Below are 103,930 nucleotides of genomic sequence, written 5' to 3'. Positions count from 1 at the left end.
ATTTGCTGAATACATTCAAAGTAAAACTTTTATTGTTTGGGTGATTGTTTTAAAAGTCAGCATTTGATTTAATACAAAATGAAGTAACTGTAAGATAACTGTATTTACTCTGGTTTTTAGTTCTCTTGATCAGTCTTTTTGATAACAGCTAGTTAAATCTTCCTACTTGAAGGTAAAATTTGTTAGTGGATTGGCTTACAGTTCTTTAGCAATTCTGCATCTTCACCAGGGTTGACTTTACGTATGTGAGCCATTTTATAAAGTATTTTTTGAGCTTAAAGTGTTTTTTGCTGTTTTAAGTTTGGTAAAGGTTTCGCGCACAATCATTAGAGAAGCTTTTGAAAATGATGGAGCGTATTTTAAACACTTTTCTCCAAAACGTTTTATTAAACTTTTGTATTTAAAGCAAAGATGAAATAGTTACGAAAGAAGAATGAGTGTCAAACTTAGCACACATCTGTCTCACAGTGCATTCAAGAGGTTACCGTCCGACTCTATCCCTACAAGGTAAGTCTATTGTTTATTACAAACATGTTTTCTTTTGTTCATGAAAGATCCGTATTCAACTGCGTCATGTTGTGCGATGGTTACTCATTCACAATGTTCAGTTTTCATACATTTGCCTCTGGCATGTATGTTTGTACAAACAGGCTATGTTGATGCTACCGGCTGCCTTGTGTTCAGATAATTTTATCTGATGTAAATGTTTCATATTCTACAATTGCAATTTGTTTTGATAGTTTGGCAAGAATCAGATCCATACAAACTATACTGAAAGAGAAAAAAGCTGACTGCTTGCTGTGCATACAAGGTAGTACCACAGTCTACATTATTATTGCTTGTATGATGATAATGAGCAGCTCCATTTCGGTCATCAGTTATCACTTCCTTGCCTTATTGAAAAGTTGATTTCTGTTTTATTTTAAATATTTGCTTTTTTTGACACGCTTAAAATGAAAATATTTTCACCTTTGCCTAAAACTGTTCATTATTGTTAAGTTTTTATAAACTTTGCAGCAATATATATGCATAAACTTCATGCCTTTCTGCAGACCCTTTGCAATCTTTGCTTAAGAAGAATTTATTTGTTTTGTTAACTCTCATTTCCTGCGCCCTATAATAACACTAGCTCAATGCCTGGCGTCGCCCGGGTAACAAAAAAGTCTTTGAATAGAAAATTTCATTTTTATTTAACATATACAACATTCATCATTCTAACTTTTAAACTTTATATCATGAAAGAAGTGTTTTTTGTGCAGTTCAAATGAGCTAGGAGAAAAAATAAAACAACTGTAAAGGTTTTCAAACTTTTTCAAACAACTGTAAAGGTTTTCAAACTTTTTCAAACAACTGTAAAGGTTTTCAAGCTTTTTCAAACAACTGTGACTTTTAAAGTTCATATAACGAAAAGAGTGTTTTATTGAAATGAATTAAGAGGAAAAATAAAACTATGTAAATGTGAAATCATAGAAATCATGAAATAAAGTCTGTTTTGCTGCGATTACAATGAAAAATTATTTGGTATACAATTATATGTTTTAATTCGTTTCATTGTTAGCATCATAAAGCGAAAATATCGTATAGAGTGGTATAGAAACCTATAGTCATTATCTAATGCAAACACCTCCTGGTAAAAGTCATCAAAGTTTTATATGCGTACTGTGCATATTAAACATTAGAAATGAAACAATATGTTAAACTTAATAACTAATGCACTATAGTTACCTACAGTAACTTTAGTGCATTTAGTGGTTATGATCTGCAAAAAATGTAACATTACAATGTACTACATGCAGTACATATTGTGGAGAGTTCTTACCTTCGAGGCAGATGTATAAACTCCGAATCTAATTTAAATGAATTTATCTCACTAAACGCATACTTGAAGGACGTTTTAGTGTGTATTTTAGTAAACTTCCAACTTTTAGCTAAGATTTTATCATTTATCTGTTTGCGAATCTAATTTACTATAACGAGTAATGCTGAACTGAGATAGCGAGCAACGTAGATCTCTTTCAGACATTGTTGGAGATATTTTGGCGAATAGCATATCGAGGTTTTTTACATCATCGTAATCAGTACATCAGCTGCCAAATTTTAATTTTGAGAGAAACTTTTGTTGCTATCGCATGATTGAAAACAACATCGCCCTAGTATGGCGAGGACAAAAAAGCATCATGTTTCATAAATTAAGGTGAAAAGATTTCATCACGGGCATTGTAACCTATGGTGTTGCCCATCGTAGCCCATCACAGAGGCAGTGTGTGCAATCGGGAAAAGGGTAGGTAGTATATTGTAAGAGCAATGGAATGGTAAGAACGGCTTGGCCTTGCGGTTAAATGTGTGTGTTTACAAACTTGTAGTTGCTATTTTAGTGTGTTCAAATCCAGCACGAAGCAGATCTTTCATTCATAGATTTTAATTGCTGTAGCCGTGTTTCTTAAAGGTTGACTTGCAACAAAATTTACAATTACATTGTCAAAATGTTCATCATGTCTTAATCTGCTGTGTTGTACGTGCAGATTATGTGGAAATGTGATTACAAGCTCTTAAAAGCTAAAAATGAATGGCTAATCGCAGCCATCACAAAAACACCGTTGTTTAAAATTTCTTTATTTCGATGACGTACTCAAGCATTTTGGTTATTGTTTTGACGCGTGACTTTATCACGTGAAATAAAAGGCTCAGTACAAAACGTCTCGTAGCACTAGTTTATGACAAACACTTCGGGTTTTACCGGAAAGCCCGTATCAAATATAGATGCTTGCTACTTTACAGTCTCTTTTCAGCTTGGTCTAATCATTTAGTCGTAATCTGATCATGGGAACCATACTTCCTGCCAAATACTTCCTGCAGCACTTTTTGACTATCACAGGTGACCAACAGGCTCGTCATGTTTATCAGAAGATGATATGCACTCCTTCGAGCTAAGGTTGAAAAATTAAACGAATTTTTACGGTAGGTTTTGAGATATCAGTCCTCAAAGTCACAGCATTACAATGATGAAGAAATAGACTCATAAGGACAATAGACATGGTTTTATTGAATACGTGAAGTATATTTGTGAAAATATTTCGATGAATGAAGTTCCATGAAAGTGTAAACACAAGTCATCGTGTTCAACTACATCCCATTTGAGCTGTTTTGGAAAGAGAATCCAATCTACGGCGTTTTCATGATGGCTTCGATTAACTGTTAGTTTTTCAGCTTTCAAGAGCTTTTAATCACATTTCCACATATTTTGCACCTACAACACAACAGAGTAAGACATGGTGAATCTTTTAATACCAAATAACTGTAATGTAAATTTTGTTGCAAGTCAACCTGTAATAGGTTATGGATGCCTAATCTGCTGTAAGTACTATTTGGTGACCTTATTGTACCCAATTACATACTATAATTCTCCTTGTATTAAACACTCATCGCTCAGACTTGCTATCGTACAGCCTGTGAACCAGCAAAAACCATGAATGGTCTGCCGCATTAGCACACAAGCTAGGATGCGGTATTTACACTTCCGCCATTTTATAAATTGCTGCCTCTGGCAAATTTTAGCAAATTTTTCGATAGACACTTCACACAAAATATAGTTATTTTCATTAAAGATTTTTTATTTTTAACACAAAATCAGCTCACTTATACTACAAAGAGAATAACTAGAATAATATGTATACAAAAACTTTGTTACTAGTGCAAGAGCGCTATTAAACAGGATTGTCATCCCATTATCACTTCGTTTCTATGTTTCGAGTGGATTCGACATTGATTCCACTTCAAATCATACAAACGGTAAAATCCAAATGCAGTCGACATCATTTCGCGTCTCTAAATTTCTGCAAAGGCATTCGCTGTGAAAAAGCGAGTCCACTTTAACAAGTTTTGTTTTGAGGGGTACATTTCGATTCTTGGAATCTCGCAACAGTGAATTGTTGAAACGGTAGGGTGCAAGTACTTCGGCAGCGGGCAACTCCAAACTCTATCAAACTATAAAAATACCATGTATGTGGATGAGTTTACTAACTCGCAAACACTTATAATTTACAAAGAGTTAATGATTTGTGAGGGCTGCTTATTTAATTATTTAGGGCAGTGATGACTACAATATAGTGAAAATACACTAAGTCTTTTCCCTTCAGTATCGACTAGCTATAAGCTCTCCGAACAGTTTTATCATTAATGAATATGTTCAAACTACAGCATGTCAAGATCATGCAATAATTTTTACAGAAGTGTTCAAAAGACTAGTATGTTTCCATTCTCAGGTATTGACAGCAGGTACAATGAGGGCATGCAAGAATGCATAAGTTATATTCTCTTTGGACTCTTTGATGCCCGCAAGGAAGTTTCAAGGTATTATTGACATTGCTATGTTTCATTTAATAGTCATTTGGTAGATGTGCAGCTGTAGATTAATATTGTATAAGCTGTCAGCATTGTTGAATCTGCCACTGCCTCGGCAGCGTGTACAAACAGTTGAATGTAAACAACTACTCGTGGCTAAACCTTCTGATTTCCAATATCAATAATACTAAGCCATTTTTGGACTCCTTACTACTGCAAAAAAGCTTTTAAATACAATCACAAAATATCAAGTTGTCTTCAATTTTAAGAGAGGAAATAACTCTCAGATTATTATTCAAACATTGTAGAACGCTGTAATATTATTTGTGCTACAGGCTACAAAGTTGTAAACATTGTTGTATTATTGCAGCTTACAAGTCGACGAGGAGGTGATAGACGGTAGGGATTCTTATTACTTCTTTGCAGTGACTATCAGAATAGGTTTTTATTGGTTGGTTGCACCACTCTTTTCTCATTTGTCTAACTCACTTGTGTAACTTTATTTCTGATGAATTGGATTGGTGACCAACGCCTCTTGTAAATATTCACGTGATTTGTCAATGTCTTTCTTGATCTTTGCTATAGAATATGTCACATTAGAGTATTTATCAGGTGAGCAGGTGTATGTCTCATTAGCTGGTTGCTACGCAGCACTAACTTGATTAAGGGACTGATCTAAAAGGTGTCTCTCTAAAGGAACTCATCAGGTACCTGATCAAGCGTTTCTTAGTAAGCAAGAACCTGTCAGTACCCAATTAAGATATTGTTACAAAGCAGAGACCTGCTCAAGAAAAAGTTTCTCCTCAGCAGGAACCTGTTAGGTACCTGGCTAGGAGAATATTTCTACCTATCATTGCTTTGCAAGGCACTTGCTCAGGTGATGGTTGCTATCCATCAGGAACCTGTCAGGTAAATGCTTAGAAGGTTGCTATTCAGCAGAGACTTTCTAGGTAGCTGCTCATAAATCGTCTCTTTAACTTCAGATAGAGTCTCAGGAACATAAATGTTTTATGTTAAACTACCATTGCTATTGTTATAATTACCGGCGACATAACTCGAGTATTCACTTTAATCTCTTTTCTGTTTTGAATTTGTTCTGTGATATTTGGTACACTTATTATTAGACATAAAAACATGTTTTTGATTACTTCTATAGTTGTAGAATACACCATATTTCTTATCATCTGATTACCTCATAAAGTAAGCATAGATATATATAACCAATCTTCCAACAGCCAGCTGTTTTGTCATTGTCAATGCACGATAGGTTTTAGAGTTGCACGGGGAGACAAACCCTAGCCAATATCCGAAAGAACTTTCACCACAGTTTGTAAAAGATCTGTCAAGTACCATTCCAGAGTACTCAAGCTGTAATTTCAACTAATTTTCATGGCTTACATCATCACCTTGCATATTTCATATCTGCATAGTTTCTATATAGCCTAGTGCATTAAATTGCTACAGCCTCCTTACATTGATGTTTTTTTTATTCATGGATAAGCCTATTATCGTATTATAAAAAACTGACCTCCCTGTAGCTGTAAAAGGTTCTGTCATATTTGGTTCTGTTATGGAAATTTCAAAGTCGTTATATAGAGTGAGAACTATAAGATGCAGGCTGTCTAGCTCTACATATTCTGTGATGGTATACCCTTACTACTTCTACATCATTGGCCATTGGTGTACTTTTCATAACTTCTTTTAATATACTGTATTTAATCTTTTAAAAGTTGATTTTCAATTAATCAGTGTTTTAATTATGTCAGCCTTGTTTGCTGGTTTGGTAAAGGAATATTTGTACACTAGAGAAGATCAGATCAACTGTATAAAGGTTGTATTTTATATTCTTTGTTTTCTTGGGTTGTTAATATTTTAAGTATATCATCAAAAACCTAACCAGAAAGTTATGCCAAGTTTCATCATCTCGGTATAAACAACATGAGACTCACAAGATAAGATATCCCCAACTGTTAGCTAAACAACCGAGCTTAAATATTAAAGTGCGCTATTTATTTGTAACCTAGTTTAGCCCTAAGTACAAATGTTTGTTTGTAGTGGGTGTAGACAGGTTATCAATCACACTTGAGATAGTCTCTGGATCGGAGAGAGCACTTGTAAACAGAAGTGCCTCATTAAATACTTAAGAGCTTGTCGCAAACCTGTCAAGGCCACGCCTGTCAAGGCTCTTACGGCCTAATATAAATCGATCTTCATAAGCTTTTCCATACGTGTCACTCATTGTTAGCAGATTCGAGCTGAATGTCAGTCAATGAGTAGTAGACATTTGATAAGCTCATCATCCCCTGTTAGCTAGAATACAGTAGGTGTAGGTAGCATACAGTAGATGTAGGTATCATACAGTAGGTGTAGGCAGCATACAGTGTGTGTAGGTAGCATACAGTAGGCGTAGGTAGCATACAGTAGGCGTAGGTAGCATACAGTAGGCGTAGGTAACATACAGTAAGTGTAGGTAGCATACAGTAAGAGTAGGTAGCATACAGTAGGTGTATGTAGCATACAGTAGGCGTAGGTAGCATACAGTAAGAGTAGGTAGCATACAGTAGGCGTATGTAGCATACAGTAGGCGTAGGTAGCATACAGTAGGCGTAGGTAGCATACAGTAGGCGTATGTAGCATACAGTAAGCGTAGATAGCATACAGTAGGCGTAGGTAGCATACAGTAGGCGTAGATAGCATACAGTAGGCATAGGTAGCATACAGTAAGTGTAGGTAGAATAGGTATAGCTAAGGTGTTTGGGACAGAATCGTTCTAACAATATTTATACACTAAAATTATTCTTCCTCTTAGATATGCTCATATGTAGAGGTACTGAAAAACTAGGTTTCATACCAGCCTATTAAATGGTAGGATGTATGAAATATTAGTTATATATCTAACGTGTTTCATACCAGCCTATCAAATGGTAGGGTGTATGAAATATTACTTAGATATGTAACGTATTTTATACCAGCCTATCAAGTGATAGGATGTATGAAATATTAGTAATTTATCTAAAGTGTTTCATACCAGCCTATCAAATGGTAGGATGTATGAAATATTAGTTATATATCTAACGTGTTTCATACCGGCCTATCAAATGGTAGGATGTATGAAATATTATTTACATATGTAACATGTTTTATACCAGCCTGTCAAATGGTAGGATGTATGAAATATTAGTCATTTATCCCAAAAATGAAATAATAGTAGAAAGGTTCTGCATAATTTCAACAAAGACGAATTGTCGATACACCTTTGTGGTTTATGGAGTACTTTGCATAGCTGCTTTTAATTTATTTAACTTTCTAAAAAGTGATTTTCAATTAATCAGTGTTTTAGTCATGTCAGCCTGGTTTGCTGGTTTGATAAAGGAATATTTGTACACTAGAGAAGATCAGATCAACTGTATAAAGGTTGTATGCGTTTAGAAGGTTGAGTGTTAGACAGTAGCAGACATTCCATGTGTTGTTCTAAGCTAACACTTATTGCATCTGTAAAATAGGATGAGTTTCTCCGCATATATTTTGTACAAAACATTGAGGCTAATGTATTTTGTGCAAAGCACTTTTTGTAGTGTTATAAAATGTTTTGCTGCCGGATTTGTAGATTTGATGATATGTGTCAAGGTTGATTCTGTGGATGTCTACTGTAACCCAATCAACTACTCTTATTTGCTGCCATACATTGCTTGCTGGCCGGACCTCCGTATTTACTGCCTCTCACAGTCACAGGTTACTTCTTTGTGCATATTTTTATGTGTAACACGTATACCCTGGGGCAGTGGATGGAGTTGTCTTTTCTTCCTCATATTCTATGGTAAAAAATGGAAGAACAACTCTTTATCGTCAAAATATTCTCCCAATTGGTGTAAAAGGGGTACTATAGTAGAAGTACATTTTGATTTAATATATTGTATCCGTTTCTTAGTTTAGTTACAAAGGAGAGTGTGTCTCATACAAAAACTAAATATCCAGTGTATATTAATTTGATGCATCGTATTGTAAGCTACTCAATTGTGTTTGATCCAGTACTTGATCGAAACCACTTGCTGCTCTATCATTGCCAGTTCTGTGAAGGCCTCTGATCGTTTAATCTTTCTTCAGTGGTTCTTTGAAAAAAGTAAAATTGTACCAAAAAATGTCTTGAACTTTTTTATTTTAGTATGAAACATTTGATGATGTGGCAGAGGAATTTAAAATACAGACTTTTCTGTCCATGGTGTCCGACTGCAAGCGAGTGGCTATATCCTATTTTCCTCACCACCAAGTCGGGATCTCTGAATTCCATGCTATGAATATTGAGCAGTGGCCTATAATTCAGGCCTATGCTCTAGAGGGATATGGCAGGTACAGCATTTGTGCATGCAGTACCCTTTTTATTCTCTATACACTTAATGGCATATCTTCTAGATAAAATACAGTCGATCCTCATTAAAACGGAATATCTTCTAGATACAATACAGTCGATACTCATTAAAACGAACTAATATCTTCCAGATACAATACAGTCGATCCTCATTAAAACGGACTAATATCTTTTAGATACAATACAGTCGATCCTCATTAAAACGGACTAATATCTTCTTGATACAATACAGTCAATTCTCATTAAAACGGACTAATATCTTCTAGATACAATACAGTCGAGTCTCATTAAAACAGACTAATATCTTCTAGATACAATACAGTTGATTCACATTAAAACGGACTAATATCTTCTAGATGCAATACAGTCGAGTCTCATAAAAACGGACTAATATCTTCTAGATACAATACAGTCGATCCTCATTAAAACGGACTAATATCTTCTAGCTACAATACAGTCGATCCTCATTAAAACGGACTAATATCTTCTAGATACAATACAGTCGATCCTCATTAAAACGGACTAATATCTTCTAGATACAGTACAGTCGATCCTCATTAACATGAACTAATATCTTCTAGATACAATACAGTCGATCCTCATTAAAACGGACTGATAGACGTAATAGGTAGTTTGGTTCAGATTGTCTGGTTTAATCGATACTCCTATATATACAATACTAGCTGAATGCCCGGCGTTGGGCGAGTAATAAAAAAAATTATTAGTTGCAGGTAATGTAGTTGTTATTGGCTAAGCTTCTTTATCCATTGAATTTGAATAACTTAAGCTAGTAACATAAGCTAGTCTAAATATTTACTATAATAAGAGACGTGTCAGTCCCTCTGAAGCAAGCATTAGGAAAAAAGATTGCACCTTAAAGGAGATTAAATCCATATGTTTTATAGCTATGTTGTGTACTTCTTGGTTACATGCTATAGTTGTGTTGTTTACTCCTTTGCTGCATGCTATAGCTGTGCACTCCTTGGTTACATGCTATAGTTGTGTTGTGTACTCCTTCGCTGCATGCTATAGCTGTGTACTCCTTGGTTACGTGCTATAGTTATGTTGTGTACTCCTTTGCTGCATGCTATAGCTGTGCACTCCTTGGTTACGTGCTATAGTTGTGTTGTGTACTTCTTTGCTGCATGCTATAGCTGTGTACTCCTTGGTTACGTGCTATAGTTGTGTTGTGTACTCCTTCGCTGCATGCTATAGCTGTGCACTCCTTGGTTACGTGCTATAGTTGTGTTGTGTGCTTCTTCGCTGCATGCTATAGCTGTGCACTCCTTGGTTACGTGCTATAGTTGTGTTGTGTACTTCTTTGCTGCATGCTATAGCTGTGTACTCCTTGGTTATGTGCTATAGTTGTGTTGTGTACTCCTTTGCTGCATGCTATAGCTGTGCTCTCCTTGGTTACGTGCTATAGTTGTGTTGTGTACTTCTTTGCTGCATGCTATAGCTGTGTACTCCTTGGTTACATGCTATAGTTGTGTTGTGTACTCTTTTGCTGCACGCTATAGCTGTGCACTCCGTGGTTACGTGTTACTTCTTTTTAGTTATATGACTTATCCTCAGCAACAGTGAAGATGCCAAATTTTGTATCGTTTAACAGGCTCTACGTCTTTTTTAGGAGTTCCCAACATTTTTAGTAAAAACTTCCATTTTATCACCCAACTTTCCATGTAGTAACCATTTCTAACAATCGTCTTGTTTCAGCGGCACCTTCTTCACTCTGGCACACGATGTCTTGGATTTATCTGCTCCTGTCTTTTCTGCCTGCAATAGGTTTGATGTCATATCATTTCAGCATACTTTGTTAGAGGTAAGTAACACCGTCTCATATTTGCTATTGTGATAGGAGCAAGTTAGACCAACCGAGTACCATCTGTTGTTGGCAAGTAAGTTAGATTTTTAGCAGCATCAACCTTGACTGCCCGCTACTTCTCAGAAGGATTTGTGGCTAAGGCAAATGTCAGACCTCGGTGAACAGTCACTAGTCTTATGGTTTACCAAACTAGTTGTCTGTGTTCAGAAACTCGCCTTTATATATTTGCAGCAGCACTTACCTGTATTCGAGAAACAGTGGGATGTGTTGAACAAGACTTTGGATATAGCGAGGTAAGAGTTGTCAGTCTTGTGTAGATGACATCTAACCACTTGCTGTCAAAGTTTACTCTATTTCACTTACTTACGCCAACTAGTGTGATTAACTTATACATGCATTTATCTTCCATTTATATGTCTATCCATCTATCTGTCTATCCATCTATCTGTCTATCCATCTATCTGTCTATCCATCTATCTGTCTATCCATCTATCTGTCTATCCATCTATCTGTCTATCCATCTATCTGTCTATCCATCTATCTGTCTATCCATCTATCTGTCTATCCATCTATATGTCTATCCATCTATATGTCTATCCATCTATCTGTCTATCCATCTATATGCCTATCCATCTATCTGTCTATCCATCTATATGTCTATCCATCTATCTGTCTATCCATCTATCTGTCTATCCATCTATCTGTCTATCCATCTATCTGTCTATCCATCTATCTGTCTATCCATCTATATGTCTATCCATCTATATGTCTATCCATCTATCTGTCTATCCATCTATCTGTCTATCCATCTATCTGTCTATCCATCTATCTGTCTATCCATCTATCTGTCTATCCATCTATCTGTCTATCCATCTATCTGTCTATCCATCTATCTGTCTATCCATCTATCTGTCTATCCATCTATCTGTCTATCCATCTATCTGTCTATCCATCTATCTGTCTATCCATCTATCTGTCTATCCATCTATCTGGTTTTTATGCTATGCAAGCGATTAAGTTATCTGCGGACTTGAGAGAGTCTCCATGCATGCTGCTATAAATGTTGTAAATGTATACGTGCATCTCTTTTTCCAAATGCTGCCTTTAGAATTCATGTATTTATGTGCACAATTCAATCGGACATTCTGCCGTCACATTTACCTCGCCGTTTTGAAAATTTAATAATTTGAATCGACTGTTCTACTTGTGATCTGCCAAGAAGTAGTTCATATATGGTCTAAGCTGAAGTGAGTTTTGCTTATTTATTCAAGTCTGGTTTACAAGAAACGTCACTTGAATATAGTATTGAGAGTAAGCTGATGAGACTTCAGTCTGGGCATATGTGAAAAGACCTTGCCTTCTGTCATACAGTGCATGTATTCTCTTCGATCATAGAATAGACCTTGCCTTCTGTCATACAGCGCATGTATTCACTTTGGTCATAGAATAGACCTTGCCTTCTGTCATACAATGCACGTATTCACTTTGGTCATAGAATAGACCTTGCCTCCTGTCATACAGTGCACGTAATCACTTTGGTCATAGAATAGACCTTGCCTTCTGTCATACAATGCACGTATTCACTTTGGTCATAGAATAGACCTTGCCTTCTGTCATACAATGCATGTGTTTACTTTGATCAAATTTCTTTTGATGTGAATCTTTGCAAGCCTTCTGTGGCAGAATTTACGATGGATTTGCTAATAACAAAATATTAAAACTATTCTAACCGTTATATAATGTACGTATTTATCAAAGCTCACCATTATTGTAGTGATTTAGTTTTTCCTATATTTCGTTGTTGCCTAAACAGTTTCAAGGCAGAATATTATCAGTGTAATAGGGCTTCCTGCAAAATAATATTTATGTACATGTCACAAATATTTTTGAAAATGTTTCTCCATCATAAAGTATCACAGCTGAGATTATTGGATATTACAGCTGCATTTATCTGTAAATGTAAGTTTTGGTTACGGAACAGAAATTATTAATTCCCATGAGTCATTGTGACAACCTTCACCCACACGAGTTTTGCTCAGCACTCATCGTTATAGACTGAGTTTCAATTAGTGCCAAGTTAAATCAGTCACAAGAAAACTGTGTGTACATGTGAACATAACTCCCCGATAGTATAGACAGTAATATCACTTGAAGAAGGTTCAATGTAAATGAAGCTTGTTAGTACCTATTGGGTACAATATATTTCAATGTCATTAGTAGATTAGCAAGTAGATCAACAGCCATTCAAAGCTATGTTCAGTTGTTCATTGCTTTCCAATTTCTCAGAATATTTTCTGTATTACTCATACGTAGATTGCATTTCCCTTTCTGTAAATCATTTAACAAGTCGATATGTTTGTGTGTTTTAAGGTTGAATAACTTTGCTGAAGGGTTTACTGAGACGCAGGCGGCGGAGTCTCTCGTAACCTACTACAATCATGGCAGAGTCGGTAGAAGTCATACTGTTGAATCTTCAACTTCTTGCTGGTAAGTCTCAGGGAGTGACAACTTCTGAACAACTCATTGTTACATCCTTTGACAGAAGTTGTGTTCTTTTGTATAAACACCTAAGCGGGGACATACTATGTTCTGGAAACTGATGCTCCTGTCCTGGTTGCATTATGGAGATGAATCTTGAGTCGGTAATTAAAATCATGGCTTGTAAATCTACCCGATTACAGACAGAGTGAGCTTATCTGGCAGGTCAATAAACACACCCAAGATATAATGTTATAATCGTGTATATGTAGGTGTTCATATCTGGTACACAGAAAAGTTGCAAAATATTTATTGCATCACAATAAGTGTGTTAGGTCTTTCATTGGTTTGTTATCCTAATGTGCATCAGGAGCTGTGGCTGCCTCTGGCTATGGTTTTAATTTTACACAGCAATCGATAACCTGTAGGATAATAGCTACAGCCTTTGATGGATGCGTAATTACCATAATATAAGCATACACATCTGTATGGAAGGGATGCATGGGTAGAGGAGTTGTGCCCCATCGTACTCTAATTTAATGCCGATGTTGGTCTTGTGTTGCTGATAATAAGATTTGTTAGTGGACCTTTTTATATAACCATGATTGCTTACTCTACATCAGGCTTATCATTTTTCTCTATATGGATGGGCATCTTTTTAACCCGATGTTCCATCCTGATACTTCATTTGAGGATTCTGGGCTATTAAATAAGGAGCAAACTTGACAATTTTTTATGGTTTAAAACCATATAACTATGTCTATGACCAGACTGTCTATTTTACTACCTTAGACATACACCTTAGCAAGACTCTGCCATGCAGTCTGTTTAATATAAGAAATATGAAGTTGTTTTACTCAGTTTATTAACGCTGTTACAAGGAATGCTTGCGGCTACGCTGGGTGTACGTGTACTACATGAAAAAATTTTCCTTGTCGCAGGCTGTGATGAAATTTTAAGAGGTCGTGTGACTGATGTTTTAAAGGCCAGGAGTTATAAGCCAAAATTTCTTAGTTTGTTTACATCACATTAATAATACATGCACTCATATTATCAGGTCATAATTTTTACTGGTTTTTTACCTACTGAAAATTCGATCTTGCTGAAACGATTATGAAAAAGTTAGCGATGCCGGACAAAAACTGTTTTATAAGCTAAAGGGTCAGCACTTAATTTTATTATGATGTGGTCTATTAGTGGCTGACCTGTTCTGGAGTGTGTAGGTGGTGACTCACTCTTAAATCATTTTCATATGGTGTAGCACTAATCTGCCCTCTCGCTGAGTCGACCATTCAACAAGTGTATGTCTGTTCTAGTAGCACAGAGCTTTTGTCAAATTGTACCCAAATTATTTATACAACTTACTAACTACCTGTAAATGCTACGTTGACGAATGACATGCATCATTAAAAATCAAATATTCAATGAATGAATAACTCTTCAGGGTTGACCTCTGAGTTTCACCAAGCTTTCTGTTTCTTTCCAAATGTTATGCAAGGAATGTGGTTTTCTAGAACATTATTAAAATTGTTTTCATATTAATTTGGTAATATTATTTATTAATCATCTCGTGTAAATTTCACGCATTATCATAACAGCATGTGATCATGACTAGTACATGGAACATAGTGCACCTCCTCACAATGATCAGCCGTGTGATCATGACTAGTACATGGAACATAGTACACCTCCTCACAGTGATCAGCTGTGTGATCATGACTAGTACATGGAACATAGCGCACCTTCTCACAGTGATCAGCATGTGATCATGACTAGTACATGGAACATAGCGCACCTCCTCACAGTGATCAGCATGTGATCATGACTAGTACATGGAACATAGCGCACCTCCTCACAGTGATCAGCGTGTGATCATGACTAGTACATGGAACATAGTGCACCTCACAATGATCAGCATCAGCTCTGAAGACTTAAAATGATCTAGAATATTAATTAGATAACCTTATAAGCTGCTTAATGACAGTGTTGAAGAGTCTGGACACTACTCTCAGTTTTACCATGCTAATAGCCTCATACTCTAATACCAAGCCATTTTATACAGCTAACCATATCCTTTAAGTATCACTCTTAGTGATTAGCACTAGTTGGCAAGTACGGCTCTTCTCTCACAGGAGTTGTTCAAGCATTGCTGCCTCTTATCAGCTGACTGAGCATGGCAGCACGCTGAGTGAGCGATTCATTAAGGACGATCGATTACATTATAGACTCTTACACATGGCTGGCGTAATGACGCACTCATCGCGAGATATAAATTGCTAGACACGCAAAACAATCCTTATGCAATCTCATACTAGTTCCTCAACTTTAGACATTTTCTAGTCGTCATCCCGTGTAATATAAATAATAATTTCCTTGAACATGTCTAAATTTTGATAAGTTTCCATTGACTACACAAAGTATCATAGCGTTGTCGAGGGCCATGGCAAAAGTTCTCTTTTACCTTGTACACAGGACTAACCCATTTGTCTACATGGGTAGTGAGACTAAATGCATGGAACAAGGAAATCAAAAGTCAGGTGATGTAAACATCATCAATTCAGGTCCCACATCTGACAAAGCTCTGCATATGGTGCGTAGGTATATAATATTTAATAGGCACATAATACTAGACAATATAGTGTAAATATATTATAAATATTATTATATATATGAATATATATACATATATATACACTATATACATATATATAGTGTGTGTATACACATATATAATATTGATCTAACATATACCGCTGTCTGAATAAGTAAGATTTTTGTAAGAAAATATGAAAAAGCTGGTAAAAATCAAAAAATAGAAATTAAAATGTAATAAATGCTATAGAAATGATATTAGTTTAAACTCCAGCTAGTCAAGTTAGAGTATGTTTCTTCACCTCTGAGCCTACACACCCTGATCCTGCACCTCCATTTCACAAGTAAAGTAACAATAAATATTTTTTTAATGTTTTTTTCACTTCTGATTCAAATTTTTACACAAACTAATATATTTTGCATCTGTTTTAATTCATTGTTTATTAAATAGTCATCGCAGGCTATTTCTCAGCTTCGGAAGGAATTAAATTACAATGTATTCTTATGGGAATATTTACTCCAACATAAGAGCGTTTTAACATGTAAAGAAAATATTCATATGTTACGATTGTAAATCTTTCTCAATGCTTGTTTTTCACCGATTAGAATTTCTTTCGTAGATTTATCAAAAAATTTGTCACACGTTCAGTAACAACAGTACTGTAGTTTTCTAACTTTTTGGTTTTGGCTCTAAAATTGTTTCGATTATACTGGGGAAATCTTTTCATGGTCGTTCCAAAAAGGTGTTCTTTCAGTGCTACTGTTATGACATATCTTTCTGGTGCATTTAACAGATAATTCGGATCCAAGTACCTATTCAGAATCAAATGCGTCTGTTAGCTGGGCAGTCAATGAATTACTTTTAGTTTTATTAATATTTCATATATTTGAAGGTTTGCCATGGAGTTGCCCCTAGGTCAGGTCTTATGTGTACGAGGACATATTTCTTCAACACCTCGTCTCTGCCTCCGATTATAGGTGAGCAGTTATCCCTGTAATACTGTTGTATTTAGCAATGTCTAATTATGAAAGGTAAAGTTGTGGATGGCCCAATAGCCATCAATAATTACCAGCCGATTCTTACATTCCATAGATATTTAGGGTCTAATTTATTGAGCCAATTTGGGCAGCATGTGTGTAAATTAGATACAAAGGCTGGATGCATTTATCAGCGCAACTTGAACTTCTAATGAGTTTGATAATTGGCCAATACTAGCACTTATCAAAGTAGCAACAGCTTGCTCAGTTTCGGTGCGAGACAATTATAGGTATCTATATAATAATTATATACACATATATACACATGTATATAATATACCGTAAAACCTTTATTTGAACACAATGGCGCTGCATTGTTCACCCCTTTTCCTATAGCAGCGTTTGATTAGAGGTGGCGTTTGATTAGAGGTGGAGTTCAAATAGAGCATTTTCGAAATAGCACGTCAGAATTTTGGGAAGATGAATTTAATCCTTTTACGGGCGAAGCGATGCTAATGTCGCCTATATGTTGCCCTCTCCTTCGAGCGAAGTGACATTAATGCCTTCGGCATCAGTATTTTCGCTAAACAGTTTTTTTAAGTTTTAAAGAAAGAACTGTAGAACTTTGGAGTTATAAAACAGACACTGTTCCGGAAGAGTGTTCTCATCAAAACACTTTGAAGTCTTCTATTCAGATTATAAACCAGATTATGGAAGAATCTGAAATCTTAGTGACTTCGAATCAGAGTGTAGTTCTTATAATTGTGACAATTGATGTTCTCAGGTACACTGTCATTAAAACCGTTTCAACCACTACAGCAACAACAAAAAAATTAATTGTTGTTGATATAACCGAGTCATTATTAATATGATTTTGTGGACACTTTTCTACTGATCACTCGCTATTATGGGTTCATAAAAATCAAAGAGTGTCGAAATCGCGGTCAAATAGAGGTGGCGTTCAATTAAAGAGGGGCTCTGTACTTTTCAAACCATCCATAGTGCCGTTCTATTAAAGGTGGCGTTCAAATAAAGGTGGCATTCAAATAGAGGTTTCGTAGTATGTGTGAACATATATATTATATATACGTGTATTATATCTATTATAAATAATACATATATATAATACATATATACCAGTAGGCCCTATATATTGTAAATCATATATATTAAATATTGTTTGTATAATATGCATATTATATATAATATTGGCCTATATGTAATATGTATATTATAGGGTATATAACATACATATTATAGGCTATATATAATACATATATAATATACCTAAATGTGTATACGCATGTGTACGTGTATGTTGTAGGTGTGTAGATGTGTGTATATGAATTCTGATTTGCCTTACTGTCACATGTGTGAAATAATGGTTTTAGTCTATTTGATTTAGAGAATTTAGATTGCTTCTAAGCTATTTATGTCTCCACTCTGTATCATAATCAGACCCAGTCTATCATTACATCGATCCTTCATAATAAGTAATATCAGTAAGCTATAAAAGCCTCTTTCAGCCGATAGACAGGCATGGACCATCGTGGTCAGTGTCGAGATGTATGTCTGTCATCTGGGTGGCGCTCTGTATCCTAGGTGAAATAGCTTTGGCTCTCTGCCAAGCAAATTTAGTGTCATGATTGTCAGAATCTGTAATCATTCTTATTTGGCAATCAGGCATTATCCTTTTTACTGAAGCACCTATTCAATGATTACTTGATCACCAGTTTCCTTCTTATCTCATAGTAATCACCTACCACAGAGGGCCTCACATCAATGGGCAGCCAAACCAACTCTAATACATATGCATGTATATGCCTGTTGTTTCTCATAGTTGGTCGGCAATCACTTTGTGTCATACACTATGTTTCCATGGTGCGCAGTACTGCGAAGCAGCCCCCTCCGAAGTCAAGGGGATTGTACGTTTCCATGCTGCGCAGTGTGGTTTTCCGAATTTCAGCAAATTAGCCAGAGAAGAGAAATTGTATAAATCGAATCGCCTGATGGAGAAATAGAATCGATCACGGATACCGAACGTCATAAACGGTCTTTTTATGATTCTGTCGTCATTATACTTTTATTTACAATATACATTCACAAGGTTTTACAAACCTTAACACACTTTTTACAAAGTAATATATTTTTAATAACTATTTTTAAGTAATATATTATTTATACGTTAATTTAGGACTTGCCACCTATTTTTCGAAAAGTGTTGGCATCGATAACAAAGTCCAGGAAAGTATTCACCTCATCATCCTCGTGAATGCAGACCATAATTAAATTTAGGTGAAAGAAGATCGGAAGAATAGAAAAAACAAGATTAGCAGGACAACCTTTGTACTAGTTTATGGCCCTCGAAGAATCCGTATCCACGGCATGAGAGCTATGCGCAGCCACTGCGCAGTCGCTGCGCAGTCGCTGTTTCTTTGCTGCGAATTTGCACTGGCTTCGCACTGATCAGTGCGCAGTGATTTCAGTGCGAAGACGCCGTTTCCATGATTCGGAGATAGCGCAACTCCGAAGCACTGCGCATCATGGAAACATAGTGATTGTCTCTGCTAATGTTGACAGGTGATTACTGATTAGGTACCCCTGAGGGAGTAGATGTCATGCTAATGTTGTTATTCATCATCCTGATTGTATAACAATAAACGCTATATACAACTATAAACACAGTATAAACAGGTTAAACCAAGTATCAAGAATATGTGTGTATTATGTGTGCACAAATTTACAACAATAAATATTTATGTTTTAAAATACCGCAAAGTCTCAATGTAACAAATGTTCATATACCACAATGTTGAAGTAGTACATTGTAATGATAAGCAACAAATATTCAATTCTCATAAACGGATGATATAAGCTCAAATGAACATGTGCAAAAGAGACAAAACGATCACGTGACTAGTAATAGTCGAGAGGATCATGCTTTTTGCAGCAACATAGATGATAGAGGTTTGTCCTGAATTTGAGACCAAACCCTAAATATAGGAAAAACAAGATAGAGAAAAAAATGTAGAAGAAAACATCAAACAAGACCTGGAGAGTATCGATAAGCAACTGGTGATCGCTGAGCTTTATGCTGATTGGAGGATTGTGAAAGAGCTTCATAGCGCAACGTGGGCCTGAGAGACAAAGGTAGAGTGTGGTCATTACCAGCATCAGTCTGTTAAAACTCCTTTCTTGTCTCAGCTGATCTTTCAAGCTCGCTCCTCCAGAGTACTTCATGCTGCTTGACTTACCAGAGTTGCTTGGCATCGATGTGTAGATGTGCACTTTAATACAAATGAGTGGCGGGAGCAGCATTGGGAGAAAGAGGTAAGGGAGGGCTATGCTATAGATCATCTCATACCAATGAAACCAAGCGTACTCTACTATGTACGTCTGCCCTTCCTCATCGAGTACCTCTGGACGGGGTATTAGCACACTCCTGTTACAGCGATGATTCCCATGAGTATCGCTGACTTCCTCCAGTCGGTACTCCCAGTACTGGGGCAGCGTGCTGACGAATGATATTACGATGATCAGCAGTGCAACCAGTGCACCATGAACCTTTCCAAAAGATCCATGCCATTTGCCACAAAGGCTGTAGAAGGTCCGTTCTGTTACTATGGTGATTAGAAGCCAGCTACATGAGTACCAGAACCAGTTCTCTATCGCCGGCAAATACGGCATTATTCGTTTGTAAGTGACACTCGACATGTTCACATAGTTTGGTAGTTGTGAGATACATGTGCAGATGAGTAGTAGCGAGCATGATAGATTAAACGCTGTCAGGTAGCATTCATGTGAATGGTGTGACATCCTCGCCGATACGATGGTATTGATAAGCGAGAAGATGAGACCAATCGTGAGGACGATAGGGAGGATGTAATACAGACCTTCGTTGGTGATAAAAAGTCCTCGGTTTGATTCGGCCACATTGCCATCTCGATACAATTCTCTTGTGCAGTCTATAACGTGGGGTATCACTTTGTGGACAGCAAATCTTTGATCAACAAATGCCATTATATTATTACACTCTTTGGCTTGATCTAAAACACAATGTGAGACACGGTGAAGTGGTTTCTGTGACACAAGAATTACTGCAGGAATAATTAGTATGAAGACAACAGCGATTGCTTAGCGGAGAACAGCAAGCTGGCAGCTGTTGCACATAGGGCTCTATAGAAACTGCAGGATGTTTAATTTATCACTTGAAATTCGCTGAAGCTTAGCTAAAATCGATACAGAGAGGAGCGACGGCTGTCGTAGTGCAGTTATGGGGCTCTGGAGACTGCTTGACAATGAATATAAAGTGCAATTCTATCAGGTCAGGCTTCAGCTGTTCTACTCACTAACTTCCCATTAACAATCCATGACAGCTATTGTCTGGGTTATCATTCGACCCCGAGTGCCCCCATAGGGCTCTTCAACATGCTCAGGCTAACAAATGCTCATTAATAATTTTGACAAAAAGTTAACTAAACAAACACTAGAGTCCCTCTGGTCATTTTCATGCATCCATCGCTGGGCGTATGCAACATAAGATTAATCATTGGACGAAACCTGACCGAGTGAGATAGAGTTGTAATGCCAATACAACTATTGTTTTTACTGCATAAATGCTTATTTTACTCTGATCATAGTTATTCATTACTGTTTCACAATCAATCAGCAATGTGTTGCATCGCTGCCTGCTGCCTCAAATGAGCTAGTTATCACTTGCGGTGACAAGTGAACCAAAATAGCTGTAGTCACGAATTACAATGAGTCATCCGGTGGTATTAGAGCGCTATCACTTTCTCTAGCTCTGTCAATAATAGCCTACTGTTCCAAAAGAAATGTATATCGCGCGTGATAAGATCACTCACATCCAAACTGCTTGGGCAGCTACACGAAAAAGCAAACTAAAGATAGGATGATGAATGAGTTGACTAAAAACCCTAAGGATTGCAATCGTTAGATATAGAATTTATAAAATTTGTCTGGTTTTGATCTTACGGAATTGTCATTCCTTGGCAAGCTGTTATGGTTTCACTAGTTGACCTAGTAATCACTCCTCTTGATTATAAATAAGAAAAAAATTAAATGTTTATATTTACTAGTATTTTTGATGGAATAGCTCAAGGTCTGGAGATAGCTGTAATGATTCATAGTGCAGACATCTGGCCATATCAGTGTATGAGAATGCAGCTGTGATAAGACACTGACCAAAGCAATGATCACTCTGACCTTAGCATCAGTGTTATCATTTATAAAGCTAATGCCAAGTAATCCTCATATCCCACCAAGAGTATGGACTGGCCATTTCTAAATTGTGTAGAAAAAGTAAGTTACTATATAGTATTTATTTGCATGTATTTAATTAGATGACATAAGAGTACACACTCACCCTAGGTGCTGCTTGTTTAAATGTAATATCTATTATATAACCGGCAGCTTCATATCTCACATATCTCAGAGCTTATGTTATTTGTTTTTCGTGTTGCTACCTTTTATCCCATCTTAATGGTACTGCGCACAAAACACACATAGCTGTATAGATAAGCGTCCTTAATGATGTCATTGTTTCTTATTCGTAGTCGTTTTACCATCTCAGGCTTTCAGTCTCATAAATAGTGATTAACTAAACTCTATAGCATTTACTAAGATGGTAATAAAACTTTGGCCCCTCTGTTTTAGATAGTGATTATGCCACCCTGGGGAGTGTCAAAATAAACCTCATTAGAATGCTGATATGCCATGAAATATTAAACGATTGACCATTTCCTTAATTGGCAGCGTTCTATGACCTTCGTATGTGCATATATTTTCTTATAATGACTTTTCTCTGTTTTGCACATACTCTAGCAATTTTACTAATTAGATGCCCTTGATGCAATAATAAGACACCAGCTGTATATTGCGCCATTTTGTTTATGTTGTATTTTAAGAGAAATGTCTGCATTTTGCTATAGTGACGTTTTATCTAAGTGAAAGCTCTCACTAACGTGGTGAGCAGCACAATCGCAGTTGTAGTAAGCATCATCAATAAATAATCTATTTCCGTTTCACAGGTTTGAGCTGTTGTGATAAAACATATGGTGATGTTTTGAAAACATCCTGAACTTTTGTTTTTGTTGGCTCTCCTAAACTATTGTTGGAAATTAGCCACAGAATCATCTTTCTTGGCATCTTATTATCTTGGTAGAACAAAAACACTGAATGAATCAAACTTAAGCTATGTTGCTGCAGCGCAACCAGTATGTCAAGAACTTAGCTTAAGTTGCAACCGCACAGCCGATTGTCAGGAACTTGGGCTATGCTGCAGCAGCGCAACCAGTATGCCGAGAACTTGGGTCATGCTGCAGCGCAACCAGTGTGTCAAGAACCTGGTTATGTTGCAGCGGCACAAGTATGTTAAGAACTTAGGTTATGTTGCAGCAAAACAGCCAGTATGTCAAGAATACATTTTAATGGAAATGGCTGACACAACCTTAACATTTGAGCCAAATGTAAACAGGCGATTGCAACAAATCAAAGAAACATAATAAGGAAAAACTATATGATTCACTAAAAATAGGAGAGCAAAGTTTTAACAGCAAAGAATTGCTAGACCATCTAAAATGGCAAAGTTGAATCACTTTAGCTAAGTGCTGCACCCATTTGGGTCTATTGAAGCCCATCATAGCCTGCATAATACTGATTTATGACTTAACAACCCGCTGCAATGTTCCCTGGTAGTTCCATGTCAGGATTAGACTTATACTCAGCGCAGCTCATGTTACTCGGGGTGGAGCTGCTAGAAAGTTGGTTTTACATCCTTCATTGAGTGACAAGAATTTGTAAATGAAAACACAAATACTCTAGTGGATACCTAGCTAGAGCTCCAGCAATTATACCCATTGCATTGGGTTATGTATGTATGATTAGAGATTGAATCGTATGCCAATCTCTCTGGTTAAATAAAGTCCTATAGCTATGTGGTGTGCACAATTACGGCAACCCCGATTTAGTTGTAGATTGAAAGATCGTCTCGTCCCATATCTCATCTCAGCTACCAACAGGGCCACCAACATCTATACAAAGAGTTCAGTTCCAATTTTTCCTTATTTGAGTAGGAATCAATGCTCAACTACCCTTCGCACTTCCCTGTATTTATGCTTTATCCACAAACTATAGCCATGTATCAGATTTTTGTTGAATGAAAACAATAGAGTTAAAAAATTTTAAAGTTTATATTGCATAATTATGTGAACTGTTTGCAACTTCTAGATAAAAATTATATCTAGAGTTGCTTAGTTCTGTTTGTTTTCAGCGCAGCAACATTAAATAAAATATAACATTGTAGATTTATTATTACATCCGCACTCAATCATGTTGATGTACAAAGTGTGTTACCTGTAGTCACACTGAGATGTCTAGCTAAATAAGTCAACTCATGTAACAACTTCTCCATGTAGAGTCATACAGTGAGGTGAAGTCTCATGAGTAGGGTTGTCTGAGTGTATCAGCATTCCTAAACGCAGCTTGACTGGGTATGAGGTGGTATGGACTATACATTTCTACATATTATCATCACATAATTTATGATTTTTAAATATTACATTACGCCCATACACTATACTTGAACCTGTTTGATGTGTCTCAATCTGTAGGCCATATGTGAGACACTCAACTCTAACTCTTAGTAGTTTCCAAACACACGTTTGCCGAAATTCATTATCTTTTGTAAATGGAAAATTTTTTGTTGTAAATAACAGCATAGTTTAGCAAGTCTAAAAATAGTTTGCTATTTTTGAGAGCAAGTAGTGAGGAATACATTATAATGGTAACTCAACTTACCCTCTCCAGCCCCTAGTATTAGAGCAAGTAGCACTGCATCTTTACGCACATCTCAAGTGTTTACTGCCTGGTAGCTCGCAATACTTTTTACAGCTGCTTATTGAAAAGCATGCTTATGATTGGTTGCTCATCATCTAAAGCTACCGCGTTATCAACCAATCTAATGATAGTGTTCTGTATATGTATAAATATTTAAAATGCTTGGCTATCTTGTTTAAATGTTTTATTAAAAATGTGGGACTCCATCTCTTGCTATGCAGATATGACACATACCGTATTCTTCATACCATCTGGAGAAGTTATACTGAAGCATAAAGGGTAAAAGTATTTCTTGTTATTTTGTAGGAGATATAGACGCCACAGGTCATCACAGCGCTGACACCGAGTAAGTAACAATTGCGCTTCGCATTTAGATTGCCTGTCAAACCTGCATAACTGTGTCATTCTGTAAGTGCTCATAAATGGATTGACTCTGAAACCTGATCGCTTGATTTCAAGCAGATACTCTAAACAACTGCTGTGTCTTCGTAATAACATGTTAGGGCAGCTGCCATATATATATACATGTATATATATTGTATATGGTATGATGTCACACCAAACAGCTAGTAATACCCATTAAGGGCATAGCAAGCTTAATGCTTCTGTACTGTTTGGCTCAGGCCGTTGCTGAAAGCTCAGTTACTTAAGTTTTTAAACACTAATTCTATTGGTATGGAGATCCATCCATCCATCTCTCTGGTAACATGTATAGCAGCTATCTATTATGGGAAGAACTTCACACAGAGTGCTCTATATAAGGTTTAGAAATTTCTATCCAATTAGATGGTTTATAGCATATGGCATCAAACATTTGATCCGTTAAACAAACTAATTAAATTATGTATCCAATGCATTATACCTTGTCTTGTATATTTTTAGCCCAAAGGTCTAGGCATGTTTATCACTAGTATTTTATGTGCTTATGGCAATATTTTAATCAAAAATAAAATAAAAAGTCATTTTAGTTTAGAGCTTATAAACTGCTGGTTGTCGTCCCAAGCACCCTCCTGTCGAGGTAAAGAAATTGACTTCGAGTTGCACAATTGCACTGCCAATCATCAACAAACTGCTTGTGTTGATTTGAAGAGATTCGTTGATAACAGTTCGCAGATAGTATTGAGTTTTAGCGACAAATACATATTTTTCATTTAGTAATTTTACCATATAACCAATTTTGGCTGACCTTTATTTTATGTTTAAACAAGAGCAGGAATAGCTAAAATTACTTCTCTATTGTCATAGAATGATCAAAATGGAATTCTATTGGTTAGCTTTGGATGTAAACACAGTCACTGGATTTCCATGCTTTGATGATTGGGCCATCAAAAATATCTTTTGAACTTTGAAAACATTAAAAGCTACGCTACGACAGCTTTACTCCTGGAAGAAGGATTTTCTTAGGGATTGGGAAACATTAGCGATTTCAACTGCCCTGAGTGATATGTTGTTTGTTGGTACTCCGACTGCATGCCACAACTTTTACCATAGTCATTCGTATAACTTTTTTTAATCTATCAGTGGTTACACAGTACAAACCACCCACATGCTGGCTACACTACTGACCACACACTTAAACAGCTGCATTGTATGCCAATTCTTCCTTTGTTGTTTTTTAAAGATTTGTATATGAATACCGAATACCGCATTTTCCAATCGTCTAGTATTAATTGTATACAGCCATCATTATACATCAACTGTTGAGTAAACGCAAGGATTTAGTAATAGAGTTATCCAACTGAAGAATGGAGAAGTTCATGTTGGTGCAAGCGATAGCACTCAGCTCATCGTGTTATACAGCTGTTTGAAGACTGGCAGTTTACTGTAACAGATTATAACTGTTCGTCTTATCAAACTCTCATTATCTAAAGTGGCAGTTGTTGTAATTATATTCTGAATACATAATAAGTAGCTCATGATAAATGGAAAGCATTAGATATCTAAAGGAATAGCAATTTCATTTGTTATTGTACAACCTTATTTGGTTTTATTTCTTTACTTTTTTACTGATAGAATATTTTATATTCAGATTATAAGATGAATAGTTAAGTTTAATAGAAACTGTTGTATCTTCTTTCCCAGTGAGCATATCGTAGTAGTACTCTAATTACTTGTGACGAACTAAATTATTACTATAAGAATTACTGAAAGAAGCAGTGTGGGCGTGATATGAATCAATGGCAAAGTTATCGTTTCCATTTTTGGTGATAATCAGTCAAAATGGAATAGGTATCGATGTGGTATTTAATTGGTTAAAATAGTGACCCATTTTGTATAATCGGAGTTGGAGTTGGTCCGGTGTAAAAGCCTCTGCAAAAACGAATTTCAAATCGTAGACAGACTAGAAGTGGTTCCAACTCCGACTCTATCGGAGTTGAAGCAACTCTGACAAATCGCCTGGTGTAAACGCACCTTAAGACTTTATATGTCCACTATTATTGGTTCACAGTTGTGTAAATCAAGGCAGCACGAATCCTCACTATATCTGGTTTGCTGCTTGAACTATTTTTTGGTAATCTTTTTTCGATGCATGTACATGGTGTTTTTTTGTGGCTTCCATTGTGATACCATTTAGTTAAGCTTCTCTGATTGTTGGTCTTTAAATTAAAAAGCCTTGGAACATCAGGTTTCCTTCAAATAGAATGTTCGCACGAGGTTCTTCAATCAAAAGAAATGTCTTCAATCGAAAGAAAATAAAATCTTTATCTCTTCTAATTTTGCATGAAAGGCTGCAGTTATTAGAAAATTTTATTGTGTCAAGTAGGTTGTGAAGAACCAGGCTGTATATTGATAGATTATGGACTAGTGGTTGATATTCAGCCTGCTTCGTTATTGAATACTTATGTGAATCTTGTGCAGCCTCAAAAGATCACACGCTGCTTTAGGGCATCGTGTGCTGCTTTAAAATATCTTGCGCTATCTGAAAGATCATGTGATGCCTTAAGATATCAGTCAATGCTTTGAAATATCATATGCTACCTTGAAAGACTGCATGTTACCAAGGGATATTGTACCATGCTTTAATGATCATGCATTACCTCACGAGATCACAGGCTACCTTGAGAGATTGCAGGTTACCTTGAGAGATCACAGGCTACCTTGAGAGATCACATGATGTTTTAGGAGACCACTCACTTACTTAAGAAACCACCAACACATATTATTGTGTAGTGCAGATAACTCCATTTTCATAAGTTATTAGGTATTGATATTGCTGTGGTAACGCAAGTTTAATTGAAGATTAAAAACACAGATTACAACATTCAAACAACTTGTCTCTTAAAACTGCATGCATAGAAAAGAGATTTGACAATGTGTAGCAGGTTTTATCAGGTGTCTGCTCATAGGGTTTCATTCTAGGTTGCATTATCTTTCGTTGCAGACTGCTGTCAAGAGCATATAGAGCTGCCGTAGAAGTAACATTGCAGTCAATCAGCGAGTATGTTGTCATGCTTCAACCGCAGCAGGTAATTTAGTCCACCTAATTTCTTCAACTACACTGACCTTTAAGCTCTCCCGTTGTTGTTATGAGCTGGTGTAGAGAAATCAATTCCATGGCTAATTATGAGACCATTACAGCTTTCCAATTATTTATTCATTATCTTCAAGAACTTAATTATTATCTGCAAACAAATACACAGGCTCTACGATCATAGCCAGTGATTTTGTACACTCCCTTCTGGCTCACACGTCTGGCTCACACTTCTGGCCCACACGTTTAGCCCACATGTCTGGCCACCTATCTTGTTTCAAGTTTGCAAACAGTAATCAAAGCTCAGTGACTCTGTCTAACTTAACTGTTGAACTCGTGGCTCAGGCATCCTGTCCAGCAGTATCAGCCAGGGTTGTTTATTGAAAGGAAATATGAGTTAGGCAGTAGTAGCTATTGGCTATAATTGTCAAACTATTTTGTGATACTTGAAGCAGTTAAACATGCCATAGCTGACTTTACATCTGAGTTATATGAAATATACAATTGTATGTTACACTGCATGTTACACTGCATTTTACACTGCATTTTACACTGCATGTTACACTGTATGTTACACTGTATGTTACTCTGCATGTTACACTGCATGTTACACTGCATGTTACACTGCGTGTTACACTGCTGTTTACCAACGCATGGTTTTATCAGCATGTTATATTTGAATGGTCTTAAACAATTTTAAGAAAATTTCGTTTACAAACATTACGGTTTTTTGACTTTTAGCTTTTCCTATAGATACCTCTATTGATATTTATTTTTTTGATTTGATGATGGTCTTTTCTTGTCTGTGAATAAAGGTATGTTGGAGACTCTAGTTTACGTACATGTGTTAGACTTCAATATGGTAAGAAAAGCCAATGCATCGTCCATATTATTATCAGATTGTAAGTGATAAGATGATCTGCTGGGCAAGCAATGTTTTGAAATTTGACTATTTGTTGTTTATGAATTAGAGTATTGGTTGTTTATGAATTGGAGTGTTTGTTGCTGGAGGAGCTAATGAGGAGGAACAGGAATAGCTCTGGTCTTTGTTGCTAGCATTTAACTAGTGGTAATTACAGCCTGCCTCAGTCTATTTGACATTTGCTCCCATGATTTATTTGCTTCCTATTTCTTTGTGTTGCCGTCACAGGTATTGGATGAGGCGAGGCAAAGCGTCACTGCAAAGTTACAGAAGTTTACCGACTGCAGAAAGTATGCACTACTGATACTCTATACTGCTATGTCTATGCTAATATTTCTCTGTCTGTGCTACTACCACTCTATGTGTGTGTTACTACCACTCTATGTCTGTGCTACTACCACTCTGTCTGTGCTACTACCACTCTATGTCTGTGCTACTACCACTCTATGACTATGCTACTACCACTCTATGTCTATGTTATCATCACTCTATGTCTGTGCTACTACAATTTACGTATATGCTACTATCACCATATGTCTGTGCCACTACCACTCTATGTGTATGCTGCTACCACTCGGTTTATACTACTACAGCTTTATGGCTATGCTACTACCATTCTGTGTCTGTTCTACTACTACTCTACGTCTGTCCTCCTACCACTCTATGTCTATGCTACTATCTCCATATGTCTGTGCCACTACCACTCAATGTTCATGGTACTACCACTCTATGTATATGCTGCTACCACTTTGTCTATGCTACTACCACTTTGTTTATGCTACTACCACTTTGTCTATGCTACTACCACTTTGTCTATGCTACTACCATTCTATGTCTGTTCTACTACCACTTCATGTCTGTAATAGTACCACTCTATGTTTATGGTGTTACAGTTAAAACTCAATATACAAAGTTAATCTATTCCAATTTTTTTTGTATTTTGAAACCATTGCTTGTTATAAATTTTTTTCATAAGAACACATTGTATTTCGTTGAATTCAATCCACATCTAAAAAACAATTAATTATTCAAATACACGTAGCATTAAAATACATTATACGCATTATATAAACTAACTAAACATCAAAATTTACATGATATTTTAGAACTTAAATTAATAAAGTATTTAATTTAATAAATCCCACTTGGTCACTGTTTGTGTGTCTGCTATGAAATTCTGCATTTTTTGGCTAATTTAATCCAAACTTCACACTCATATGCTCTGCGCCTTCTGCCAGGTTGCTAAAAATATTTGGTTTCAAAACTTCATCTAGTTCCTAATAACCACCCATCTGCGAGCCATCTTATTGAACATGTAAGAAATCCTGGGTATTGCCGAGCTTACTGTTAGTTATTGATAATCAGTGGCAATAGAAATACCGTAAAATCTGTATTTGAACACCATGGTGCTCTATGTTCCATTCCTTTCCTTGTAGGGGAGTTTTATTAGGGGTGACGTTCAAATAGAGGGTGGTGTTGTATTTTTTAAATAGCTCGTCAGAATTTTGGGAAGCTAAATTTAACCCTTTCACTGGCGAAGCGAATGTCGCCTAGAATTTGCCCTCTCCTTCGAGTTTACTGACATAAACCCTTTTGGGTGCGATAAACCTGCTATAACTTACCTCCAACTTGTCATAGATCTCTAAATAGATGTGCATTGGGAAGCTGAGAAATATCTCTATCAGATGATACCTGTCGCTTGCAATTAACCTGCGATGATCATATAGCCTGCGTTGCATTTTGTTGTTCATTCTAAATTTGAAGGCATATTTTTATTTTACAACTATATTTAACAATGTTGCATTAAAGCTCATTGCACTCATTGATATGTTTGCTACAGTTTGCAGTCAAAATTGGCTTTTTATGCACAATAGAAAAGGAGTTATGAGCGTCAATCGATTGTAAGACGTGTTTAGTTAACTGCAGGGATGCTATTATATAATACGCTATAAATCTGCAAATTCATAAGTTATATAATAATAATTCAATAAAATATTCAAAAATAAGTGACATAAATAAACCATAATCCCACGACCAAACGAGCGGAGCGAAGTTTGAGAGTTTTTACGATAAATGCATGTGCACACAACTTACGAAAATTATTCATCAACAACGTCGCAAACCCTCGTATCGAAATATCATTAACAAATTTAACCATTTTTTGTAGAGTCGTTAAAGTATAATAACGATACAAAACACATCTAAACCTATTTAAACATGTTACCAATTATTTGAAAGTTTACCGCAATATCTTAAAACCAACCCATCTGACCGGATTATACATAAATAGACAGATTAATTCAGCCAAAAATCGCCACAAAACGCTTGAAAAGCTTGGTTTAAAAATAGTTAAGACCGGCCTACGATTCGCCAATAAAGCCGTGCGACAGATAGTAGAACTATTTAGCAGTGCGCATTTCACAAGAAAAACGTGCTCATTTCACCAGTCTATGGCATTGTTTACTTGTCATCGAATTTATCTGAAGGTTTCTGTAATAAACGTAGACCGTTTGAGACGCAGACCGATTTACAGGTACGAAATTGTGGTACACAGTTTATTAGCCTATGTTTTTTGTCCAATTACCGAAGGCTTCATTAAATTATTTAAAACGTTAGCCGAGATTCTTTACAACTTATGTACAAGCTAGGGCCGAACTACAATGCCTCTTTATGACGAGAATATTTTTTTTATTTTGCTCCAGTTTCCTGAAAAATTCCAGACGCGTAAACGTTCATACTTGCTTTCTGTTAAAAATTGCTATCAAAACCATTCTACATTCAACACAACCAACTTTCAAACTGTGTATAGTACACAGTAGCTTGCCATTTTACTTCTAATTTTGCATTTCATATATATTTGATATAGGACACCACGAAATGGCCGCTGGAATATCTTTTACTGCTCTCTCTCGAGTTCGAAACATTAATGACTTGTTAACAACTTCGCTAGGGAGGCATCCCTCGATTAGCTATCAATGACCAAATCCTACAACGTAAAAGAGAGAAGACTAGATTGCGCGACCTTTAACAGAACGCTGAACTTGTTTATATTTGTTGAAATTGTTATTTGCTCCTTTTTGAAGTCGTGCTCCCTCAAATTCATTTTATGTCATCTCGAACAACTTTCATTTACACTATACTCTGCCAATTCCTGCTGACAACTACTTTTTCAACAACCAGCACTGCCATTTCTTTTTTCCATTATCCCTTATTCCATTATCAGGTAGTGGGCTGTATGACAGAGGAATTTCTAGTTGTAATACATGCAGAAACACAAATTAACATTTTTGGGACAAAAATACTTGCAGTGTTTACGCGACAGGTTGCATTCTGATTGTTGTTCTTGTATGGAATCATTTCATCTTTTGGCTGTTCAATACCTTCTACACTGTCTGCTGACCTCAAATACTCTTTGTACTGCTGAATTAGCCGATAATAGGGTCTAAACAATTTTTTTAGCAGAGCAAAACCTTTACGCGTTACTATTTAAAAAAAATTTCGCGAAGATTATGATAAACTTTTAGATGCATGTGTGCTTAGCACAAGTTGTGGTCTAAAAATAGTAGTGATATTAAATGGAATCTGTACCAAGTAGTAGAGATTCCATCGTAGTTGTAAACCATTTTTCACATACATCGAAGTATCAAGACCATGTTAAACAAAGAACTACTATTAGCCTGATACAGTTATAATTATATCTACTGCAATGCTTTCAGTTTTAAAGAAAAAACTGTACGCTTTGAAGTAAGAAAACAGACTTCGATAGGGACAGCAACCTCGAAAGAATTAATTGTTATTGATATAACCGAGTCATTATTAGTCTTATTTTGTGGACACTTCCATGGATCACTTTCTATTATGGGTTCATAAATATCAAAGAATGTCAAAGTAGCAGTCAAATAGAGGTGGCATTTAATTAAAGGGTGACACTTTACTTTTCAACCCTTCTATAGTCATGGTCAAATAGAGGTGTGCTCAAGCAAAGGTGGCATTCAAATAAAGGTTTTACGGTACATAGCATAACTTACTTTAGCTCACACTACCTATTATAGTTTAAACTAACTTAACTTTATGCAATTTATTGTTTAGTGTTTTATTTTTATTTCCACCCGCTTTTTTCACTTTTGTTTACAAAATAAAAAAAGTCACTCGTTCGTTTATCGAAACAAATATATGCTCAAAATTTACATCATACATTAAAAAGTTCTCAAGTTGAAGTGATGGTAAGTCAGTGTTTGACTGTACATACCAGCTTGTCACATAGATGAGAATACTCAGAAGTACGTGTATTGTATGTTGCAATAGCTTGCTCTGTACACTTATTCCAATACCGGGCTCTAGTTTTTGGTTTAGATGTTCATTCCAAACTCATTGATAAACTAACAACTTATACATATTGTCTATATAAAATCTTTGCTTCATATTTTCCCCGGTTTACTTGTTTGCATTTAAAAAGTGTCATTTTTACTAAAAGTTCTCAAATATTTTTGCATGGTTTTCAAACACACTGCCTTTTATTTAAAAAAAGTTTTCTCAATAACCTTTTGTGGTTAACCAAAAAAAGCCTCTGGGGTTTTAGTTAATCTATGTACATTTATAAACAATGTATGTTTACATAAATATTTTAGGTTGAATATTGAAGTTAAGTTAGAGTGCAAGCTAGAAGATGGAAGGTGAGTCCTTGACTTCTTATCTCTCTACAGTTAGCAGTTAACTAGCGCTGCAGAGTCCGCCCGCCCTAATTAGATAGCTCAGCAGTCCAGAGAATTTGTCTTGCGCTCGTGGGATACCGTAAGAGATGCCAAAAGAAGTGGTCGTGTTAAGGGCGGAATTGTAATATATTCACAAGAAGGTATTTGTACCGGTAATACAACAGACTCCTTCACTACACTTACAACCTAAAGGTACCGGTAATACAACAGACTCCTTCACTACACTTACAACCTAAAGGTACCGGTAATACAACAGACTCCTTCACTACACTTACAATCTAAAGGTACCGGTAATACAACAGACTCCTTCACTACACTTACAACCTAAAGGTACCGGTAATACAACAGACTCCTTCACTACACTTACAACCTAAAGGTACCGGTAATACAACAGACTCCTTCACTACACTTACAATCTAAAGGTACCGGTAATACAACAGACTCCTTCACTACACTTACAACCTAAAGGTACCGGTAATACAACAGACTCCTTCACTACACTTACAACCTAAAGGTACCGGTAATACAACAGACTCCTTCACTACACTTACAATCTAAAGGTACCGGTAATACAACAGACTCCTTCACTACACTCACAATCTAAAAGTACCGGTAATACAACAGACTCCTTCACTACACTCACAATCTAAAGGTACCGGTAATACAACAGACTCCTTCACTACACTTACAATCTAAAGGTACCGGTAATACAACAGACTCCTTCACTACACTTACAACCTAAAGGTACCGGTAATACAACAGACTCCTTCACTACACTTACAACCTAAAGGTACCGGTAATACAACAGACTCCTTCACTACACTTACAACCTAAAGGTACCGGTAATACAACAGACTCCTTCACTACACTTACAATCTAAAGGTACCGGTAATACAACAGACTCCTTCACTACACTTACAATCTAAAGGTACCGGTAATACAACAGACTCCTTCACTACACTTACAATCTAAAGGTACCGGTAATACAACAGACTCCTTCACTACACTTACAATCTAAAGGTACCGGTAATACAACAGACTCCTTCACTACACTTACAACCTAAAGGTACCGGTAATACAACAGACTCCTTCACTACACTTACAATCTAAAGGTACCGGTAATACAACAGACTCCTTCACTACACTTACAATCTAAAGGTACCGGTAATACAACAGACTCCTTCACTTCACTTACAACCTAAAGGTACCGGTAATACAACAGACTCCTTCACTACACTTACAATCTAAAGGTACCGGTAATACAACAGACTCCTTCACTACACTTACAATCTAAAGGTACCGGTAATACAACAGACTCCTTCACTACACTTACAATCTAAAGGTACCGGTAATACAACAGACTCCTTCACTACACTTACAATCTAAAGGTACCGGTAATACAACAGACTCCTTCACTACACTTACAACCTAAAGGTACCGGTAATACAACAGACTCCTTCACTACACTTACAACCTAAAGGTACCGGTAATACAACAGACTCCTTCACTATACTTACAACCTAAAGGTACCGGTAATACAACAGACTCCTTCACTACACTTACAACCTAAAGGAGACAGACAAATATCAAGCCGCTTCTATTGAGTCGCGAAAGTTCTGTGGAAGTATTTGTAGCACGGTTGTCTATTTATCAGTACTAAAGAGATCAGGTGATGTCTAGTCACCCAGTCTGTAAGGGTTTTTTGCTAATTCACTTCAACACTTTAGACCTCTCAGTCTATAAAGGTTGGTTCAGCTAATCCACTTCAGTACCTTAGACCAGGCTGGATATAAAGTGATGAATTTTTTGCTAAATTGTCTTTTTTTCTGCTAGGTTCCTCATAAGATGTTGACAAACTTGAGTTAACTTCTTTAAAAGATATTTCTATAAACCTATCATATAGTTTCACAAATTAAAAAGTATTTATATAAACCTGCAAGTTATTTATATAAACCTGCAAAATAATTCTGTTGAAATAAAATGTGTTTTTAAAAACCTACAAGATTTGTTTATTTACCTTAATAGTACTTTAGTAAGCTTACTATTGTGTATGTCTAAAACCTTTAATAGTATTTTGATAAACCTGCATAATATTGCTATAAACTTTAAGTAATTCTGTATCCCTGCAATCTATTTGTATATTTTTGAAGAGGAATTATATATACCGAAGATATATATTTAGAATGTTTCTGCACAATATTTTTACAAGGTGCTTATTTAGATATAGCTACAAAGTATTTCCATGAACCTAAACGAGTGTCATTAACATGTACACAGTCATCAGAGTGTCAGAGGCACGGATTATCAGAGTGCAGAGAATGGAGCTATCTGTGGTCGAGTTCTCACAATGTTTATCATCATCAGCAACATCTCGAGCCCGAATGACCCAAACACGAGTCTTGGAGGAGTGGCTTATGCGGATTCCTTCCTCCTTTCTAGCATCAGATATGGTGAGCGTATTGCATGGCTGTCATTACTAGTGGAGTTGCCTCCTCTATTAAACTCCATATTTGTAAATTTGATTGACTATCTTTGTAAATGTGATGATTTCTATGTCTTTACTGTAGATGTTCTGTTGATTTTACTCAACTTGCCTAGTTAATTACTTGCTAGTAATATATGAGTAATTTATGTGCAGACATAGATTACTACAATAAATAAATACATAGACATTTATTGTGCAGTTGCAATTTTAGTCGCTATCTTATGCTACAGTATGTTCCTGATGTGTGAGTGTTATTATAAATTACCTTCTAAAGGACTGAATAATATGCAGACAAAAAGGATAAACTTACTTGTCACATATTCTCCATTTCATTGCCAGGGTCGGATGACTCCAACGATTTCCAATTCAACACTGAAGTCATCAATCTAACTCAAAATGTGCCCCGCTGGCAATGCTGGAACGTGAGTGATAGGTTTAATATTCCCTCTAGGCAACATACCATACAGTGTCATTGTAAGTGTTTATGGAAATGTCTTTATATGGCCGATTTATGACTTTTTAGTACAAGCCATGAAATTTCAGTTAATTATGAAATTAAATTAAATGGCTTTTTGATATACATATTATTTTTCTAAAGGAAGTTACTGTCCAATGTCACCTTTAGTTTTCTGTCTAAGATATAATTATTCTCACAGCAGTTCGTTGCAGCAAACATTGGACTTCAGCTGGTTTAATCGCCAATTATTGCTGCCATTATAATCTATCACCAGGCAGCTAGTGAGCAGTTCGGCTGACCAAGATACATATAGCAGTTTTCTTCCTTCTCCATTTTGTCACCACATATTTTACATTGTCATCGTTAAGCAGCTTAACAAATTGCTGAGTAGGTGATGAGTGCTGACGGTGATGTCATTGCTGACAGCAGTAAAGACAATAATACATGATATCAATACAATATATATGCAATAATAAACATATGCGTAGCACTATCTATTGGTTTTTCATTAATATTCAATAAGTAATACTGGATGGATTTGTTGATTTAAGAGCTCATGTATTTATTTTAGATTTAACTTGTTTGACATGTTTATAAGTTTAGTACCATTTTGAAGTAAAGAAAATTCTGTTAATAAATAGTACTTGTCGTCACTGAATGATAGCTTATAATATAAAACATAATTGAATGATTATCATACATCTTATTGGTAATTTACAGCTGGATTAATCTGATATTTACAATGTTTTATGGTTAGTCTTTACTCGCTAAGAAAACAGTATTTACTTACAGATATCAAGCACATGCGATAAGCAAACTGAAGCCTTAGAGAGCATGATGACCGGCGGGGACGTATGCGGAGGTGTTCTTATTGATGGACAACCTGTAGATCTCATCTCACCTCAAGCTTGGCTGCAGGCAATTCCATGTAAGGCTCTGAAATGTTATAATGGTTCATAGAGATAAACTATATGTCGGTCATATCCTTTGTTTAACGTTACTAGGCGACAGCTTTATAAACGTCTACCGAAATAGACATAAATGTCGTTTCCCCACGCAACTGGTAAACGACATTTTGGTCGTTTCCCCTGCCAAAGGGTTAAATAAAATAATAGTTTCTACACAAATAATTTTTATTATCATTTACATTGTTTATGATTGGTCGGCAGTCTAAATAGCCTTCCCTTTTCAGGAACTCAACTAGACATTTATAGGGTATGTCCTAACAAAATGACAAATCGTATTGCTCTTGCTTCCACAAGAGCAATACGATTTGTCCAATACAATAGACTGACGTCCAAGTTACCTCGGACTACAGTTTATCACAGAGTAATTTTCTATAATTTTTAAATATTTGTTAAAAGACGAAACAGGACAATGCTTTTGAAAGCTTAAATATATTAAATTTTGAATGATTTAAATGTCGAAAACTGTTAAGATAATAGCAGTCACAGATGAAGTCAATCACTTTTCTCTAAGTTCTACCGCATTTTTTATTCATAGGAATACAAGTAGAGTCATGTAGCGTAGGCTCACATCGGCATATCATGTAGCGTAGGCTCACGTCTGCATATCATGTAGCGTAGGCTCACGTCTGCATATCATGTAGCGTAGGCTCACGTCGGCATATCTTGTGACTTTGCTGGTCTAATCTGGTTCCAGCCAATTTAATAAGAATTTTTTATGTCATTTTCATACTAGATAATTTTAAATCATGGATTTGTAGAAATTTGTAGAAATTTTACTCACTGGAAACTCACTTGTGTGACAAGAACTTATAAGTCAGAAACGAAAGCTGATTTAGGAGGTGATGGTCATTAGAATTAATTTATTATTATTGTAGCCTTAGCTCACATATCTTGTATTCAGCACCCTACCTTTTGTTCCGCTGTCATTTATCATGCGTGATAAGTAGACAACTTCTGAAGATCATTTACAGGTAGCTTACATCTCTACTCAGAGGTGCTCATTCTGATGAACACTTCTGTTGGCCCCATAACACTGACTAAGGATGAGATCAAATCTGTCAGCTTCTATGATGGAGTAAGTTACACAAAGTCAAGTTAGAGTTGTGTGCTCTCGCTAATCTTGTGACCATTTTAATTTAGGTAAATAGGTTGTTTTTGAGCAACGTGAATGCCTTCATGAGATGGTAGTTAGTAGCTGGTGGGTTTTAGCTGGTAGGTGGCAGTAGGTGGTAGCTGGTAGCAGCAGGTGGTTGCTGGTGGTTAACCGTAACCTTAAATAAGTTAAATACTATTTGAGACCGGCATTAGGTTACTCAGTCAAGGTCATCTTACTACATAGCACGTTAGGGTTCAGCTCCACTTGAAATGTTATACAGCAGTCACTTGAGGCCATGATTTTTGCAATGTTTAAATACACATGTTAGCAAAAAGCATTAAAACCTAGCGGTTTCTTAAATGTTAACAGCACGCAGCGTGAATTACACTTTTTTCTTGCATAACATTTACCTCTTGAGTATATTTCTGATATAAACTGAATGCTTAGAAAGTGACTATTGCCATTCATTATAGAATATTGTATCTGTTATTGTCTCAAGATGTTGTTGCCGTCTGCAATCAATCCTCAAATATAGATATTTAGGTATGGCTGGTCGATATTCACTATTTCACCATTACATTCAAATCTCAACATTCAAAGTCGATTCATTCCAATACATGTATTTTATTCATATATTCAGACTGTTGTATGTTGGAGGAAGAAATACATGGAATTTTATTAAACTTGTTCAAAGTCTAAAAATATACTATAAATGCTTTCAGTAATTGTATATAGTATGAAAACAAATACATGAAAACTATGTAAAAAGTATGAAGGCAAAGCATAAATTATGTGTAAAAACTAAGTAAATAAGAAACAGGTTTTTATGGTTTTGTTATTTTGATTGACACTTAGCTGGAAGTGTGCAGTGTGTAGGATTGGTAGTAGAGTGAGTGATAGAAATGTGGTCTAACTTACTCTAATTTGCCCGAGACATTTGCTCATATTAGCTTAATTTGTATATTTTTACACTTTTTTGTTAACTCCTACCAGCTTTCTTACTTTTGCTTAGGAAACTCGGTTTCAAAACATTCCAGACGTTTTATGTTGAAAATTAGTTTGTATGTCGAGACGTCAATTTCCTAACTTTCAAGTCGCGTGTCGAAAATTGTAAACGTAGAGGTGGTTGTAAGTCAAATTTGCCTGCTTTACTAATGAGCATTATGTTGCATAGAGTATTCACTCACTTCTGTCTCTGAATTTGCTTCAGAAGAATAGCAGTTCCAATAACTCTTGTTTGGAGACTGACCTTGATTAACCTTCTTAAATAACATAATTTACGTATAGATTTGCATATTTGCACTTCAATAGATCAGTTTACTAGTATTCAGTTACAAAATACGTTTTTGAAGTTATCTGCTCTTACATGAAACACTAGAAACAGAATTCCTCTAGATGGTTTTAAAATATAATATTAAGTGTCACCTATACTGCAACTATATAGCGTAAAAAAACATTTTGCATATTATGTGGTTAGACCTTGGCCAGATGTTGCATTCGCTAGCTGACATAAGATCGGGAAGAGATTGGACAGATTAAAATAGTTTTTTACTATTTTTGGTTTATTTATTAGGCAGGTCCAAGTGTGCCAGCATTTGCCATTTTTTATACATCAATGGAGTTTCAAAGTAAACTGCCGATTCAGCTGCAGAACACTTTGAGGATGTTTATCATATCCTTGAGTCCTCGTAGTCGTGCCTACAAGCTTTTCTTCGAGCAGGTAAGGGGGATGCGGGTCGTGCCTCAACATTGTTAGGTCTAGTACAAATTACTTAAGAAACTGACTAGCGACTATTTTTAACAAATTTATTTCAGAGTTAAATTCACTGTTAGTAGTTGATGCTTTTTAATTGCTGTTAGATTAGTTTTTTGGTTTGAATTTGACAATCTATAATAGCTCTTCGTAGTTTTTATATATACATACATATGTTGTAAAAGATTATGGAAAAATATGGAACATTTTTGAGTTGATCTTTTATTTAACTACTCAGTTGTGTTTTTCTCTTTTTTGTGTGGTATAAATGCCCAAATGCTTTTTTGTGTGGTATGTGCTGTATTCATACATTTTTTTTAAAATTTAGGTATTTGAAGCTTGGAAAATTGCTGAGGAGACCGGATTTGTCTGTACTATGGAAGAACAACTCCCTAAAGTATTGGAACCCGTGTAGGTTGCTGCATGAGGCAAATACACTGCTTTATTGTAAAATTCCTTTAGATAGATAGTCTTAAAAAGGTTACCCTGCCAAGAAACTAGATGAAATAATCACTACTCATGAATATTTGAAAATATATATTGAAAAGTTCACTGATCACTGACACCTGTCAGTGATCAGTGTGTAAGAGACTATTAGAGCTCAGTTCTGCCTTATGTTACAGGTATGATAGGCTTGCTACAGAGTTTAAGCAGCAACTCTCTCGACCTCTCTCTCACCTTGGAGTGCACAATGCTGCTCAGTCACGACTGGTTGGCTTGCAGAGGTCAGTGGCAAAGTCAGCACTCATCCGCTCACATGCTGACAGTGTGTTACTCATCTTATCAACTAGTCAAATCTTGCGTGTTGAATTTTACTGGAACTTTGACCTTTAGCTAAAAAGCACAAACCAGCTGGTTAGCACTTCATGCAATTATATTCTAGTGTGTTTCTTGATAAAAAAAAGGCTCATCTTTATATATAAATCTAGGTGTTTGTTGGTCTGTTGTCCAGTTATAACGATAAAGTTATAGGAACTCAAAAAACGCTTCGCGCTGCACTTGAACTCGGAAACACCAGTTTTGCAGACTGGCGCGCTAACCACTACTCCACGCAGCCATCCAGCCTTATTATGAAATGATTCTTTGGTCACTACTCGCATGCTTGAAGATCATGATTGAGTGAGAGATCATGAGGCATAATGATTATAAGTACAATTATTCCAAACCAGGGCAAGCTGGCTGCGTGGCTTAGGGGTCGTGTGCTTGGCTTCACATCCGCACGCATCTGAATTAACTGTTTGGTTTTGTATGAGGTGTGATCTTTTTTTCCAGACGAAAGCATAAACACGGCTCTTATTATAGAAAAGATTTAAACTAGCTTAAGTCACTCAAATTGATTGGTAAAGAAACTTAACCAATGGTAACTCCATTACCTGCCACTATTTATAAGCTGTTTTAAATCTAGAATGAATGTGTAGCATAAAAAGCAAGGTATGTTTTATAACAATATGTTTTAGTTTTGCCTCAAGTTTTTAAATATTTGAATTATGGATTGGCCAGAAATAAACAATCACCTTCATTTAAAAGTTAGATTGGTAAATGTTGCATATGTTAATTAAAAATAAATTTTCTGTGCAAAAACTTTTTCATTACGTGTGCAATGCCGCGCATTTAGCTAGTCTTCACTATAATAAAAGTCATGTCTGTCCATCCATATGAGATTTTCAAAAAAGATTGCATCGTGCAGGATTCGAACTCGCTGCATTCAGCTTTGTAACCCGACACGGTAACATCATTAGATATTGCCGAATAGTTATGCACATCCTTATTCTCTGTCCTTTATTGGCACACCTGATGATCTCATACAGCACTTGAGACTGTCAGGGTACTAGTGACTATAATAATATTACTATTTGCATAATTATATTTTATAATGCAATGATAATCTATATTATATAATCATATTTTATTACGTAATTATTTCAACAAATATTGTATTTTGGAAGTATTATAATTTTGGACAAGAAAGCAGTATTCTTGTGTGGCAGGTTAAAGTGTGAAGTTGAATTTTATTAGATAAAAATACAGTGTATTTAACTCTTCACATATACATTGGTTTTATTTTATTCAGATTCATTAGAATCATTTTACTGATCACCTTCAGGAAGGATACTTCAGTATCTCACTAGACCTAATATCTGCAATACTTTTACACATAGTTTCACATGCATGCTTCCACATACTTTACTACCAAGTCTCTGTGCCTTTAGGTTTATGAACCACCTTTCAGCAAGCTCTTGCTTATCACCTGATCAGATCCTCAGCCATAGTGATCTCTCCACTGTGCTCCGTCACAAGGAGATTGTCCTAGAGGAGAGACCTGTGATGCTTACAATCAGCATAATAAGTGGAGTACCCGGCAGTTACAAAGAAAATGTAGCCAACTTCATTACAAAGCTTACCCAAGAGCGCTGCAGGTTGGCCTTTTTCTCTTATCTCGATGTCACTTTTCTGTTGGAACTTGCAGCCTGAAGGTATGGCCACACGTCGAATGTTTCAGCAGAAATCACGAAATATATGAAAATATTCGAAAACACAAAAATATTCGGCCAAAACTCACAGAATTGTCAAAGTTGTGCACGCACACCGAAATCGTTAACGAAATGCTTTTAATTGGCTGAACAAATTATTAGCGAGGGAGATTTTAGCATCTTTTGTGATTGGTACAGTCCGGAGAGACATACAACAACTCGCAAGAAAATACCGATGCAGTTGAACATAGTGAATACAATGCAACTGATTAGAAGGGGCTTTCTTTAACCCTTTGGCTGGGGAAACGACAAAAATGTCGTTTATGTCATTTGAAAATGTCGTTTTAAACGACTTTTATGTCGCTTTTGGTAAACGTTTATAAAGCTGTCGCCTAGAACATTAAACAAAGGATATGGACGCTAGTAAGTTTTAAATATCATCAACAAGATATTAGTCGACGAATTACAATATAAAATGATTATCTGAGAGGTGTTGCCTTGCGCTAAAAGCTAAAGAAATTGCGACTACTTGGAAAAAAACTCGAAGTTGGAGAAACCAGTCAACATCGGCTTGAAGTTCAAAACGGTAAAATAAAAATTTATTTGATATTGCGATGGCTAGTGATTTTTGTCTCATCAGTATAAAATAATTCAGATGATGGAAGTGATGTAAACGTTTAGGACTTTTGAATATACACAGAAAATTGATCGTTATGGTAGCTCTATCCTGTCTTGACAAACTGTTGTTTTTGCGGAGTTGTTCCCCCGTCGAGCGGGTGAGCAACACAACAGCTTGTCACAAAACGTACTGCACCTGATGCATCAGCTGCACTGAAAGGGAGTTGTCCTCTTCCGTCTATGCGGCTTGGCTGCGATGTTATGGCGGTCGCTCCATTGGTGATCATAACGAATTTCGCGAAAAAACTTATGAAAAATTTAGAAAAAATAAGATTATAACGTTTAACCAGCGACCAGTCTCTGCAGTAAACTTTAGTAGAACTTGAGAACTTAGGCAACAACAGCGACTAAACATGTTGTTATTTGTGCGCTCAGTCACTTTTATTTCTATTTTTGTATCAGTCAGTTATATTTGTTCTTATAGATTTTATCTTCAACTTATTTTATTCTTAAATTCTACTAACGTTTACAACAGAGACTGGTCTTTGGTTAAACATAGTAATCTTATTTTTTTCTACAAAAATCTTTGCGCAAAATCTGTTATGATTACCAATGGAGCGACCGCCATAACATTGCAGCCAAGCCGCATAGACAAAGAGAACAACTCCCTTTCAGTGCAGCTGATGCATCAGGTGCAGTACGTCTTGTGACAAGCTGTTGTGTTGCTCGCCTCCTCGACGGGGGAACAACTCCGCAAAAACAACAGTTTGTCAAGACAGGCTAGGTAGCTCGCACGGCTACGATGTAGCGTTGGACTCTACCGAAAGGAATGATTTCAAGCATTTCATACAGGGAAAATTGTACATAGTTGTAGCCTTTTTGTAATAGTACATATGTAAATGAATGTTTATGTACAAAAGATTTTGTTAAATGAAATAAATTTCAGTTTGAGTTATGCATGTTCATAGAATACCGATTTTATTGATATTTCAAAAATAAATTACACGACTTTCAGGTGTTTTTGCGGAGCTTTAACCCAGCCAAAGGGTTAAGGCAATCTAATCAGTTGCATTGTATTGACTGTCTTAAATTGCATTGGTATTTTTCTTGCGTGTCGTTGTGTGTGTATCAAACTACACCAATCCCGCAAGCTGCTAAAATCACGTTCGCTAATAATTTGTTCAGCCAATTGAAAGTGTTTCATCAACGATTGGGATGCACAGCTTTGACAATTCTGTGAGTTTCGGCCGAATATTTTCGTGCTTTTTAGATATATCGGGATTTCAGCCAAAACTTCGAAAATTTCGACAAATGTGGCCATACCTTTAGGATGATGTGTTACTAGAGAGTTGTAGTTTCAATCATTTTTTTAAATAAGTTCAATTTATAATGAAAAGTTTTTAAGATATTTCTTGAGTTTTTATTTAGTTACATAAATGTTCAAGGTAGGAGTTCATGTATTATTGCTATATATTTGAGAATTATTTGATTATGCTTAAATAGAATATTTAATTTGGACTTTGTGTAGGTTTATTATTATTGGCACTGTAATCCCACATGTAATATTTTCCTTCCATCTGCATAGCATCAACTAACTCCTTCATTCCGCTACTTATTCAACTGAGCTTGCAAGTCTAGTCTAATCAGTGTCATTATTTCTCTTATATGCTGCCTTATGCAGCGCTAACAGAGCCAACTGCTGTACTGTGAGATCTATTATATATCTCACATCGTGATACATATGACAATCTGTTGCATATTGCCTTATTCTCTCACCCTCTCACACCTACTTAATTACAGTATTGGCAAAGGGTAAGAGACAAAAAGTGTACCTAGGGCTTTATCATCATTTCCTTTATGTAGCTGATCCAACACGCTTCTTTCTGTTTATGTATTTCTTAGCCTCTATTGTTCAGTTTCACTTGTTTTTTGCCCGAGCTTCTCCGCTTTTGTTTGTTGACCATTTGTCTTTTAAAGCAGTCATTGTTCATAGTATAGTAGTGCGTAATTTATATACAACTGTGTTCCAATTGTTGGAAAGTTCACTTTGCAGCCAACAGTTCAATTTTGGGAATCATAAAAGTGGTGTCAGAAAGGGTCTTATTGTTACAGTTTTCCATTAATAGCCTTTCATGTTGCAACTTCTTCGCTTTTAACTAATGTAAATAATAATGCAATTAATCTAATATAATTAATTCTAAGACTAATTAATTAGAATTTTTAATTAAATGTTAATAACAGGAAGTAAAAAAGTGAAGAAAAATATATTGCCTTATTGGTCAGCCTACGTATCATTTTCATTACAAAATGTGAACCTATATGAAAGCTAAACATGAGACACAGAAGGTATATTTTTTAACTAACAGAAATGTGATGGGTGCAAACTGTTTGTAGCAATTCTTAGCCATTGAGCTCTGAAATTTCACTAGAGATACAGACTGTTATTCAGTAACATATTTAATATATCGAGTGTTACTGAGAGATTTGCTAAAAATTTTGGAACAAATGTAGAATATTTTTTAGCAAAAATGTGTAACATGTGAAAAATGTGTTGAAAACCTATTGCAAATATTAGATTTGAAGACATCTTACTGTAGATGGGTCATTCATAAACAAACACCAGAAACCAGTCACGTTTTTGATGCCTCTAAGTTAGAGAACTCTTTGAGCTATGTCTACAACGCTCTACGCCGCAAGTCTAACACGGGTACCAAGTCGTCACGTATGCTCATCATAACTCCAGGGTAAGACGATTCTTACATATTCCAAAAGTGTTAGTTTTGTTTTTGTGTTGACTATAAGAAACAGTGTTGAAGGTGTGCTTGTAGATGTGTAGGCAGTATTAATAGAATCAAAAGCTTTCATCATGACTATAATTGGGTTTGAACTGTAATTGTCGCTGGGTTTGGTAAGTTTCTATCTGTGCAATAGATTTAACTGGCTAACTGATTTAATACTAATAGCTGCTTTCCTTAGCTCATCAGCGATCTACCTATTGATTAACAAGGAGTTCCCAGATTATTTCTAGAGTAAGACAAGAGCTAGACTCTACAACCAGTTTCTGATGACAGTCCCATGTCATGTGCTGTCTACTCATGTGATGTCTACTCATGTGCTGTCTACTCATGTGATGTCTACTCATGTGATGTCTACTCATGTGCTGTCTACTCATGTGCTGTCTACTCATGTGATGTGCCTGCACTGAAGTGTCCGATTTCAATTGGGGAATGTTAAAGAACCTACCAAAAGCATTAGCATTATTTTATGAGACCTCTTTCAACATTTAAAATTTTCAAGTCAAATTTGTTATATTTATCTGAGAATTTCCCAGTTGCATGTATTTAGGAGGAGACAATTCATAGCATTTTAGTACTCCTCAAAGGATGGTATTCTTTAGTTTGCTGTGAGTGGATGAGGTGCAAGTACTGTCATGCCTCAGCATACATGCTTGATGCTTTCTGGGACCAAGCTCGTATGTCACTTATCTCGTGTCTCAAAACATTATTTTTTATTTTAAATAACTAAATACTAATTAATCCATTCCTACACTCTCAACAACCTCCTAAAAACAAGATATTACAATAGAAAAACGAGTTTTTGGTTCTAATTCACCATCTACATTCACAAAGTTACAAATACCTATCTACTGGTTATAACCTGCAATAAAACAACATTATTATGTACAGTACTGTATGGAGTCCTTACATTCAAGAAAGACGTAGCAGGTAATGGTGGCCTAAGAGACCTGACAGCAACATGTTCGGTGCGCTACACTTTTAAGATACTACATAACATAAACTTTAACTTAATTTAGTTTACTATTCACTTGATAATAAGTTTTAATCTTATACTAAATTTAATTCTAATTTTGTCTTCATTTTTTTGTTTTTAAAACTTTGCAAACTGATCCGACAAGAAAGATGAGCAGTGGTGTTCTCGTGAACGGCCTCTTAAACTCAGCCTTGTATGCTCGTATCTCAAATTTGTTTTGTATCTCAAAGCAAAGATTTTGCTCAAAATCTCAAGTTTCTTGTACAATGTATGTTGGGATACTCGTATGTTGAGGTATTACTGTATGAAGCGGAATTTGTCAGCGCTATATTGTTTGTTTGTCATCTTCTTGTCATGTGAAAGTTAACCTATAATATGTTGTAAAAATGCGCATAGATGTTTGATAAGGCAATAAATTAGCATAGTATTAAAGATGTAGATGTTTTTATTTGCAGCTACACAGATATTCAGTCAGTGGTTGGGGTGATACAGAACCACCCAAACAAGGAGTTAAGAGCTTGCATAACTATTGGAGCTGTTACCACTTGCATAGACCCCAACAACTGTTTTATTGCAGGCCACCACACCATTCCTGGTCTTCTCAACCAATGTGCTAATGGCTGGGTTAACAATATTGTGCTCACAACGTCTTCAGACTATGCGGTAATATTCGTTGCTAGCCAGCGCTTGCACACTCTAGTTGCTATATCTTTTACTAGTAGAGTTATGTGGGAGGGGACGAATTCTATTTGAGTTGATTATAGTCATGCACTATTTTGGACATCAGCACCGTTTGTCAAACAGTTGCCAATTTATGACACATAAGTCACACTGTAAGATGTTGGGGTTAGTGGTTCCGTATAACAATATTATCACACTACATAAATGTTACCAATGCTGACATTTATGTCAACATTTATGTGGTGTGCTCATAGTGCGCAAAAACATCTCAACAACTGGTTTAGCTCTCTAAAGGCTAATCATGTTAACATGTGATATATGTGTTACGCCATAGTGTCCTATGCTGAACATCCATATTAATGGTGCTAGCAAGCTATCTAGATAACTGTTAATACTATTTTCATATTAATTTATTGTTCTGCAAACAAATATTTAAAATTGTCCAGAAGTTAAAGATACGTGATAAAATATTTCAAGTACAAATAATTTTATTTTATGCAATATAGTTATTTGGAACGTACTAGTTTTATGACAAGGTGACCTTTTCACTATGATTTTTATTAAGGAATGCTCATTGCTAAACTCTCAACTGCGGGCCAACAAAAATGAAAGTCTGTATAGATTTGTAAGGGGTCAGCAGTTTACAGCATTCTTGCATGATTTGAAAGTCAGCACTCCTTACTGGTGCTTGCCCTTGCTGATGTTGAGAGTGCCGTTGCATGTATCGAGTTATAATCTGTTAGAGCTTTCAAAATGCAAAAATTTTATTATTTACTGTCATACTGCAGAAAGATGAGTTGCTAGAAGTTCAAAATCTGGTGAGGGCTGCCAACCCTTCTGTGAACTTTATGGTTACGGAAAAGGGAGCACTAACAAGAAGCCAAGACATCGAGCTCATCCTTTCTGCTGTCGCATTTGAGCAACAGGAAATGAGACGAGTCAGAATACTATGGCAGCAGTGAGTATCAGCTAGGTATCAAAGCCCGACGCCTTTGCACTTTGCCCTCTGTTCAGTAGTGTTTTGTGCTCTTGTAATTGAAACTCCTCAAATTGAAGAAACTTTGTGGGTTTATAGGAAGACTCATCCTTGCGGTCAGTCGCTCGGACTAAACACTGTAATTCTCAGCTTAAGACAGCCTCTTGTCAAGCAGCAGCTAATATCACAGCTCAGAGGTTGGTATTGACCATTCTTAGACTGCCTTCATAGTATGGTGCCTTGCACACTAACTGCCTGAACAAATATACTAAAATATATTTAAAATCATAAAATATTTGCTGTATGCAATGCGATATGAGTGTTAGAAGGATGTGATGTTAGGAGCTGGTGAGATTGTTCCCCTTATTCTACTAGATTCACCAAACCTATTCCTTAATGATATATTTATAAAATTTACAAACACATGTATCTTTCTTTTCGTAATTCACAAAAAACTTGAAAGCTATTAATTTAAAATTTTCAAAACAATGTATCATATTTAATTTTTAAAACACTATCAGATGGCAATAGCTGTAGCATAGATTAGTGCTGGACAAAAGGTGTGTAGCATGGCAGACTAAGGCCAAATACATTGTTTCAGTTTGTGTATTTGATTTTGTGCTATCAGGCGAAAAATATTTGTAGAAGGTTTATGGGAAGCTGTAAGCGCCAAAAACCTTTTTTTCTTATCATTTCCAATCTCATCGCGCCAGGGGTAACTGTGTTTTCAAAAACTCTGCTTGTAAAAGAAGTCATATAAAATACATACAGGTGCATCTATTGTTTATCTATCTATTGTACAGACCTACACATCACAGACCTGGGAGCATCTGTGTCACCTGAAACAGTTCTCTACATCTGTGGCAGGTGTCACTTACAAGGTTAGTTGGAATATATTAGCAGTCATGAGATGAGAAACTGGCAGGGTTTGAAGTTACATTAACTAGGTCTAGGTATATAGAGAGCCTACAGGCTCCACATTCAGGCAATCAATCTAGTCTCACGATCATGAACTATTGTGGTGTGGAGACAACTCTTAAACAAGTTTATTGTAAATTAGTAAGTTTAACTAGTCCAACCACCATCTGACCGTCCAGTTTGTTCTGTTTCAATTATTAAACATTTTCAAAATATTTCCCAAGTTTATCTTTATTATTGCAAATTAGACTGATAATCAGAAAAGAAAATTAGTGCTGTTTGCTGAAGAATCCAGTACGTGTTAAACATACAATGGTGGACAACTTCCACACTGACACTCAATGCTTATTGACAATTTCAGGCAATACAATTGTTTGCAGCTTATTTGAGATAATATTAATGTTCTATATTCAGCATATTTTACTAGAGTTAATTTACTGTATAAGCAGAGTTATATATAAGTTATATAGCAAGCTATATGCAACTATATAGCTCTTGACAAGCTAAGTATTTGAGACTACACCTAGTTGATTTCCAGATATAATTTGTAACATAATATAAGCTTTATAGCAAATGACACCAATTGCTAGAAATACTTCAACTCTCTCTATTAATGTAGAAACTACTACAGATCAGTGAGCTGTGTGAACACAGTTCAGCTATATTTATACACGACTAATTGAATACCCAGCATTGCTCGGGTCATAAAAAAGTCTTTGCACAGAACATTTATTTTTGTTTAACACATAACAATAGTTACTATTGTAACTTACAAACTTCATATCATGAGAAAAGTGTTTTGCGCAGTTTAAATAAATTGAGAGAAAAAATAAAACAACTGTCAAGGTAAACAAATTAGCAAGTAATGGCTAAACCAAGTTGTTTTGCTGCGATTATTATGAAAAATTATTTGGTATACAATTATATGATTTTAACTCGTTTCAGTGTTTCAGCAAAAGTATCATATAGGGTGGTATAGAAACTCATAGTAATTATCTATTGCAAAAATCCCCTGGTAAAAATCATCAAAATTTCATATACGAACTGTACATGTTAAAAATTATTAACAACAATATGTTAACCTTAGTAGCTACAGGTTGCTAAAGTTGCTAAATACACTACAGTTGTTTTACTGTATTTAGTGGTTATGATCTGCAAGAAAGCGTAACATTACAATGTACTGCATACTGTGGGAGTTCTTACTTTTGAGACAGATGTATGACATAAACATTGGATTTAACTTAAATGAATTTAGCTTACTAAACACATACTAGCTTAATTTTAATGTGTATTTTAACTAAACAAAACTTCAACTTTGTTATAAGCTAAAATTTTATCACATATATTTTCAAATTCGTTTTGCTATAACTTATAATGCTAAACTGAGATAGCGAGCATTGTATATCTCTTTCAGGCATTGTGGGAAGGATGTTGGCAAATAGCATATTGGCATCTTTGTTATTTCGTCGTAATCAGTAGATCGACTGCCAAATATTAATTTCTTAAAGGTTGACTTGCAATAAAATTCACATTACAGTTATTTGGTATCAAAAGATTCACCATGTCTTACTCTGTTGTGTTGTAGGTGCCAAATATGTGGAAATGTGATTACAAGCTCTTAAAAGCTCAAAAATGAAAAGCCGCCGTAGATTGGCATCTCTTTATTTCGATGACGTAGCCACGAAATTTTGTTATTGTCTTGTCACGTGATGTTCTCACGTGAATTGAAAGGCCAAAAAAAATGCTCAATATAAAACTTATCGTAGCACTAGTTTATGACAAACACTTCGGGTTTTACCGAAGACCCCGTATCAAATATAGATGCTCGCTACTTTACAGTTTTGTTTCGGTTTGGTCTAATCGGCAAGTCGTAATCTGATCATGTGACCCAATACTTCGCAAATAATTTCTGCAGCACTTTTCGATTATCACAAGTGACCAACAGGCTTGTCATGATTATCAGACAATGATATGTACTCCTTCAAGCTATGGCTAAGAAATTAAACGAATTTTTACGGTAATTTATAAGATATCGGTGCTAAAAGTGACAGCATTACGATGACGATAAAACAGACGCATAAGAACAATAGACATAGTTTTATTGAATGCGTGAAGTATATTTGTGAAAATATTTCGACGAATAAAGTTGCATGAAAGTGTAAACAGAAACCATCTCTCACAACTACATCACATTTGAGCCGCTTTGGAAAGAGAATCCAGACTACGGCGGTCTCGTGTGGCTGCGATTTTCTGTTCGTTTTTGAGCTTTTAAGAGCTTGTAATCACCTTTCCACGTATTTGGCACCTACAACAGAACAGAGTAAGACATGGTGAATCTTTTCATATCAAATAACTGTAATGTGAATTGTGTTGCAAGTCAACCTTTAAGAACTTTGTGTTGATATCGCATAGCAGAAAAAGTCGGAAAAAAATTCGTCCACGTGCGGAAATATGTGAAAAAAATTGTGTTCCATATAGCAAGGCGAAAAAATTTTTTATAACAGGTGCATCGTGACCAAGGGCGCACTGTATTAATTAATAACTTAGTGTGTGCCATTGTGAAAAGGGTATGCAGTATATGGTAAGATCAATGGGAATGGTAAGAACAGCTTAGCCTTGTGGTTAAGTACGTGTTTACAAATTTGTGGTTGTAATCTTTGTGAGTTCAAATCCAGTACAAAGCACATTTATCAGTCCGAAATTTTAATCGCTATAGCTGGACAGACGAAGGACAGACAAACTTTGAGATTTATATATGTAAATTAAACTGTAATTTGACCATCAGTAATCAGCCTAGTAATATGTATAAATGATATACAAGCCTAGTAATATATATAAATAATATACAAACCTAGTGATATGTCTAGATGATATACAAGCCTAGTAATATGTATCATTGATATACAAGCCTAGTAATACATATAAATGATATACAAGCCTAGTAATATATATAAATAATATACAAACCTAGTAATATGTATAAATGATATACAAGCCTAGTAATATATATAAATAATATACAAACCTAGTAATATGTATAAATTATATATAAGCCTAGTAATATATATAAATAATATATAAGCCTAGTAATATGTATAAATGATATACATGCCTAGTAATATGTATAAATAATATATAAAAGCAAAATTATCATGCCAAGTGTGTTTCAACGAGTTATGGAGTCGTTGAGGCACACCTGGCATGTCGACTCATTTTAATAAAATGAGTTTTGTGCTCATGTATTCAAAACGAATCGGCTCATTTTGAATACACGAGCACGAAACTCCAGTGATGCTGTAATGGTGTGCATTTTATTTTGAAGGATTTGAAGGAATGTATGACTTGACATCAACACCTGTCAGTAATTCAACTAAAATCCAGGTGGCAAAGCAGGGAGCCAGTACTGGAGACGGGTTCGTTTCCTTTACAGGATTCTCCTTAGACGAAGGCAAACTCAAATCAATGCTGAGACGGTGCGCTCCACTGGTGAGTGTAATAACTGACATTTTACGAATCTCACCAACTCACTTCATCCTACCAATATCGACAGTTTTAAACACGTCTGTTATTGTTTTCAACAAGTGTCGATGAATTACAGAGACCGCAGAAGAAAGAATATATAACAATTGAAAGCATGGACAGAGCCACTAAAAATGCAATACACGTGAGTTATCCTTTTGGAGTTGTGGCTCCCTGATGAAAGGCCTCATTTTTATACCCAACGTGTCATATTTTAATAATACGGTCATACCTCAACATACAACTGCTCAACATACGAGAAAATCTGTGATACGCCATAAGAGTTGAATTCTAATAGGCTATATACAAACAACTATTAAAATATGGAAAAATATCTTCTTACCTGTTGATGCGTTAAAGGTTGACTTGCAACAAAATCATGAGTTGCGTGTCAAGTTAAAGTTATGCAGTAATCGCCTTCTATTCATTCAACAACTTGAACATGTAATTAATCAGGAGATTACAGCCATTCCAGATGAAATGACCTGCCTAGCTATAGACAACTTGAGTGCACACCTTTGACAGCGTGTGAACAATAATGGATGCCATTTGACTGATTCAATTTTTAAAACCAATTGAAGCAACATTGCATTACATCTACTATTTAAACATTAAAAAAAATTTTTGTTTCCTCGCCTATTTTTTTATTGAACTTAGAAATGTGACCGTGATCATTTTGTCTGACCATGTATATCTATAGTGTTTCTATGTGTGCACTCTTAATGTGTTCACAAAGCTTTCATACGTGCATTGTTAACATACAGGCTGCTAATATATTTCAATAGTTAAAAAGTTTAACCCATGTCTGACTGAAGCTCTATTTTAATTAACTTTATGTGATTGCTAAGACGCTAACAATCGACAATTATACCATAAATAGTGTAAAGTAGGCTATTTACTCGGTATTTCCTTCAGTGCAAAATAGACTTGTTTACTATAAGAATATAATATGTACCTCAGATCTATTGGTTACAACATGCGTTGTCAATAAGTTGTATTCAGTTCAGGAATTAATATGGTTAAAAACTGAAAAAATACCAGACCAGCAAAGTAATTACTGAAATTGCTCTGAGAGTGTATTTTATGATTTTAGCAAGAAATCCACCTGGCAGCGCTGCCTTCCGGCTGGTTCTACAACGGTAGTCAGTACATTGATATGATGGGAGAGCGGAGTAACAGACATCCCTTGTTTAACCAGTTTCTCCAAGAGCATGTAGACAAGGAGAATGAGGCCATTCGAGAATATAACATTAAAGTTGATAGCACGCACTATGATGATCTGTTTGAATAATATGAATGAGTGATAGAGCAGTGCAATTATTGCTATCAGTAGTGTGGCACTATAGTTCTGTGTAGACTACCTGCTTCGTTAGCGCCTATTTTTACAAGCGTCCGTTTTTGTGGGAAATATTTTGTATTTCGTGCTGTTAGCATTTGGTTGTTAGTCGCCTTCACTACTTTCTATTAACTGCCTACATTTTCTGATTTGTAAAATCAATTGAAACAATGCTGGGTCTGCAAGCACTGCACCATGTTTGTGTTTGTTCACGATTTACATTTACTTATTTGTCAGAAATTGTACAATAACCTAACTCCGATTGTTTTTCTGCTGTTTGCCCTGATTCCGGTATCAGTACTAATATGGGGAGTAAGTATTTAGGTCGGCATTGGCCGATCTTTCCTTAAGCAAATCTACAGATACTTTTCGCAGATCAACTATGTAGCATAGAATAGTATTAAAATAGAAACTCTTGTTAGCTGTGATGAGAACAGCCTTTGAATCTAATTCGACAAGACAAAATTATTTGTCTTTCACACAGGGGTTAAATAGAAAGTTAGAATTCCTGCATCGAATAGCATTTATTTGGTTTAGAAGGTTTCTCAGTGGAAAACGTAGATAAATAAAAAATTGACAGCTTGGCACCCTCTATATCTCCGTGCATGGTCAGATTGAGCGTTGACTAAAAACTTGTTGCTCTATGTTGCTCTATATATACCCAACAAAACATATAAGACACAAAGGAGACTCTGTAAAACATAAACATCCGTCTCTTGGAGTTATGTAAACAATGTACTCTGAAAATCAAAAATCATAGTCTGATATTCCACCCCTAGGAACTGAACGTGGTGGTAAAACCAGTGAGTACTCTGAGCAACTCAAAATATTATGTAGTAAGCAATACAGCAACTTACTGAATTTACATGTAAAATGTTAATCCAAATCGACACAAGAGACCTGACACAGGATAATATAGCTGCTGAAAAACTCTAATTAAAATAATCATAACAGTATTTTAGCTCGCCGCGCTAACAGAGATCGTGAACTTCAAGTTTCTATCACTCACCTAATGAATCCTTGCCTATTACACTGTTTGTTTTACGGCCATTGCCTGAACAACGTCAAAATGGCTCAACGATATCAACAACATCAAAATGTCGAGTTTTATTTAGGATGTAAATAATACGTGTCACGTTTCCCATTTACAATAATGCAATTTCTTACAGCCAATTACAAACAAGGAAAGTAGGAACGCGTGTAATGCACATTTACGAGCAATGCGGAACTTATTTGAGCAGACGATCCTCTCATGTCGATATATATGAGCAATATTTATTGTGGTAATCAATAGTCATATTGATAGCTTATTTCCTTTCCTTTAGTTGTGCTGCAAACCCATTTTGTTTCTTTTCATTAATATATTTATACATTGAATATTGAATAAAGAGAGGGGAAACACTCACAGTAATTACTAATTACAATAAGCATTGACTGATTTTGTCTAAAGTTGTTAGTACGTGTAGGCTACATGCACAGTATTTGAATACATATCGCAGTGAGCGACAGGATCATGACTCTGCGCCTGCCACTAATAAGGAGCGTGTACCTGTCTATCATAAGCGTCTCATCTCCCGCTATGACAAATTCTGACGAAGCCAAGGACTTTTACCATCGGTTGGGATGTGTGATGAAAAGCATCCCTGGTACAGATGGAATACAGACAGACCTGCCAACCCTGGAGTGGGGAAAGGAGTGAGAGTCTATTTTGGGGGCAATGAAAAGGCGAGGATTTGATAAGTGGGGTAAATTTTCATAGCGTATAAAAACACTACAGCGAAAGATAATATAACTCCATATGGAAACTACATGTCATGGAGGTTGAGGTTATTGATCGATGAGAATGCCACAAATATGTTTATACATAGTTGTTTATTAGTAGTAAGTATATGGTTACTAGTTGAAGATTGGGGCAAAAAACAGGTTTGCTTGGGTAAAAGGGGCAATTGCGTGACACGGGTGTGAGATGCGTGAGGCATGGGGCAACTGGGTGAGTCTCACGCATAATGCGTGAGAGTTGGCAGGTATGGATACAGATAGGCTGCTCATTGCAGGTGAATTTGTTTCAAGGGTTGGATGTGATCACCAGAATTGGCTAGGCGCTATCGGATATCAAGCTCTAGGAAAATTCAACTCTAACAGTGAACTTCTACAGTAGGCTTACTTGCTTTTTGCTCAGAGCATAATTTCGCCATTGCCAATACCGTCTTCAAACACAAGAATTATCATCATAAGACGACATGGATGCATTCAAGGTCAAAGCATTGGCACCTTCTTGACTATGTCATTGCAAAACAAGTTGACCAGAGATATGTTTTGGGCACCCGTGTTTACAGCAATCATAATACAAAAGAAATTTAGAAAAATCCATCTGACACCACTAAAGAAGCTAAATGTTTGAAAGCTAAAAGACAATTAGATTCGAGAAGGCTTAGAGAAGAAAATAAAAATTAAAATTTAGAATGATGGGAGACTTTAAAAAGTCTGGCTTTGAGTGCAGCATATGAGGTACTAGACAGACCATCCATGAGACACCAGGGTTGGTTCAGAGAAGAAGATGTAAAATTAAACCAGCTGCTTGAAGAATGAAATGTTGCACAAAGTCGTTATCTGTCACGTTGCACCAGAGCAAACAAGGCAAAATTTGTAACACTAAGGAACAAACTTCAGCAATAGGGACCTACACCAAAACACTGAAGTCACATCGGTAGGAGGGAAAATCAAACCGTCTCCAGGCTGATGCTGATTGCAACGATATAAAGAAATTCTATCATGATCTCAGAGAAGTATATGGCCCACAAAAAAGAAAAACAGTTAAGTGAAAAACACTTGATGGAGAAAAGTCCTACAAGATAAGAATCAGATTCTGGATTGCTCTGCCGATCATTCCAATCAGCTCTAAATGATCCAGAAATGACAGGGCAGTGTGCTTTAGATTGCCTCATGCAGAGACCAATCATGAGCTGTTTAGATGATCTACCTGACGAAGCAGAAGTCATTGCTGCAGTCACCATGAAAAAACAAAGACAATATATATATTTCATAAATAAATATGATCAACAAAGTACATTTATATCTTGTCATCAAATAGACAATTATCCATGCAGCGCAAAAGATCGGAATCGGTGTTTGAACCAGGTTAGTTTTTAACATTTTAATAATAATCGGTAACTGGATTGGCTGGTACATTTTGAATTGGGGCATCCTATTAAAAGTACATTGAGCACCAAGTCAATAGTTACTGTATATGAAAGAGCACTGTATTAGTTTTTGTTCATTGTATTTATGTCAATACTCTCGGGTATCAATGTTGTGCATAAAATGCAAATTACCCCGCTACAGCGGAGTACCTGCAAGTTAATGACATAATGTAACTGCAACTAGATGAATGTAGAGTACCCGCAGCTTAGTGACATCAAAGTACCTGCAGCCAAGTGTCATCAAAGTACCTGCAGCTTAGTGACAACAGAGCACCTGCAGCTTAGTGACATCGGAGTACCTGCAGGTTAGTGACATTAGAGTACCTGCAGCTTAGCGAGAAAAAAGTACCTCCCGCTTATTGAGAGATACGTACCTACAGCTTAGTGACAGAAGAGCACCTGCAGCTAACTGTCAGCAGAGTACTTAGACCTTAGTGATAACAAACCACCTAAACAAATGTAGTCTATTAATCCTAAATCCAATATACAACAGAGAGTTGTAATGTGAAAACAAATTATTTTGAACTGTTTAAACAATTGAAATCTTATAGAAATTGAAACAAACTTTGGAAATGTTGTCTTTAATTGGAAAAAGTGTTTGAATGTTGCAGACTGAAATGAAAAATTAATAAATGAAAGAAAATCTTGAGGATATTAGAGATTAAATTGTCATTCTTCTAATGTTTTTGGCTTAACTTGCAAAGAGAACCTATCCCAAAACTTTACCTTAATTAAGGTGTCTTGTTTAACTACTACTCAATAATAAATACCTAAAACCTCCAATTGAACGCCATGACATTCTATTTTTTAACCCTTCCTCTATAGTGGTGGTCAATTAGAGGTGGCGTTCAAATACAGGCTGGCGTTGTATTTTTCAAATGGCTCGTCTGAATTTTGCGAAGATAAATTTAGCTGTTTATGGGCGAAGCGAATGCTGCCTACATTTTGCCCTCTCTTTCGAGGAGTGATATTAAATCTTTTGGATGCAATAAATCTGCTAACATAGCTCCACCCTGTCAACGATCTCTTCATAAATATGCATTGAAAAACTGAAAAATATTTCTACCAGTTGATATCTATTGCTTGCAATTAACCTGTGATGATATTATAGCCTGTGTACTGCTTTGCAATTTGTTTGAGCTTTCATTTTTTATTTAATTTTAAATTTGAAGACAATTTTATTTTATATCTATATTTAATAATGTTGCATAAAAGCTCATTGCACTCATCAATATTTTTACTACAGTTTACGGTTAGAACTTGCTGTTTATGTGCAATAGAAGAGGAGTTATGAGCGTCGATCCATTGTAAGCCGTGTTAAAATAACTGCAAGTATGGTATTAAATAATATGCTATAAATCTGCAAATTTATAAGTTATATAAAGATAATCGATCAAATGCTACAAATATAGATATTCATGAACAAGTGACATAAATGAACCATACTCATATTCTATGCAAAAACAAAAATTAACGTTTTTAAGAAAAAAATATTTGCATCGTTTGCTCAGATAGCTGTGCTCTAATTGTTGCTTTCGATGGAACAAACATCTCCTGGCTGTCCAATACCTTCCACAATGTCTTCTGACCTCAACTCTTCTCTTGCACCACTGAACCTGTTAATATTAACGTTCAAACAATTTTTTGGCTGAGAAATACTTTCACGCATTGCATTTAGCACAAATGCAATGTGTAAAAATTGTGCGCGTAGAGCGCAACCTTTAGCCTAAAGCTAGTCGTTCATCTACCATCGTAAATGTAAACCGTGTTTTATATACATGTACTTCAAAGTATGAAGACCGCATTAAATAAAGAACTAATATTAGCCTGAGACAGTCATTAATTATTTCCGTGCTACTTTCAAAGTTTTAACGAAAAAAACAAAAATTTTTGGAGTTGGACAACAAGAGATGTAATAAATGTAGAATATGAGATTATGATAAATAAATAGAGAAATGATAAGTAAACGAACAGTCTCACCTTTAAAAATGCTAGTTTATAAAACCTAAACATGCTGTGACACATATTTTCCAATCCCTTGTATGATGACTATGGTATTTATGGTTATTACATGGCTGTTAATAGGTAACTACTGTTGTGATTATTATTCACTGCACACTATTCGTATGCTATTACATCAATCAAACTAGAAGTCCTTGTATACCATGTAAGATTCTTTGACCTACTGTCCCCGATCAGGTCATTCAAATTACATTTTGGTATTTTTCCTTCAAAGTCAATAGCATAATGTATAAGCCAATAAGTGAGGCTATTAAAGAGTTGTCTTTTTTCAGCGGGTAACAACTCTCTCTGATGTGCTTGTTAAGCTGGTACAGAATCCTGCGATTGATCTGTTTGCTTCTGCTTCCAAGGAGCACATGATGGGATTACTGCGGGAATACTTTATCAGCTATAAACACCGTAAGTAAATAACATTAATAGAGAATCAACTACACAAACACATGCTATAGAGAAATGCATTATTTTTTTCATTTTTAAATATGATACTCAAAAATCTATTAGTTCAGGTCTTGTTGTGTGAAACTTTGTTTAGAAAATAGAAGAATTGCTTTTTCAACTTTAGAAGGAATATACTATCAGGGCAATGCTCAATTTTTAATATCGCGGAGTTAAATAGGAAATGTATGTAGCTCCAAACAATGAGGTCTGTCAAATATTTTAAATGCTCACACAACTGTCTAAAACCGTGCTTTCGCTTTATCCTAGTTACCATATCACGATGTTTATATATATGCCATGCTCTTTTACACACTTCTGTTACTTAAAGGTTCTCACAACCCTGTGATTGTTTCCCTGCAATCAGTGTCACACTTTTATTATAGATTCATTCATCCTTATCTTTGATGATCTCTCATCTGTGATGGATAACGGTGAGTTGGAGGAAGTACAAAAGTTTCTCAATTTTTTGCTAAAGGCCAAAAAGGAATATTCTCTCAAGGTACAATTTAAACTTGATATATTACAGAAGTGTGTCCTGTGCTCACATATACATGTAAGTGTTTAATAAGTCTGTGCAAGAATCACCCAAATGTGGTTTGCAGGTAAAGTTAAACCTTTGATATCATAACATACTGTATCATACCTGATGTTTTTTTTAGGATTACCATACTTTGTTATATCATAATATTTCTGTGTTTCACTAGAATCGTAACCTTTTCTATGCGTAGAAATATTACCATACAGTGGACCTCGCCCTACGGCATTAACTCATTCTGGTGTTGGGATTGTAAGGCAAAAATGGCATATGGAGGGGTAATAATAGGCATCTATAATAGTAATTATCTAATGCAAACCCCACTATAAAAACATCAAAATTTTATTTACATACTGTACATATTACAAATTAGTAACAACATAGTATAGTAACCTTAGTAACTATAGTTACCTATTCAGTGGTTATGCTTTGCAATAAAATGCACATTATTATGTACAGTACTGTATGAAGTTCTCACTTTTCAGACAGACGTACTGGCTAACCGCGTTGTGAGAGACTTGGAGAGCAACTCGTTCGGTACACTAGACTTCTGTGGCGCTACGTAACATAACGTAAACTTTGAATTTACCTTAAATGAATTTAGCTTATTTAAAACAGATACATAAAGCTAAGTTTTAATATTTTACTAAACGTAACTTTAATTTTGTCATCATCTTAATTCTTTATTACCTGTTTCCAGCTTGGCGCATTTTGCCTCGCTTTTTTTCATAAATTTCAGCCCACTTTATTAAAACCTTTTTCAAACTAATTCAACAAAAAAGACCGAGCGATGCTGTTCAAATTTGAATTTTGGAGAAACATGTTGATGTCGTATGGTGGGGAAAATGCCATAACGAGTTGCCAGAACAACTTTGTGTTGCATATCGTAAGGTGACAAGACCATAAGACAGGGACACCATAACTCAGGAGTCCGCTGTATTAGACCAAGTTATATTACTTAATAGCAAATCATAATGGTACGAAATTGTTCTCTTATCATTTATATGAATATATAAGACATCATCAACATCATCTCTATGTATTGCTGTATCTAATATTTGCCCTCTAGCATAGCGTCACTATATCTAATGAAGTTTATTCTAATTCAAATTTATTTTAATGTTGCTTCTAATAAATAATAAAAAGTCTTCAACATACCAGCTCATTAGTTCAGTCACATTTCATATGAAAATTTTAACACACTCAGTAAGTTAGATCAAAGCTTGAAGATGTTTGAATGGTTAGTAAAATATTTTCCAGACAGTTCTAACCATTATGATCTTTTATCACTTACGTGGCATTATGAAGAGAGTATTAATATATTATGCAAGGTAAAGGTGGTAGTAACAAGTCAAGTTGAGTTGAAGCCTGTCGGAGGTGAAGATGAAAAAAAGACTACGAAGAGTCTTCAGTTACGTAGCCTAGATGAGAACATTTCTAAGAAACTTCTACATCAAGACAAAAAGGTAAAGTGAAAAACTAAAGTTTCTTTATTTGCTATAAAATTGTATATTATGTGATGTTTTTATTAGTTTTTTAGTAAGCTTACTAGCGAGTGGTAAAAGGTTGACTTGCAACAAAATTCACATCACAGTGATTTGGTATCAAAAGATTCACCATGTCTTACTCTGCTGTGTTGTGGGTGCCAAATACGTGGAAATGTGATTACAAGCCCTTAAAAGCTCAAAAACGAAAAGCCGCCCGTAGATTGGAATCTGTTTATTTATTTGACGCACTCATTACAGTTTGGTTATCGTTTTGTCATGTGATGTTCTCATGTGTATTGAAAGGCCAATAAAAAGCCCACTAAAAAACTTCTCGTAGCACTAGACAAACACTTCGGGTTTTACCGAAGACCCCGTATTAAATATAGATGCTCGCTACTTTACAGTTTTGTTTCAGCATGATTCAATCGTCAAGTCGTAATCTGATCATGTGACCCAATACTTCGCAATTAATTTTTGCAGCACTTTTCGATTATCACAGGTAGCCAACAGGCTCGTCATGATTATCAGACAATGATATGTACACCTTCGAGCTGAGGTTAAAAAGTTTAACGATTTTTTACTGTAAGTTATAAGATATCAGTGCTAAAAGTGACAGCATTACAATGATGATAAAATAGACGCGTAAGATCAATAGACATGGTTTTATTGAATAGGTACGTGAAGTATATTTGTGAAAATATTTCGACGAATGAGGTTGCATGAAAGTGTAAACAAAAACCATCCTGTAACAACCACGTCCCATTTGAGCCGTTTTGGAAAGCATACGGCGGTCCAGAATACCAAACTACGGCGGTCTTGTGTGGCTGCGATTAACTGTTAGTTTTTTAGCTTTTAAGAGCTTGTAATCACATTTCCATATATTTTGAGATATTTTTTTTATACTTTTATATATTTACAACAGAGTAAGACATGGTGAATCTTATGATACCAAATAACTGTAATGTGAATTTTGTTGCAAGTCAACCTCAAAAGATAGTTCAATGCTGAGGCTATTACTTTGCTGCCGACAACTGGATGTCGTGATCAAAGTTTTCTAGAAAAGAACAAAACATTGATTTCAAACTGTGGTCTAGCTTCCTACTGTTTAATTATCATGGTAATAGGAAGTTGTCTCCCTACTGATGCAACAGGAGACACTGCACTACTTACTGACTTACACTACTGTTATGGTATGATTTTTGTTATGGTATGTCTGCGGTTGCAGTTTTGAGGTTGAGAACAATTTCTTTGTAATTTTGTCATTGTCAATTTCATTAAATCATCTTTGTCGTTTGTCATTCGTCCGGTCATAGCAATTAAAATCTAGCCACGAAAAAACCGCTTTGTACTGGATTTGAACTCAGAAACTTCAATTCTGCAAACAGGCGTGCTATCCACTGCACTAAATGACATACTTGCAGTTATATGAAATAGTTGTGCACATACTACCAATCTTTAATGCCGATTGGTTAAAATAGCACACTTCGCGCTTCATCTAGCATGCTTGAAGATCATGATTGCGTGAAAGATAATGACGCAATATTTTTTCTAAAGTTGGCTTCGGAGAGACTGACATAGCTCTTATTATAGAAAAGATTTAAACTAGCTTAAGTTACTCAAATTGATTGGTAAAGAAACTTAGCCATTAGCAACTACATTACCTGCCGCTGTTTATAAGCTGTTGTAAACCTTGAACGAACATGTAGCATAAGAAGCCAGATATGTTTTTCAACAATATGTTTTAGCTATGTCTCGAACTTTTAAATATTTTAATTATGTATTGGCCGGACACACAAAAATAAACAAACACTTTCATTTAAAAGTTAGAATGGTAATTAAATAAGTTGATTAAAAAGAAATTTTCTGAAGATAAATGTCTTTTTATTACCTGTGCAATGCCGAGCATTTCGCTAGTGTTACCATAAAGTTAGTGTATAATACAACGTTTGGACGATGTCGGTCACCCGTTTCGATGGTGTCATCTCGTAAAGCATTTTTGTTAACTTTTGAGAAAGGAGGTGGGAAAGGAACCTGAAAAAGTTGACACAGAAGCCACTTTGAGAGAACATGAAGCTGCTGACGAGAAAAATAACAGGCCGGCATCATGTAGTGTCATGTAGTCTTTAGCAGTCATTTATATAAACTGCTCATACAATCTTACAGTTAGGCTCTTGGTTTAGTAGTACACTGTATTTCCATGCTTTGAATGGGTTCGGAGTTGTCCGCTGCCCAGGAGTTTGCACCTTACCATTCAAATGATATCGAGTTGCACAATATAAATTTTTCCAAGAATAGTGCTCTCACAGCAAATGTCTTCACCCAAATTCAGTGAAGCGAAATGGCATCAAATGCCTTTGGATTTTAAAGCTTTTATGATTCAGAGTGGAAGCAACTCCGAACCTATTCAAGACTTGTAAACACAGTGATTATGCTTTGTTTTGCATGTGTTTTCCATAAAACTATAAATAGACAGACTCCAAATGTATGAGACAACAATAGAAGAGATAATGATCTTACGATTTCCTGTAAAACACTGATCTCACACTTGAGGATTGTACAACGTAAACAGTCGCAGACTCTCACGAAGAGCATGTGTTAAACCACTAGTAACTAGTACTTCACAACGTATATGTTATGTGTGAAGTAGACTATTCTATATCATGGTATTTATATTAGTGAGTTTACTTTTCTTGTGTACGAGACGTTTTTCAGACTATGTTGTACACCAAAATGATGTTTCATGGAGTGGTCAAACTGGTTATTACCAGTCTCCGGTTTGTAGATATATTTGGGTATGTACAATTTCACAATATCATGTGTACAAATAGTAACTGTGAAACATTCGGAATTTTTTTTAATCAAAGAATAGAGAGTTTTCAATCAAGTACATAAAAAGTTAGTTTCAGTTTCTTCCTGAAATGCTCTTTCATAATATTCTTGGGTAGCTTTATGTTATATGTGTGGGAAACATTACATGCTGCAGGATCAATCTTGTTCACCAATGAAGCTTAAGGCTATATTATGTGTATCCACCTGAGATTTGGCTATCCTGTTCTTGGTGAAAGAAATGTAAATATTATCATTAGCTAGAGATTGTGGTTTATAACTATGACATTCAGTGAATTCTGGATGAGTTTGAAATTTCCAGAGTTTGTCTCATCAAGATTCACAATCTTTGTTTATTCAGCAAACAGTGCGGATACTTTTTGTTGTACTAAAACAATTGTTAGTCATCTTTGCAAAGCAGTTATTTACCAAGTAGTGTTCTGCTACTGTATCAATGTTCGCTTGTAATAATCATAGCAAACATTACTTAGCTAAATCCGATGTCTTTTTCTACACTTCATTTCATTCGTTTTTATTTCTTTCTCACAGATATAAATAAGATAGACAGGAAGATGAATCTGATATAAAGTTAAAATGTCATTGGTTATAATGGTACATCATGTCGGCACCAGGATGCTGACTTTGAATTGATTGCTGAGAATTAATTTAACTCACAATCGAGTTTCAAATTCAAGCGTGACGGGTTGAAAAGTGATTTTGTGGTTTTATTTTCAGCGGAGATGTTCTTATATAAAACTAAGAGTCACCAAATGAATGCAAATTGCTTTACCAAAGTCAGTGTGTATCTTTTACTCTGGTTAGATATGATTAGATATTACACTAAGTGAAAGCTCTTTTGAAGCACTAAGCGAAACTCATAACATGACAACTATATAATTCGTCTATAATTTTCGGCTGTCACTTGATATGATATTTCTGGCTTGCGGCAATTGAACCAGCCAAATACTCTGCTGCCGCTTAAATGTCATGAAAACTTGACTTCTTGCCTGACAATGGATAAGAAAAGTTTGAGAACAGCTAAGATTTTATCTGCCGTTGGGTTGTCCATGCTCCATAACCCTAAATAACCCATTAAAAAGATAATGAAAATAAGGAATTCTGAATGCAAAAAATCAAGCTGGAAGAAGCCCTGAATCTGTCTTATTTTTGTTAAAAAGGGGGTGATGTTACTATAATTACTTTCTTACCATACACTATTGAAATACTCCCAGTACATTTTAGTCCTCCATGTTGTTGCCATAGTTACAACACATGTATTGTGTATGAAGCCATTTATAAAATACTAGCAGCCTACTTCGAATCTACCCTGTATATCATGCACATAATACTTCAAATCAGGCTTCCTAAATAAGCCTATATAAGCTTGGGTCTCAGACAATTGCTGTCACACCAGGGATGTGAAATGTTTATAAGAATCTCTTTCGTTAAAAAGGAACAACAAAAACTCCTCTCAAGAATGAGGCTCATTGAAAAATCTCGACAGTTAAGTTGATAAGTATGAAGTATCATTACTGTTTGAATAAAAATTACATAGCTGACATATAATTTAATCATTGCAGCTGCTGTACTAAGTAACCAAATTTAAATACTGTTTTATTTTTACCTTATTGGGAGGCTGTTTTTTGTTTGAAAACAGCTTTTGCATGATACACTGCAATGTTATTATTTATCGTTTGCTGCCTTTGCTGCTCTTGATGGCTAGTCAAGGTTAATGGTTGTTAAAACACAACGAAACTGCATGCCGGCTCTACACACATCAGCAGCACTTGCTATTGTTTAGTCTTTTCTTTATGCTGCTGACCATAACTTGCATTGTTTTGTCACTAAAGGTTTGATCAAATGTCAATAGTTTTATGGGAGAGTACATCATTGATTTTCTACTACAGCATTTGTGTACAAGCGGCATCGGGTAACATCGTTTTACTAAGCAAAGTGCAATTATCAGATCATGTGAAAGCAGTGGCTTGCCGGGAGATTGCTGACATAGGAGTATCAACAGCCAAGTGATTGGAAAGTAGCTGTCACTTAGTGAGAGAAAAGTATCTGCAGGTTAGTAAGAGAAAAGTACCTGCAGGTTAGTAAGAGAAAAGCACCTGCAGGCTAGTGACGGTGGAGTAATGAAATAGTACTGTTAACAGCATTGGTGAAACAAGTATCATTGCGTCTTGCTTGTTGTAGATTACTCAAGACAACCTTTAAGGACAACAGAGCAATGAATTTTGAGGTAAATCACAATCGCTCATCTGGTAGTCCATTCTGTTATATGCCATTTGACTCTTTACTGTCTAGCAGTTACCTAGACTGATAGTACCGTTCGACTTCTGCGAGTTTGCTGATACAGTCTTACACTTTCTAAACAACTTCACTTTTACAACTTTTTAAACAAATCGTTGTAAATGGACATTGATTGGTTTTATAAACTATGGATATGCGCTCCCGTCAACTTATTGTAAAATCGCTGCAATTATGGTCTATAAAACAAGTGAAATTAATCAGAAAAACGTTCAAAGCGTTTTTGTAAGCAGGAAATTCACAAAAACTATTTGGGTGTAAATAGTTAAGTTATGAAAGTAGTTTTAATTTACACGGTAAACTATGGAAATGTGAGGCTTAATTTATCAAACTATAAAACATATGAACAAGCAAACTAGGAGTTTCTTATGCTCATGCTTGCAAGCAGATGAATAGCAATTACAAGGAATAACTGTAGTGCAGATATGACTATCAGGTTCTTTATGCTTCAATAGCTGAATTTTGTTGTCTTCTCAGTGGAAAAATCAATTACAAGACAAAGAGCAGCTCAATGAGCTCTACAGAAGTTTAGGTTTGCCCCAAGGCAGTCAGCTTTATGGCAGAGATGATCAGATTGAAGAACTCTCGAACATCCTGAACTTTGATAAAGATACAAAGACATCTTGTAAGTTATCTTCTTCATGTGAATAGCTGACTAAACAGTCTCATGTTATTCTATCTAAATCTATAGCATTCTCTAGATGAGTTTTAATCTTGGACACCAGATAAGAGAAAAACCTGAGTCTCCAATTGGTAACAACTAAAAAGAACATATGAAAATGAGCATTCAGTTTTTTGAGAGTTTTGCCATTGGATTATCAAAGCAGTGGCTGCAAAAATCATAAAATTGGCTTGTGCGCATCTAGCAGTTCAAAATTAAATATGTAGAAAAGGTTTATAATACGGTTTCAACCCAATTATTTTGAGTAGTCGAAGCAATCAGCATGAAAAGATCTGATTGCAACGTTTTCAATGTTATTCGTAATTTGAGAACATGTTGGAAATTTCTAGAATGAAAGGCAAAATATGATTCATGAAAAAAAAGGTTTAAAAATAGATGCAAAAAAAGATACTTGAGGCTTATTTGGCACTAATAATGTTTGTAGCTTTTTTAATGAAAGATTGTTGTTTAAATACTATCTAACAAACTTGGCACATGTTAGTAAAAGCTGAAATAAAGTACATTCTAAGTGCATTTGGGTAAGGTAAGTTACAATTTGGCCAAAGAAATCAATCAAATCTAACAGGTTATCTTTCAACCTTATATTTACCTTATAGAGACTATTATTAGGTATTTAATCACCTGTATGTATGTGTACAGTGGTAGGAGTCTATGGGATGACTGGCATAGGAAAGAGCTACCTAGTAAAACATGTTGCTTTGAAGATGATGACAGATAAACGAAATACAAGCAAGGTTCTCTTTACGGATGCCAGGTAAAAGGCTGTCTGTGATATTAGAGACTTTATTCTGAGTTTTAAAAATATCCATATATATAGATATAATAAGTGGACAAGCAGTCTGACCTTTGACAATGCTAGTCTATAAGGCATAAACATGCTGTGATACATATTTTCCAATCTTTTGTATGATAACTATGGTATTTATGGTTACGGTATTACATGGCTGGTAATAAGTAACTATTGCGATTATATTTCACTGTACACTATTCATATGCTATCACATCAATACAACTAGAAGTCTTTGTGTACCATCTTTGATCTACTGTCACTCGATCAGGTTATTCCAAATTACATATGATAATGTCTTTCTAAATCAATAGCATCATGTCTAACGTACTTTAAGAGGCTATTGAGGAGTTGGCTTTTCTTTAGCGGGGTAACAACTCTCTCTGATGTACTTGTTAAGCTACTACAGAATCCTGCGATAGATCTGTTTGCTTCTGGTTCCAAGGAGCACATGATGGGATTACTGCGAGAATACTTTATCAGCTATAAACACCGTAAGTAAATAACGTTAATAGAGAATCAACTATAGAAACACATGCTATAGAGAAATGCATTATTTTTTATGTTAAAAATATGATAGTCATACATCTACTAGTTCAGATCTTGTTGTGTCAAACTTTGTTTAAAAAATAGAGGAATTGCTCTTCGAACTTTAGAAGGAATATACTATCAGGGCAATGCTCAATTTTTAACAGCACTCAGTTAAATAGGAAATGTATGTAGCGGCTAAAGATGAGTTTTGTCAAATATTTTTAATGCTCACACAACTGTCTAAAACTGTGCTTTCACTTTATCCTAGTTACCATATCACAATGTTTATATATATATGCCATGCTCGCTTACATACTTCTGTTACTTTCTCACAACCCTGTGATTGTTTCCCTGCTATCAGTGTCACACTTTCATTATAGAATCATTCATCCTTATCTTTGATGACCTCTCATCTTTGATGGATAACGGTGAGTCGGAGGAAGTACAAAAGTTTCTCAACTTTTTGCTGAAGGCCAAAAAGGAGTATTCACTCAAGGTACAGTTTAAACTTGATACATTATAGAAGTGTTTGCTGTGCTCACATATAAGTGTTTAATAAGTCTGTGCAAGAATCACCCAAATAGTCTTAGCAGGTAAAGTTAAACCTTTGATATCATAACATACTGTATCATACCTGATGTTTTTCTAGTACTATCATACCTTGTTATATCATAATATTTCTGTGTTTCATTATAATCGTATCCTTTTCTATGCATATAGATATTACCAAATCAGACCCTGTTATATTACAAAATGTGAGATAAAATTGTCTTCTTATCATTCATATGATTATGTAGGACATCATCAACATCATCTCTATGTATTGCTGTATCTAATATTTGCCCTCTAGCATAGCATCACTATATCTAATGAAGTTTATTTTAATTCAAATTTATTTTAATGTTGCTTCTAATAAATAATAAAAAGTTTTCAACATACCAGCTCATCAGTTCAGTCACATTTGATATGAAAATTTCAACACACTCAGTAAGTTAGATTAAAGCTTGAAGATGTTTGAATGGTTAGTAAAATATTTTCCAGACAGTTCTAACAATTATGATCTTTCATCATTTATGGGACATTATAAAGAGAGTATTTATATGTTATGCAAGGTTAAGGTGGTGGTAACAAGTCAAGTTGAGTTGAAACCTGTCGGAGGTGAAGATGAAAAAAAGACTACGAAGAGTCTTCAGTTAAGTAGTTTAGATGAGAACATTTCTAAGAAACTTCTACATCAAGACAAAAAGGTAAAGTGAAAAACTAAAGTTTCTTATGTTAGAAAACTATACGATATGGTGTGAGTTTACTAGAACCTCTCAAAGGATAGTTCAGTGCTGGGGCCAAACGGTATTCTTCTACTATCGTCATAGTGCATCTGAACTTGGTTGCATCGAAAGAAAAAATTGTCATCAACTTTAACAGTGCACCACAGGCTAATTACACAGAAAGCTTAGACTGTTGCACTGTGGCTAATTTGAAAATGAGCCGAATGCAAAGGTTTCAGGTTTTTTCTATTGGCATAAATGAAATAGGCTGACTAACAGACGGTAAGCTTTGAGTTTTTTTAAAGAAGAAACAGGAGAAAAACACAAAATACCTAACCTAAGTGAAAGATTTGATTGTGTTATATTGCTTTTACTAGTAGCAGATACATAAAGATATGTTAGAATCATAATGTAAAATGAGACACATTACTACTACAATTATAATATTGTGCACTATTGGAAAGGAACTTATAGAGTACACAGAGATTCACCAGTTTAACTAATCTATTTATACATTAGATTGCATAATCAACTAAAAAAGAATTTCAGAAAATGTCTACGATGCCATATATTTCCTAATGCTTTCTTAATATGGCAGCTTAATGCCATATTAACCATTTTATACTTCACACCAAGCAATTAGGTTGTATTTAAAAAAATTTGTAAACGTGCACGCATAGCACATGCAAACATCTTTTCTCTGTTTAAACCATAGCTAATATATTGTAAATTGCTTAGTTTACATATTGATAAAGCTATATTGAACATAATGTATAGTTAGTGTTTTATAAAGTTATCGTGTAAGTTTCGTTTTCAATGTTATAACTGATATATGAAAACATTTAAATAACAAAATACAATCTAATTCCAGCATGCATTGTTTTGATTGTTGCAGAAAATATAGAATGATTGGCCTGCTACCATTTTAGCAATATTGCTAGTAATGAATGAGCAGACAACTCCTCTGGTTTGTGACTCTGAAAAGATTCTTGCTTAACCAATGCGTCTCAGTGAACAACCGACTAGTTATACTAGAAAATAAAAACTCAAACAATTGGTGACTTTTCTATTTAGGTACGACTCGATGAAAAACAGGAAGAGATGTTTTTAAAGGAATGTGGTGGACACCCATTTACTCTTTATGTGGTCAGTGAGATGCTGTCAGCGGGTGTCGACATCAGCAATGATTTACAAGACATAGCTAGCATTCGAGCTCACAGTAAAACAGATGAGCTTTTCCAAAAGGCTCTCAACCGCCTTGGAGAACAGCAACAAAAGGTGCTGCTAGCGTGCAGTCTTTTTGACAGCGATGTTGAAGTCGAAGTTCTCCATAGGGTAAGCCATGATTTTAATTTCTCTTCTGTTATAAAGTCCAATATCTTTATTGAATAAAGAGTCTTTAATCAATCAATAATTAATGGCGAATTACAAAACACAATAAGTTGTTTTCGCATGTTACAGTTGCTTGGTGAAATGGGGTCACGAACTCATTTTCGGAAAAAAATCACAGCTGAATTCAGCATTAGATTCTGGTTGTCATTCAAGTCGGTAGCTAATGAAAAGGAGTGGATATCGAAGGCTCGAAGGACAACATTAGTCAAAGCATATCATCCACTGGTGAAAGAGTTTTTACGGCGCCTCTTTTCACGAATCATCACCTTTGGCTCGAATAGTATTTATTCTGAGCAGTACAACCAGCTACACTTGGTGCTCCCAATGGTAAGCAGCATACCAACACATATGATGCTAGTTTCTATAATATTAATAATAGTTGCCATAACATTCGTGGATGTTACCATACAATAGCTTCTTAATTTTAAATTTGTATCAAAGTAATAAGAATATGACATAATTTACATCGGTTGCTCTTTTTGGCAAATTATGACATTATTGACTAACATCTTCATAGTAATCTTTACATTCGTTATAATTTTTAACTAATTGAAATGAATGTCCCTGCCTACCTGTTGGAAACTTGCTCAACTAAACAGCCTGACAAATAATGTTTCAAATTTTTGCTTCATATAGTCAGTTGAGAGATTGAGAACAAAATAACCATCCATGTTGATATTTTGTCAGTTATTTTAGACGTGCCTAGTTTAATATAGCGCAATTTTCATGCATTAATTATATCATCATCGTAGCAGTTCGTCGATGCGACAATGATTGTCCTCATTTTGGCCTGATCAAACATCTCCAACAATCTTCATTCTTAGCTCTTTTTTGCCAACCATTCCTGTCCATATCCAGCTTCTTCATATTTCGCTTCACGGTGTCTTTGAATCGCAACCTGGGCCTCCCCTGGTTACGCTATCTTTCACAAAGCTGAGAATAGAGCAGTTGTCAAGGCAAGCGCTCATGACCCATTCTCTCGACACTAATAGGGAACATTCATCCGCTAATAGGGAATGTGAGCTGGGTTTAGACTTTAGACCATCGTGACACAGGTTAGTTTTACCCTACTGTGGACATGTCATTACGCTGGTAATCCTGCCTAGTACGAGAGGAACCGCAGGTTCAGACAATTGGTTCATATGCTTGTTCGACCAGATCATAGGTGTAGCGCTACCATCTGACGGTTAGTGGCTGAACACCTCAAGTCAGAAACCGTCTCAGCAAAATATCGGTTATGATGCTCTGCACCGCCGCCACCATAGCGATAGTTGCGACGATAGCTCGTCAGTTGCTCGCGGTGGCTTAGGCCATGTCAATTAACTTTTGGTTTGCGCAACTATGGTCACGAGAGCGTTTGAGGTTGATTCTCAACCCATCAGAACCATTTGCAAATGACCTAGATTGCGGCTGACGTGTCATACTCAGTAGAGCAGCCCCCACACATCTGATCTGTTGAAACTCATTGTCATGCCAATCATTCGTTAATTATAAATTATATATTAGTTAACTAAAGCAATACTCATTTTAGATAACAGCGTACCTAATTTGTTAAAACAGAACTTGCATATTACGCTCATAATTTTAATAGATAAAGAAAAGGTTCATAACTCACCAAGTGTCCGTCTTGATAAAGATTGGTAAAGATTGTCTGCAGAACCCACAGAAGGCCTGTCAAGATTTCTTACGACAGAAGGTCAATATCAAAGTAGCTTTTGCGCACATGGTTGACATGAAAGTACCAGAACTTCTGTTGGCAACTCACCTACATGAAGAAGAGAACCAGTGCTACTTTCGAAGTTTGGAAGAAATACTTTACATATTTCTTTCTCTCCATGAGTACCACGACAGCTTTGACGACAAACTTTTAGAAAGCCTAAAAAGTCTCAAACAAATTTGCGCTGAGAAGAATTGTGACGCAGCATACCAAGCTCTTATGCACACGCTGTACATGCTCATTTTAATGCTAGAAAAAAATTGGACGGAACTTGACAGTGTTGTCAATGGAAACTTTTCAGAAGCCTTCTCTATTTCTGATGAAAATCTTTTAAACTTCAACGATGCCATGTCCTTTTACATTCAAGGCAAACTTTACACGAGTTCACCACATTATGAAAAATTGGAAGATGTGTTTGAGAAAAGAAATAAACTCCTTGCAGAGAGTTTAGAAAGACTTGACACTTTTCCGAGAAGCCTAAATGATCCATGCAAATACTTTGCTGTTCAGATAATGATAGTCCAGGCAGAGGCTGAATGGAAAAGAACATTGGACTTTGAGAGTATTCGTAAAGCCCGTGGTATTTGTGAGAGAGCGGAAGAATACGCTCGGCATGCGGTTATTCTAAAACCGTGGTAAGTAACACATCAATGCTGTCCTGCCAAACAGTGTGAAGTGTTCATATTTTTAGCATTACACCTGATATTATATGGCTGAGTCTTTACTGACTATATTTTAAATATACCGTAAAACCTCTAATTGACCGCCATGGTGCTCTATTTTCCAACCCTTCTTCTATAGTGGCGGTAAATTGGAGGGGGCATTCAAATAGAAGCTGGCGTTATATTTTTTTAATGGTTTGTCAGAACTTAGGAAGATAAATTTAGGCTTACGTTTTAGGCTAAACATAACCTTTGGCCTAAAACTAGTCCTTCATATACCATCCTAAATGCAAACCTTTTTATATATACATTTACTACGAAGTATTAAGACCGCGTTAACTAAGGAACTACTACTAGCCTGAGACAGTTCTTAATTATTTTTATGGTGTTGCTTTCAAAGTTTCAAAGGAAAAAAAGCGAAAAGCTTTGAAGTTGAACAACAAGAGATTGGCTTGTTATTAATGTAAACGATTCATTATTAATACAATTTTGTGGACACTTTTTTATTGAAAACTTGGTATTATAGGTTCATAAAGATCAAATATTGTCAAAATGGAGGTGGCGTTCAAATAGAGGGTGGCGCTCCATTTTTCAACTCTTCTCTCATAGTGGCGATCAAATAGAGGTGGTGTTCAAATAGAGGTGGCGTTTAATTAGAGATTTTATGGTATTTTGCATTTTGATTTATGGTCTTTAGGTCTGATAGCTTTTTGTGTCACCATAAAGTTCAATGCTTTGGAGTTTGTATATTTCAGGGCAGCCCTCGAAACAGCATCATACCTAAAGATTGAGGGCGTTAAACACGTCCGCACTGGCCATGAGAAGTCAAATGAAAAGGCTGAAGAGCTATATAAAAGAGCGGTGAAAGTTGTTACGGATGTGTTGGCTGAATACAAGCGACGAAGAATGGAAACTAGCACAGCTGGTGCCAAGACATACCTAAAACTTGCAATCATCAACACTTGTTTGGGAAATTGTCTGTATGTTTCTTATCAAAAATGATTTAACCTAACCAGAATAAGATGTGGATACAAAGTATATATTAGCTAGCGAATGAGTTTGCAATGTATTAAAGTATGCAGATACATGACATTTCAGCAAAGGTGCAATTTAGTTAAAATGCAAGTTTGTTTAAATACATGCAAATTATGAACATATCACTCAAGGTCTATGATGTAAGAGCTACTTTTATTGTAATTTCTAAATTGTTGCCATGACTACTTCAAAATTTTAAAAGATGCAATGATTTACTCAATTGTTAGAATGAGAGATGAATCCAGCACTGATGAAAGGAAAAGGGAGGAACAATTCCAACGAGCTGGCGAACATTACAGAGAGGCTTTCGAGTCACTAGAATTAGCGACTCGAGCATTCACGGTGCTGAACAGCGCTAGCAAGCTTGATTTAGTCAAAAGCATCACTTTGAAAGCTGAAGCTTTGCAGCAGCTGGTTATAGCATTGAACAAAGTGAAGCCCTCAAAAGATACCGATGGTATGTTAGCCGGCTGTACTGTATATTAACTGCATAAAGCTGACTCTTGCTATGGTTGTAGCATCTTTTTTTAAATTTACGCTCTGTGTGTGTCTCTCTCTTTCATTCTCATTACCTCTACTTCACAATTTTTAACCCGCTGGTCCCGTTCTATATCTACCAGTTCTGTAATCTCTGTTTAACCATCTACCTATTTTCTTATTTCTGTAACTCTATGTACTAGTAATGTTATCTCTGTTTATCTATCTACTACTCAAGCTACTGCATTTGTTCAAGCATAACACGCATTCACCTATTAAGCGCATCATTGATTTTTTAATAAAAACTTTTTTGCATATTTTCTTGGCTCATGCATACGATAAACATAACAACTATTGTTAAAGATATGTGGCTATGAGAAAAATATTATTGACAACATATGGTACAATGATAGAGTTTTTCAAAGCAAATTTCTGCTTTTCCCATACTCTACCATTTGTTTCAAGTAAAACGGCTTTTTTTTGGAGGTGGTTTATTTTCATGAATTTCAGCATACCACAAACCTCCGATAAGGGGGAAGCATTATATACACAATTTTTTTGGTGTGATTTCAGTTTTTTATATCAGGGATATCCAAATATATATAATACCAGTGAAACATCATTTATCAGCAAGGGGGCAAAGGCTCGCTGGCAAAACAAGCGCATGCAAAATGGCTATTGCGCAACTATGTAACAAAACAGCAAATGGTATTGCCCGTATGTACAGATGTTACAAAAACTTTTTTGTACCGCACGCTTTAATAGGGATTGAAATGCATGCTACATAGTTACATGCTACATAGTTACATGCTACATAGCCATGATAAACATTAATTTGGCAACAATGCGCTATGCAACTACCTGTAATTACTTGTGTATAACACATACCCTTGATTTTAATTGTAAATTAGAACATAATTTTGCGCTTCATACTCAAATAAATATGGTAACTATTGTTTAAACCTTAATGTCTACCTCTTTATCAACTGTTTCTAATATCTCTGTTCATTTAGCTACAACTCCGGTTATCTCTGTCTCTCTGGTGCCCCTTAAAGGTTGACTTGCAACAAAATTCACATTACAGTTATTTGATATCAAAAGGTTCACCATGTCTTACTCTGCTGTATTATAGATGCAAAATATGAGCAAATGTGATTACAAGCTCTTAAAAGCTAAAAAACGAACAGTTAATTGCCGCCATCACGAAACTGCCGTAGATTGGAATCAATTTATCTCTCTGACATAATCAAACGATTTGGTTATTGCTTTGACAAATGATGTTCTCACATGAATTGAAAGGCCAATAAAAGGCTCAATATAAAACTTCTCGTAGCACTAGTTTATGACAAACACTTCAGGTTTTACCGAAAAGCCCTTATCAAATATAGATGCTCGCTACTTTACAGTTTTGTTTCGGCTTGGTCTAATCGTCTAGTCGTAATCTGATCATGTGACCAGCACTTCCTGCCAAGCAGCGCGAATAATTTCTGCAGGATTTTCTGACTATCACAGGTGACCAACAGGCTCGTCATGTTTATCAGATAATGGTATGCACTCCTTCGAGCCAAGGTTAAAAAATTAAACGAATTTTCACGGTGGGTTTTAAGTTATCAGTGCTCAAAGTGACAGCATTACAATGATGATGAAATAGACGCGTAAAGACAATAGACATGGTTTTATTGAATGCGTGAAGTATATTTGTGAAAATATTTCAAAGAGTGAGGTTGCATGAAAGTGTAAACACAAGCCATCTTGTTCAATTACGTCTCATTTGAGCCGTTTTGGAAAGGGATTCTAATCTACGGCAGTTTCGTGATGACAGCGATTAACTGTTCGTTTTTAAGCTTATAAGAGCTTTTAATCACATTTCCACATATTTTGCACCTACAACAGAGCAGAGTAAGACATGGTGAATCTTTTGGTACCAAATAACTGTAATGTCAATTGTGTTGCAAGTCAACCTTTAATGACTTTTCCCAACTATATAACTTTTTATTTTTTTGTTTTCTCTCATCAGCTATGCAATCATTAATAATGCAACCCTGACACCATAATACAGCCTATAACTTATCAAGGTGGTGCTAATACCACCATAATTCATATTGACAGCTATAAGGACAGGGGAGATCAACCGCTGTGAAAAAATGATCTTGCAAGCGCTAATAAAAGCTTACAACTACTTCCTCACAGACCCAAACCATTGTGACCTCAAACCTGGTGGTCCTTCGTATAAGCGTATCCATGGCATAATCGGTGTCCTAGAAAAGCATGCGCCTGAGCAAGTTGAGCAAGTCACCAAACAGCTTGAGGTAAGTACCTATTAAGTCTTGAGGTAAGTACAGCTTGAGGTAAGTACCTATTAAGTCTTGAGGTAAGTACAGCTTGAGGTAAGTACAGCTTGAGGTAAGTACCTATTAAGTGTACAAAAGATTTTAGGCAATTTCATGAAGACTTTGTGCGATGGTAGTTATTAGATTGTTTTAATAATTTGATAGGTGAATACTGCTTTGCATTGAGTCATTGGCAGTGACAATGTCAATATTTTATGGAGCATTGCCAAGATGATCTCTTTAGTTTTATAGCCTGTAATGGCTACATGTGCTCCCTAAGTTATCACATATCTACAGACAATCCTCGTTCGCCCGAACTAATACAGACCGGGGTCATGTCCGAACATTGAAAAAACCTGACATTAAAATTTGAGTGCTGTACAAGACTGTACATTAAACAGCTTATATTATCGTAAAACCTCAAATTGAACGCCACCTCTCTTTGAACGCCACCTCTATTCGAACGCCACTTCTATTTGACTGCCACTCAAAGAGAAAGGTTGAAAAATAGAGCCCCATAGCGTTCAATTAGAGGTTTTACAGTAAGCTTAATGCAATGAGTTTGAGTCCCATATAAAACTGCGCTTTTATAAAGGACTTTAATTACCTATTATATTATTTCTTCAGTGGTTTCATGCAACATCACAAGATTATCAGTGTTTCATAGTTATAGGTAATCCTCTGCCGTCCGGCTATGCAGAATGATCTACATTAATAAATCCCACTTTGTCATTGTGTCATTTCGATTGTGTCTGATAGTACACGTAAACACTATACGTTTCCAAATTTTTTGACCAATATTATGGAAGCTTCATATGCATAAGCTGCAGATCTCTCGCCAGATCGCAGATCCAGACTCTGATGGTTGCTTTACCTATATAGCCTCTAATGGCTACATGTGCTCCCTAAGTTATCACATATCCACAGACGATCCTCGTTCGCCCGAGCTGATACAGACTGGGTCATGTCCAGATATTAAAAAATTCTGCACATTTAAAGTTGACTACTATACAGAACTGCAAATTAAACAGACTGTATTATCTTACACACATACCCCTAAGCTACAACATGCATAGACAGTATACATAAGAGGGTGAAACATAGTTTTACATACAATAGGGTATAGGATAATATTAATAACAGTAATAATAACAAATGAAAATAAACACCGGCAAGGCAGGTGAAAAACTGGTGGTAAAGTGGTGCGCTCGTGTCGATTTGTCAGAGCATGATCTGTCAGAGCCACCTATCGGTCAATGTTGTCGTTCTATAGATAAACAGAGCCGTATCGAATAATTCTCCGGATCCTGGATATTTTCTGGACAGTTGAGAGCTCGAGGAAATGAAGATTAAAGAAGCAGGTGTTGACTTTATATTAATAAAGCCCACTTGATCATTGTGTGCGCATGCGTGTGTCTGTTAGTACGCATAAACGTTATGCGTAGTAACGTTATGTGTTTCCAAATTTTTTAGCCAATATTATTGAAACTTTACATGTATATCCTCAGTGCCTTCTGGCAGATTGATAAAAAACTGGGTCTCAAAACTCCATCTGGTTTCTCAGCACCAGCTTCTCAAACATTCACCCACAGGCTGTCTCATTGAGAATAAAAGAAGTCCTGGGCATCACAATTGTTTACTGTTAGTGTGGCAGTAAACCAGAAGATTAGTGCATGTGATATAGTGTAGCTTTACTAGGCTGAACCTCGTGAGTTCGAGCCTCGAACAAAACAATCATTTATGAAATACTTTAATTACGGTCTATATTATTTTTCACCGTGACGGTTTCAAGCACGACTACAAGATAATCAGAGTTTTATTGTCTTCTGGCTTTGTAGAATAATATTTACTATGATAAGAACAACTTACCATGATGTTAAAAAATTCTTGTTTGAAGGAAGAGTTATAGAAGCAAACTGTCATAGTTCCATGTGTTACCTACAGCTTATTCAATGTGAAAAAGCAGGTCCACTCCAAGCAACACCGTGCTCAATTGGACATCATAGAACTTTCATTTTTCACATACATGTAAATGCACAACAATGTAACAGAGTAACAAAATTGTATACTAAGTATATTTCTATATTAATATATTTCTATATTAAGTATATTTCTATATTAATATATTTCTATATTTAGTGGGTATAATAATAGTAGTATAAGCTAAGTAACAAATATACCTTTACACTAAAAAATCTGCTATGCTCTTAAGCTAGTCTCATACGTCTACAAGGTAGTATATGCCAAAGAGAATTAGCAATGGTAACTCTCCTCTTTTATAGATGTCTCTTAGCCTGTGAGTATATGTCTGGGTATTTATGCTTGTGTAAATACCCAGACATATTTGTGTATGTTGTGCACATACATGTAAATGCACAACAATATATCTGATTAGAAATCCAAGAATTCGCCTTTGCATGCATTAAGAATTATTGTCCTCAAGGAGTGTTGTCGTGGAAGCAGTATAGCAATTGACTTTGAAAAATCTACGCGGACTGCGGGCTATCTGATCAAAAAGCAAAGAAATTCTGGGCTGTGACTGGCTTAATGTTTGTAGCTACATGAGGCTAGTTTACAATACGTCTCAAGTTAAATCCATTGATTGTTGGAATCAATTTAATCTGCCATCGCTAAGTTTCTTTTTTGCAGATAATAGAAAAGAACTTTGAGAGGAAGAAGGCAAAACAGCCACTCGAAGAGGTTGACACGGAGGCCACTTTAAGAGAACTCGAGACAGTTGAAGAAAAAACAACACATGATATTGTGTAGTGTTATGTAGTCTTTAACCCTCAGCTATATTCACTGCTCATTCAATCTTATAGTTTAGGTTCTTTGTCGATTAATATACTTTGTTTAGCGTGTCTTTTCCATAAAACTATAGCCATATTCTTGAACTACAAATGAATGAGACGCCGAGAACAGAAGAAATTATGGTCATATACTGTAATTCCTGGTTAAAAGTTGATCTCACACCTGAGGATTGTACAACGTAAACAGTCGCAGACTCTCACGAAGAGCATGTGATAAACTACTAGTAGCTAGTACTTTACAAAGTATCTTATGTGTGAAGTAGACTATTCTATATCATAGTATTTATATTAGTGAGTTTGCTTTTCTTGTGTACGAGAGATATTACAGATTATGTTGTACGTTGTACTATTTTGGATGTTGACTACGTTGTAAACCACTAGTAGCTAGTACTCTACAATATATACTGATCATTTGTATGTGTGAAGTAGATTATTTTATGTCATATTCTATATATTATATATACCAGTCTAATATTCGGCGTTGCCAAGGTAATAAAAATGTCTTCAGACAGAAAATTTGTTTTTATTTAACATATAAAACGTTTACCATTCTAACTTTCAAACTTCATATCATGAGAAAACTGTTCTTTGTGCAATGCAAATGAATCAAGAGAAAAAAATAAAACAATTGTAAAGGTTTTAAAACTTTTTCAAGCAACTGTAACTTTCAAATTTCATGTCATGAAAGAAATGTTTTGTTGAAGCAAATTAGGAGGAAAAATAAAACTAAAGGATGTTTAATCGTAAATGTGAAATCATTAGCAAGCAATTTCTAAATATTATCTGTTTTGCTAGCATTACAATAAAAAATTATTTAGTATACAATTATATGATTTTAAGTGGTTTCAGTGTTGACATCATAAAACAAAAATAATTTATAGAGTCATATAGAAACTTATAGTAATTATCTAATTTTGGTGATTTTTACCAGGAGGTAGTTTTTACCTCCTGGTAAAAATCATCAAAATCGTCATCATTGCTAAATAGTAAAAAGAAGAAGCTATTTATATGGTAAGAGCGATTGATTTGTTGCAGTTGTAATCTTCGTGAGTTCAAATCCAGCATTAAACGAGCTTTTCATTTCAAGATTTTAATAGCTATAACTGAGCAGTAAGTAATGGACAGATGACAACGGATGAATAACTTTGAGATTTATATATAGTACGTACCATAGAGAGTTCTTCCTTTGAGGCAAACATATAACATAAACATTAAATTTACTTAAATGAATTTAGCTTACTAAAAACATTTAAGCTAAGTTTTAGTGTATTTTTAAATATACTAAAACACTAATACTAATATACATTTTTAAATATTTTACCGAGCTTCAACTTTTTCATCGCTAAAATTTTATCACCTAGATGTATCTGTTTTAACTATAACTTTTAGCCGACCAATTTCAATACATAATGAAATGAATTTTTGTTAGCAGGCTGAGAGAAGTTGTCTGACCCTGATCTTCTGTTTGAAGGGATTGCAACTCCAAATTTGCTATTGGTTTTTAAAGGAAAAATATTACTGTTTTTTCACGAGTAATGCTGAGCTGAAAAAAATAGTCATCGTATCTCTTTCAGGCGTTGTGAAAAAGTTTTTGGCAAACAGCATATCGGCATCTTTGCTATTTCGATGTAATTTTAATTTCAAGCGCAGTTTCTGTTGAATTCATATGGCAAAATAAGATTCGTATGGGAGGACAAAATATTATTGTGTTCCACTTCGTAAGGCCAAAAAAATTGTTTAACAGGGCTATCGTAATCCGAGGGCATGCTGTATTATTCTTGATTGAGGAAGATAGGTGTTGTGTGATTACTGCAAGGAATTCCCTTACCCGATGACTCTTACACAACACAAATGATTTATTATTCCTGCACCTCTTGTCTATGTTATGAACGAGTAGTTGATTATCTCTGTGGTGTATAATTCTACTGAGATGGCTATGTGTTGCTAGATCAAACTGTGAAGTTCAGTCTAGATCTCAATGCAACCTTAGCAATGCCAATATCAAGATAGTGTTCATTATCAAAAATGTAGTTTATTTTTAAAACCAACACCTCATTACACAAGTAACAAATTTCTATATTAAGTATATTTCTATATTAATATATTTTTATATTAATATATTTCTATATTAAGTATATTTCTATATTAAGTATATTTCTATATTAAGTATATTTCTATATTAATATATTTCTATATTAATATATTTCTATATTAAGTGGGTATAATAATAGTAGTATAAGCTAAGTAACAAATATACCTTTACACTAAAACATCTGCTATGCTCTTAAGCTAGTCTCATATGTCTACAAGGTAGTATATGCCAAAGAGAATTAGCAATGGTAACTCTTCTCTTTTATAGATGTCTTTTAGCCTGTGCGCAAATGTTTGGGTATTTATGCTTGTGTCTAGATGTAGTAGGGGGCTTGATATATGAGTGAATGCAGTCTTCGGGTACATCATCTGTTGAGTGCAGGTCGAGTAGGATATGGTGTTTTTGCCCAAGGAGGTTGGCGTTTGTATACGTCAAGGGATGTGTACTAGATCGGGGATTATAGATTCTTGTTGTTGTCATCATCTGGTCGTGGCTGGCACAAATAATTGTCTCCAGTCTCCTCTGGCTGGTGTCTGACAGATCAAGTGATGCCTTTTTTTACATGGACTATTGCTTCCATAAGAAATTTCTAATCTGCTTGTAAATGGATATATGATGACTTTTTTTCCTTGAGGTACAAATTGCTTTGGTCGTTGAATATTGCGCATATCTCCAGTAGTCTGAGGGCTGGATTCTGTTGGCATCTGAATTGTTAATATTGCCATTCAATATAGGTTTTTATTTTATGATCATATTTATAATTGGAGTGAGCAAGTAATATAGGTTATTTTAATATCATATAATCAGAAAAATAAGCTTTTATTCTTGTAATCATAATATCATTGCTTGAATAACTTATGCGTATGTGCACTCCTTTATAAATGTATTTATAATATCTTTGCCTGAAAAACCATTGTCATTGGTCCATTTTGTTCTTGTATCTTGGATGCTTTCGATCAACACCGGTGAACCAATTGTCAGTGGCATCAAGTCCGCTGCTCTTCTGTTGCAGTCTCTCTGCGTCACCATTTTCTTCACTGCTCTCTCTCTCTCTCTCTACAAATGTCAGCTAAAAAGGCTTCTTTTTTAGATCCAGTAGGGAGTATTGACCTTGCGGCTCAGCCAAACATTTCGCGGGGCTGGTAGTCATACCTGCAGTTGGGGTATTTCTATACTTAAAAATAGCCAGAAATAGGTAATCTGACTCTTCAGGATTTGTTTTAGTATTTACACAGCGGCTTCAACTTTTTTGTTGAACTGTTGGTGGCCTGGGAAGCTGCTGCTGTGTGTAAAACTCTAAATTTTGCTGAACTTGGTTAACTCGGGTGACGTGCATCATGGTCCATTATTAGTATTTTATAAATGTCTTCTATAACATTTTATGACAGATCCAGCCAAGGTATCTTTGAGTTTATTCACGTTCTCAGAAGTCAGTGAAGTAATCAGCTAACACGAGATAGTTTTTGTTCCTGAAGGTGAGTATGTCCATCTCCACTCTGGTCCAGAGCTTATTGGGAATGCCATGATTCTGTAGAATTTCGTTCAACTGACCAAGGACATCGGAGTGCACACGTTACACATTGTTCATTATGTCTTTTAGTTCTTCAGTCATTCATGGCCAATACACACAAGACTGAGCTCTGATTGGTGTGGCAGCAACACCTTGGTGGCTAGTGTGTAACTTATTCAGAATGGCTGGTCTATATGCTGCTGGGATCACCACCATCTGTTCACCTTCGTAAATTACACCATCCAGCACTGCTAATTGGTCACATAGGTGGAAGTATGGCATGGTATTCTCTGAGAGTTCTTTGGAGTTGATGTTCCATAATGTTAGTACGAGTGTTTTCAACGACTGAAACTTTTCATCCAAAAGTGTGGCTAGTTTGATCTCACCATAAGCGTTCTGTTACTGGGAGGTCGTGTAGAAGTTTGGCATAATCTAAGTCACACAAAAAGGTTTCAATCTGAAATTTCTGATCAGCGAGGATTTCAGACCTGTTGGCTTTGTCAATTTGTGCGTTTGATAGCATATCGGTGGTGACTAGTTGAATACCTGGTCTGTATTCTATTTTCGTAGGATATCTTTGTAGTGCCATCAGCATAGCTTGAAGTTGTTTAGGGACCTTTAGCAGTGACTTCAGAAAGATAGGAATCGGTGGCTCATGATCAGTGTGTATTGTCACATTAGGATTCTCAAACACGCATTGATCTAACCATTTTATTGCAAAAACTATAGCCAGTAGTTCAAATTAAATAGGTGTATAGTTTCTCTCACCTTCACAGAGGCTTTTAGAAGCAAATGCCACTAGCTCGCCACTCTGCTGCAAAGCCCTTCTAAGACCTTTTGAGCCAGCATCAGTTTGGACTACTACTGGTTCATTGACTTTAAGATATTGAAGAGTGTTTTTGGTGGTTGCTAATCTTTTAAGGTTCTGGAAAGCATTCTCCTGGTCCTCTGAGCAAGCAAACTTGTGGTACCGAAAAGTCTTCTTAAAGGCTTGGTTTCAGCCGAGCATTTGAAAATAAATTTAGAGAGATAATTGATGTGCTGAGAAATTTGCAAATACCATCACTGTCTGCTTGGGGTTTCATGTTTTGAACAGCATTAGTTTTTTGGATCTTTCTTGATGACCCATTTAGTTATTATGTGGCCAATGTAGGTTAGCTTTTTTAGCTGAAATTTGCACATTTATCTGTTGAGTTCAAGGTTGATTTTCTGTGCCAGTGACAGTAGGTTTTTCAGATTGTCATTATGATTGTGTGTAGCTGCTTCTAGGGTGTCTCCTTTCCCATAAATGAGAATGTCATCAGCAACTATCTTGACTCCTAGTCCTGACAGAGCATGTTAGTCATCTCTAGAAATTTTCACGGTTGGATGATAATTCAAATAGCCCTCTTTAACCATTTGCACTTGTTGAATGGGGTCCAGAAGGTGGTCAAATTACTCAATTCTTTGTCTAGCATCACCTGTAAAACCCATCCTTGGCATCACATAACGAGAAAGCCTTAGCTTCACTAAGCTCAGGCAGCACATCCTCCAGAGTAGGTATTTGAAAGTGAAATCTTAGTATAGCCTTGTCAAGTTTTTCTGGGTCGATTCAAACTCTGAGTTTTTCGTTGTGCTTCCTCTTCACCCGTGTGTTGCTGATCCAAGAAGTGGGATTATCTACTTTAGCAATTATCTTATTGCACATCTTTGGGCTCATATGCGTTCCTTGCTGTGAAGCTTTTGTTTTATATCATCACGCATGGATAGCGCTACTTTCATGTTATGAAATTGTGTTGAGGTGATATCTAGATTGACTTTGATGTGATACTCACCCGGCAGACACCCAACTCCCTCAGAAACATCAACGTGCTGGTTAAGGATCTCATTGATTTCAGATGCGTCCTCAGAGTTGACAACATTGACCCACTTGTGTTCGATGGATAGCAGTCCTAGTTCTAAGCATGTGTATAGCAATAGCAGATCCAAGTTGCTTGTCTTTACCACCTAGAATCTTGAATGTCTGATTCCTATTATGACATCACACTTTCCAATATGTTTTGTTCTGGATTCATCATACAGCTGCAGTATAGAAAGTCTTTTGGTGTTCAGCAGAGGTTTTCCAAGTGAGTTATAGTCTTTCTCACAGAATATGTTGCAAGAGGCACCTGTCTCAAGCTAATACTCGATGGTATGTTTGCTGTAGGCGGTGTCTGTGAGTATCTTGGTTACCAGCTTCTCACCTTTCCTTACAACTGGTATGCACATAAGTGACTCAGTCAAGTCACTTTCTTTAGGATTATCAGCGGTCCTGAAGAATGACTGCTGATAATCTTGATGCACAACTCATCCTCTTTTCGATCTACAAACAGCCTTGAAATGGTTGAATTTGTTACATTTTCTACACGGTTTCTTATATATATGAAGGGCACCTTTGAAGAGGGTGAAATGATCTACAGTTTCTATATTTAAACTTGCATACTCCACATTTGAAAATTACAAATTAAAAAAATTAATAATGGATTTTGGAATGGCGTTTAAAACATTAAAAAAATGTGAAAGGTAATATTAATTCATAATGAAAAGTAGATACCCGTTTAGCTAATAATCTGCAATCGGCATAAGGATAGCGTAGATCAAAGTGCTGATATTGACAAGAACATCTTAGCCTTGTGATCAGTGTGTGTGCGTGTGTGTGTGTGTTTGCAAACTAGTGATTGCAATCATTGTGAGTTAAAATTCTCCAAGAAGCAGTTTTTTCCAAAAAAACTTTATCGCAATAACTGGAAGGATAAACGATGACAGACACTCTTTATGTATGTATATATATATATATATATATATATATATTAGCTGTAGCACCCGGCGTTGCCCGTGTAATAGAAGAGTATTTGGACAGAAAATTGATTTGTATTTAATATATAACAACATTTGCCATTCTAACTTTCAAACTACATATCATGAGAAAAATAAAAACAACTGTAAAGGTTTTAAAACTTTGTCAAACAACTGTACTTTTTAAGCTAGCAGCCTGGCATACTGCCAATGAAAAATTCCCCAAAGCTAGTTAATAAGGTTAGGCTTCCAATGACGGTAAGCCAAGACTTTGAGTCTGCATTGTTGTCCAGCTCAGGTGTTCTAATAATAGCTATAGCCGGAAAACTAACAGATCCACAGACGGACTTTGAAAAATATATATATAGTATAGACTAGATGAATGCTCGGTGTTGTCCAAGTAATAAAAAAGTCTTTTCACAGAAAATTTATTTTTATTTATTATATTAAATGTTTATCATCTTAACTTTTAAACTTTGTACCATGAGAATGGTGTTTTGTGCAGTGCAAATAAGTTAAGAGAAAAACTAAAGCAACTGTAAGGGTGTTTAAATGTAAAACACATGTAGCAAGTGATGTCTGTTTTATTACAACCAACTGATAACACAAAATAAAAATTACGAATATGTTGAATTAATAGTAATAAAGAATACATAGAAGAGTGTGTATCAAAAAGATTACTGTTGCGGCAGAAGCGATCCATCAAAACAAATATTTTAATGCGGTGATAATGGTACTTTTCGATACTGCAGCAAACATAATAATGAAATATCGAAATTAAACACATCAGTAAAGTTTATGAGGGTACTTTGAGTGACTGAACCAAAAGAGAATATAGAGGCAATTCCTACTCGAGAATGTTCATGCGAAAAAATTGTAGTTTTACCATTTTTAGCGATTGTCCTTTGCAATAACCGGAAATTGAAGACTGAAACTGTACCGTTACAGTTGCACTGTAACGCATCATTGGAAATTGAAACGGCACATTTGAACATTACGATTAAAAAATAAGTACTGGACTTTGAAATGGTTGTTAAAGAATTTTGAAAAGAACAACAAATGAAAAAGGTAACATTAATCAATTATAAAAAGTACATACCCATTTATCTTGTAACCTGCAATCACCATGAGTAGACCATCGATAATATAGCTGCAATGGTAAGAACGGCTTAGCCTTGTGGTTAAGTGCGTGTGTCTGCAAACATACTCACAATTACACTCGTGGTGAGTTCCATTCAACTTCCGTTTGGAGTTTTTATTGCTAGATTTTAATAGCTATAACTGGACACTGGGACGACAGAAAACAAACCCAGACAAAAGACAAACTTTGAGAAATATATATATATAAATTATTTTATACCGGCTGAATGCTCGGCATTGCTCAGGCAATAAAAAGGTTTTTGCACAAAAACTTTATTTTTAAAGAACATATACAGCATTTACTATTTCAACTTTTAAAATTATGCTTTATGCTACTTATATTTATAGCATTTTGGGAAAGTCTGGTCACGTATTTTTTTTCAAGTAAATTTTTCTTTTAGTACATTAGTTCAAGCCCGCTGGCCATTAAGCATTGGCAGATGTAATAAGCATGTGCACAATTATTCCATGGTAAAGCAAGGTAGTCACTCGGTGTAGTGGGTAGAATGCCTGTCTGTAGAATGGCTATTTTGGAGTTCAAATACTGTGTGTAGCGGATCCGCTATAGCTGGACACACGAACAACAGACGACAGATAAACAAACACTGAGATTTATATATGTAGATAGAAGATAGATAGATAAGGGGACAAGCAGTCTCACCTTTGACACTACTCTATAATTCCTAAAAGAGTGGTGATACATCTTTGAGTACATTTGAGTAAAGCTAGTTGCAATTTGGCCAAATGCCAGACTTGTTAGGAATTATTATTTGGTCACCTTTTGCTTATTTCCTTTTGGTTGATTGTATAGCAACAGCCAATGTATCGATATAGTAGATGGGAGAAGTAATAAGTCGATGAGAGCAAGGATATTAGGCAGTTTAGCATCTAAGTTAATAGTTTGAAATGTCATAACTTCTTTGACAGAAATAGTTTGCATACAACCATTAATTTAATCACTGCGATCCTTTCAAGTTTTATAACAAAATTGCTATTGCATGATATAATGCAAGATTTTGTTTATCGTTAGCTGCCTTTGCTGTTCTTGATGGCAGGTCAAGGTTAATGGTTGTTAAAACACACAACGAAACTGCATGCCGGCTCTACACACATCAGCAGCACTTGCTATTGTTTAGTCTTTTCTTTATGCTGCTGACCATAACTTGCATTGTTTTGTCACTAAAGGTTTGATCAAATGTCAATAGTTTTATGGGAGAGTACTTCATTGATTTCTGACTAGAGCATTTGTATACGCGTGGCATCAGATAGCGTTGTTTGTCTACAGGAAAGTACAATATTACAGATCGTGTGACAGCAGTGGCTTGCCGGTATGTTAGTAACAGAGGAATATAAACAGCTAAGTGTTAGGAGAGTAGCTGCAGCTTAATAAGACAGAAGTACCTACGGCTTAGTGACAGGAAAGTACCTGCAGGTTAGTGACGTGGAGTAAAGACATAATACTGTTAACAGCTTTGGTGAACCAAGTATCATTGTGTCTATTTTGTTGTAGATTACTCCAGGCAGCTTAAAATTACAACAGAGCAATGAATTTTGAGGTAACCCACAATATCTCCTCTAGTAGACCTTATCGTTATATGCTGTAATACTCTTTACTGTCTATCAGTTACCTAGACTGATACTACTGTTTGACTTCTGCGAGTTTGCTGATACAGTCTTTGCTGATACACTTTCTAAACAACTTCTCCTTTTCATTCTAAAATGTGAAAAGTTGACAAAACCTTTCAACAGGTAAATAAGTTATGGTATGATATAGTGTCAGTAAATACTGTAAACTGAAATGTACTTTATGTTCCTTTTGGTCAGGAATAATATTTGATGCACAATTTGACAAACTATGAATCAGTTTATTGTAATTTTGCTTGCAGTTAACAGAAATGTCTTTAGAATACTATGTTGATATGGCTGTCATGTTGTGCTTTGTACATAAATAGCTTAGTCTTGTTATAGTGGACGAGCCAATTGCAAGACAAGGAGCAGTTCAATGAGCTCTACAGAAGTTTAGGTCTACCCCAAGGCAGTGAGCTTTATGGCAGAGATAATAAGATTGAAGAACTCTTAGACATCCTGAACTTTGATAAAGATACAAAGACATTTTGTAAGTTACCCCGTTCATGTGAATAGCATTCTCTCGATGAACTTCAATTATGGTGAAAGGAAAGCGTTGTATTCAGGGATGTTAACAATTTTATCAATGTATTATCCAACAAGTGAGCATAATGTCCTGTCGAGAGTTTAATATTTTGTATTGTCCATAAACATTAAGAGATGGCATGAGTCAAGGCGGTTACACAGATCGGTCTATAATAGTTACAATGTCAAGAAACAAGTAAAAATGATATTCACAATAGTGAGTCCTTTAAATATAAATACAACATTAAATAACACTTAATCAAACCTATAATTTTATTTTGTGGTTCTGTGTGCAAAGTTTTTCGTGCTACAGGCACACCGGTCTAGGTTGGAGGGAGAGCCGATACACAAGGCTCTTCCAGTGTTAGTACTCAGTATCTACAGTTTTCGGAATACAACTTTAACCAACAAATACACAAGGCTAGTATGTGAGAATATGATGCAAATATGCGGGGCAAGCATGTCCGCTGGGCATTGAAAATCTGCCTAATCAAATATTTTGTTGAAGGGATTAGTTCCATCTCCGTTGTCTCTGGCTAATTCAAATTCTTGCAATCTTAATGGTGCACGATTTAAACATTCAGAAAATAATCAAGTTTTTAAGAAAATTTACTTTACCAAGACTCATAACAATTACAAAATCAATACAAACTTCAGATACCTTGGACTTAACACATTTAAACATAAAGTCTTACTTGTAATCTTCATTATAATAATAGCTATGTTTGCCCGTCTGTTCAAAGCTAAGCTTCAATGTTAGGAAACAAAAATGCATTGCACAGGAATCAAACTCGGATATTCAGTTTAGCAGCCAGGCACACTACCAACTGCACTGGCCACCAGGCTGCCTTGTGGAAGAGTTGTGCACGTAGCTATTACACTTGATCTCTCATGGTGGGACTGCCAGCGTATTAGCAGAATACATGTATAATAAACAGTCTTTGTAAGACTGCTGCCTCTTTACCGTCGTGCAACAACAATATGGCGGTCACTTCCTCCATGCTTTCTGGTATAAATAACACCTCATGATATTCTGTAACATCCCTCGGCCCTTTTGAGGGCCATCCATTCCACAGGAGTTGTGTTCCACTTCAATGGCAGCCAAATAAGGAAAAATCTTCAGTCTGATTGGGTAACAAATAAAAAGAACATATGAAAGTAAACATTCAATTTTTTAGCAAAAGTTTTGATATGGAATTATCAAAGCAGCGGCTATAGAAATCATTAAACCGACTTCTGTGTGTCTATAGCAGTTCAAAATGAAATATGTAGTAAAGGATCCTAATACGGTTTCAACTCAATTATTTTGAATAGTCAAAGCAATCAGCATGAAAACATCTGATTGCAAAGTTTTGAATGCTTTGCTTGATTAGAGAAAATGTTGAAAATTGGTAGAATAAAAAACAAAACAATATGATTCATAAAAGAAAAGGTTAAAATAGATGCAAAAAAAGATACTCGAGGCTTATTTGGCGCTAATAATGTTTGTAGCTTTTTTAATGAAGGATTGTTGTTTAAATACTATCTAACAAACTTGGCAGAAGTTAGTAAAAGCTGAATTGAAGTACATCCTAAGTGCATTTGGGTAAGATAAGTTACAATTTGGCCAAATAAATTAATCAAATCTAACGGGTTATCTTTCAACCTTATATTTACCTGATAGAGACTATTATTAGGTATTTAATCACCTGTATGTATGTGTACAGTGGTAGGAGTCTATGGGATGACTGGCATAGGAAAGAGCTACCTAGTAAAACATGTTGCTTTGAAGATGATGACAGATAAACGAAATACAAGCAAAGTTCTTTTTACGGATGCCAGGTAAGAGGCTGCCTGTGATATTAGAGACTTTATTCTGAGTATTAGAAATACCTATATATAGATATAATAAGTGGACAAGCAGTCTGACCTTTGACAATGCTAGTCTATAAGGCATAAACATGCTGTGATACATATTTTCCAATCTTTTGTATGATAACTATGGTATTTATGGTTATTACATGGCTGTTAATAGGTAACTGTTGTGATTATTATTCACTGCATACTATTCATACGCTATTACATCAATCTAACTAGAAGTCCTTATTACCATACAAGATTTGTTGATCAACTGTCATTCGATCAAGTTATTCAAAATTACATTTTGGTCTTTTTCCTTCAGTCAATAGCATAATGTACGTACAAGCCAATGAGTGAGGCTATTGAAGAGTTGTCTTTTCTTCAGCGGGGTAACAACTCTCTCTGATGTGCTTGTTAAGTTGCTACAGAATGCTGCGATAGATCTGTTTGCTTCTAAATCCAAGGATCACATGATGGGATTACTGCGAGATTACTTTAAAATTTATAAACACCGTAAGTAAACAACGTGAATAGAGAATCAACTACACAAACACATTCTATAGAGGAATGCATTATTTTGAATTTTTAAAATAAGATATTGCTCTTTTACACATTTACATTCGTTTAAAGTTCTCACAACCCTATAATTGATTCTCCTGCAATCACTATAGTGTCCCACTATCATTATAGAATCATTCATCCTGATCTTTGATGACCTCTCATCTTTGATGGATAACGGTGAGTCGGAGGAAGTACAAAATTTTCTCGATTTTTTGCTGAAGACCAAAAAGGAGTATTCACTCAAGGTACAGTTTAAGCTTGATATATTACAGAAGTGTGTCCTGTGCTCACATATAAGTGTTTAATAAGTCTGTGCAAGAATCACCCAAATGTGGTTTGCAGTTAAAGCCTTTGATATCAGAACGCACTGTATCACACCTGATCTTATTCTAGGACTATCATACTTTGTTATATTATAATATTCCCGTGTTTCATTATAATCGTATCCTTTTCTATGCATATAGATATCACCAGATCAGACCATGTTACGTATATTACTTCACAGCAAATCATGAGACAAAATTGTCCTCTCATCATTCATATGATTATGTAGGACATCATCAATATCATCTCTATGTACTGCTGTATCTAGTATTTGCACTCTAGCATAGCGGCACTATATTTAATGAAGTTAATTGTTAGCAGAGTGACTCTGTCCTTTGACATTTAGTACAGTACTTTTCTGCTCTTAGTTATCTTATTTTGTTTCTGTTCGTTTAAACTTGTGATGGCACCTTTTTGTTCCTGTGCTTTACACCATTTTCTGATAATGTAAAAATACAACAAAAACCTTTTTCAAATTTTCCTTCTAATAAACAAACATTCAACATACCAGCTCATCAGTTCAGTCACATTTGATATGAAAAGTTTGAAGACATTCCGTAAGTTAGATTAAACCTGAAGATGTTTGAATGGTTAGTAAAATATTTTCCAGACAGTTCTAACAATTATGATCTTTTATCATTTATGGGACATTATGAAGAGAGTAGTCATATGTTATGCTAGGTAAAGGTGGTGGTAACAAGTCAAGTTGAGTTGAAACCAGTCAGAGGTGAAGATGAAAAAAAGACTACGAAGAGTCTTCAGTTAAGTAGTTTAGATGAGAACATTTCTAAAAAACTTCTACATCAAGACAAAAAGGTAAAGTGAAAAACTAAAGTTTCTTTTGTAAGAAAATTGTATACGATATGGTGGTTTTAATGTGATATCGAGTTGGTTCTAGTAAGCTTGCTATTGAGTTGTTCAGAATATCAAAGGGTAGTGCAATGCTGAAACTATTGCTTTACTGCCACAAGATGTTTGTTGGGATCGGCACTTTTTAGAAAAGGACAAAACATTGATTTCCAACTGTGATTAAACCTCCTACTGGCTAAAGTGCCTAATAATCATGGTATTAGGAAATTGTTTTCTTACTCATGCAGAAGTAGACACGAGGCTACTCAAATCAATTCGCACCCTTGCACCACCATTATGGTATGTCTGCGGCTTGACTTCATTAAAATGGAGAAATTGTCCTCTACTTAACAGTGCACCACAGGTTAATTACAAAAAAAGCTTAGACTGTTGCACTGTGGCTAACTTTGAAAAGGAACCCAATGCAAAGGTTCCAGATAGTTTTAATGGCATAAGCAAAACAGGCTGACTAACGAATAGTAAACTTTGTGCTTTATAAAAGCAAACAGAAGAGAACTGCAGAATACTTAACTTGGGTGAAACATTTGGTTCTGCTATGTTTCTTTTACTTGCAGCTGATACATAGAGAAATGTTAGAACAACAATGTAAAATGATACACATTTTTACTACAAACATAATAGTGTGCACTATTACTAAGGAACTTATAGAGAACACAGAGATTTACCAGTTTAACATATCTATTCATACATTATATTGCATGATCAAATAAGGAAGCCATATTTTAGATCACAGGTTTCGAATGAAAGCTGTTGAAAGCATGTGTTAGCCATTTGAGATTTCCCACCAATCACAAGGGTTGTGTTAAATGATATATAATGGCAAATTTTTCAGTAAATACACTGTTATGTAAGTAGTCCCTGTTTAATTATTTTGTTACAAAATTCTGACTTGAAGGCGCATTTAAAATTTCATAGAGAACTTATTATTTATTATTTTGAGATGTTATTGTCAAGGTTTTACATGTGATGCTACAATATTGATATATGGAAACATTTAAATAACGAATCACGGAGTGATAGCAACATGTATTGCTCTGATTGTCACAAACAACACAGATTTGCTGATCTGCTACCATTTTAGCAATACTGTATTGCTAGTAACGAATGAGCAGACAACTCCTTCCAGTTTTATTCTGAAGAAATGTCTTGCTTAACCAATGCGTCTCAATGAACAGCTGACTAGTTATACTAGAAAATAAGACCTCAAACAATTTGGTGTCTTTTCTATTTAGGTACTACTCGATGAAAAACAGGAAGAGATATTTTTAAAGGAATGTGGTGGACACCCATTTACTCTTTATGTGGTCAGTGAGATGCTGTCAGCGGGTGTTGACATCAGCAATGATTTACAAGACATAGCTAGCATTCGAGCTCACAGTAAAACAGATGAGCTTTTCCAAAAGGCTCTCAACCGCCTTGGGGAACAGCAACAAAAGGTGCTGCTAGCATGCAGTCTTTTTGACAGCGATGTTGAAGTCGAAGTTCTCCATAGGGTGGGCTATGATTTTAATTTCTCTAATGTTTTAAAGTCTAATATTTTTAATGAATAAAGAGTATTTAATTAATAAATAATGAAAGGTGAATAACAAAACACAAAAAGTAGTTTTTTGCTGTTACAGTTGCTTGGTGAAAAAGGGTCACGAACTCATTTTCGAAAAGATATTACAGCCGCGTTCCGTACCAGATTCTGGTTGTCATTCAAGTCGGTAGCAAATGAAAAGGAGTGGATATCAAAGGCTCGAAGGGCAACACTAGTCAAGGCATATCATCCGCTGGTGAAAGAGTTTTTGCGGCGCCTCTTTTCACGTATCATCATTCATGACTTGAATAGTATGCACTCTGAGTGGTACAAAGAGCTACAGTTGGTACTCCCAATGGTAAGCGATTATAATGAGGTATCCAGTATATCAATACGCTATATTAGTTTTTTTGATAAGTGATGGTTTTAACCAATCTATGTAGATGACAAAAACAGTAATGATGCCAAAAATACTCAGGGGACACATTTAAAGGTTAAAGCGAAAGTTACGATATATGTAGTCCTCAATGCAAGTTTTTAGTAGATCACTACGCTCATCCTCTAGAGCAATGCATGAAATAAGCAAAATATTTAGGACAATTATTTGGTTGTTCTGCCAATTGATTGGTCAAACAAACTTTTCATGAGTATCCTCAGCAAGATTTAAACTATGAGAGCTCCAAGGTGGTAAATAGTGTAATGGCCAAAGTCTAACCTCTTTATCTGAATGGCAATATCAAGTATACCGATTTGCTATGAGCATTCTGGTAATACCCTTTCATATTGCATGATATTTTAATAGGTAAGGAAAAAATTCATAACTCACCAAGTGTCCGTCTTGATAAATATTGGTAAAGATTGTCTGCAGAACCCACAGAAGGCCTGTCAAGATTTCTTACGACAGAAAGTCAATATCAAAGTAGCTTTTAAGCACATGGTTGACATGAACGTACCAGAACTTCTGTTGGCAACTCATCTGCACGAAGAGGAATCTCTGTACTACTTTCGAAGCTTGGAAGAAATATTTTACATATTTCTTTCTCTCCACCAGTACTACGACAGCTTTGACGGCAAACTTTCAGAAAGTTTAAAAGGTCTCAAACAAATTTGCGCTGAGAAGAATTGTGACGCAACATACCAAGCTCTTATGCACACACTGGAAACGCTAATTGTTATGCTAGAGAAAGATTGGACGAAACTTGACGAAGTAGTTGTTGCAGGCTTCCCGGAAACTATTCCTGATTCTGATGGCTACCTTTTGCCCTTTAATCGTGCCATGACGTCTTATATTCAAAGCACGCTTTATACAAAAGCCCCAGAGTATATGGACATATCGGAAGGAGAAGTGTGTGAGAAAAGAAATCTACTTTTGGAAAACAGCTTAAAAGAGTTTGAAAGTTTTCCACGGAGCCTAAATGATCCATGCAAATACTTTGCTGTTCAGTTATTGATGGTCCAGGCTGAAGCCAAATGGCTAGGAATAGAGGACATCAAAAGAATTCGTGAGGCTCGCAGTATTTGTGAGAGAGCGGAAGAATATGCCTGGCATGCACCTATTCTGAAACCAATGTAAGTCACACTACACCGTGTAATGGATTAAAGCTTCGATAACTATTCATAAAAAATAAACACTTGAGCGCCTTTTAACACTACAGTTCTAATTCTATAAATGTTTCATTTTTAATGCATATGATTTGTTCATATTTTTAACAGAACAGCTTACAAATAATGTTCATGAAGTCTCATCTGGTGAAAGCATACTATTTTGTCAAGAATGACTTGAGCATAGCACAACTTTGATTGTGGTCCGTTCTTTTCAGGGCTGTTCTAGAAACAGCTACTTACTTGAAGCTGGAAGCCAATGAGTACTATAAGAGAGTGTCATCAAAAGACAAAGCTGAAAAGCTGTATGAGAGATCGCTAAAGCGATTTGAAGAGGTGGTGACTGAGTATGAGAGGCGAAGAATGGACACCAGCACTGAGGGAGCCAAAGCTTACCAGGGAATCGCGATGGTCTACATTTGCTTAGCAAACAACTTGTATGTATTTTCTAACAAAGATTATTTAATCTATCTAGGAAAGAGTTTTTCTGACGGTAAATTTGTCAGTTTATTGGGAATGGTTATATCTACATCTGACAAGTTCAAGGTTGAAGTTGTGTCAGTCTAAGTAGAGAGTCATACTTTTAAATCGTTCTAGTTATATTTTATTACATGGTTAAATTGTTGACATAGAAATCTGAAAACTTTAAAAGATGAAATGATGTTCTTGGTTATTAGCGCGAGAGATGACTACAGCAGTACTAAAATGAAAAGAGAAGAACGACTCCATAAAGCTGGAACACATTACGAAGAGGCTTTCAAGTCATTAGAATTAGCGACCCGAGCATTCACGGTGCTAAACAGCGCTAGCAAACTTCTTCTAGTCAAAAACATTGGATTGACAGCTGAAGCTCTGGAGCAGCAGGTTAAAGCATTGAAGAAAGTAAAGGGCCCAGAAAAGACTGACAGTATGTTAGCCTACTGGGCTGTATATTAACTGCTTGAAATAGACTATTGCCATGATAATAACATCTGTCTCCTATTCTATTTGTTGCTTTCTATCATTCTCTCTAATCCCTTCAATGGTTTCCTTTTTTCTTCAGATTTATGATCGCAGCTAGTGATAATTTTATACCATTATTACTGTCTGTATCATAATACGGTCCTTCTAATCTCCTATCTTCTATGTATACAAAATCTAAGTGTTTGTTGGTCTGTCATCCATATGTCCAGTTATAGCGATAAAGTTATAGGAACGAAAAAGCCACTTTGCACTGGAATTGAACTCGCAAACACCTGTGCTGCAGACAGGTGCACTAACCACTACACCACGCGGACCTCGCCATACCATGGAATAATTGTAGCGCGCTTGACGATCTAGCACACTTTTAGATCATGATTGCGTGTGAGATCATGACACGTAATGATTATAAGTACAATTATTCCAAGCGATTGCAATCTGGCTGTGTGATGTCTTGGAAGTGCGCTCAGCTTCACATCTGTACATCCGCTGAATGTATTGGTTCAATTCCCATGGGAACCAACTTTTTTACTTAACACCCAGATGGAAGGACGAATATGGCTCTTATTATAGTAAAGATTTAGACTAGCTTAAGTTACTCAAATTTATATAATTCATATTCATGAATTTATACGAATTCATAAGTTACTCAAAAACTATTTTTGTTACCCGTCCAACGATGGGCATTCACCTAGCATCACCATATTTTATATTGACAGTGATCAAGCGTATTGAGCAACGGATCCTACAAGCTCTGGTAAAAGCTTACAACTACTTCCTCACAGACCCAAACCATTGTGACCTCAAGCCTGGTGGTCCCACATATAAGCGTATTCATGGCATAGTCGATGTCCTCAAGAAATCTGAAAAGTATTCGCCTGAGAAAGTCCAACAAGTCAAACAACAGCTTCAGGTACGTGCCCACTAAAAATGCCATTCAATATCACTTTCACTCAATATCTTGAACACTATAATATTTACTACTAGTTTGTTTTACTAGCCTGACAGAGTGAGTGATATTGAGTAATCAGCTGTAGCATTGTCTGTTTCAAGAGTAATATCGTTGGTTAAAAGAGTGCAAGCGGTTAAGCAATCATAAGTTTTTCCATCAGAGGATCAAAACAATCTCTCATAAACAGCCACTGGCATACCTCTCAGTGAGCATTACTTTAGTGGTTACATAGCCTCTATCAGCTACACTGTCATCTTTAGCGATAAGCATTCTATAGATACGCGTAACAGAATAACGTGTATATATAGAATATGGCATAACGGAAGTATATATAGAAGATATATAATATTCCTATAATCCCTGCGTAACAAGTACATGCCCTGTTTACTGCCCTGATATAACACGCACATAAAAGAGATCGAAGAGTTTTTTTATGTGAAATTGTTTAACAATGGCAACATCTATACAAAAGTAAGTGAGCACAATCTATATACTTCTCAAAGTCCGTCTGTTGGAACTCCGTCTGATGGAAATCCGGCTATAGCTATTATTAGAACAGCTGAGCTAGACAACAATACAGACTCAAAGTCATGGCTTACTGTCATTGGAAGCCTAACCTTATTAACTAGCTTAGTGGAGTTTTCCATTGGCAATATGCCAGGCTACTAGCTTGAAAGGTACAGTTGTTTGATAAAGTTTTAAAACCTTTACAGTTGTTTTTATTTTTCTCTTAATTTATTTCAACTACACGACACACTTCTCTCATGATATGTACTTTGAAAGTTATAATGGCAAATGTTGTTATATGTTAAATACAAATCAATTTTCTGTCCAAAGACTCTTCTATTACACAGGCAACGCCGGGTGGCACAGCTAGTCATTTCAATATTTTCGACCATATAAATGTTTTATTATAAGTGTGGATAAGGAAATAAAAATTTTACCTTATATGTACAGATATCGGTATAGGTACCTTGTATGTAGATCTCAGTGTTTGTTTGTCGTTTGCCACCCGTCCAGTTATAGCAATTAACATCTAGCAACGAAAAAACTGCTTCGCACTGGATTTGAACTCGGAAACTCCAATTCTGCAGACAGGCATGCTATCCACTGCACTAAACGACATACTTGCAGTTATATGAAATAGTTGTGCACATACTACCAATCTTTAATGCCGATTGATTAAAATAGCACACTTCGCGCTTCATCTAGCATGCTTGAAGATCATGATTGCGTGAAAGATAATGACGCAATCTTTTTTCTAACACTGGCTTCAGAAAGACTGATATGGCTCTTATTATAGTAAAGATTTAAACTACCTAAGGTTCATTGGGTAAAGAAACTTAGTCAGTGGCAACTATATTACCTGCCACTATTTATAAGCTGTTTTAAATCTTGAACAAATGTCTAGCATAAGAAACAAGATGTTTTTCAATAATCTGTTTTAGCTATGTCTCGAGCTTTCAAATATATTAATTATGTATTGGCCGCACACACAAAAATAAACCAACACTTTCATTTAAAAGTTAGAATGGTAATTAAATAAGTTGATTAAAAATAAATTTTCTGAGCAAAAACATTTTTTATTACCTGTACAATGCCGAGCATTTCGCTAGTATTACCATAAAGTTGGTGTATAATATGATGTTTTCACCTGATGACGGTCACCCGTTTCGATGGTGTCATCTCGGAAATCATTTTTGTTAACTTTTGAGTTTCCTTTTTGCAGATAATACATGAGAACTTTAAGAGAAAGGAGGCAGGAAAGAAACCTGAGGAAGTTGACACAGATGCTACTTTGACAGAACAGGAAACTGCTGATGAGAACAATAATGCATCAACATCATGTAGTGTCATGTAGTCTTTAGCAGTCATCTATATTAACTGCTCATCAGCATCATGTAGTGTCATGTAGTCTTTAGCAGTCATCTATATTAACTGCTCATCAGCATCATGTAGTGTCATGTAGTCTTTAACAGTCATCTATATTAACTACTCATCAGCATCATGTAGTGTCATGTAGTCTTTAGCAGTCATCTATATTAACTGCTCATCAACATCATGTAGTGTCATGTAGTCTTTAGCAGTCATCTATATTAACTGCTCATCAGCATCATGTAGTGTCATGTAGTCTTTAGCAGTCATCTATATTAACTGCTCATCAGCATCATGTAGTGTCATGTAGTCTTTAGCATTCATCTATATTAACTGCTCATCAGCATCATGTAGTGTCATGTAGTCTTTAGCAGTCATCTATATTAACTGCTCATCAGCATCATGTAGTGTCATGTAGTCTTTAGCAGTCATCTATATTAACTGCTCATCAGCGTCATGTAGTCTTTAGCAGTCATCTATATTAACTGCTCATACAATCTCACAGTTAGGATTTTTGTTTATTAAAATACTGTGCTCTCATACTTCAAATGGGTTCGGAGTTGCCCCGCTGCCGATGAATTCACACCTTACCATTTCCATGATTCAGAGTTGCATAATATAGATTTTTCTAAGAATCATGCTTTGATTAGTGAATGCCTCCATACAAATTCAGTGAAGCGAAATGGCATCAAGTTTGACCATTTCTCTGATTCAGAGTGGAAGCAACTTTGAAAACACAGGAATTAATTTTGTTTGGTGTGTCTTTTCCATAAAACTATAAACAGACTGACTCGAAACGTATGAGACAACAATAGAAAAGATTATGATCTTACAATTTCCTGTAAAACATTGATCTCACACTTGAGAATTGTACCATGTAAACAGTCACAGACTCTCAGGAAGAGCATGTGCTAAACCACTAGTAGCTAGTACTTCACAACGTATATATTATGTGTGAACTAGAATATTCTATATCATGGTATTTATATTGGTGAGTTTGCTTTTCTTGTGTACCAGAGATATTACAGACTATGTCGTACGCAATAAAACAATGTTTCATGGAGTGGTCGAACTGGTTATTACTAGTCTCTAGTTTGTAGATACATTTGGGTATGTACAATTTCTCAGTATTGTGTGTACAAATAGCAATTGTGGAACATTCGAAATTTTATTTAAACATAGAATAGAGATTTTTTGATCAAATACATAAAAATGAGTTGCTGTTTCTGCCTGAAGTACTTTTTTTATAATACTTTTGGGTAGCTTCATGTTATATGTGTGGGAAACATTACATGCCGCAGGAGTAATCTTGCACACCAATGAGGTAGAAGTCTATGTTATGTGTACTCACCTGAGACTTGGCTATTTTGTTTTTAGTAAAATTTTTTTTAATATTATTAGCTAAAATTGTGGCTCATTATTACGACATTCAGTGCATTCCAGATACAATGCATTTCTAGGTTACGACGTCCCTGCTATACGATTTTCTCGCCTTTCAATGAGGAACATGACAGTTTTTGTCCTCGCCGTACAACATTTTTTTTGCCATACGATATCAACAAAATTCTCTTGAAATTCAAAATTGGCAGTCGATGAGTTGAATACATAGGAACAACAAGATGCCGATATGCTATTCGCCAAGATCCCTCCCACATTGCCTGAAAGAAATACGATGCTCTCTCTCAGTCCAGTGCTATTCAAATATAAGTTATAGCGAAAACGAAACAAATAGGTGAAAAAACTTTGGATGATGACAAAATTCAAGTTTAGTAAAATACATAAAACTCAGTTTTATGTGTGTATTTAGTGAGCTAAATTCATTTAAGTTAAGTTCCATGTTTAAATTATACGTCTGTCTCAAAGGTAAGAGCTCTCTACAATACATACTGCACATAATACATTGCAATGTTACATTTTATTGCAGATCATAACTGCTGAATATACTAAATACACTACAGTTAATGTAGGTAACTATAGTTACTAAGGTTACTATACTATTTTGTTACTGATTTTTAATATATACACTACGTATGTATATAAATTCTAATGTTTTTACCAGAGGGTGTTTGCATTAGATATATACTATAGGTTTCTATACCCTCTATACGACATTTTCGCCTTACGATGCCAACACCGAAACAAATTAAAATTGTAGAGCGAGAGTTCACTGTAAGTTTGAAATTTCCAAAGCTCCTCTCAGCAAGATTCAAGATTTTTGTTTATTCAGCAAATTGTGAGGGTACTTCTTGTACTAAGATAAATTCCACAGTCTTGTGTTAGTCATCTTTGCAAAGCAGTTATCTACCAAGTAGTCTTCTGTTACTGTATCAATGTTCGCTTGTAATAATCATAGCAAACATTACTTAGCTAAATCCAATGTCCTTCTCTATACTTCATTTCATTCTTTTTTATTTCTTCCTCACAGATATATATAAGATAGACAGGAAGATGAATCTGATATAAAGTTAAATATGTCATTGTTTATAACGGTACATCATATCGGCACCAGGATGCTGACTTTGAATCAATTGCTGAGAATTAATTTAACTTACAATCGAGTTTCAAATTCAAGCGCGACATGTTGAAAAGTGTTTTTGATGTTTTAATTTCAGCGAAGACG

At 35.6% G+C, this 103,930-nt stretch overlaps 5 protein-coding genes across 7 annotated transcripts; 4 read left to right on the top strand and 1 right to left on the bottom strand.

Moving 5' to 3' along the window:
- The first annotated feature begins 405 nt into the window (after positions 1-405).
- On the top strand, positions 406-54,957 carry LOC137391444 (dynein axonemal assembly factor 9-like). The gene is made up of 31 exons (XM_068077922.1): positions 406-507; positions 741-811; positions 4,263-4,350; positions 4,712-4,740; positions 7,949-8,073; positions 8,504-8,688; positions 10,424-10,529; positions 10,764-10,825; positions 12,903-13,019; positions 15,483-15,600; positions 16,496-16,580; positions 24,744-24,783; positions 27,820-27,904; positions 29,060-29,121; positions 33,460-33,504; positions 35,821-35,993; positions 36,368-36,450; positions 37,278-37,413; positions 38,425-38,528; positions 40,123-40,269; positions 40,631-40,713; positions 40,926-41,027; positions 42,513-42,719; positions 45,989-46,135; positions 47,618-47,825; positions 48,632-48,801; positions 48,919-49,016; positions 49,623-49,700; positions 53,060-53,223; positions 53,336-53,401; positions 54,350-54,957. The coding sequence occupies exons 1-31, from the start codon at positions 434-436 to the stop codon at positions 54,545-54,547; spliced, it is 3,456 nt and encodes a 1,151-aa protein (XP_067934023.1). The 5' UTR covers positions 406-433; the 3' UTR covers positions 54,548-54,957.
- On the bottom strand, positions 19,286-24,481 carry LOC137391367 (uncharacterized). 3 transcript variants are annotated; one of them, XM_068077819.1, is made up of 2 exons: positions 24,399-24,481; positions 19,286-20,626 (listed from the first exon to the last, which is right to left on the bottom strand). In XM_068077819.1, the coding sequence occupies exon 2, from the start codon at positions 20,598-20,600 to the stop codon at positions 19,497-19,499; it is 1,104 nt and encodes a 367-aa protein (XP_067933920.1). In that variant the 5' UTR covers positions 20,601-20,626; positions 24,399-24,481; the 3' UTR covers positions 19,286-19,496. The 3 variants fall into 3 exon arrangements, with proteins under 3 accessions (XP_067933920.1, XP_067933921.1, XP_067933919.1); XM_068077820.1 differs by lacking the exon at positions 24,399-24,481 and adding an exon at positions 21,967-21,986; XM_068077818.1 differs by lacking the exon at positions 24,399-24,481 and adding an exon at positions 21,677-21,866.
- Positions 54,958-69,336: 14,379 nt separating the features above from the next.
- On the top strand, positions 69,337-81,060 carry LOC137390709 (uncharacterized). Its single transcript, XM_068077032.1, has 10 exons — positions 69,337-69,376; positions 69,794-69,909; positions 70,526-70,660; positions 71,753-72,013; positions 72,140-72,397; positions 73,662-74,422; positions 75,205-75,429; positions 75,712-75,941; positions 78,071-78,270; positions 80,941-81,060. Exons 1-10 carry the CDS (start codon positions 69,337-69,339, stop codon positions 81,058-81,060), a joined length of 2,346 nt encoding a protein of 781 aa, XP_067933133.1.
- Positions 81,061-92,531: 11,471 nt separating this feature from the next.
- On the top strand, positions 92,532-97,124 carry LOC137390708 (uncharacterized). The gene is made up of 8 exons (XM_068077031.1): positions 92,532-92,629; positions 93,033-93,160; positions 93,338-93,453; positions 94,214-94,348; positions 95,635-95,895; positions 96,022-96,279; positions 96,724-96,971; positions 97,103-97,124. Exons 1-8 carry the CDS (start codon positions 92,532-92,534, stop codon positions 97,122-97,124), a joined length of 1,266 nt encoding a protein of 421 aa, XP_067933132.1.
- A 24-nt stretch (positions 97,125-97,148) lies between these two features.
- LOC137391669 (uncharacterized) lies at positions 97,149-101,729 on the top strand. Its single transcript, XM_068078187.1, has 5 exons — positions 97,149-97,490; positions 97,742-97,960; positions 98,201-98,430; positions 99,203-99,396; positions 101,165-101,729. Exons 1-5 carry the CDS (start codon positions 97,198-97,200, stop codon positions 101,294-101,296), a joined length of 1,068 nt encoding a protein of 355 aa, XP_067934288.1. The 5' UTR covers positions 97,149-97,197; the 3' UTR covers positions 101,297-101,729.
- Positions 101,730-103,930: the final 2,201 nt, after the last annotated feature.

Source organism: Watersipora subatra, chromosome 3 (genome assembly GCF_963576615.1).
Source record: "Watersipora subatra chromosome 3, tzWatSuba1.1, whole genome shotgun sequence".
Lineage (NCBI taxonomy): Eukaryota > Metazoa > Bryozoa > Gymnolaemata > Cheilostomatida > Watersiporidae > Watersipora > Watersipora subatra.
This window is presented reverse-complemented; position numbering and strand designations above follow the sequence as displayed.

Excerpts from the sequence above, each read along its gene's own strand:
- LOC137390709 (XM_068077032.1), top strand. The coding sequence starts at position 69,337 with ATGGGATTACTGCGAGAATACTTTATCAGCTATAAACACC. Across the intron at positions 74,423-75,204 it reads GCGGTTATTCTAAAACCGTG|GGCAGCCCTCGAAACAGCAT; the intron begins GTAAGTAACACA and ends TGTATATTTCAG. Across the intron at positions 75,942-78,070 it reads GCCCTCAAAAGATACCGATG|CTATAAGGACAGGGGAGATC; the intron begins GTATGTTAGCCG and ends TCATATTGACAG.
- LOC137391367 (XM_068077818.1), bottom strand. The coding sequence starts at position 21,728 with ATGAATCATTACAGCTATCTCCAGACCTTGAGCTATTCCATCAAAAAT. Across the intron at positions 20,627-21,676 it reads CTATTCCATCAAAAATACTA|ATCAAGCCAAAGAGTGTAAT; the intron begins GTAAATATAAAC and ends ATTGTGTTTTAG.
- LOC137391444 (XM_068077922.1), top strand. The coding sequence starts at position 434 with ATGAGTGTCAAACTTAGCACACATCTGTCTCACAGTGCATTCAAGAGG. Across the intron at positions 13,020-15,482 it reads GAATCTTCAACTTCTTGCTG|GACTAACCCATTTGTCTACA; the intron begins GTAAGTCTCAGG and ends CCTTGTACACAG. Across the intron at positions 24,784-27,819 it reads CATCACAGCGCTGACACCGA|ACTGCTGTCAAGAGCATATA; the intron begins GTAAGTAACAAT and ends CTTTCGTTGCAG.
- LOC137391669 (XM_068078187.1), top strand. The coding sequence starts at position 97,198 with ATGACGTCTTATATTCAAAGCACGCTTTATACAAAAGCCCCAGAGTAT. Across the intron at positions 97,961-98,200 it reads ATTTGCTTAGCAAACAACTT|CGCGAGAGATGACTACAGCA; the intron begins GTATGTATTTTC and ends CTTGGTTATTAG. Across the intron at positions 98,431-99,202 it reads GGGCCCAGAAAAGACTGACA|TGATCAAGCGTATTGAGCAA; the intron begins GTATGTTAGCCT and ends TTATATTGACAG.
- LOC137390708 (XM_068077031.1), top strand. The coding sequence starts at position 92,532 with ATGACTGGCATAGGAAAGAGCTACCTAGTAAAACATGTTGCTTTGAAG. Across the intron at positions 93,161-93,337 it reads CTTTAAAATTTATAAACACC|AATCATTCATCCTGATCTTT; the intron begins GTAAGTAAACAA and ends CTATCATTATAG. Across the intron at positions 94,349-95,634 it reads TTCTACATCAAGACAAAAAG|GTACTACTCGATGAAAAACA; the intron begins GTAAAGTGAAAA and ends TTTTCTATTTAG.